This window comes from Salmo salar, chromosome ssa18 (assembly GCF_905237065.1).
Source record: "Salmo salar chromosome ssa18, Ssal_v3.1, whole genome shotgun sequence".
Lineage (NCBI taxonomy): Eukaryota > Metazoa > Chordata > Actinopteri > Salmoniformes > Salmonidae > Salmo > Salmo salar.
Genome location: NC_059459.1, coordinates 42,671,148 through 42,805,235, shown reverse-complemented (window position 1 = coordinate 42,805,235; position 134,088 = coordinate 42,671,148). Strand labels below are relative to the sequence as shown.

The following is a 134,088-nucleotide window of genomic DNA, read 5'->3' as shown; positions in this document are numbered from 1 at the left end:
ACTGTTTCCACCACATCAGAATGAATGAAACCGTTTCCACCACAGCAGAATGAATGAAACCGTTTCTACCACAGCAGAATGAATGAAACCGTTTCCACCACATCAGAATGAATGAAACCGTTTCCACCACAGCAGAATGAATGAAACCGTTTCTTCCACAGCAGAATGAATGAAACCGTTTCTACCACAGCAGAATGAATGAAACCGTTTCCACCACAGCCGAATGAATGAAACCGTTTCTTCCACAGCAGAATGAATGAAACCGTTTCTTCCACAGCAGAATGAATGAAACCGTTTCTTCCACAGCAGAATGAATGAAATCGTTTCTTCCACAGCAGAATGAATGAAACCGTTTCCACCACAGCAGAATGAATGAAACCGTTTCTTCCACAGCAGAATGAATGAAATCGTTTCTTCCACAGCAGAATGAATGAAACCGTTTCTTCCACAGCAGAATGAGTGAAATCGTTTCTTCCACAGCAGAATGAATGAAACCGTTTCTTCCACAGCAGAATGAATGAAACCGTTTCTTCCACAGCCTAATAAATTAAACCGTTTCCACCACAGCAGAATGAATGAATGCATAAAAGCCCAGATATGTGAAATCCTGTTTACTTCTCTGCAGCACTTAACATACAAATACCAACAAAAAAGTAAGCACTTTGCTTGAGACCAATTGATAATAAAAAAAACCTTTTGAATTATTGATTGGAACGTGAAATTAAACGACAGCCAGCAGACAGAAGGAGAGAGAGACGGAGAGAGAGAGAGAGAGACAGAGAGAGAGAGAGAGAGAGAGAGAGAGAGAGAGAGAGAGACAGAGAGAGCGAGAGAGAGAGGGAGAGAGAGAGACCTGATATGAACCTCCAGTAAACAAGCCTAGTTGACGATGCCTCGGAGAGTTAATCATTCTCAAAACAACTTTGAAAACTAAATCCATATTTCAGGAGAGTCTGAATTCCTCGCTGATTACCATGGATAAACGGCGATCCAGCCGCTACCTGCATCTAACTCCTGAGTATGGTAAAATCTTCCGTTATATCCCAAATGACACCCTATTCCCTATATAGTGCATATTCTGGACCAGCACCCATAGGGCAATGGTCAACAGTAGTGCACTGTGTAGGGAATAGGGCTCTGGTCAACAGTAGTGCACTGTGTAGGGAATAGGGTGAGTCCTGGTCAACAGTAGTGCACTGTGTAGGGAATAGGGTGTCATTTGGAACACACAGTCTTTGACTCATTCAGCCCTCACATCCTGCATTCAGCCACAGGGGAAACAGTCTTTGACTCATTCAGCCACAGGGGAAACAGTCTTTGACTCATTCAGCCACAGGGGAACACAGCCTTTTGCAAGTGTATAGCCTGGTAAAAGTAATATGTGTGGCTCAGTTGGTAGAGCATGGTGTTTGCAACGCTAGGGTTGTGGGTTCGATTCCCACGGGGGACCAGTATGGAAAAATGTTTATGAAATGTATGCATTCACTACTGTAAGTTGCTCTGGATAAGAGTGTCTGCTAAATGACTAAAATGTAAATGTAATATAATCTCCCAACCACAAGATGAGTGATTGAGATCCTTCCAGGAGCATAAAGGATCCTGTCAGGCAGCATTTGGTCCCTGTGTAGAACACACACACACAAAATAGCCATCACTAGCACATTAGAGGCTGCTGCCTGTATACATAGACTTGAACTCACTGGCCACTTTAATAAATTAAACACTAGTCACTTTAATAATAATGTTTACATATTTTGCAATTTCACCTCATATGTATATACTGTATTCTATACTATACTACTGTATCTTAGTCTATGTATTACTCATCTCATATGTATATACTGTATTCTATACTATACTACTGTATCTTAGTCTATGTATTACTCATCTCATATGTATATACTGTATTCTATTCTATTCTACTGTATCTTAGTCTATATATTACTCGTCTCATATGTATATACTGTATTCTATACTATTCTACTGTATCTTAGTCTATGTATTACTCATGTCATATGTATATACTGTATTCTATACTATACTACTGTATCTTAGTCTATGTATTACTCATCTCATATGTATATACTGTATTCTATACTATTCTACTGTATCTTAGTCTATGTATTACTCATCTCATATGTATATACTGTATTCTATACTATTCTACTGTATCTTAGTCTATGACGCTCTGACGTCACTCGTCCATATATTGATATATTGTTAATTTCATTCCTTTAGATTGTGTGTATTGTTAGATATTACTCGTTAGACATTACTGCACTGTTCGAGGTAGAAATACAAGCATTTCCCTACAGCTCGCAACAACGTCTGATAAACACGTGTATGTGACCTATACAATTTGATTTGATTTGACACACACCTCCGATGTACCGAAGGAGAACATTTTCCTTTCCTGAGACTTCCTCTTTGACATGGTAAATATAACATACATGGTAAATATAACATACATGGTAAATATAATATACATGATAAATATAACATACATGGTAAATATAACATACATAATAAATATAACATACATGGTAAATATAACATACGTAATAAATATAACATACGTGGTAAATATAATATACATGATAAATATAACATACATGGTAAATATAACATACATGGTAAATATAACATACATAATAAATATAACATACATGGTAAATATAACATACATGGTAAATATAACATACATGGTAAATATAACATATATGGTAAATATAACATACATAGTAAATATAACATACATAGTAAATATAACATACATAATAAATATAACATACATGGTAAATATAACATACATAGTAAATATAACATACATGGTAAATATAACATATATGGTAAATATAACATACATGGTAAATATAACATAAATGGTAAATATAACATACATGGTATATATAACATGGTAAATATAACATACGTGGTAAATATAACATACATGATAAATATAACATACATAGTAAATATAACATACATAGTAAATATAACATACATAGTAATATAACATAATCCCACAACCAGTCTTTTTATTTGGAGATCCCATCAAGAGCATAACAGCACCTGACAGCCTGTTCTCACTATGCAGAATTAGACTACTTATAGTTTGGGCCTCGGATGGAAGGAGAAAAACCTTCATTTATTGCTTGTCCTTTGACTTTCACCCCACTTTAAAAATGTATAAGAAATCATGGTAATAATATCCTCACTGAAGGGTTTCTACAGTATCAACCAGAAACATGCAGGCTTAGAGTTAAAGACTTACCATAAAACATAATGGTACGTAATGACCTGTATCTCCCCAGAGCTGTCCACTGGTTGGCTGAGGAGTTAAAGGCTTACCATATGTTACGGCTCAAATAGAACCCTATTCCCTATATAGTGCACTACTCAATGGGCAAGTAGTGCACTATGTAGGGAATAGAGTGTCATTTTAAAATTCAGTCAGTATATTAAACCCTAGGGCTCTATTCAGTCAGTATATCAATACCTAGGGCTCTATTCAGTCAGTATATAAACACCTAGGGCTTTATTCAGTCAGTATATCAACCCTTAGGGCTCTATTCAGTCAGCATATCAACACCTAGGGCTCTATTCAGCCAGTATATTAACCCCTAGGGCTCTATTCAGTCAGTATATAAACACCTAGGGCTTTATTCAGTCAGTATATCAACCCTTAGGGCTCTATTCAGTCAGCATATCAACACCTAGGGCTCTATTCAGCCAGTATATTAACCCCTAGGGCTCTATTCAGTCAGTATATTAACACATAGGGCTCTATTCAGTCAGTATATAAACACCTAGGGCTCTATTCAGTCAGTATATCAACCCTCAGGGCTCTATTCAGTCAGCATATCAACACCTAGGGCTCTATTCAGCCAGTATATTAACCCCTAGGGCTCTATTCAGTCAGTATATTAACCCCTAGGCCTCTATTCAGTCAGTATATCAACCCCTAGGGCTCTATTCAGTCAGTCAGTATATTAACCCCTAGGGCTCTATTCAGTCAGTATATTAACACCTAGGGCTCTATTCAGTCAGTATATAAACACCTAGGGCTCTATTCAGTCAGTATATCAACCCCTAGGGCTCTATTCAGTCAGTATATTAACCCCTAGGGCTTTATTCAGTCAGTATATAAACACCTAGGGCTCTATTCAGTCAGTATATCAACCCCTAGGGCTCTATTCAGTCAGTATATCAACCCCTAGGGCTCTATTCAGTCAGTCAGTATATTCAGTCAGTATATTAACCCCTAGGGCTTTATTGAGACAGTATATCAACACCTAGGGCTCTATTCAGTCAGTATATTAACCCCTAGGGCTCTATTCAGTCAGTATATCAACCCCTAGGGCTCTATTCAGTCAGTATATTAACCCCTAGGGCTCTATTCAGTCAGTATATCAACCCCTAGGGCTCTATTCAGTCAGTCAGTATATCAACCCCTAGGGCTCTATTCAGTCAGTATATCAACCCCTAGGGCTCTATTCAGTCAGTCAGTATATCAACCCCTAGGGCTCTATTCAGTCAGTATATTAACCCCTAGGGCTTTATTGAGACAGTATATCAACACCTAGGGCTCTATTCAGCCATTATTGCTGAAGTTATATATATTTTTTAAATGTAACCTTTATTTAATTAGGCTAGTCAGTTAAAGAACAAATTCTTATTTACAATGACAACCTACACCGGACAAACCTGGGCCGACGCGGGTCGACGCTGGGCCAATTGTGCGCCACCCTATGGGACTCCCAATCACGACCTGGATGTGATACAGTCTGGACTTCTGTACGGCGTAGCAGCCTACACCTACAGGGCATCGTCTTACGGATGATGGCGTGACGATTCCACCTGCGCTGGTCAGTTGACGCCAGCTGTTGTAAAGGAGAGATGCAATGGTGGTGTTCCCCTGCTCAGATGTTACAGATGGCCGATCATAAAACGTCACGATAGGTATTTACCTATCAGCTAACCACGTCACATGTTACAGCAATCTGGTCCCCGACGGCACAGTCGATAATGTGGCATAAAACCGTTGGTTGATGCATGCAACGTCTGTACAGGGGGACACCACCACTGTCTACGGGGTGTGAAGGGGGTGTAGTGTGTCTGAACAGGGGGTGTAGTGTGTCTGAACAGGGGGTGTAGTGTGTCTGAACAGGGGGTGTAGTGTGTTCTGAACAGGGGGTGTAGTGTGTCTGAACAGGGGGGAACACCACCACTGTCTACAGGGTGTCAAGGGGGTGTAGTGTGTCTGAACAGGGGGGTGTAGTGTGTCTGAAAAGGGGGGTGTAGTGTGTCTTAACAGGGGGGTGTAGTGTGTCTGAACAGGGGGTGTAGTGTGTCTGAACAGGGGGTGTAGTGTGACTGAACAGGGGGTGTAGTGTGTCTGAACAGGGGTGTAGTGTGTCTGAACAGGGGGGTGTAGTGTGTCTGAACAGGGGGGTGTAGTGTGTCTGAACAGGGGGGTGTAGTGTGTCTGAACAGGGGGTGTAGTGTGTCTGAACAGGGGGGTGTAGTGTGTCTGAACAGGGGGGTGTAGTGTGTCTGAACAGGGGGTGTAGTGTGTCTGAACAGGGGGTGTAGTGTGTCTGAACAGGGGGGTGTAGTGTAGTGTGTACTGTTCATATTGAATGTATTATCAGTTAAACTCTGAAGTGTTTCTTACAGCCTGTCGGTATGGGTTTCATAAATGGATCATGCACCTGTAACACCCCCCAACAAAATATAACAAACCAATCAAAATGTGGTAAACAATAGTAATAGTAATAGTAGTAACGTTGTGGTCTGCAGTGATGCGTGCTGCTGACTGCATCCTGTCTACAGGATTGATCAGTATTCTCTAGATATTACACTGTGGGCTCTCTTCAATCTGGATGATCTGAAGCGTTACAGTTTGCATGTTAAAAACTGTCAGTTTGCATGTTAAAAACTGTATTCCATATGCAGCGTTTACTGTCAATGTTGTCTTCACTAACAATCACGCTGTAACGCTCCCAAGTGGCGCAGCGGTCTAAGGCACTGTGTCTCAGTGCAAGGAGTGTCACTACTGTCCCTGGTTCGAATCCAGTCTGTATCACATCCGGCTGGGATTGGGAATCCCATAGGGCGGTGCACAATTGGGTCGGCATCATCCGGGTTTTGTAAATAAGAATTTGTTCTTTAACTGACCGGCCTAGTTAAATAAAGGTTAAAGTGCACCATTTCCCACAGATTTGGAATGGGTCTATAGAATGTATAAAGCATGTAAAACATCGGCAATAACATTATGCTGTTTACGCTATCAGGATAGAACAAGTTTCTTCTGATGCGTAAGTAGGTTTTTATTGCTCTGTTCCTCTGGTGAAGTAATGTCTAGACCTGATTCATTCCGTGTGTTGACACTGCCCTCTGCTGGTCAATCCAGAAGATTCATCCATATGGTTGAAACTGTCAAGCGGCCAAGACTGAGGAAAAAGCTAATTCAATTTGGTTTCCCCTTCTGCTTCTCTCTGACTGGAAGAGAGAAACTGTCTGCCGGTCAGAAGAGAGTTGTATGTGCTGTGTGCGTTTGTGTTTGGTGCATCAGAGGACGGCTCATAATAACAGCCGGAACGGAGCGAATGGAAGGGTATCAAACACACGGAAACCATGGAAACCACGTGTCTGATGTGTTTGATGCCGTTCCACTGATTCCGCTCCAGCCGTTACCACGAGCCCTTCCTCCCAAATTAAGGTGCCACTAACCTTCCGCCTGGTGCTGTGAGTGTGTCTCTCTCTCTCTCTATGTGTGTGTGTGTGTGTGTGTGTGTGTGTGTGTGTGTGTGTGTGTGTGTGTGTGTGTGTGTGTGTGTGTGTGTGTGTGTGTGTGTGTATATATATATGTGTGTGTGTGTGTGTATATATGTGTGTGTGTGTGTGTATATATGTGTGTGTGTGTGTATATATATGTGTGTGTGTGTGTGTGTGTGTGTGTGTGTGTGTGTGTGTGTGTGTGTGTGTGTATATATGTGTGTGTGTGTATATACAGTGGGGGAAAAAGGTATTTGATCCCCTGCTGATTTTGTACGTTTGCCCACTGACAAAGAAATGATCAGTCTATAATTTTAATGGTAGGTTTATTTGAACAGTGAGAGACAGAATAACAACAAAAAAATCCAGAAAAACGCATGTCAAAAATGTTATAAATTGATTTGCATTTTAATGAGGGGAAATAAGTAATTGACCCCCTCTCAATCAGAAGGATTTCTGGCTCCCAGGTGTCTTTTATACAGGTAACGAGCTGAGATTAGGAGCACACTCTTAAAGGGAGTGCTCCTAACCGCATCTTGTTACCTGTAAAAAAGACACCTGTCCACAGAAGCAATCAATCAATCAATCAATCAATCAATCAATCAGATTCCAAACTCTCCACCATGGCCAAGACCAAAGAGCTCTCCAAGGATGTCAGGGACAAGATTGTAGACCTACACAAGGCTGGAATGGGCTACAAGACCATCGCCAAGCAGCTTGGTGAGAAGGTGACAACAGTTGGTGCGATTATTCGCAAATGGAAGAAACACAAAAGAACTGTCAATATCCCTCGGCCTGGGGCTCCATGCAGGATCTCACCTCGTGGAGTTGCAATGATCATGAGAACGGTGAGGAATCAGCCCAGAACTACACGGGAGGATCTTGTCAATGATCTCAAGGCAGCTGGGACCATAGTCACCAAGAAAACAATTGGTAACACACTACGCCGTGAAGGACTGAAATCCTGCAGCGCCCGCAAGGTCCCCCTGCTCAAGAATACATATACATGCCCGTCTGAAGTCTGCCAGTGAACATCTGAATGAATCAGAGGACAACTGGTGAAAGTGTTGTGGTCAGATGAGACCAAAATGGAGCTCTTTGACATCAACTCAACTCGCCGTGTTTGGAGGAGGAGGAATGCTGCCTATGACCCCAAGAACACCATCTTCACCGTCAAACATGGAGGTGGAAACATTATGCTTTGGGGGTGTTTTTCTGCTAAGGGGACAGGATAACTTCACCACATCAAAGGGCCATGTACTGTCAAATCTTGGGTGAGAACCTCGTTCCCTCAGCCAGGGCATTGAAAATGGGTCGTGGATGGGTATTCCAGCATGACAATGACCCAAAACACACGGCCAAGGCAACAAAGGAGTGGCTCAAGAAGAAGCACATTAAGGTTCTGGAGTGACCTAGCCAGTCTCCAGACCTTAATCCCATAGAAAATCTGTGGAGGGAGCTGAAGGTTCGAGTTGCCAAACGTCAGCCTCAAAACCTTAATGACTTGGAGAAGATCTACAAAGAGGAGTGGGACAAAATCCCTCCTGAGATGTGTGCAAATCTGGTGGCCAACTACAAGAAACATCTGACCTCTGTGATTGCCAACAAGGGTTTTGCCACCAAGTACTAAGTCATGTTTTGCAGAGGGGTCAAATACTTATTTCCCTCATTAAAATGCAAATCATTTTACAACATTTTTGACATGCGTTTTTCTGTATTTTTTTGTTGTTATTCTGTCTCTCACTGTTCAAATAAACCTACCATTAAAATTATAGACTGATCATTTCTTTGTAAGTGGGCAAACGTACAAAATCAGCAGGGGATCAAATACTTTTTCCCCCCACTGTATATGTGTGTGTGTGTGTGTGTGTGTGTGTGTGTGTGTGTGTGTGTGTGTGTGTGTGTGTGTGTGTGTGTGTGTGTGTGTGTGTGTGTGTGTGTGTGTGTGTGTGTGTGTGTGTGTGTGTGTGTGTGTGTTTATATATCACAAAGCACCACCACATATTGCCTCAGGAAATGAGCATATTCTCAACAGAAAAAATATATTAATCAGTAAATTGATTTGTATGCTGGTTGAAAGCAGGTTTTCCAGACACGGCGCGGCTCCAATTACCATGCCAGTACGTAACTCTCTCTCCCCCCCCTCTCTCTCTCTCTCTCTCACTCTCTGTCTCTCTCTCTCTCTCTCTCTCTCTCTCTCTCTCTCTCTCTCTCTCTCTCTCTCTCTCTCTCTCTCTCTCTCTCTCTCCTCTCTGTCTCTCTCTCTCTCTCCTCTCTCTCTCTCTCTCTCTCTCTCTCTGCTCTGTAATTGATTTCTACTTCACTTTATTAATAAAGCCTATGGATGGAGCAGCACCTGGATGGAGCAGCACCTGGAGCAGCACTACCAGTTATCTGAGACCCAACAGGAGATTAATGTGTCAAGATGAGGGGAATTAATCAATAGAGTGCTTCTCAACTAACATATTGATGAGTCAATGTGTGGTGGTGTTTTGTGATATATAAACACACACACAAGATAACGGTGGAGGAGGAGATGGCTGCCGTTTTACGATCTCCTAACCAATTGTTCTTATTGTGTGTGGTTTTTTTCCCCCCGCGTTATTTGTAACTCATTTTTGTACATAATGTTTCTGCCTCCGTGTCTTATGACTCGAAAAGAGCTTCTAGATATCAGGACAGCGATTGCTCACCTTGTACTGGAGGAATACTTTTTCCTTTAACGAGTCGGACGGGAAGGATTTACTCCAGAAGCCCGACAAGGCCCATATCCCCGTCATTGGCAGGAGAAAGAGACGGAGATATCGGGGGACGAAGGTCGTGGTGCCTTGTAAGGATCCTACGGCGAGTGGGTAATCTGCCTTTACCATCGGTCCTATTAGCCAACGTACAATCATTGGATAATAAAATAGACGAGTTACGAGCACGTATATCCTACCAACGGGACATTAAAAACTGTAATATCTTGTGTTTCACCGAGTCGTGGCTGAACGACGACATGAATAACATACAGCTGGAGGATTTTGAGCTTTTTCGGCATGATAGAACAGCGGCCTCTGGTAAGACAAGGGGTGAGGGTCTATGTATACTTGTACACAACAGCTGGTGCACGAAATCTAAAGACGTCTTGAGGTTTTCTCGCCTGAGGAAGAGTATCTCATGATAAGCTGTAGACTACACTATCTACCGAGAGAGAGTTTCATCTATATTATTCGTAGCCGCCTATTTACCACCACAAACCGATGAGCCATAAGCAAACAGGAAGACGCTCAACCAGAGGCTGTGCTCCTAGTGGTAGGTAAAGGTAAAGCCCCGCCTTATCTCAGCTCACTGGTCACCATAGCAGCACCCACCCGTAGCACACACTCCAGCAGGTATATTTCACTGGACACCCCCAAAGCCTATTCCTCCTTTGGCCGCCTTTCCTTCCAGTTCTCTGCTGCCAATGACTGGAACGAATTGCAAAAATCACTGAAGCTGGAAACACTTATCTCCCTCACTATCTGTAAGCATCAGCTGTCAGAGCAGCTCACAGATCACTGCACCTGTACATAGCCCATATGTAAATTGCCCACCCAACTACCTCATCCCCATATTGTTATTTTTGTTGTTGTTGCTCCTTTGCACCCCAGTATCTCTACTTGCACATTCATCTTCTGCACGTCTACCATTCCAGTGTTTAATTGCTCAATTGTAATTACTTTGCCACTATGGCCTATTTATTGCCTTACCTCCCTAATCTTACCTCATTTGCACACACTGTGTATATATTTTTTTCTATTGTGTTACTGACTATACGTTTGTTTATTCCATGTGTAACTCTGTGTTGTTTGTGTCACACTGCTATGCTTTATCTTGACCATGTCCCAGTTGTAATGAGAACTTGTTCTCAACTAACCTACCTGGTTAAATAAAGGTGAAATAAATAATAACCACCATAAAGGGGTTACAATGGTTTTTGGGGTTTGCCAACTTCTACCGCCGTTTCATCAAAAACTTTAGCTCTATAGCCTCTCCTCTCAAGGGTGATCTCCATAAATTGGGGTGGAGTCCTGCAGTCAATGAAGTCTTCCACCTACTGAAGGGATTTTTCCACCCTGTTGCTCAAACACCCAGATTCTCCGCTGCCGTTCCTTATGGAGGTGGACTCTTCAGAAGTGGTTGATGGGGGGCTGTCCTATCCCAGCGACAAGGTAATCCACAGAAATTGTATCTGTTGGCATTAGAGGAGTGGAGACACTGGCTGGAGGGCGCCAAGGACCCATTCGTCATCCTCACCGACTATCGGAACCTGGAGTACATACGGACGGGGCGGCTGAACCCTCAACAAGCAAGGTGGGACCTTTTTTCACTAGATTCGACTTCACTCTGACATATCGCCCAAGTTCAAAGAACACCAAAGCCGATGCCCTGTCCCGTCTCTACGATTCAGGAGAGGTTCCTGCCCTCAGTGTACCCATAATTCCGCCCTCTCGAGTCGTAGCCCCTGTAGTCTGGGACGTAGATATGGACATTCGCCAGGCCCTGGAGAGGGAACCCGCAATCACTACCTGTCCTCCTGAGCACACCTACGTTCCCACGGGGATAAGGAATCAGCTGCTGACCTGGGTGCACAAAGCTGTTGTCGCTGGACATCCAGGTATCACCCGCACTATTCAATCTATCTCCGGAAAATACTGGTGGCCCACCTTGGAGCAGGACGTCACTCGCTACGTCAACTCCTGTTCGGTATGTGTCCAAACTAAATCTCCCCCACATGCTCCAGCAGGGAAACTCCTTCCCGTGCCTCAGCTTCCCTGGTCTCATCTGTCCATTGATTTTGTCACTAATGTCCCCTCCTCTGATGGTTTTTACTACCCTTTTGGTGGCTGTGGATAGATTCTCTAAATCCTGGCGTTTTATCCTTCTCTCTGGTCTCCCTACCTCTCTCCAGGTCGCTGAGGCACTGTTCCAGCAGGTCTTCTGGCACTATGGCCTTCCGGAGGACATCGTCTCCAATCGTGGTCCCTAAATCACGTCACGAAGAAGCTGGGAGTCACGGTCAGCCTCACTTCCGGGGACCGGCCTCAGTCTAATGGGCAGATGGAGAAGATAAACCAGGATCTGGGGAGGTTCCTGAGGAGTCACTGCCAAGACTGGCAGGGGGAGTGGGCCCGATTTATTCCCTGGGATGAGTATGCTCAGAATTCATTGCGTCACTCCTCCACCGGGCTGACTCCCTTCAAGTGTGTTCTGGGTTATCAACCAGCCCTGGCTCCGTGGACCCAGAGCCAGACCAAATCTCCTGCAGTGGACAATTGGTTCAGGCGAGCAGAAGAGGTTTGGAACAATGCCCACATGAGGCTCCAGCGTGCTGTCCGCCGCCAGAAGGAGCAAGCGGATCACCACCGCAGTGAGGCTCCCGTGTTCCATCCTGGTGATCGCATCTGGATCTCCACCAGGAACCTCCCACTCTGCCTGTCCTGTAAGAAGCTGAGCCCCCAGTTTGTGGGGGCCGTTCAAGGTCCTCCGGAGGGTCAACGAGGATCTCACTCCACTTTTCACTGCTACGTCTACTCCCACTTACCTCGACTTGGAAGAGTTCCAGTGTCGTTTTGAATAGTCATAGCCAGCTAGCTAACGTAGCATCTCTCTGTTTGAGCAGGGTGTTTAAGTAGGCTAAATAAGCTAGCTGCATTTGCTAGCTAAGTAAGTGAAACTGAAAGTGAAAAAGAGTTACTCTCTCTCTTGCTACTTTGTTCAAAACTGTTCAACTAGTGTCTTTCTCTCTCTTTGAGCAAACTACTCACCACATTTTATGAACTACAGTGCTAGCTAGCAGTAGCTTATGCTTTCAGTACTAGATTAATTGTCTGATCCTTTGATTGGGTGGACAACGTCAGTTCATGCTGCAAGAGCTCTGATAGGTTGGAAGACATCCTTCGGAAGTTGTCACAGTTACTGTGTAAGTCTATGGAAGGGGGTGAGAACCATGAGCCTCCTAGGTTCTGTATTGAAGTCAATGTACCCAGAGGAGGACAGAAGCTAGCTGTGCTCCGGCTACACCATGGTGCTACTCTACAGAGTGCTGTTGAGGCTACTGTAGACCATTGCAAAACAGTGTATTTTGATTAGGGTTGCAAAATTCCGGGAACTTTCAATAAATTCCCTGGTAAACCTACTTCTACTTGGATAGATAGGAGGTGGAGGTTGGTATCCTATATTAGGTAGGCCTACTGCTACTTGGATAGATAGGAGGTGGAGGTTGGTATCCTATATTAGGTAGTCCTACTGCTACTTGGATAGATAGGTGGAGGTTGGTATCCTGTATTAGGTAGTCCTACTGCTACTTGGATAGATAGGAGGTGGAGGTTGCAAGCATGGAGGTAGTATCTATCTACAGTATCTAACTCTATGGTTGGAAGCATGGAGGTAGATAGTATCTATAATATCTAACTCTATGGTTGGAAGCATGGAGGTAGTATCTATCTACAGTATCTAACTCTATGGTTGGAAGCATGGAGGTAGATAGTATCTATAATATCTAACTCTATGGTTGGAAGCATGGAGGTAGTATCTATCTACAGTATCTAACTCTATGGTTGGAAGCATGGAGGTAGATAGTATCTATAATATCTAACTCTATGGTTGGAAGCATGGAGGTAGTATCTATCTACAGTATCTAACTCTATGGTTGGAAGCATGGAGGTAGATAGTATCTATAATAACTAACTCTATGGTTGGAAGCATGGAGGTAGTATCTATCTACAGTATCTAACTCTATGGTTGGAAGCATGGAGGTAGTATCTATCTACAGTATCTAACACTATGGTTGGAAGCATGGAGGTAGATAGTGTCTATAATATCTAACTCTATGGTTGGAAGCATGGAGGTAGATAGTGTCTATAATATCTAACTCTATGGTTGGAAGCATGGATGTAGATAGTGTCTATAATATCTAACTCTATGGTTGGAAGCATGGAGGTAGATAGTGTCTATAATATCTAACTCTATGGTTGGAAGCATGGAGGTAGATAGTATCTATAATATCTAACTCTATGGTTGGAAGCATGGAGGTAGTATCTATCTACAGTATCTAACTATATGGTCAGAAGCATGGAGGTAGATAGTGTCTACAGTCAATCAATCACATTTATTTATAAAGCCCCTTTTACATCAGCCAGAAACCCAGCCTAAAACCCCAAACAGCAAGCAATGCAGATGTAAAAGCACAGTATCAAACTCTATGGTTGCAAGTCAATACAAGTCATTACTTGGCACTGATTCTCCTCATAGGCAGAACCAATATGAGTTTGACCTAAAAGTCATGCTACTGAGTGAATTACATCTCGATTCACAACCCTTCTCCCAAAGTGTGCACCCACACACCTACTTGCATGGATTTAGCAATGCTGGAAACTCCTTCCTGCCAATGCATCCACACCTATCCTAGGTGTGTTCAAGTGCACACTTCAGGAGAAGGGTGGAGAAGTGGGATGTAGCCCTTGTGTTGTCTCTGAACCACCTCTACTCCTAGCCCTGTCGCCGAAGCCTTGTGTTCTCTCTCTGAACCACCTCTACTCATAGCCCTGTAGCTGAAGCCTTGTGTTCTCTCTCTGAACCACCTCTACTCCTAGCCCTGTAGCTGAAGCCTTGTGTTCTCTCTCTGAACCACCTCTACTCCTAGCCCTGTAGCTGAAGCCTTGTGTTCTCTCTGAACCACCTCTACTCCTAGCCCTGTAGCCGAAGCCTTGTCTCTCTCTGAACCACCTCTACTCCTAGCCCTGTAGCTGAAGCCTTGTGTTCTCTCTGAACCACCTCTACTCCTAGCCCTGTAGCTGAAGCCTTGTGTTCTCTCTGAACCACCTCTACTCCTAGCCCTGTAGCTGAAGCCTACACCAGTATTCACATTTAAGTGCTACTCTCTGGCATACTAGTGTTCACAGTGGAGTTCAAATTGAGGACAAAACATTGAAATGTTTGTAGAATATTTATTGAGGAAATGCATAGAAACCGTGACAGGAAATACATGTATTTCCGTGACGTAATTCAAAAATAATTTTGGACTGACCGATGTAGATATGTTCAATTATATGCAACTTAAAAGTTACATATCACAAAATTACGATTTGAAATCTTTTGGACATCAAAGCAACCTTGAGAGAATCATATTTCAGTCAGAAAAGGATGTTCATACCGGATGATGTTGAAGGCTGTAGATGAAGGATCCAGGAGGGGAATGAAAAGGGACCAGATGAAGCAGAGGGCTACAGATGAAGGACCCACGAGGGGAATGAAAATGGACCAGATGAAGCAGAGGGCTACAGATGAAGGATCCAGGAGGGGAATGAAAATGGACCAGATGAAGCAGAGGGCTACAGATGAAGGACCCAGGAGGGGAATGAAAATGGACCAGATGAAGCAGAGGGCTACAGATGAAGGACCCAGGAGGGGAATGAAAATGGACCAGATGAAGCAGAGGGCTACAGATGAAGGACCCAGGAGGGGAATGAAAATGGACCAGATGAAGCAGAGGGCTACAGATGAAGGATCCAGGAGGGGAATGAAAATGGACCAGATGAAGCAGAGGGCTACAGATGAAGTATCCAGGGGCTGGACTCTGTAGAGTTTGGCTTGGAGTCTGAGCTACACATCATCGCCAAGCCGTTGTAGTTAGGCTGCTGTGGTGATGGCGATCCCTAGTGATGGGACGATTGATACAGGATCTCCGATGCAGTTTTCAAAGCACTACTGATCCGAACACAACGTACCGATGCTCGTTTCAAGGTAGCATTATCACGTGATCAATGACCGTCCGAAACCTTCGTTTGATTACGTGGTTTTTCAACTTGTGTATCGTAAAATGCGAGATTCCACAGATTTTTCAGTGGTTTCGGTGCTTTCTTCGATTCCAAGTTGCTTTCAAACACCGACCTTTACTTGGACACCTGACAATGTAGTGTGAGTTCATGTTTTGCTTCAATATCATTATTTTTTGTTTGCAATACTAACAATTTTGTTCTCGAATTCAAAAGGTTTGCTTGATAATAAAGGCACAAAAGTAATTCCATAAAAATGGTGATAAATTGAATATACGGCTAACCCTACCTTCTGTATTGTGCAGGAATACTTGCTAAAAAAAACTGTTTGAATAGAGACAGAGTTTAATGGCACTAAAAAGTGAAACAGTGATATTCAAATGACAATTTTAACTTTATAAAATCTTACAAAATCAGCCATCCTATTGATTATTTTACCAGAAAACAAATATCCCCGTGTTTAGAATTTGCTGTTACCATAGAGATTTCACAAATCAATCATTCCAGAATGTGTTCTGTGGTATTGATAAATGAAGCCAATCACACAAAGACAACAGCAGCATTTTTTGTGGTTGTTACAAATCTTTAATAGGGAACATGTTTCTGATCTCAGCCTAATAAAAAACTGCGTTTTCAGAGTTTGTTTTTGTCAATTAAATTCAGTCCATATAATACAACTGATTTTATATAAATAAAACGTTTACAACATAGAAAAAAATAAGAAAGAACATTCCAAAAGGCATTATTGTCTTCAACAACCTATGTGTAAACTATTAAAATAACAACAATGTCTTTGAAACAACTAAATATATATTGTTGACATGTATAAGGTTGATAATAGTTAACAATAGTTATCATAATGAATGAAATGTGTTGTAGACTAATACATCTTATAATATAATGGATATAAGTCAGATTCCTAGTCAACCAGCGGTCACTTTGGGTACTCTGTTGTCATAGCCACAGGGCCAGTCTGTGCTCCTCACTCAGTGTCATGTTTGGAGTTGGTAAGAGTGCAGACCGATCTCGGTCCAGGATCCCCTAATCCCACAGTTCCCTCATAGCCCCCCCTCTCAGCGACGAGCCACTTTCAGAGCCGAGGAGTGAACGTTACAAATGTCAAACCACTGTTCCTCCACCTTCCTGCGTGGCAGCAGGCCGTTGCGTGGCAGCGACGGTCTCCTCCAGCGGTCTCTGCTTCTCCCCACCACCCTCCAGAACTGTGTATCCTTGAACAGAAAGACAGCGTTGTGTGTATAGGAGAAGTAGGCGGCGTCTATGTTACCGCCCGGGTGATCCCCAGACGTTACTGCTGGGAACACAGCTGTGATCTTCCTTGGGAAGCCTGGGGCCAAGCTGTTGGCTGTCACGTCGAACACATACACCTGTAAGGAACATATTTACATATTTAGATGACAGGAGGAAGAACAAAATAAAGAACTGCTGAAAAAAATGTATGAGGCTGGTGATAAATGTACTAAACAACAAGATGGAAAATCATAAATTTATCAAAACAAACAACTCCGACGGGGATTTTCTGAGGAACACAATATTTTCACGTGTCGTGTTTTAACAACTGATTCATGCATTTTTTCCCCTTCCCCTAAAGGAGGAATGTTTAAACTCTGTGGAGGATGATGTAGCCTTTACAGAACTGGTTTTATGGTGAGAGATCTGCTGAGGAACATTTCAAATGTAACAAATTAATCTTTATTTAAAGTGCTTTTAAAATCACTAAACACTTTGCATTTAAACAACCAAATCAGGCAGATAAATGAAAAACAAACAGGAAGGAGATTAATAAAGAACATAAAACATAAATCCACAATATGTTAATGACATATGGCTTATCAACAACATGTTAATGACATATGGCTAATCCACAATATGCAAATGACATATGGCTAATCCACAATATGCAAATGACATATGGCTAATCCACAATATGTTAATGACATATGGCTAGTCAACAATATGTTAATGACATATGGCTAGTCAACAATATGTTAATGACATATGGCTAATCCACAACATGTTAATGACATATGGCTAATCCACAACATGTTAATGACATATGGCTAATCCACAATATGTTAATGACATATGGCTAGTCAACAATATGTTAATGACATATGGCTAGTCAACAATATGTTAATGACATATGGCTAATCCACAATATGTTAATGACATATGGCTAATCAACAATATGTTAATGACATATGGCTAATCAGCAATATGTTACTGACATATGGCTAATCCACAACATGTTAATGACATATGGCTAATCCACAATATGTTAATGACATATGGCTAATCAACAATATGTTAATGACATATGGCTAATCAGCAATATGTTACTGACATATGGCTAATCAACGATATGTTAATGACATATGGCTAATCAACGATATGTTAATGACATATGGCTAATCAACGATATGTTAATGACTTACATAAGTGCCCTTGAAGAAGTAGATGTGGTAGTCCCTCCTGTCATAGAAGGCTGTGTCTATAGGACTGGGCACCCCTGGGAACCCCTCAGAGATGAGTCTAGGGTAGAGGTGTCCTTCAGGGTCCACTGTCAACACCTGGTCATTGTCATCGTCATACCTCCAGTACTGGGTGCCTAGCGTACACAAGGAGATATACATAAAAAATAAAAAAAACGAAACTAAAAATAATCAATTAAAACAGCCATATGATAGAGTAGGTCTGGATAACGATTTACAGCCAGAGTTGAACGTCAAGAGGGTTTCAAGCCTCCTACAGATGGAAACACAGTCAAGAGGGAGACTCAAGCCTCTAACAGATGGAAACACAGTCAAGAGGGAGACTCAAGCCTCTAACAGATGGAAACACAGTCAAGAGGGAGACTCAAGCCTCTAACAGATGGAAACACAGTCAAGAGGGAGACTCAAGCCTCTAACAGATGGAAACACAGTCAAGAGGGAGACTCAAGCCTCTAACTGATGGAAACACAGTGAAGAGGGAGACTCAAGCCTCCTACAGATGGAAACACAGTCAAGAGGGAGATCAAGCCTCCTACAGATGGAAACACAGTCAAGAGGGAGACTCAAGCCTCTAACAGATGGAAACACAGTCAAGAGGGAGACTCAAGCCTCTAACTGATGGAAACACAGTCAAGAGGGAGACTCAAGCCTCTAACAGATGGAAACACAGTCAAGAAAGAGACTCATGCCTCTAACAGATGGAAACACAGTCAAGAGGGAGACTCAAGCCTCTAACAGATGGAAACACAGTCAAGAGGGAGACTCAAGCCTCTAACAGATGGAAACACAGTCAAGAGGGAGACTTAAGCCTCTAACAGATGGAAACACAGTCAAGAGGGAGATCAAGCCTCCTACAGATGGAAACACATTCAAGAGGGAGACTCAAGCCTCTAACAGATGGAAACACAGTAAAGAGGAAGACTCAAGCCTCTAACAGATGGAAACACAGTCAAGAGAGGGACTCAAGCCTCTAACAGATGGAAACACAGTCAAGAGGGAGACTCAATCCTCTAACAGATGGAAACACAGTCAAGAGAGGGACTCAAGCCTCTAACAGATGGAAACACAGTCAAGAGGGAGACTTAAGCCTCCAACAGATGGAAACACAGTCAAGAGGGAGACTCAAGCCTCTAACAGATGGAAACACAGTCAAGAGGGAGACTCAAGCCTCTAACAGATGGAAACACAGTCAAGAGGGAGACTCAAGCCTCTAACAGATGGAAACACAGTCAAGAGGGAGACTCAAGCCTCCAACAGATGGAAACACAATCAAGAGGGAGACTCAAGCCTCTAACAGATGGAAACACAGTCAAGAGGGAGACTCAAGCCTCTAACAGATGGAAACACAGTCAAGAGGGAGACTCAAGCCTCCAACAGATGGAAACACAGTCAAGAGGGAGACTCAAGCCTCTAACAGATGGAAACACAGTCAAGAGGGAGACTCAAGCCTCTAACAGATGGAAACACAGTCAAAAGGGAGACTCAAGCCTCCAACAGATGGAAACACAGTCAAGAGGGAGATCAAGCCTCCTACAGATGGAAACACAGTCAAGAGGGAGACTCAAGCCTCTAACAGATGGAAACACAGTCAAGAGGGAGACTCAAGCCTCTAACAGATGGAAACACAGTCAAGACAAATAGACAGAGAGAGAGAGAGAGAGAGAGAGAGAGAGCGAGAGACACAGAGAGAGAGAGAGACAGAGACAGACAGAGAGAGAAAGAGAGAGAGAGACAGAGAGAGATAGAGGTTTACTGTAGTCAGTTCCATTACCTTTAAAGAAGTAGACAGCATCAGTGTTCCTGTTCCACACGTGAACACATGCGTCTACCCCGTCGGTGGGTATGCCGTGCCAGCCCACCTGAAGAGCCACCGGGTCACCATAGCGGGTTCGGTTGGTCCTGTCCTCATACAGAGAGAGGAATGATTTGAACCTTCTCAATGAAGAACCATATACTTACGTGCATTTTGAAAAATGCAGATGTTTATCTTTATATTTTTGGGAATGTGTATACAACATAATGAATGTAATTGTACATAAACTACATGACCAAAAGTATGTGGACACCTGCTCGTTCAACATCTCATTCCAAAACCCTGGGCATTAATATGGAGTTGGTTCCCCCTTTGCTGCTATAACAGCCTCCCCTCTTCTGGGAAGGTTTTCCACTAGATGTTGGAACATTGCTGCGGGGACTGACTTCCATTCAACCACATTAGAATTAGTGAGGTCGGGCACTGATTTTGGGCGATTAGGCCTGGCTCGCATTTGGCGTTCCAATTCAACCCAAAGGTGTTCGATGGGGTTGAGGTCAGGGCTCTGTACAGGCCTTCAAGTTCTTCCACACCGATCTCAGCAAACCATTTCTGTATGGACCTCGCTTTGTGCACGGGGGCATTGTCATGCTGAAACAGGAAAGGGCCTTCCCCAAACTGTTGCCATGACGTTGGAAGAACGGAATCATCTAGAATGTCATTGTATGCTGTAGCGTTAAGATTTTCCTTGATTGGAACTAAGGGGCCCGAACCATGAAAAACATCCCCAGACCATTATTCCTCTTCCACCAAACTTTACAGTTGGCACTATGCATTGGGGCAGGTAGCGTACTCCTGGCATCCGCCAAACCCAGATTAGTCCGTCGGACTGCCAGATGGTGAAGCGTGATTCATCACTCCAGAGAACGCGTTTCCACTGCTTAAGAGTCCAATGGTGGCGAGCTTTACACCACTCCAGCCGACGCTTGACATTGCGCATGGTGATCTTAGGCTTGTGTGTGGCTGCTCGGCCATGGAAACCCATTTCTGAAGAACAGTTCTTGTGCTGATGTTGCTTCCAGAGGCAGTTTAGAACTCGGTAGTGAGTGTTGTAACCAAGGACAGGCGATTTTTACGTGTTTCAGCACTCGCTGGTCCCGTTCTGTGAGCTTGAGTGGCCTACCACTTTGCGGCTTAGCCGTTATTACTCTTAGAGGTTTCCACTTCACAATAACAGGCCTCAAGTTGGCACATGATTCCATATGTGTTATTTCATAGTTTTGATGTCTTCACTATTATTCTACAACATAGGAAATAGTAAAACTAAACAAAAATCCTTGAATGAGTAGGTGTTCAAAAACTTTTGACTGGTACTGTATATATATATAAATATTTCAACCTCTTTTCCATACTTTTTATAATGAAGTCTATCTCATTGTTTTCAAAATATACATATATAGTTGTTGGTCTGTAGGAATTAATTGACACACACCCGAAGTCGTTGAAGAGGTGCTGACTAACGGAAAGGTCAACTTTAAGATTGTCATTATTTGTCCATTTTTACCTGTTCTCATAGAGCCAGTACCAACCGTCCCTCATGAAGTAGGTGTTGAAACGGATCACCACCTCACCGTACTGGGTTCGCTCCTTCCTGATCCAGTCAAACACTGTGTTGAACTGGCCCTTACAGCCCCCTAGAGGGAAACAGACCAGACAATGTGTTGAACTGGCCCTTACAGTGCCCTAGAGGGAAACAGACCAGACAATGTGTTGAACTGGCCCTTACAGCCCCCTAGAGGGAAACAGACCAGACAATGTGTTGAACTGGCCCTTACAGCCCCCTAGAGGGAAACAGACCAGACAATGTATTGAACCTTACAGCCCCCTAGAAGGAAACAGACCAGACAATGTATTGAACCTTACAGCCCCCTAGAGGGAAACAAACCAGACAATGTGTTGAACCTCCCTAGAGGGAAACAGACCAGACAATGTATTGAACCTTACAGCCCCCTAGAGGGAAACAAACCAGACAATGTGTTGAACCTCCCTAGAGGGAAACAGACCAGACAATGTGTTGAACCTTACAGCCCCCTAGAGGGAAACAAACCAGACAATGTGTTGAACCTTACAGTCCCCTAGAGGGAAACAGACCAGACAATGTGTTGAACCTCCCTAGAGGGAAACAGACCAGACAATGTGTTGAACCTTACAGTCCCCTAGAAGGAAACAGACCAGACACTGTTTTGAACCTTACAGCCCCCTAGAAGGAAACAGACCAATGTGTTGAACCTTACAGTCCCCTAGAGGGAAACAAACCAATGTGTTGAACCTTACAGCCCCCTAGAAGGAAACAGACCAATGTGTTGAACCTTACAGTCCCCTAGAGGGAAACAGACCAGACAATGTGTTGAACCTTACAGTCCCCTAGAGGGAAACAGACCAGACAATGTGTTGAACCTTACAGCCCCCTAGAGGGAAACAAACCAGACAATGTGTTGAACCTTACAGTCCCCTAGAGGGAAACAGACCAGACAATGTGTTGAACCTTACAGTCCCCTAGAGGGAAACAGACCAGACAATGTGTTGAACCTTACAGTCCCCTAGAAGGAAACAGACCGATGTGTTGAACATTACAGTCCCCTAGAAGGAAACAGACCAGACAATGTGTTGAACCTTACAGTCCCCTAGAAGGAAACAGACCAGACAATGTGTTGAACCTTACAGTCCCCTAGAGGGAAACAGACCAGACAATGTGTTGAACCTTACAGTCCCCTAGAGGGAAACAGACCAGACAATGTGTTGAACCTTACAGTCCCCTAGAAGGAAACAGACCAGACAATGTGTTGAGCCTTACAGCCCCCTAGAGGGAAACAGACCAGACAATGTGTTGAACCTTACAGCCCCCTAGAAGGAAACAGACCGATGTGTTGAACCTTACAGTCCCGTAGAAGGAAACAGACCAGACAATGTGTTGAGCCTTACAGCCCCCTAGAGGGAAACAGACCAGACAATGTGTTGAACCTTACAGCCCCCTAGAAGGAAACAGACCAGACAATGTGTTGAACCTTACAGCCCCCTAGAAGGAAACAGACCGATGTGTTGAACCTTACAGTCCCGTAGAAGCCAGGCAGCCAGACAGACAGACAGACAGATAGATGGTAGGTAAGCAGGTATAGGTAGGTAGGCAGGCTGTATATTCCTGTTTTGTCCACTAGGTGGTAATTGTTCCACAACTTTCACATACAGTGGCTCTCTCCTACCATAGAGGTGCTGTATGGCCTTCCTGTCCATCCAGTTTATCTCGAAGCCTGATTCCTGGGGCAGGTAACTGGGTTGCATAATGGAACCAGTCCTGTAGATGTGAGGCAGGCCCAGGACATGGCCTATCTCATGCACTGCCACCTGACAGATGGAAAAACAACGGTAGTATTCAGGGTTAATTACATTTGACTAATTTACAGGAGCAATTAGGGTTAAGTACCTTGACTAAGGGCACACTGACAGATTTTTCCCCTAGTCGACTTGGGGACTCAAACCATTCACTTTTCAGGTACTGGCCAAACCACTAGGCTACCTGATAGTTCTCACTCAGCCCTGACATTTAACCACTAGGCTACCTGATAGTTCTCACTCAGCCCTGACATTTAACCACTAGGCTACCTGGTAGTGCTCACTCAGCCCTGACATTTAACCACTAGGCTACCTGATAGTTCTCTCTCAGCCCTGACATTTAACCACTAGGCTACCTGATAGTTCTCACTCAGCCCTGACTTTTAACTACTAGGCTACCTGATAGTGCTCACTCAGCCTTGACATTTAACCACTAGGCTACCTGATAGTTCTCACTCAGCCCTGACATTTAACCACTAGGCTACCTGGTAGTGCTCACTCAGCCCTGACATTTAACCACTAGGCTACCTGATAGTTCTCACTCAGCCCTGACATTTAACCACTAGGCTACCTGATAGTTCTCACTCAGCCCTGACATTAACCACTAGGCTACCTGATAGTGCTCACTCAGCCCTGACATTTAACCACTAGGCTACCTGATAGTGCTCACTCAGCCCTGACATTTAACCACTAGGCTACCTGATAGTGCTCACTCAGCCCTGACATTTAACCACTAGGCTACCTGATAGTTCTCACTTAGCCCTGACATTTAACCACTAGGCTACCTGATAGAGCTCACTCAGCCCTAACATTTAACCACTAGGCTACCTGATAGTGCTCACTCAGCCCTGACATTTAACCACTAGGCTACCTGATAGTTCTCACTCAGCCCTGACATTTAACCACTAGGCTACCTGATAGTGCTCACTCAGCCCTGACATTTAACCACTAGGCTACCTGATAGAGCTCACTCAGCCCTAACATTTAACCACTAGGCTACCTGATAGTGCTCACTCAGCCCTGACATTTAACCACTAGGCTACCTGATAGTTCTCACTCAGCCCTGACATTTAACCACTAGGCTACCTGATAGTGCGCACTCAGCCCTGACATTTAACCACTAGGTTACCTGTCTCCTACCTGATAGTCCCCACTCAGCCCTGACATTTAACCACTAGGCTACCTGATAGTGCTCACTCAGCCCTGACATTTAACCACTAGGCTACCTGATAGTTCTCACTTAGCCCTGACATTTAACCACTAGGCTACCTGATAGAGCTCACTCAGCCCTAACATTTAACCACTAGGCTACCTGATAGTGCTCACTCAGCCCTGACATTTAACCACTAGGCTACCTGATAGTTCTCACTCAGCCCTGACATTTAACCACTAGGCTACCTGATAGTGCTCACTCAGCCCTGACATTTAACCACTAGGCTACCTGATAGAGCTCACTCAGCCCTAACATTTAACCACTAGGCTACCTGATAGTGCTCACTCAGCCCTGACATTTAACCACTAGGCTACCTGATAGTTCTCACTCAGCCCTGACATTTAACCACTAGGCTACCTGATAGTGCGCACTCAGCCCTGACATTTAACCACTAGGTTACCTGTCTCCTACCTGATAGTCCTCACTCAGCCCTGACATTTAACCACTAGGCTACCTGTCTCCTACCTGATAGTTCTCACTCAGCCCTGACATTTAACCACTAGGCACCTGATAGTGCTCACTCAGCCCTGACATTTAACCACTAGGCTACCTGATAGTTCTCACTCAGCCCTGACATTTAGGCTACCTGTCTCCTACCTGATAGTCCTCACTCAGCCCTGACATTTAACCACTAGGCTACCTGTCTCCTACCTGATAGTTCTCACTCAGCCCTGACATTTAACCACTAGGCTACCTGATAGTGCTCACTCAGCCCTGACATTTAACCACTAGGCTACCTGATAGTTCTCACTCAGCCCTGACATTTAACCACTAGGCTACCTGATAGTGCGCACTCAGCCCTGACATTTAACCACTAGGTTACCTGTCTCCTACCTGATAGTCCTCACTCAGCCCTGACATTTAACCACTAGGCTACCTGTCTCCTACCTGATAGTTCTCACTCAGCCTGACATTTAACCACTAGGCTACCTGATAGTGCTCACTCAGCCCTGACATTTAACCACTAGGCACCTGATAGTGCTCACTCAGCCCTGACATTTAACCACTAGGCTACCTGATAGTTCTCACTCAGCCCTGACATTTAGGCTACCTGTCTCCTACCTGATAGTCCTCACTCAGCCCTGACATTTAACCACTAGGCTACCTGTCTCCTACCTGATAGTTCTCACTCAGCCCTGACATTTAACCACTAGGCTACCTGATAGTGCTCACTCAGCCCTGACATTTAACCACTAGGCTACCTGTCTCCTACCTGATAGTTCTCACTCAGCCCTGAGGTTTTCTGGGTTTTCTAATATTTACATGAATGTAGTTTGTCTTATAAATGAACACAGGGAAGGCAGGCAGGTACAACACAAATCACAAGTCCATCAGATATTACAGATACCATCATGTTTGAATCAAAACATCCTGTCCCAAACTCACTTTGAGCAAGCTGATACCACTGCCAGTGTTAGGTGCAGTAAAATGTTCATCGTCATCAAAGTGAACGTCTCCCAGGAACCAGGCGTGAGCAAACTCTTGTCCAGTACCATCAAACTTCTGGTTGCATCCCAAGTGTCTCCCTGCATGGTTGACACACAACGAAAAGGACACACTATCTATCGTCATTGCCTCTACTAAATGTAAAGATATTTTTTTTTAAAAGACAACTTTTCAGGGAAGATATAGTATAATGAAAGACTGGTCCACGACCTGTTTGTGCTTTCCTACCAGCTGGCAACAAGACAGCATATACAGATCTGGGAACAGGCTAGAGTAGATGCAATTTGTTCATAACATTCCATTCATCCCAAATACACAGGTAATATTGTCTAAACCAAGGGATGAGAGACACGACTGGGTACCAGTCTGTTTTTGTTAACATTCCAGTCCTTGTACTCTGTGTCATTGCATTACAGGGACTGGTAAGGATAGGTATATTAGCAGAAACGGACTGGTACCCAGGCTAATACGAGACCCACCTGTGCCAAAACCCAGTTTGATGTCTACAAACTCCAGGGGAGAGAATGTGTCCTCTACAAAGTCCAGAGGAGACACCTCGCTCCACATCCTGAAGGCCAGGCTGATGATATGTCTCTGGTCCTGTATGGTCAGCTGACTGCTGTAACCCTCTCCTAGAAATGAACAAAGGCCAGCACACACTCTCTTGAATATGACATGACTCTGGTCCTGTATGGCGCAGTTGGTAAAGCACGGTGCTTGCAATACCAGGATTGTGTGTTTAACTCCTGGGTCCACCCACATACCATGTACTGAAGCTTTGTATGTATTTATCTCTTCTATTTCTTCATAGCTCAACAAACAACAACTCATAGTAACCCTCACCTATCAGCCTCATAGTAACCCTCACCCATCAGTCTCATAGCAACCCTCCATTATCAGCCTCATAGTAACCCTCACCTATCATTCTCATAGTAACCCTCACCTATCAGCCTCATAGTAACCCTCACCTATCAGCCTCATAGTAACCCTCCATTATCAGCCTCATAGTAACCCTCACCTATCAGCCTCATAGTAACCCTCACCCATCAGTCTCATAGCAACCCTCCATTATCAGCCTCATAGTAACCCTCACCTATCATTCTCATAGTAACCCTCACCTATCAGCCTCATAGTAACCCTCACCTATCAGCCTCATAGTAACCTCCATTATCAGCCTCATAGTAACCCTCACCTATCAGCCTCATAGTAACCCTCACCCATCAGTCTCATAGCAACCCTCCATTATCAGCCTCATAGTAACCCTCACCTATCATTCTCATAGTAACCCTCACCTATCAGCCTCATAGTAACCCTCACCTATCAGCCTCATAGTAACCCTCCATTATCAGCCTCATAGTAACCCTCACCTATCAGCCTCATAGTAACCCTCACCCATCAGTCTCATAGCAACCCTCCATTATCAGCCTCATAGTAACCCTCACCTATCATTCTCATAGTAACCCTCACCTATCAGCCTCATAGTAACCCTCACCTATCAGCCTCATAGTAACCCTCACCCATCAGTCTCATAGTAACCCTCCATTATCAGCCTCATAGTAATCCTCACCTATCAGTCTCATAGTAACCCTCACCTATCAGCCTCACAGTAACCCTCACCTATCAGCCTCATCGTAACCCTCACCTATCAGCCTCATAGTAACCCTCCATTATCAGCCTCATAGTAACCCTCCCTTATCAGTCTCATAGTAACCCTCCCTTTTCAGCCTCATATTAACCATCCATTATCAGCCTCATATTAACCATCCATTATCAGCCTCATAGTAACCCTAACATATCAGCCTCATAGCAACCCTCCCTTATCAGCCTCATAGTAACCCTCACCTATCGGCCTCAAAATAACACACCCTTGTCAACCTCATAGTAACCTTCCCTTATCAGCCTCACAGTAACCCTCCATTATCAGCCTCATAGTAACCCTCACATATCAGCCTCAGAGTAACCCTCCTTTATCAGCCTCATAGTAACACTACCTTTTCAGACTCATAGTAACTCTCACCTATCAGCCTCCACTTCAGCACCATTTTGGAGAAGGCCATGTTTCCCCATGCACGTCTCCCCACATGTCTCTTCTGCCTCCGCTTGGACAGCAGTGAGGCCACGCGGCTCTGATGCTGATGAGGTCTGTCAGTAGCAGTGGTAGGAAGAGGGCTCTGATGAGGTCTGTCAGTAGCAATGGTTGGAGGAGGGCTCCGATGAGGTCTGTCAGTAGCAGTGGTAGGAGGAGGGCTCCGATGAGGTCTGTCATTAGCAGTGGTAGGAGAAGGGCTCTGACGAGGTCTGTCAGTAGCAGGAAGAGGGCTCTGACGAGGTCTGTCAGTAGCAGTGGTAGGAGGAGGGCTCCGATGAGGTCTGTCAGTAGCAGTGGTAGGAGGAGGGCTCTGACGAGGTCTGTCAGTAGCAGGAAGCGGGCTCTGATGAGGTCTGTCAGTAGCAGTGATAGGAGGGCTCCGATGAGGTCTGTCAGTAGCAGTGGTAGGAGGAGGGCTCTGATGAGGTCTGTCATTAGCAGTGGTAGGAGGGCTCTGATGCTGATGAGGTCTGTCAATAGCAGTGGTAGGAGGGCTCTGAAAAGGTCTGAACGTAGCAGTGGTAAGAGGAGGGCTCTGATGAGGTCTGTCAGTAGCAATGGTATGAGGAGGGCTCTGATGCTGAAGAGGTCTGTCAGTAGCAGTGGTAGGAGAAGGGCTCCGATGAGGTCTGTCAGTACCAGTGGTAGGAGGAGAGCTCTGATGAGGTCTGTCAGTACCAGTGGTAGGAGGAGGGCTATGATGAGGTCTGTCAGTACCAGTGGTAGGAGGAGGGCTCTGATGAGGTCTGTCAGTAGCAGTGGTAGGAAGAGGGCTTGGATGAGGTCTGTCAGTAGCAGGAAGAGGGCTCCGATGAGGTCTGTCAGTAGCAGTGATAGGAGGTGGGCTCCGATGAGGTCTGTCAGTAGCAGGAAGTGGGCTCTGATGAGGTCTGTCAGTAGCAGTGGTAGGAACAGGGCTCTGATGAGGTCTGTCAGTAGCAGGAAGAGGGCTCCGATGAGGTCTGTCAGTAGCAGTGATAGGAGGTGGGCTCCGATGAGGTCTGTCAGTAGCAGGAAGAGGGCTCCGATGAGGTCTGTCAGTAGCAGTGGTAGGAGGAGGGCTCTGACGCTGATGAGGTCTGTCAGTAGCAATGGTAGGAAGAGGACTCTGATGAGGTCTGTCAGTAGCAGTGGTAGGAAGAGGGCTCTGATGAGGTCTGTCAGTAGCAGTGGTAGGAGAAGGGCTCCGATGAGGTCTCTCAGTAGCAGTGGTAGGAGGAGGGCTCCGATGAGGTCTGTCAGTACCAGTGGTAGGAGAAGGGCTCTGATGAGGTCTGTCAGTAGCAGGAAGAGGGCTCCAATGAGGTCTGTCTGTAGCAGTGATAGGAGGTGGGCTCCGATGAGGTCTGTCAGTACCAGTGGTAGGAGGAGTGCTCTGATGAGGTCTGTCAGTAGCAGTGGTAGGAAGAGGGCTCTGATGAGGTCTGTCAGTAGCAGGAAGAGGGCTCCGATGAGGTCTGTCAGTAGCAGTGATAGGAGGTGGGCTCCGATGAGGTCTGTCAGTAGCAGGAAGAGGGCTCCGATGAGGTCTGTCAGTAGCAGTGGTAGGCGGAGGGCTCTGACGCTGATGAGATCTGTCAGTAGCAATGGTGGGAAGAGGACTCTGATGAGGTCTGTCAGTAGCAGTGGTAGGAAGAGGGCTCTGATGAGGTCTGTCAGTAGCAGTGGTAGGAGAAGGGCTCCGATGAGGTCTGTCAGTAGCAGTGGTAGGAGGAGGGCTCCGATGAGGTCTGTCAGTACCAGTGGTTGGAGAAGGGCTCCGATGAGGTCTGTCAGTAGCAGGAAGAGGGCTCCGATGAGGTCTGTCAGTAGCAGTGATAGGAGGTGGGCTCCGATGAGGTCTGTCAGTACCAGTGGTAGGAGGAGGGCTCCGATGAGGTCTGTCAGTAGCAGGAAGAGAGCTCCGATGAGGTCTGTCAGTAGCAGTGGTAGGAGAAGGGCTCCAATGAGGTCTGTCAGTAGCAGTGGTAGGAGGAGGGCTCTGATGAGGTCTGTCAGTAGCAGGAAGACGGCTCCGATGAGGTCTGTCAGTACCAGTGGTAGGAGGAGGGCTCTGATGAGGTCTGTCAGTAGCAGTGGTAGGAGGAGGGCTCTGATGAGGTCTGTCAGTAGCAGTGGTAGGAGGATGGCTCCGATGAGGTCTGTCAGTAGCAGTGGTAGGAAGAGGACTCCGATGAGGTCTGTCAGTAGGACTGGTAGGGTCGTTCACTGTGTGACTCTGTGTGTTGCTGTTATTCTCTGTGTCGTTTATAGCAGAATCATTGAGAGTATCACCTACTGGGTCGTAATATTCTGTTGTGCTACTGGCAGATATATCATGTTTGTAGGTACTAAGAGTGCTATTAAAAATGTCACTGAATGTATTGGCAATCTCTGTATAGTTTCCATCAGTCCCATTAGAAATGCCAGTGAATATGTTATTGTCCAATATGTAATCAGTAGCAGAGCCATTTAAAACACCACTGAATGTACTGTTAGAGTCTTCTGAGGTGTCTGTGTTGTTAGTTAGCGAGGTGGCGGTGTTGATTCCAAGTGCTGAGCTGGTGGAGTTGTGTACTTCATCAGTAGCATCATCAGTCTCCTTATCCGGAACCCCACACCTAGGCTTGTTCATGGCAGCCTTGGTGGCGTCATCAAACAGCCCTGTGACAGACAGGCCGGATACCTTCTGGAACTCTCTGAGAGCTGAGATGAAGGCTTGGCTTTCAGTGGGATTTGGAGAGTCTTCATCATCATCATCATCAGTGTCTACACATGACAACGATGAGTCTCCCTCCTGTATCCCAGATAGGTCTTCCTCCCCAGGAAAGTCTTCATCGTTAGAAATGCCTGTTGATTCTTCAAACTGGAGCTCCTCCCAGTTCACTGGTCTTATGAAGCCATACCTTGAGAGAAATAGCTGGAAATATGGCATGTAGTTGAAACAGCTTGTAGAACTAACACCTCTAGAGCAGCTGACGGGTAATAACCTAGTCTGGGTACCAGTCTGTTTAGATAACATTCCTCTAGTCTGGGTACCAGTCCTCTAGTCTGGGTACCAGTCTGTTTAGATAACATTCCTCTAGTCTGGGTACCAGTCTGTTTAGATAACATTCCTCTAGTCTGGGTACCAGTCTGTTTAGATAACATTCCTCTAGTCTGGGTACCAGTCTGTTTAGGTAACATTCCACTAGTCTGGGTACCAGTCTGTTTAGATAACATTCCACTAGTCTGGGTACCAGTCTGTTTAGATAACATTCCACTAGTCTGGGTACCAGTCTGTTTAGATAACATTCCACTAGTCTGGGTACCAGTCTGTTTAGATAACATTCCACTAGTCTGGGTACCAGTCTGTTTAGATAACATTCCACTAGTCTGGGTACCAGTCTGTTTAGATAACATTCCACTAGTCTGGGTACCAGTCTGTTTAGATAACATTCCACTAGTCTGGGTACCAGTCTGTATAGATAACATTCCTCTAGTCTGGTATGCTATCAGGTATGTAGTTTACACTCTTATGACCTTTGGCCCATTTTTAGTTTGATTCTATTTGATTCACTCAGGGTGGATTGCACCAACATGAATTAACTCTTAAACTGGGTTTAATCAAGGTTTATCTAGTAATGTTGTTGCACTGAACTTTAAACCTCGTGTTCAATCTAATACTTCTTCTACACTGAATTTAATTTTGAAATCAAACCAAGATCAAATGTAATCTTGTTGCTCCATTGTTTTAAAAACTAATTTAAATTCAGTTTTGGGATTAAATCTAAACTGCCACTGTTTAAAAGTCATTTGTATGTCCTTTATTTTCTTTGTGATTAACAATTTTATCTCCTGTGGTTTATCATGTCCATTAAAGTCATTTGACAGAAAAGTGCAATTAATTTCATCCTTAGCCTGAAGTGAAAAGTCACTTTGCTGGCTAGCTAGCAATGACCAGTTCTGGTTTGTTTCCATAGAATTACAACATATTGCTATGGTGAATCCATTAGGACACGTATCACTGATCATAGTTTAGTGATTTAACCTTTAGATGAACTAATCCAGTCTTAAAATTAAGTGGTGCAACACATCTTTGATGAACTATGAACGTAGATGTACAAAATCTAGATTAGGTCTAATCTAAAAGCCCATCTATAATTTAGCCCAAACAACTACCTCTTCCCCTACTGTATTTATTTATTTATTTTGCTCCTTTGCACCCCATTATCTCTATTTCTACTTTGCACTATCTTCTACTACAAATCTACCATTCCAGTGTTTTACTTGCTATATTGTATTTATTTTGCCACCATGGCCTTTTTGCCTTTACCTCCCTTATCTCACCTCATGTGCTCACATTGTATATATACTTATTTTTCTACTGTATTATTGACTGTATGTTTGTTTTACTCCATGTGTAACTCTGTGTTGTTGTATGTGTCGAACTGCTTTGCTTTATCTTGGCCAGGTCGCAATTGTAAATGAGAACTTGTTCTCAACTGGCCTACCTGGTTAAATAAAGGTGAAATAAAATAAATGGATTTAAACCATGTTGGTGCAGAACACCCTCCATGTCTTGTAATGGGGTTAAACCCACACACTTATGTTAACATCCATAAAGCCTTTATAACCGCTACTGAAGATATTAGAATATCCATCATAAGCAGTCTTAACCATTATGGACAACTACATCGGCATCTCTGACCTTGTGAATGTATAATCTGCCAGACAGTATGATCTGCCATATATTGAATAACTGAACATCACATTTGCACCTAATAAAATACTGATCACTTGGAGAGAGAGAGAGAAAAAAACAGTTTTACCTCAGCATTATCCTTGTCTGTTATGAGCTCAGCCTGGTGAGAGGAAGGGATCTGTAGATCGGAATGATCCCGACTGTGGAAGAGTTTCTCAGCATCAGTGGAGCCAATGCTGGTCAACAATAATACATTTATCAGCTGGAGTAAAATCAGCATCGTAGTTGTCGCGGTGTGGTCTTGACACGGGTCAGTTTGCTGGGGTGAGAGAGACAGATAATGACCCACTGAAGAGCGAATCTTAAACCTCAACTAAATGTAAGTCTCCTTTCCAAAGTTACGCCCTTTTAACGTGACACACTTTGAAGTTTACAGAGTATCGACACTTTAATAAAGTACACCTATAGATGGCCCTTTGACTCGCAATACGCGCTCAGCTGCGAAAGGTAAACACGGGGCTGCTAAATTAAAATGTCGGCCAAACGTGAGTAACGCTTCACTGGTTACTAATGGATACGGGGCGTTTTAACTGTTGGCCTTTCATCCCGACAGTAAAGGGCGGGAAAACAACACACCTGTTTGGAACGCATGGCGCGCGTCTCTCCTCACAGCTGGATTAAAAAAAATAACGGCCATAAATAATCAATAATTATCAATAATCACCATTTAAACATATTGTTATAGTCGTGGACTAATTGTTCACTATTTATTTTCAATAATTAAATTCATCATGCTCAATTCTCAAAGTATGCACCTTTTTTTATTTTTTTATTTAACCTTTATTTAACTAGGCAAGTCAGTTAAGAACAAATTCCTATTTATAATGAGACCAACCGGGAAACAGTGGGCTTAACTGCCTTGTTCAAGGGCAGAAGGACAGATTTTTACCTTGTCAACTCAGGGATTCAATCTAGCAACCTTTCAGGTTACTGACCAACCCCTCTAACCGCTAGGCTACCTGCCTAGTGTGGCACAATAAAATAATTGTCTCAATGTTTTACCATAAAAACAATACTTCTATCAGCTCAGTGTATTCACAAGTTTATAAGAGCATGATTTGATACATTCAGTGTCAACAAATAGGCATAAAGCATTACAATATCTCTGTGGTGCACAACAAAACATGACAATATAATAAATATACAGATGGTTACCGGGATCAAAATATGGCATAAAAAGCCACAAATAATAGCAAATACTTCAGAGAGATAAAGCAATCCCAAAGAATGCAATATCACAATCCATTTCAGAGGCTGATTGAGAAAGTGATGGGGGACGGATCAAGTTTTCAGGTTGGTTTGTGGTCCGTCTCGTCAGTCTGTCACTGTAGAGCCTTTGCTATCCCTGTGGCTAGGTGCTCAGCTGTAGGTTTGTCCGCTGAGCAGCTAACCGATAGCCCCTCTGCTGTCATGGCATCTGCTGTGGTGGGTCCTATGGCTGCAAACTGGAAGACAAAACAACACAACATTAAGTTCCATTGTATTGGCAGTATAGCATCACAAGCTCAAAGAAGATATCCACAGTCACTTTAAAGTTACATCGAAAAACTAGAAACGTTTTACCTTTATCTGCTTAAGTTGTTCACCTGACAGTCTTCTCACAGTTTCCAAGCAGAACTTGACTCCCGATGGGCTGAAGAAAGCAATGCTGGCTGGAACACCCTGTGTGTGGACAGAGCCCAAACCATGATGATTAGTGTATAACTAGCGTATATATGGGATAGTGTTTTGAGGGGAAAGTCCCGCTTGTTGATGCTTCCTGTACCTGCTCTGTAAAATGGTTCTTCAGGTTCTTCTCCAGGTCTGGATGTTGAGCTGTCTGATAAACCATCAGTGTGTCTAGAGGAACTCCTAAAAAAAAACATCATGAAATGAATGTCACCTATGGTATTAGATACTACCTTATAAATAGTACAGTATTCATGGGTATTAAAAATATTAGTTAGAATGCATTTAAGTAAGTCGTAATAGAGGAAACTTACCGTTTTCCCTCAAAGCAGTAGGTAAAACTTCTCTTTTAATAGAACCACAGGGGAAGAAAAGTGGTAATATATTGGTGTCCTCTCCTATATCAAGCCAGAATGTAGGTATAGTTAGCCAGCTCAATATAATACAAAAATAAAACGCAACATGCAACAATTTCAAAGATTTTACTGAGTTACAGTTCATATAACGAAAACAGTTAATTGAAATTAATTAATTTATGGATTCCACATAACTGGGAATACAGATATGCATCTGTTTTTCGCAGATACCTTTAAAAAAAACAGTTAGTGGCGTGGATCAGAAAACCAGTCAGTATCTGGTGTGACCAACGTTTGCCTCATGCAGCGCGACACATCTCCTTCACATAGAGTTGATCAGGCTGTTGATTGTGGCCCTTGGAATGTTTTCCCACTCCTCTTCAATTGCTGCGCGAAGTTTCTGGATATTGGTGGGAACTGGAACACTCTGTCGTACACGCCGACCCAGAGCATCCCAAACATGCTCAATGGGTGTCATGTCTGGTGAGTATGCAGGCCATGGAAGAACTGGGACATTTTCAGCTTCCAGGAATTGTGTACAGACCCTTGCGACATGGGGCCATGCATTATCATGCTGAAACATGAGGTGATGTTGACTGATGAATGGCCCAACAATGGGCCTCAGTATCTCGTCACGGTATCTCTGTGCATTCAAATTTCCATCAATGAAATGCAATTGTGTTCGTTGTCCGTAGCTTATGCCTGCCCATACTATAACCCCACCGCCACCATGGGGCACTCTGTTCACAACGTTGACATCAGCAAACTGCTTGCTCACACAACGCTGTCTGCCATCTGCCCGATACAGTTGAAACCGTGTTTCATCCGTGAAGAGAACACTTCTCCAGCGTGCCAGTGGCCATCGAACGTGAGCATTTTCCCACTGAAGTCGGTTTCGACGCCAAACTGCAGTCAGGACAAGACCCTGGTGAGGACAACGAGTACGCAGATGAGCTTGTGAGGCCGGCTGGACGTACTGCCAAATTCTCTAAAACAACATTGGAGGCGGCTTATGGTAGAGAAATTAACATTCTATTATCTGGCAACAGCTCTGGTGGACATTCCTGCAGTCAGCATGCCAATTGCACGCTCCCTCAAAACTTGAGACATCTGTGGCATTGTGCTGTGTGACAAAACTGGGTTATCGTGGCAACGGAGAAATGTTCACTAACCAAATTTGAGAGAAATAAGCTTTTTGTGTGTATGGAAAATTTCTAGGATCTTTTATTTCAAGTCATGAAACGTGGGACCAACGCTTTGCATGTTGCGTTTATATTTTTGTTCAGTGTAGTTGCAGTCAAAACTGTTCGCTGCTCTGGCACCCCAATGGTGGAACAAGCTCCCTCACGACGCCAGGACAGCGGAGTCAATCACCACCTTCCGTAGACACCTGAAACCCCACCTCTTTAAGGAATACCTGGGATAGGATATAGTAATCCTTCTAAACCCCCCGAAAAAAAAAAAGATATAGATGTACTATTGTAAAGTGGTTGTTCCACTGGATATCATAAGGTGAATGCACCAATTTGTAAGTCGCTCTGGATAAGAGCGTCTACTAAATGACGTAAATGTAAATGTAAATAACTGTCATACGTTCAAGGATGAGGCGCGAGAGAACATCTGCAGTCCCAGTGTCCTCTCCCAGGGGGACCAGACCTAGGTTTTCCACTACGGAAGAAAAACAGACAACTGATTACTGAAATATAATACCAAAAAGAAACCTACTTTTCATCTAATGACATGAATACATGTAGTAGTTTATGATATTAATACATATAGTAGTTTATGATATTAATACATATAGTAGTTTATGATATTAATACATGTAGTAGTTTATGATATTAATACATGTAGTAGTTTATGATATTAATACATGTAGTAGTTTATGGCATTAATTCATGTAGTAGTTTATGACATTAATACATTAGTATTCATTATGATATTAATACATTAGTAGTTTATGATATTAATACATGTAGTAGTTTATGATATTAATACATGTAGTAGTTTATGACATTAATACATTAGTATTCATTATGATATTAATACATTAGTAGTTTATGACATTAATACATTAGTATTCATTATAATATTAATATATGTAGTAATTTATGACATTAATACATTAGTATTCATTATGATATGAATACATGTAGTAGTTTAGGGCATTAATACATGTAGTAGTTTATGATATTAATACATGTAGTAGTTTATGGCATTAATACATGTAGTAGTTTATGATATTAATACATTAGTATTCATTATGATATGAATACATGTAGTAGTTTATGGCATTAATACATGTAGTAGTTTATGATAGTAATACATGTAGTAGTTTATGACAGTAATACATGTAGTAGTTTATGACAGTAATACATATAGTAGTTTATGACATTAATACATATAGTAGTTTATGACATTAATACATGTAGTAGTTTATGACATTAATACATGTAGTAGTTTATGATAGTAATACATGTAGTTTATGACGTTAATACATGTAGTAGTTTATGACATTAATACATGTAGCAGTTTATGATATTAATACATTAGTATTCATTATGATATGAATACATGTAGTAGTTTATGGCATTAATACATGTAGTAGTTTATGATAGTAATACATGTAGTAGTTTATGACAGTAATACATGTAGTAGTTTATGACAGTAATACATATAGTAGTTTATGACATTAATACATATAGTAGTTTATGACATTAATACATGTAGTAGTTTATGACATTAATACATGTAGTAGTTTATGATAGTAATACATGTAGTTTATGACGTTAATACATGTAGTAGTTTATGACATTAATACATGTAGCAGTTTATGATAGTAATACATGTAGTTTATGACATTAATACATGTAGTAGTTTATGACAGTAATACATGTAGTTTATGACATTAATACATGTAGTAGTTTATGATAGTAATACATGTAGTTTATGACATTAATACATGTAGTAGTTTATGATATTAATACATGTAGTTTATGACATTAATACATGTAGTAGTTTATGATAGTAATACATATAGTAGTTTATGATAGTAATACATGTAGTAGTTTATGACAGTAATACATGTAGTAGTTTATGACAGTAATACATATAGTAGTTTATGACATTAATACATATAGTAGTTTATGACATTAATACATGTAGTAGTTTATGACATTAATACATGTAGTAGTTTATGATAGTAATACATGTAGTTTATGACGTTAATACATGTAGTAGTTTATGACATTAATACATGTAGCAGTTTATGATAGTAATACATGTAGTTTATGACATTAATACATGTAGTAGTTTATGACAGTAATACATGTAGTTTATGACATTAATACATGTAGTAGTTTATGATAGTAATACATGTAGTTTATGACATTAATACATGTAGTAGTTTATGATATTAATACATGTAGTTTATGACATTAATACATGTAGTAGTTTATGATAGTAATACATATAGTAGTTTATGATAGTAATACATGTAGTTTATCACATTAATACATGTAGTCATTATTCTACACATGAATGAACACCCTAAACATTCTTAGAAAGTGTTTTGATGCAGATAACAGTTCAATACACTCAAACTTTAGCTGAAACGTTAACAGAACAACCCTGTAATTCCTTCCCAATAATCAGAGGTAAACGGAACAGTACAGATACCTAGAGAGTATTGCACCTGCCACCTGCCCTCTATAAAGACAAGGCAGCAAGATGTCAGTAAACTGTCACTTGTGGAAAAGTCATTTCCAGCTGACTGCAGGCTAGTGGTAACATGGTTGACACGTTACTGTGACATCCAGGTGCCTGCCACACATACTATATCTAGTTCCATCTCATTAAAGCCTCACTCTGTGATATTTACAGTTTTTTAAATTTTATTACACTCAGCTGCCAGTTTATTAGGTACACCATCCCGTTCACAAAAATGGTTCTCTCCTTACAGACAGTGAGTCACGTGGCCGTGGCTTGCTATAATAAAACAGGCAGACAGGCATCGATGCTTTCAGTTACTGTTCGATTGAACGTTAGAGTGGGGAAAAACAAGTTGCCTAAACGACTTTGAGCGTGTTATGGTCGTTGGTGCCAGACGCGCCGGTTCCCGTATCTCAGAAACGGCCGCCCTCCAGGGCATTTCACGCACAACAGTGACTAAGGGTTTACCGACAATGACGCAACAAACAAACAACATCCAGTCAGCGGCAGTCCTGTGGGTGAAAACAACTCGTTGATGAGAGTTCGGAAGAGAATGGAAAGAATGGTGCATGCTAACAGGTGGGCCTCAAACAGGCAAATAACGACGCATTTCAACAGTGGTGTGTGTGCAGAACGGCATCTCGGAACGTGCAACTCTCTGTCCTTGTCACAGACGGGCTATTGCAGCAGATGACTAGGGCTGTTGCAGTGACCTTATTACTGCCACACTGGCAGTCATGAACGCAGTAAATTTCCAACAGACCATCAGGTCCTAATGGCCTGGAACTCAGGGCTCTATTGTCCCTCCATCAGGTCCTAATGGCCTGGAACTCAGGGCTCTATTGTCCCTCCATCAGGTCCTAATGGCCTGGTACTCAGGGCTCTATTGTCCCTCCATCAGGTCCTAACTGCCTGGTACTCAGCAGTCTATTGTCCTCTAATCAGGTCCTAATGGCCTGGTACTCAGGGCTTTACTGTCCCTCCATCAGGTCCTAATGGCCTGGAACTCAGGGCTCTACTGTCCCTCCATCAGGTCCTAATGGTCTGGTACTCAGGGCTCTATTGTCCCTCCATCAGGTCCTAACTGCCTGGTACTCAGCACTCAGTTGGCCTATCTTACTTTTAAAACTCACCTCACTGTGATGATCAATTTGAAGACAGAAGTTCAACAGCAGTTTGAAACAGAGTAAAACATGATTGTTGTGGATGTTGTTTAAAAGCCTAACACAACGAAATGGACAGAGCTTTCTAAGGTGATAAATCATTCAAAACATCCATAAGCATATTAGAGCTTATGCATATAGGATTATGAATTTGTATTTGAATAGCCTAGTAATGGGGATTTTTAAAATATTTTCATAATTAATTGGGCGACACATTACATTTATAGCATTACAGAATATCCCACCGGTATTCGTTTCCATCTCCTCCTCTCTCTCCTGTACTCCTTTCTCGAGCACGCAGACGGGCTGTCAACGGTTTACTGAAATACTGGATGTTTTGTTGTGAAAATAAGTTACTGTCGATTTTCTCCGAACAGATTTTACTTGGTTTCCCAAAATTAATCAATGGGTAGCTGCAGGAACAAAGTTGGAGAGCCCGTGGCATACAGAGTTTGGGTGGAATATCACCTGTCGGGGCAGCGAGAGCATGCTCCTCAAACAGTGGTGGATACATGGAGGGAAATGAGGCTTCTTATATTTATTCCTCAGCTGCTCATAATGCTCCGCTATAAAACCCAAGTAGCCTACAAAACGGACCGGTGGGAAAGCGTGCGGCCTCCATTCGCTATTCAAGTGCATACAGATGACATGTCATTTTTCCCCTGTTCCTGCCCCTGTCCATTGATAATGGGCCATTATAAGTAAAAAAAAAACTGACATATTAGTAAAGACAAGATTCAATTGAGAATAGTATGATCACTTGAGAGAACAGCTGAGCAGCCTGAGGCAAGGAAAGCTTTTTCTTACTAGACAGACGACCACAGCCCTACTGACGACCACAGCCCTACCGACGACTACAGCCCTACCGACGACTACAGCCCTACCGACGACCACAACCCTACAGACGACCACAACCCTACAGACGACCACAGCCGACCACAGCCCTACAGACGACCACAACCCTACAGACGACCACAGCCGACCACAGCCCTACCGACGACCACAGCCCTACCGACGACCACAGCCCTACAGACGACCACAGCCCTACAGACGACCACAGCCCTACAGACGACCACAGCCCTACAGACGACCACAGCCCTACCGACGACCACACCACTACAGACGACCACACCACTACAGACAACCACAGACCTACAGACGACCACACCACTTCAGACCACCACACAACTACAGACCACCACACCACTACAGACGACCACACCGGGTTCTCCTCCTATCAGATACAAACAGGAAGAAGCAGCTCCAGTGGGCACTTCCATCACCAACACTGGACAAATGAAGAGTGGAACAAATTGCCTGGTTCAATGAATCACGGTTCCTGTTAGGTCATGCTGATGGCAGAGTCATGATTTGGTGTAAGTAGCGTGAGTCCATGGCCCCCATTCTGCCTGGTGTCAAAACGGTACAGGCTGGTGGCGGTGGTGTGATGGTGTGGGGAATGTTTTCCTGGCACACGTTAGGTCCCTTGATACCAATTGAGCAACGGTTCCACTCCCCAGAGAATTCAGGCTGTTCTGGATGCAAAGGGGTGTCCTATCAAGTACTTGATGGGTGTACCTAATAGACTGGCCACTGAGTTTACAGTATATATCCCAGGTATTTTTTTTTTTTTATATAACTAGGCCTCCAAGTGATATATGACAAGATCCTCTCAGTGAAACAAAGGAGAGACATCACTTTAGAGACATGAAGGCGTTGTAAACTACAAAGAACTCCATGCTGAATAGAAGTGCTTAATTCCAGTAAGTTTACACAATGTTGGTGATCAATTACTCACCTAACGCTGCAGTAGCCTTCCCAACAACATAGATGGACTTGGCATTCCATTTGTCTTTTATGTCATTGTTCCACTCTATAATAGAAAACAGAAATTAAAACGAGTAGCTTACATACACTAACGAGTGTTGACTTTTGTCCATCTGAAAACGCACAAGACTAAGGCACAGGAGACCTATCCTTTCCTGACAATGACAATTTGTTGACGGGGAGGCATTTACAGTACATAGTTTATTAAAACTTCACATGACATCTACTCACGTTCCCTTCTTTCATCATCTTCAAGACACATTCTGACTGCCTCCACTGCCCTCGGGCTGGTAAAAATCAGGCCGCCATGTTGTTCTGGTTGAAACAGCTGCAGTAGTAGAGAGAACAGCTGTATAACGACTACTAAACATAAACCAAACAGTACAACGTTCAGTAACACTTTACTTGACACCCCAATTGTCATAACACGTTATGACGCTGTAATAACCATGTCATAACAGCTGACATTACTTGTCATAACATGGTCATAACACTGTCATGACCCATATATATATATATATACATACACACACACACCTGTTGTTAAATATATTGCGTTATTTTATGGCTGGTTATGACACCTACATCAGAGTGTCAAAACCCACATTTATTCAAATGTGTTTTTCCCTGCCAAGAAGTTTCCTTTCGTTTTGAAAGTTTGTTTCTTTGTTGTTGTTGTAATAATTAATTTCTTTACAGTCGTGTTTTTTTCCCCCAATCATATTTTAAATAACTTGCAGAAAATACACTATGACACTGTCACGAAGCATTATGACCATACTTCGTCACTTTACTTGGACTACGAAAATACACTTTATGACACTGTCACGAAGCATTATGTCCATCATAATCCTACAAGCCAATAAAGCCAGGTAGGCCTATCACGTACACGCTCTTACGTCAATCAGTCAAAAAGGCGTCTTGTCCTGCCCCTGAAATCTGCTCCTGCATTCATCCCAGTCATCAACAATAGAGCATTGTGGGGAGGTGCATGTCTGACGTCAATTTATGTGTGATTATAAAGATAATTTAATATAGTCAATTTCAGAAACTATTATATAACATAAACATACTGTTGACCAGTAGGCTATGGTGGAATGGAATGTTCTACCTTGTGTGGTAGGTTTAGTCAGTGTCCTAACCAGCCATAAAGTAACTACCTTGGTAGGTTTAGTCAGTGTCATAACCAGCCATAAAGTAACTACCTTGGTAGGTTTAGTCAGTGTCCTAACCAGCCATAAAGTAACTACCTTGGTAGGTTTAGTCAGTGTCATAACCAGCCATAAAGTAACTACCTTGGTAGGTTTAGTCAGTGTCATAACCAGCCATAAAGTAACTACCTTGGTAGGTTTAGTCAGTGTCATAACCAGCCATAAAGTAACTACCTTGGTAGGTTTTAGGGGTTTTGACACTCTAATGTAGGTGTCATAACCAGTCATAAAGTAACTACCTTGGTAGTTATGACGCTTGGTGTCCCAGTAAAATGTTACCAAGCTTTCGATCTTAAAAAATCAACACTTTGATGTATATATAAATGGTATTCACCTTGTCTGACAAAGTGTTCAAGGACACAAATGTAAAAGACAGCACAGGAATTAAGGTTGCTTTGTGTCCACGGGATGCCAGCTCCTGTAAATACAAAGTTGAGAGTTCTGTAAATCAAATCAAATCGATTTCACTGTTACACAGTCACCCATTATACATTTAGGTTATTATGCCCGAGAAGCCGGTGTTTCGAGGTTATATTGTGACGGTGTTGTTATTGGCAAACCGTTCCAGTATACCCACCAAAACACCGGCTTTGAGGGCATTATCACTTTTATCCTTCCACAAGATATAGTCCTGACAGAAATCTAGGGTTGCTACCCAGGCCGGCTGGTCGTTCGTTCTATCGGTTCGGTTGCCAGAGACGCGACCCAGTCGTTCAGTCTTTTTGTTCTGTATCTATGGACGCGACCCAGTCGTTCAGTCTTTTTGTTCTGTATCTATGGACGCGACCCAGTCGTTCAGTCTTTTTGTTCTGTATCTATGGACGCGACCCAGTCGTTCAGTCTTTTTGTTCTGTATCTATGGACGCGACCCAGTCGTTCAGTCTTTTTGTTCTGTATCTATGGACGCGACCCAGTCGTTCAGTCTTTTTGTTCTGTATCTATGGACGCGACTCAGTCGTTCAGTCTTTTTGTTCTGTATCTATGGATCGCGACCCAGTCGTTCAGTCTTTTTGTTCTGTATCTATGGACGCGACCCAGTCGTTCAGTCTTTTTGTTCTGTATCTATGGACGCGACCCAGTCGTTCAGTCTTTTTGTTCTGTATCTATGGACGCGACCCAGTCGTTCAGTCTTTTTGTTCTGTATCTATGGACGCGACCCAGTCGTTCAGTCTTTTTGTTCTGTATCTATGGACGCGACCCAGTCGTTCAGTCTTTTTGTTCTGTATCTATGGACGCGACCCAGTCGTTCAGTCTTTTTGTTCTGTATCTATGGACGCGACCCAGTCGTTCAGTCTTTTTGTTCTGTATCTATGGACGCGACCCAGTCGTTCAGTCTTTTTGTTCTGTATCTATGGACGCGACCCAGTCGTTCAGTCTTTTTGTTCTGTATCTATGGACGCGACCCAATCGTTCAGTCTTTTTGTTCTGTATCTATGGACGCGACCCAGCGTTCAGTCTTTTTGTTCTGTATCTATGGACGCGACCCAGTCGTTCAGTCTTTTTGTTCTGTATCTATGGACGTGAGTGACCCTGTCGTTCAGTCTTTTTGTTCTGTATCTATGGACGCGACCCAGTCGTTCATTCTAAATGTCCATTGCCATACTGGCTGGCAACGTTCTTATCCCAGACAGATTAACAGCAAAGTAGCCGCATTTGCATTTGTTTAAGCTGTTTTCTAGTGACATTTATTTGTATACATCCATAACAATCAGGTAATGATCCACGATTTCACCTGGCATAGAAAATGTGCTCTCTCATCAGGACACTGTTGTTCAGAGGAGCTAGCCAACAACACAGCTAAACACAATCACTTCATACTGAAGCTGGAAAGACTGCAAACTAGCTGCATTTCGTTTAGTTTTACCTGTTTGTACAGTATATATCCATAAAAATTATGCCAGCTGATTCATGATTTAGACTGGCTGAGAAACGCTGCATGCGAATCTACCTACCTCATCCCCATATTGTTTTTGTTAAATTTTTTTGCTCTTTTGCACACCAGTATTTCTACTTGCACATCATCATCTGCACATCTATCACTCCAGTGTTAATGTGCTAAATTGTAATTACTATGGCCTATTTATTGCCTTACCTCCTCACACCATTTGCACACACTGTATATAGACTTTTTCTATTGCGTTATTGACTGTACGTTTGTTTATTCCATGTGTAACTCTGTGTTGTTGTTTGTGTCACACTGCTTTGCTTTATCTTGGCCAGGTCGCAGTTGTAAATGAGAACTTGTTCTCAAATGGCCTACCTGGCTATTTGAGAACAAGGTGAAATAAAATAAATAAATAAAATTGCCTGTCTGTTTCGTCCCGAATCCCAACAAGTTCATTACTATGGGACAGCTGGAGATTGAATTTTGAAACAATGTTGCAAATGTCAGAGAGACAGAGAACAAGGTTTATATAAAACATGTTGAAAACTAAATGTTAGTCTAAAAGAAATGTGAGATAATGTCCAGATGCATCTTATAGTGGAGATAAAGTTTATAAATTGCCTGGCTGGGCTGATGAGACAGTGGATTGCAGCAGTCAGATGGAACAGAGTAAATAGGCATTTTAAGTCATAGATTTAACCGGTTGGTAACTTGTGGAACAGACACTGGCGCTAAAATGCGTTTTTAACCGATCAGCATTCAGGATTAGAACCACCCGTTGTATAATGGATTATACCAGGTGTAGAGTATAATAGAATAGGATTGAATAGAACAGAATAGAATGCACATGTCAATACAAAATATGTGTCTCTACTGTACCTTGATGTAAGGATCTGGTCCAGAGCCTCCCTCTCTTGGTTCTTTCAGAAGCAGCACATGCATTTCGACAGATGACTCAGAGCCCTGTGGAATAAGACAAGGTATACAACGGAAATGTTACAGTCAGCAACGAGGTCAATGATGAAAATCGGGAACACATAAAAAAATAAAAAATCCACTCAATGCAGATTTACTCTATTTAGTAAGATTATAAACTGAATGACTGACCCTGTGTAGTAGCTTCAGAACAGAAGGTTGACGGGGGGGTGTAACCCATAGAGGGCTAACGTTACACCCAGCGCCTGGCATATGTCGCCTACTGATAACAACGCTGTTGAGCCATGAATCAACTGTTTTCATTGCTTGGGACCATTTATCATTTAGAGGCATGCGGTGTTATTCAGTCAGCTGTAGAGCTCAGGTATTTCATGCACCAGCGTACTGTACGTGTTATGTACTTGCAATGCTGTTATGTTATGCAACACAATTCAAATATGGAGCTGTCACTTCTTGTGAGCCAAGGCGACACATTTACTTGGCATCGTTGGCGCAACCATAAAACAATAACAACTGCACACACAATATCTTATCATGCTTTAACTATTGAGCTAACTAGTTTTCGTTTTCAAGTCAACAGAAAATCAACAGAAACCGTAGACAATCAACAAAAATTGGATGTACACAAACACTGTACCTCAAGCTCTCCCTCCAGCTGGCTTCATGGCTACTACTAAAAACGAGGAAATAGGGGACAACAAAATAGTCATGTTTTGTTAGGATAATAGTTGAGCAATAACAATGAATGTTATCACTACAATTACAATTAGAGAAAGTCATCGTTATTTTTTTTCTTCTGGAACAGTTCAGTAAACAATATTCTAACATATTTTAAATATAATTTATATACAATATATATCCCTTTTACATCAAAATGGTTTATTCCATTCTGCTGTCAGCGTGAGAAACGGGACGCCATTGCGGTTCTACACATGGACGTTCCAAGCATAGCGAAGCATGCAGCAATTGATCCAACATGGCCGCTACAGTGTCTCAGTACTCCAACTCCACTTTTAATCCCCCTCGTCCTTTCCCGTACGCGTGGTATCTGTTTTGGCAGCATGGCTTCTTCAGCTAAAAGACGAGCAGTTGGAATGGGAGAAAATCCCGTTGATAGTGAGGATAACAGCTCTGACGAGGGATTGGAAGACGACGGTGATTCAGGAGAGAATGAGAGCGGATCAGAAGAGGAGATTAATGAAGTACGATATATGTCTGTAGCGAACTGGCTACATTCCTGGCCTAGCAGGCTAGCTAGCAGTGGCTAACGTGTTTAGAGGGGTTAGCTAGCTAACTAGCTTTTCTAGCAAACAACTGTTGTTTATATCAAGCTAGTTAACAATGTTAAGTATGTTAGGGACATGCTGAACATAGCCAGTCGATAACTTCAGAGTATTTAACTAGCTAAATAGTAAAAATCATGGACATTTACACACTTAAAACCTTAAGAGTAATTTAGACAAACAAACAATCGATACCTGTATTGACACTAAAACTGGCAGCATATTCGCCCTGAGTCCCCCTCCAGTCCAAAACATTGAATCGGGATTCGGGACTTGTATTAAAAACTTGTATTTGTTTCCAGGAGGTCATTGTAGACTTCGAGGCCCATACCATTACTCACAATGACTACAATGGGGTGAAGAAACTCCTACAACAGCTGTTTCTGAAGGCTCATGTCAATACATCCGAGTTGACCGATCTCCTCATCCAGCAGAATCATATCGGAAGCGTCATCAGGGTAAGAAACAAGACGTGGTGCATCTTTCACACACCAGACCATCAGTAAATATGCGACATATTAAACTCCCGAAATATGCTCTCTTCAAATCAAAATGTATTCCTGATCTACATGTTTAGCAGATGTAGCGAAATGCTTGTGTTTCTAGTTCCAGTTTTCCAACCCCACATCCAATGGAGAACAATTTTATGAGTTCAGTAGCATCATGTATGTATTTTGCATGTTTTGTGATGTCAGCAAGCAGAGGTGCCAGAGGACAGTGATGATGACGAGGATCCAGCTGATGAAGTGTTTGGTTTCATCAGCATGCTCAACCTCACTGAGAGAAAGGTAGGTACAGTCACATATATGTTATCTATTTGGGGTGGCAGGTAGCCTAGTGGTTAGAGGCGGGTAGCCTAGTGGTTAGAGGCGGGGAGCCTAGTGGTTAGAGGCGGGGAGCCTATTGGTTAGAGGCGGGGAGCCTAGTGGTTAGAGGCGGGGAGCCTAGTGGTTAGAGGCGGGGAGCCTAGTGGTTAGAGGCGGGGAGCCTAGTGGTTAGAGGCGGGGAGCCTAGTGGTTAGAGGCGGGGAGCCTAGTGGTTAGAGGGATTGGACAAGTAACCGAAAGGTTTCTAGATCGAATCCCCGAGTTGACAAGGTACAAATCTGTCTAACTGCCCCTGAACAAGTCAGTTAACCCACTGTTCCCCGGTAGGCCGTCATTGTAAATAAGAATTTGTTCTTAACAGACTTGCCTAGCTAAATTTAAATTTTTTTTTTTTTTTTAAGTTTGTCGTTCACTCTTCTCTGTCTGAATCTGATATTTTAAAAGTTCGACCTTGAGGAAAGATCTGTTTTCCATAGACTTCAATGTAGTAGCCTACTTCCTCTTCCTGCCTACTGCTCTAGCCTGCATTTTGAACAATCACGGCAGTCTGGTGAATAAGGTCTATGGTGCTATGTTAATAACTGTGTTATGATCCGTTCACAGGGTGTCCAGTGTGTGGAGGAGGTAAAGGATCTGATCCTGGGTCAATGTGAGAAGAGTTGTCCCCATAGTGTGACGGACGATCTGGAGAAGGTCCTCAACGACACCAGTAAGCCTGTAGGACTGCTGCTCAGCGAGAGGTTCATCAACGTGCCCCCACAGATTGCCCTGCCCCTTCACAAACAGCTACAGTGAGTCTCTAACTCTAACCCCCCACATATCATCCTGCCCCTCCAAACAGCGGAGTCAGTTACCTCCCCTTTCTCTCTGTTATCCCACCTGGGTCATGTTCATTAGGTCACAAAACCAAAGAAAACGTACTGAAACAGGGATGGACTACCTGGAGGTGTCCAATTAGAAACTATTTTTTTTGTTTGTTTGTTTTAGATTTAATAATGTTACAAACATTTTCTGTTGCATACCCTGCACACTGTGCTGTCAGCAAGACATGCTCTCAGATTACTGGACTGTCAGCAAGACATGCTCTCAGATTACTGGGCTGTCAGCAAGACATGCTATCAGATTACTGGGCTGTCAGCAAGACATGCTCTCAGATTACTGGGCTGTCAGCAAGACATGCTCTCAGATTACTGGGCTGTCAGCAAGACATGCTCTCAGATTACTGGGCTGTCAGCAAGACATGCTCTCAGATTACTGGGCTGTCAGCAAGACATGCTCTCAGATTACTGGGCTGTCAGCAAGACATGCTCTCAGATTACTGGGCTGTCGCAAGACATGCTCTCAGATTACTGGGCTGTCAGCAAGACATGCTCTCAGATTACTGCGCTGTCAGCAGACATGCTCTCAGATTACTCGACTGCCGCTCAGGCGATGTACCATTGTGTTCACTGTCAATAACCTGCTATGCATTATGGGTGTGCTACTGTAGATTAACCCTTTTAATCATGGTGATTTAATATGGACCTGCAATTATGTAACTGCTTGTCTCAGATATGGGTCACTTTGCACCGGATAAACAAATGCTAAAAATCATCGACATATTTTTTTGTTTGTTTGTACAAAAGTAATTCCATGTATGTATTATTGTCTATGGAAAGAAGACAAACTGTGTCAGTACACTACCATAAAAACATGACCACATCATTGAATGTTCCAGGGAGGAGATGGCAGAAGCCCAGAGCAGCAACAAGCCCAGTGGGAAGTGTCATTACTGTCTGATGATCTGCAAGACCTATAAGGATCCCTCCAAGACCATCCCTGCCAGAGGAGCGCCGCCTAAAGATGAGCTCACGTTCGTCAACGCAGAGGAGGAGTTCTTCTATGAGGTATGTTTCTGACTTTTTTAAATTAATTTTTTATTTAACTAGGCAAGTCAGTTAAGATCAAATTCTTATTTATAATGACGACCTACCGGGGAGCAGTGGGTTAACTGCCTTGTTCAGGGGCAGAACGACATTTTTACCTTGTCAGCTCTGGGATTTGATCCAGCAACCTTTCAGGTTACTGACCAACCCACTAGGCTACTTGCCGCCCCTCCACTCTAACCACTAGGCTACCCGCCTCCCCTCCACTCTAACCACTAGGCTACCCGCCTCCCCTCCACTCTAACCACTAGGCTACCCGCCGCCCCTCCACTCTAACCACTAGGCTACCCGCCGCCCCCCCACTCTAACCACTAGGCTACCCGCCTCCCCTCCACTCTAACCACTAGGCTACCCGCCGCCCCTCCACTCTAACCACTAGGCTACCCGCCGCCCCTCCACTCTAACCACTAGGCTACCCGCCGCCCCTCCACTCTAACCACTAGGCTACCCGCCGCCCCTCCACTCTAACCACTAGGCTACCCGCCGCCCCTCCACTCTAACCACTAGGCTACCGCCCCTCCACTCTAACCACTAGGCTACCCGCCGCCCCTCCACTCTAACCACTAGGCTACCCGCCGCCCCTCCACTCTAACCACTAGGCTACCCGCCGCCCCTCCACTCTAACCACTAGGCTACCCGCCGCCCCTCCACTCTAACCACTAGGCTACCCGCCGCCCCTCCACTCTAACCACTAGGCTACCCGCCGCCCCTCCACTCTAACCACTAGGCTACCCGCCGCCCCTCCACTCTAACCACTAGGCTACCCGCCGCCCCTCCACTCTAACCACTAGGCTACCCGCCGCCCCTCCACTCTAACCACTAGGCTACCGCCGCCCCTCCACTCTAACCACTAGGCTACCCACCGCCCCTCCACTCTAACCACTAGGCTACCCGCCGCCCCTCCACTCTAACCACTAGGCTACCCGCCGCCCCTCCACTCTAACCACTAGGCTACCCGCCGCCCCTCCACTCTAACCACTAGGCTACCCGCCGCCCCTCCACTCTAACCACTAGGCTACCCGCCGCCCCTCCACTCTAACCACTAGGCTACCCGCCACCCCTCCACTCTAACAACTAGGCTACCCGCCGCCCCTCCACTCTAACCACTAGGCTACCCGCCGCCCCTCCACTCTAACCACTAGGCTACCCGCCGCCCCTCCACTCTAACCACTAGGCCACCTGCCTCCCCTCCACTCTAACCACTAGGCTACCCGCCGCCCCTCCACTCTAACCACTAGGCTACCCGCCGCCCCTCCACTCTAACCACTAGGCCACCCGCCGCCCCTCCACTCTAACCACTAGGCTACCCGCCGCCCCTCCACTCTAACCACTAGGCTATCTGCCTCCCCTCCACTCTAACCACTTGGCTACCTAGGTGGCAGAACGGAGTACTCAGGTTGGGGTGTAGGGTTTGAGCAGAGCCTGAAGGAAGGGAGGTCAGTTCCTCTTGCTGCTCCGCAGGCCAGCACCATGGTCTTGTAGTGGATGGGAGCTTCCACTGTACGCTAGTGGAGTGTGTGTCTGTGTGGAGGAGCAGGGTGACATGGGAGAACTTGGGAAGGTTGAAAACCAGGTGGGTTACAGCGTTCTGGATAAGATGCAGGGGTTTGATGACACAAGCAGGGAGCCCAGCCAACAGAGAGTTTCACTAGTTCAGGAGGGAGAGGACAAGGTATTTTGTTTCCACCCCACCAGCTGCTTACCTCTACTTGGATCTTACAATCAGCTATTCAAGCAAAAGCTGGAACGTTCTCGTTTTCCCATCTTCCACAGCGGAGCACCACGAGACCTGGATATATCACTGTCAGGGTTGGGAGTCAATTCCATTTCAATTCAAATCAAAGTTTATTTGTCACGTGCGCCAAATACAACAACAGGTGTAGTAGACCTTACAGTAAAATGTTTACTTACAGGCTCTAGCCAATAGTGCAAAAAAGGTATTAGGTGAACAATAGGTAGGTAAAGAAATTAAAAGACAGGCTATAAAAGTAGAGAGGCTACATACAGACACCGGTTAGTCGGGCTGATTGAGGTAGTATGTAGATATGGTTAAAGTGACTATGCATATATGATGAACAGAGAGTAGCAGTAGAGAGGCTACATACAGACACCAGTTAGTCAGGCTGATTGAGGTAGTATGTAGATATGGTTAAAGTGACTATGCATATAAGATAAACAGAGAGTAGCAGCAGCGTAAAAGAGGGGTGGGGGGGGCACACAATGCAAATAGTCTGGGTAACCATTTGATTACCTGTTCAGGAGTCTTATGGCTTCAGAAATTAAAGCCAATTATCAAATGTCCCAAATGAAGAGAATTGGCGCATTTCAACCCCCAACCCTAGTCACTATTCATAACTTCCTCTAGTTATACTCGTTTTACGACTACTCAAGCTACACTTGGTGAGTTAAATGGCCCGTTTTTAATTGTCCTTTTCACTGCCTTAACCATTTGTCCATGTCTCCACTACAGCAAGCCACCATGAAGTTCCACTACTCAGTGCAGGAGGAGACGGACAGTGTTCTGAGTGGGCGGTGGTCCTTCGACGACGTCCCCATGAAGCCGCAGCGAACCGTGATGCTCATCCCAGCAGACAGGATGTCAGCCATCATGGACAAGCTCAAAGAATACCTGACCGTGTGACCAACCGTACTACGACACACACAGAATAAACTCTGGTAAACCACAGGACTGATGTCTTTTAAACAGCCCCTCGGGATTATTTTATTTTTTGCAAATGTAAAATTCAATACAAAACATCGAAAGGAAGGGACCACTGGAATCATTTTTGTTAAGCGGAGAATAATGTCGTAACGGTTCCCTTTAGCCCAGTGGTTTTTATCTAGCTGTTTTTAGAGAAATGTATAATTTGACAAAATAAATCACGTTAGACATTGGTCATAGTTCAAAGCACTGTATTTACAGATTCATGTAAACATAGTGATGTATTAACATTTCAGTACAAACAATTTCTTCCAAAATGAAGTTGTGCATTTTTCTGTTAAGGAATATCAGATGTTTTGAGTTCAAACTGATTTGACTCTCTGGATTCATTTATTGGGGTATATTCTGTTAGAATATAGGCTAATTATTTACTGTAATATCAAATTACCAAGGCAGTTACCACCTGACTGAATTAAAGAAATGAAGAATACTGTACAGCAAGTCAGTGATTGAATCCAGGGGTTTTATCAAACCTCTCGGTGACCCCCAGCCGACCCCTCCCGCCGATCCATATATTTGAACTCTTCCACAGCTCACACACCTGATTCGTCTAATCGCTGAGTCAATCGGGTGACAGTTCAGAGCTACAACAACATTGTGAAAAGTCTGGGGGTCCCCCTGAGAACCACTGTTCTAATTAGCTGTGAAGGTCAGCGCAGCGCTAAAACTCTCTACCAGGGGTCACTGTAGCACACATCTGTCATAAGACTGAGCCACTGTACTGCAGTCCTTATCTGCTTTACTGTTGATTGTCAGGGTCTGTTTCTTGTCTTTACGGCCAGATCCGTCCCGGTCCAGGATGTGCTGTAGTAGGTCTTTACTTTCACTAGGAGGCAGGTTGTAATAGAAATACTGTGGGGCCATCTGGATGAACCTACAGAGAGAATACAACACTAATATTATAGAGATACTGTGGGGCGGTCTGGATGAACCTACAGAGAGAATACAACGCTAATATTATAGAGATACTGTGGGGCGGTCTGGATGAACCTACAGAGAGAATACAACACTAATATTATAGAGATACTGTGGGGCGGTCTGGATGAACCTACAGAGAGAATACAACGCTAATATTATAGAGATACTGTGGGGCGGTCTGGATGAACCTACAGAGAGAATACAACACTAATATTATAGAGATACTGTGGGGCGGTCTGGATGAACCTACAGAGAGAATACAACACTAATATTATAGAGATACTGTGGGGCGGTCTGGATGAACCTACAGAGAGAATACAACGCTAATATTATAGAGATACTGTGGGGCGGTCTGGATGAACCTACAGAGAGAATACAACACTAATATTATAGAGATACTGTGGGGCCGTCTGGATGAACCATTGGATGAGAAGATTAGAGGGGAGGGGCCTCGGCGGTCATTGGATGAGAAGGTTAGAGGGGAGGAGGGGCCTCGGGGGTCATTGGATGAGAAGGTTAGAGGGGAGAAACCTCTGGTAATTGGAAGAGAAGGTTAGATGGGAGAAACCTCTGGTAATTGGATGAGAAGGTTAGATGGGAGGAGGGGCCTTGGGGGTCATTGGATGAGAAGGTTAGATGGGAGAAGGGCCTCTTGGATGAGAAGGTTAGATGGAGGGAGGGAGGAGGGGCCTCGGGGGTCATTGGATGAGAAGGTTAGAGGGGAGGGGCCTTGGGGGTCATTGGATGAGAAGGTTACAGGGGAGGGGCCTCGGATGAGAAGGTTAGAGGGGAGGGGCCTCGGGGGGTCATTGGATGAGAAGGTTAGAGGGGAGGGGCCTCTCACCTCATCCAATGCATTTTGAAAAAGAGCACATAAGAACGGACATGAGGAGTCAAGGGAAAATGCATTGAGAAAGAGCCTTGGTTTGGCCCATTGACTTACACTGCAGGGGAGATTTCAGAGACTATCCGGATACAGTTGTTTTCCGAGAGAGAATACTCATGGAACAGCACCCACTCTGGCAAACCCAATTGATGTGCCTTGGCCCCATAGCTGGAGGCAGGGTGGACCTGAGCCATGTGCCTGTTGGTCAACATGAAGTAGTTTCCTGAACCATCCACATCACGGGCAATCTAAAACAGGGATAAAGGAAGTTCATATTTGCCATTAAGCAAATTACTTCATGGAAAGTGACAGGACAGTGACTTCCATACAGGACACTGACTTCCATACAGGACGGTGAGTTACAGGACGGTGAGTTCATTCAGATGTTTAATGTGTATGTGATCCGTTCGGGAATTGAACCTCGGCGTTGCTAACGTAGCAGATTATGATCTGCCTCTTGCGCGGCCGAAAAAGCTAGCTTTCAGTGGCGTGACCCGCTTCAGGAGGGCGGTCACGTATGCGATCCCTTCGGGAATTGAACCTTGGTATTGCTAACCTCGGGTTTGGAAGTGGAACCGGGAGGAAACGGAACACGCTTAAGCGAGCAGTGGGACGTCCTCTACACTAGCACTATGGTCTCCATTGTCCACCGACCTGCATAAAGAACCCTGCCAGCAGAGCTCTCTTGATGTTGAGCGTGTTGGTCTTGGTTCCGAAGGACGTCTCTGAGATGGGCAGCTCTATTCTCTTCAGGATGTCAGTCAACTCTGACCTGATGGCGTCTGCTGTCTGAAGGGCACGGTGGTTTAGATGGTAGTCCTGGCACCACTTCTCTACGCTGAAGTCTGAGGGAATATTAGAATGACAGGAAGAAACATTCAGCTAGAAGTGAGGAGAAGAGAATAGAATCAAGTAGAATATAATTAAATGTATACATACATATACAGTTAGTCTGAAGTTTACATACACCTTAGCCAAATACATTTAAACTCAGTTTTTCACAATTTAATCCTAGTAAAAAAGTCCCTGTCTTAGGTCAGTTAGGATCACCACTTTATTTTAAGAATGTGAAATGACATAATAATAGTAGAGAGAATGATTTATTTCAGCTTTTATTTCTTTCATTACATTCCCAGTGGGTCAGAAGTTTACATACACTCAATTAGTATTTGGTAGCATTGCCTTTAAATTGTTTAACTTAAGTCAAATGTTTCAGGTAGCCTTCCACAACCTTCCCACAATAAGTTGGGTGAATTTTGGCCCATTCCTCCTGACAGAGCTGGTGTAACTGAGTCAGGTTTGTAGGCCTCCTTGCTCGCACGCACTTTTTCAGTTCTGCCCACAAATTTTCTATAGGATTGAGGTCAGGGCTTTGTGATGGCCACTCCAATACCTTGACTTTGCTGTCCTTAATCCATTTTGCCACAACTTTGGAAGTATGCTTGGGGTCATTGTCCATTTGGAAGACCCATTTGCGACCAAGCTTTAACTTCCTGACTGATGTCTTGAGATGTTGCTTCAATATATCCACATAATTTCCCTTTCTCATGATGCCATCTATTTTGTGAAGTGCACCAGTCCCTCCTGCATCAAAGCACCCCCACAACATGATGCTGCCACCCCATGCTTCATGGTTGGGAGGGTGTTCTTCAGCTTGCAAGCTTCCCCCTTTTTCTTCCAAACATAACGATTGTCATTATGGCCAAACAGTTCTATTTTTGTTTCATTAGACCAGAGGACATTTCTCCAAAAAGTACGATCTTTGTCCCCATGTGCAGTTGCAAACCGTAGCCTGGCTTTTTTATGGCGGTTTTGGAGCAGTGGCTTCTTCTTTGCTGAGCGGCCTTTCAGGTTATGTCAATATAGGACTCGTTTTACTGTGGATATAGATACTTTTGTACCTGTTTCCTCCAGCATCTTCACAAGGTCCTTTGCTGTTGTTCTGGGATTGATTTGCACTTTTCGCACCAAAGTAGTTCATCTCTAGGAGACAGAACGCGTCTCCTTCCTGAGCGTTATGACGGCTGCGTGGTCCCATGGTGTTTATACTTGCATACTATTGTTTGTACAGATGAATGTGGTACCTTCAGGCATTTGGAAATTGCTCCCAATGATGAACCAAACTTGTGGAGGTCTACAATTTTTTTTCTGAGTTCTTGGCTGATTTCTTTTGATTTTCCCATGATGTCAAGCAAATAGGCACTGAGTTTGAAGGTAGGCCTTGAAATACATCCACAGGTACATCTCCAATTTTTACATTTACATTTTAGTCATTTAGCAGACGCTCTTATCCAGAGCGACTTACAGTAGTGAATGCATACATTTCATACAAATTTTTTTAAAATTATTTTCCCCCCCGTACTGGCCCACAACCCTGGCGTTGCAAACACCATGCTCTACCAACTGAGCCACACGGGACACTAGACAGCTAGCCTACCATTAGACACAAATGCACAGCCAATCCATCCAACAAGTATACGTTAAGGACAGTAGGCCTATAACGTGACTCTCAGATGAGGTTAAAATTCAGTTAGAAGCATTCGATTTTGCAATGGCATAGGCCTACATTATTTTGGATTTGTGTGCCCTTGAGAACTTTTCACGCTGAAACATAATGAAATGTTACGCAGTAGAGGTCGACCGATTCTGATTTTTCAGCGCCTATACCGATTATTGGAGGACCAAATATATATATATATATATATATATACACACACACACACTTACAACAATACGGAATGAACAAATTTTAACTTAATATAATACATCAATAAAATCAATTTAGTATCAAATAAATAATGAAACATGTTGAATTTGGTTTAAATAATGAAAAAACAGTGTTGGAGAAGAAAGTAGAAGTGCAATATGTGCCATGTAAAAAAGCTGATGTTTAAGTTCCTTGCTCAGAACATGAGAACATATGAAAGCTGGTGGTTCCTTTTAACTATGAGTCTTCAATATTACCAGGTAAGAAGTTTTAGGTTGTAGTTATTATAGGACTATTTCTCTCTATACCACTTGTATTTCATATACCTTTGACTATTGGATGTTCTAATAGGTACTTTAGTATTGCCAGCCTAATCTCGGGAGTTGATAGGCTTGAAGTCATAAACAGCGCAATGCTTGAAGCACAGCGAAGAGCTGCTGGCAAATGCAGGAAAGTGCTGTTTGAATGAATGCTTATGAGCCTGCTGCTGCCTACCACCGCTCAGTCAGACTGCTCTATCAAATCATAGACTTAATTATAATAACACACAGAAATACGAGCCTTAGGTCATTAATATGGTCAAATCCGGAAACAAAACGTTTATTCTTTCAGTGAAATACGGAACCATTACATATTTTATCTAACGGGTGGCATCCATGAGTCTAAATATTGCTGTTACATTACACAACCTTCAACATTATGTCATAATTATGTAAAATTCTGGCTTATTAATTACGGTCTTTGTTAGGAAGAAATGGTCTTCACATAGTTCGCAACGAGCCAGGCGGCCCAAACTGCTGCATATACCCTGACTCTGCTTGCACAGAACGCAAGAAAAGTGACACAATTTCCCGAGTTAAAAGAAATTAATGTTAGCAGGCAATATTAACTAAATATGCAGGTTTAAAAATATATACTTGTGTATTGATTTTAAGAAAGGCATTGATGTTTATGGTTAGGTACATTGGTGCAACGACAGCTTGTTAAATCACCCGTTTGGCGAAGTAGGCTATGATTCAAGGACAAATTAACAGGCACCGCATCGATTATATGCAACGCAGGACAAGCTAGATAAACTAGTAATATCAACCATGTGTAGTTAACTAGCGATTATGTTAAGATTCATTGTTTTTATATGATAAGTTTAATGCTAGCTAGCTAGCTAGCTAGCACCTTACCATGGCTCCTTGCTACACTCGCATAACAGGTAGTCAGCCTGCCACGCAGTCTCCTCATGGAGTGCAATGCAATCGGACATAATCGGTGTCCAAAAATGCAGATTACCGATTGTTATGGAAACTTGAAATCGCCCCTAATTAAATCGGCCATTCCGATTAACCGGTCGACCTCTATTACGCAGGCATAGTTACACTGTTACATAGTGCATTTTCCCGGATCTCCAAGATCCATGATTCGTACAGGGTTTAAGTATGTTTATTTCAAAGTTCAAGTAAATTGTTAAAAGCTTAATAATGACATAACACTGTGATAAATGTAAGGGAAGAAAGGTAGTGTTTTATGTCACGATATGTGAAGACTAAGCATTAACTTTCCAGGCTACAAAAGACATCAATTTGTCTGCAAGACATCAATTAATGTAGGCCTAATCAATGGCTGAATGTCATTGGGCACACTTTTTGGTGTTTTGTAAGAGATGTCTATTTCCATTCTTCAAATGGCGTGAGTAGGCTGGCTATACAAGCAGTTTGGATGATGGAATGTTGGAGTGGACGAACACGCACAGGTAGCCTACTTTTTGAAGTGATTTATTTGACAATCAGATGAAAATATCATGACTGGCTGTGTTCATGCCACTTTAAAAAGGTAATATTTTTTATTTAAATGACGTCTATTATTAAATTCATAAATAGAGACCCCCCCCCGGATGTCATTGCGTAATTCGCACACTGCCCAAATGGATCCAATCAAAAAGGGATAGTTAGGCCGAGGCCTGTTGCCTTCCTGTAGCATACATTAGGTAATTCTAGCAACATTGAACAATACAAACATGGTGGTGCTAGCACAGATAGTACAATGAGACATATTTCACAGGATGTATAAAACGTGAAGCATCCAGTTGGCGGTTCCACTCACTGCCAAATATGGTAGTGAGAGGAAGCCCACTGGCAGGCAGTGGATTTTGGCCAACATTCTGCAAATTCTCATCAATTAAACATTTGATCTCAATAAAGTTCTGTTTCAAAAAACTATAATCTGTTATAAACAGAGTGGACTATGTATTATAGACTTTACCCTTTGCAAAATAGTTTTTTACATGTTTTTTTAAAGCAAGCTGTTGATTGACTCAATTGACTCAAATGATGTCAATTAGCCCATCAGAAGTTTCTAAAGCCATGACATAATTTTCTGGAATTTTCCAAGCTGTTTAAAGGCACAGTCAACTTAGTGTATGTAAACTTCTGACCCACTGGAATTGTGATACAGTGAATTATAAGTGAAATAATCTGTCTGTAAACAAGTGTTGTAAAAATGACTTGTGTCATGCACAAAGTAGATGTCCTAACCGACTTGCCAAAACTATAGTTTGTTAACAAGAAATTTGTGGAGTGGTTGAAAAATGAGTTTTAAGGACTCCAACCTAAGTGTATGTAAACTTCCGACTTCAACTGTAGATGCATACAGCGCATTCGGAAAGTATTCAGACCCCTTGACTTTTTCCACATTTTGTTACTTTACAGCCTTATTCTATTTTTTTTTTACCTCATCAATCTACACACTACCCCATAATGAAAAAGCAAGAACAGGTTTTTAGAAAAAACTGAAATATCACATTTATATACGTATTCAGACCCTTTACCCAGTACTTTGTTGAAGCACCTTTGGCAATGATTACAGCCTCGAGTCTTCTTGGGTATGACGCTACAAGCTTGGGACACCTGTATTTAGGGAGTTTCTCCCATTCTTCTCTGCAGATCCTCTCAAGCTCTGTCAGGTTGGATGGGGAGTGTTGCTGCACAGCTATTTTCAGGTCTCTCGAGACATGTTAGATCAGGTTCAAGTCCGGGCTCTAGCTGGGCCACTCAAGGACATTCAGAGACTTGTCCTGAAGCCACTCCTGTGTTGTCTTGGCTGTGTGCTTAGGGTTGTTGTCCTGTTGGAAGGTGAACCTTCGCCCCAGTCTGAGGTCCTGAGTCCTCTGGAGCAAGTTTTCATCAAGGATCTCTCTGTACTTTGCTCCGTTCATCTTTCCCTCGATCCTGACTACTCTCCCAGTCCCTGCCGCTGAAAAACATTCCCACAACAGGATGCTGCCACCACCATGCTTCACCGTAGGGATGGTGCCAGGTTTCCTCCAGACGTGATGCTTGGCATTCAAGCCAAAGAGTTCAATCTTAGTTTCATCCGACCAGAGAATCTTGTTTGTCATGGTCTGAGTCCTTTAGGTGCCTTTTGGCAAACTCCAAGCGGCCTGTCATGTGCCTTTTACTGAGAAGTGGCTTCCGTCTGGCCACTCTACCATAAAGGCCTGATTGGTGGAGTGCTGCAGAGATGGTTGTCCTTCTGGAAGTTTCTCCCATCTCCACAGAGGAACTCTGGAGCTCTCTTAGTGACCAATGCCCTTCTCCCTCGATTTCTCAGTTTGGCCGGGCGGCCAGCTCTAGGAAGAGTCTTGATGGTTCCAAACTTCTTCCATTTAAGAATGATGGAGGCCACTGTGTTTTGGGGACCTTCAATGCTGCAGAAATATTTTGGTACCCTTCCCCAGATCTGTACCTCGACACAATCCTGTCTTAGAGCTCTACGGACAATTTCTTCGAACTCATGGCTTGGTTTTTGCTGTGACATGCACTGTCAACTGTGGAACGGTATATGTACACAGGTGTGTTCCTTTCCAAATCATGTCCAATCAATTGAACTTACTAAAGGTGGACTCCAAGTTGTAGAAACAGCTTAAGGATGATCAATGGAAACAGGATGCACCTGAGCGCAATTTCGAGTCTCATAGCAAAGGGTCTGAATACTTATTTTTAATACATTTGGAAAAATGAGGGGAAAAAACGAATACATTTTATAGTAAGGTTGTAACCTAACAAAATGTGGAAAAGTCAAGGGGTCTGAATACTTACCGAAGGCACTGTATAGTGTATAGTATTTCACAATGTGATGCTTTTTTGAGCTCAATGGATGTGACTGACTGTCTTTCTCCTTCTACATTTACATTTTAGTCATTTTAGCAGACGCTCTTATCCAGAGCGACTTACAGTAGTGAATGCATACATTTCATACATGTTTTTCTCCGTACTGGTCCCTCGTGGGAATCGAACCCACAACCCTGGCGTTGCAAACACCATGCTCTACCAACTGAGCCACATGGGACCTTCTCTGGCTGTATTTGAGGTAACTAACGTACATGTCTCTCTCTGGCTGTATTTGAAGGCGTTGTAGATGTTGATGAGGGTGAAGTGGTCTCCCTCAGGGTGCCGGAACTTTCTGTGACACTGTTGTACCTCTTGGGCCCTGCCAACAGGTGGCTCCAGGAAGCAGCTTGGAGCTAACGCAAAACAGACAGAATCAATAGGGTGGTTAGCATTGGTGCTAACGCAGACAGACAGAATCAATAGGGTGGTTAGCATTGGTGCTAACGCAGACAGACAGAATCAATAGGGTGGTTAGCATTGGTGCTAACGCAGACAGACAGAATCAATAGGGCGGTTAGCATTGGTGCTAACGCAGACAGACAGAATCAATAGGGAGTATAGCATTGGTGCTAATGCAGACAGAGAATCAATAGAGGTTAGCATTGACGCTAACGCAGACAGACAGAGAATCAATAGGGAGGTTAGCATTGGTGCTAAAACAGACATATCAACAGGGTTAGCATTGTTTGACCAAGCTACTCTCCCCGTATAGTACCTTGTGGCTCATTGTCTGAGTGGGAGAAATAGCAGCCGTCTAGGCTTCAACTGCAAATGTTCAGAGACTAGACTATGTCCATATGGCAGATCAAACAGTCTGGGAGATTATACATTCAAAGGTCAGAGACTAGACTATGTCCACATGGCAGATTATACTGTCTGGCAGATTATATATCCAAAAATCAGAGACTAGACTATGTCCATATAGTAGATCATATACTGTCTGGCAGATTATACATTCAAAAGGTCAGAGCTGCCGATGTTGTTGTCCATAATGGTTAAGACTGCTTATGATGGATATTCTAATATCTTCAGTAGCGGTTATAAAGGCTTTATGGATGTTAACATAAGTGTGTGGGTTTAACCCCATTACAAGACATGGAGGGTGTTCTGCACCAACATGGTTTAAATCCATTTTAGATTAGACCTAATCTAGATTTTGTAAATCTACGTTCATAGTTCATCAAAGATGTGTTGCACCACTTAATTTTAAGACTGGATTAGTTCATCTAAAGGTTAAATCACTAAACTATGATCAGTGATACGTGTCCTAATGGATTCACCATAGCAATATGTTGTAATTCTATGGAAACAAACCAGAACTGGTCATTGCTAGCTAGCCAGCAAAGTGACTTTTCACTTCAGGCTAAGGATGAAATTAATTGCACTTTTCTGTCAAATGACTTTAATGAACATGATAAACCACAGGAGATAAAATTGTTAATCACAAAGAAAATAAAGGACATACAAATGACTTTTAAACAGTGGCAGTTTAGATTTAATCCCAAAACTGAATTTAAATTCGTTTTTAAAACAATAAGATTAAATTTGATCTTGGTTTGATTTCTAAATTAAATTTAGTGTAGAATAAGTATTAGATTGAACTATGATTATTGAAAACGAGGTTTAAAGTTCAGTGCAACAACATTACTAGATAAACCTTGATTAAACCCAGTTTAAGAGTTAATTCATGTTGGTGCAATCCACCCTGAGTGAATCAAATAGAATCAAACTAAAAATGGGCCAAAGGTCATAAGAGTGTAAACTACATACCTGATAGCATAGCTGCGATGGTCACCACCTCGTTCACACAATCAAACTCACAGGATGCCAGCAGAGCCTTGGCCATCTGAGCGTCCAAAGGCAACTCAGAGATTATGATCCCGATCTCTGATAGGTTCCCATCGTCGTCCAATGCTGCGAGGTAATCCAGCTCCTCTAGCGACTGCATCAGAACCTCTGGATCTGTATGGGAAGTAGACATTTTACATAATAGATAATAAAAGAGAAGATCTGGATGGGAAGTAGACAATTTAGATAATAGATAATAAAAGAGAAGATCTGGATGGGAAGTAGACAATTTAGATAATCGATAATAAAAGAAGATCTGGATGGGAAGTAGATCATCCTTTACATCATAGATAATAAAAGAGAAGACCTGGATGGGAAGTAGATAATCCTTTACATCATAGATAATAAAATAGAAGATCTGGATGGGAAGTAGATTATCCTTTACATCATAGATAATAAAATAGAAGATCTGGATGGGAAGTAGATCATCCTTTACATCATAGATAATAAAAGAGAAGACCTGGATGGGAAGTAGATAATCCTTTACATCATAGATAATAAAATAGAAGATCTGGATGGGAAGTAGATCATCCTTTACATCATAGATAATAAAAGAGAAGATCTGGATAGGAAGTAGATAATCCTTTACATCATAGATAATAAAAGAGAAGATCTGGATAGGAAGTAGATAATCCTTTACATCATAGATAATAAAATAGATATATGACAGAGAAAAGACTGAGCAAAACACCTGTTTAGCAAACTGACTTGTCAGTTGATGCTTTGGATTATGATCATATAGTATCTGTTCAGCTCCTCAAGAGATCGAGGGCCTTACTTTAACTGGTCACTCCATGTAGCTACAAAATAAAAATGGCACACGTCAAAAGACATAAGAATACAGAATCAGTATTTTGACCAGAGTAGGGCGCTACCTTTTGACCAGAGTAGGGCGCTACCTTTTGACCAGAGTAGGGCGCTATCTTTTGACCAGAGTAGGGCGCTACCTTTTGACCAGAGTAGGGCGCTACCTTTTGACCAGAGTAGGGCGCTACCTTTTGACCAGAGTAGGGCGCTACCTTTTGACCAGAGTAGGGCGCTACCTTTTGACCAGAGTAGGGCGCTACCTTTTGACCAGAGTAGGGCACTATATAGCGAATAGGGAGCCATTTGGGATGCAGTTTGTCACTGTCCTCAGCTCTCCCCATGCAGCGACAGCCGGGTGGGTCGAGGCTCCCAGACAATGGTCCCTGGCAGGCCACTGTCAGCTCTACTAAAGCACGACTGACTGCCTCTAAACAGGACAGAGCACGGCACATAGCCCTCCATCAGACCACTACCCAGGACAAAACCCTTCCTGTACACTGTACCACTCTACAGTTTCAGCTACGGTTGCAAAATTCTGCTAACTTTCCCAAAATGCCCAGGTTTCCCAGAATTCCTGGTTCGGAGGATTCCAGATATCCTGTTTATTCCCTCCTGATTTTCTGGAAAACCTGGGAATTTGAGGGAAAGTTGCTGGAATTTTGCAACCCTAGTTACAGCACAGATTACACAGGGTCAGATCCATTAGAATGACATATTATAACACATTTAATTAGGGTCTCTGTGGTCACCTCCCGACCACAGTCTAATAACCTGGACCCAGATACAACCAGGGTTTCTAGTCATGCTTCTGCATTGCTTTCTGTTTGGGATTTTAGGCCGGGTTTCTGTATAAGCAGTTGGTGACATCTGCTCATGTAAAAAGGGCTTTATAGATACATTTGATTGATTGGTAGTTTGGTTCAATTCCTTTTTTTCATTTCCAGTACCACCAAGTACATTTTGCTCTGCCCGGAGTAGCCCTGAAGTACCCTCTCCTGTAAGCCTATGGTCTCATGAGTCTTCCCAAGTACCCTCTGGTGGACAGGCCAAGTACCCCCCGGTGGACAGGCCAAGTAGCCCCCGGTGGACAGGCCAAGTAGCCCCCGGTGGACAGGCCAAGTAGCCCCCTGGTGGACAGGCCAAGTACCCCCTGGTGGACAGGCCAAGTACCCCCGGTGGACAGGCCAAGTACCCCCGGTGGACAGGCCAAGTAGCCCCCTGGTGGACAGGCCAAGTAGCCCCCTGGTGGACAGGCCAAGTAGCCCCCTGGTGGACAGGCCAAGTAGCCCCCGGTGGACAGGCCAAGTAGCCCCCGGTGGACAGGCCAAGTAGCCCCCGGTGGACAGGCCAAGTACCCCTGGTGGACAGGCCAAGTACCCCCCGGTGGACAGGCCAAGTACCCCCCCGGTGGACAGGCCAAGTAGCCCCCGGTGGACAGGCCAAGTACCCCCTGGTGGACAGGCCAAGTACCCCCGGTGGACAGGCCAAGTAGCCCCCGGTGGACAGGCCAAGTAGCCCCCGGTGGACAGGCCAAGTACCCCCGGTGGACAGGCCAAGTAGCCCCTGGTGGACAGGCCAAGTAGCCCCTGGTGGACAGGCCAAGTACCCCCTGGTGGACAGGCCAAGTACCCCCTGGTGGACAGGCCAAGTAGCCCCCCGGTGGACAGGCCAAGTAGCCCCCGGTGGACAGGCCAAGTAGCCCCGGTGGACAGGCCAAGTACCCCTGGTGGACAGGCCAAGTAGCCCCCGGTGGACAGGCCAAGTAGCCCCCGGTGGACAGGCCAAGTACCCCTGGTGGACAGGCCAAGTAGCCCTGGTGGACAGGCCAAGTAGCCCCCTGGTGGACAGGCCAAGTACCCCCTGGTGGACAGGCCAAGTACCCCCTGGTGGACAGGCCAAGTAGCCCCCTGGTGGACAGGCCAAGTAGCCCCCGGTGGACAGGCCAAGTACCCCCCTGGTGGACAGGCCAAGTACCCCCCCTGGTGGACAGGCCAAGTAGCCCCCGGTGGACAGGCCAAGTAGCTGTCCTACTATAGTACCATGTAGGATGTCTGTCTGGTAGGCTGACCTGGTCTGGTGATGAAGTCACAGTGTCCCAGCCCTGCAATCTTCATCCTCTTGAGGAAGAGGATGGTAGAGGTGAGGTTGGTCTCCAGGATCTGAGGGGATGTCTCTATGGGGAGTACTCTCTCCTCAGGGTACAGGCAGAAACACTTCCCTGGACAAACAGACAGACAACGTTATTACCTCCGAAATCAATCAATCAATCAATCAAAAAACACACACACACACACACACACACACACACACACACACACACACACAGTCAAAAGTTTTAGAACACCTACTCATTCAAGGGTTTTACTTTTTTTTTGGACTATTTTCTACATTGTAGAATAATAGTGAAGACATCAAAACTATGAAATAACACATATGGAATCACGTTAAACAAATACAAATATATTTAATATTTATTTGAGATTCTTCAAAGTAGCCACCCTTTGCCTTGATGACAGCTTTGCACACTCTTGGCATTCTCTCAACCAGCTTCATGAGGTAGTCACCTGGAATGCATTTCAATTAACAGGTGTGTCTTGTTAAAAGTTAATTTGTGGAAGTTCTTTCCTTCTTAATGCGTGGGGGGGGGTTGTGTTCCCCAATGCTGGAAGGGGGGCCCTGAGTGAAAAAGACTTGGATCTAACCAACAACCGATGCAAGTCAACTGAATCACATCAAGGAGAGATGACAGGTAGTTAGTACCTGTCGGGTCCAGTCAGCTGCTTCCTGATGTCAGTACCTGTCGGTCCAGTCAGCTGCTTCCTGATGTCAGTACCTGTCGGTCCAGTCAGCTGCTTCCTGACGTCAGTACCTGTGGGTCCAGTCAGCTGCTTCCTGATGTCTGCCTGGCATCTGCTGATGGATCGTAGTACTTCAGAGTTGGCCCTTATCCTGGGATTATACACCTTGTTGAAATAATACATTTTTAAAAAGGACAGGTTAGCCACAGCCATAGAAAGACATATAACTATTTAATAATGTCATTAATTAACTCATTTAATAGGATATCTATGGTCATAGCCTTGGCATACATTTCTAAACTAACATGCAATGCTTGTTTTATGGGGATTAAACTCACATATCTTTTCTCCACTCCTGCGTCGATGACAAAGTTAACAGAGTCTACAGCCCAGAACATGTCCTCTCCCTGGCTTGTGGAGAGGAAAACCCTCCGGCCCCTGGTCGTAACTGTTCCCCTACTCCCCATCCCCTCCCCCAGGAGAGAGGGTGCCCGACCCTGCCCAGGGCACAAGACCACGGGCACCAGCTCCCCCAGGGCTGCCCCCAGTCTGGTACCCTCTCTCTGGAGGATAGCACGGGCACAGACAACCTCCTGTGGGAGGGGCAACACAGTGTGAGAAGTGTTGACAGCACCATACGACTAGTCCTGTGTGGCTACTGGTTAGCATGGCCCCAAGGTCATGGGTTCAATTCCTGCAGGGATCACGTCTAAAAAAAATTGATGCACTCACTGTACCGCGAGTCTCTTAGGATAATAGTGTCTGCTACTTGACCATTACACTCCAGGCTGGATGGTTCAATGTGAGGGGAAGAGAGGGCTTTTATCATGTCATAAAAAGTTAGCACATTTTGCTCTCAGACCCACCAATAGAAAAAGGCTGAGTTGACATCCCTATTGACAGGCTTTAAGCTAATTGTCGTACATATATGGTCAAGGACAACAAGGCATTTCAAAAACGCTTTGTCATTCCAACAGACCACTAGCCATCACAGTCAAACACACTAAAGCACATAAAAACAAAGGCAGACAGTGGCAGACGAGACGGGGGAAATGATCTGGAATGTTGTTTTGCCATCTAAATTCAATTAATGCAAGTACACACCACACATTATTAAAAAAAGATAACATTGTGACAGAAATGCTGTTTATGGACAGAGCTCCTACTTAAGGACAGAGCTCCTGCTTAAGGACAGCGCTCCTGCTTAAGGACAGAGAGCTATGGCATGCCATCATTCAGAACATAGCACCACCAAAAACAAGCAAGTAATCGAGTTACGGACAAATACCGCACCATCATCGCTGTTGAACTGTGTAAATTGTCTCACCTGAGCTGAGGCCAAGAACAGCACCACATCTCCCTCCTCCTTGGTGCGGTGAATCTCCAGTACCAATCTTAGAGCAGAGTAGAAGTAGTCTTTACTACTACAGTTACTGTAGATCACCTCAGCTGGACAGAGGCCCTCCAGACTGACCACAGGGACGTTACTACCTGTAACGACAGTGAACATTACTGTTAGTCCAGTCCGTGTTATCATTATATTGATAACTGAAACAGTCAGAATTCCGTTCCATGTTTTACTCATGTTCTAATGGAGTAACAGAGGTAGTGATCAATAAAGTATCCCCACAATGCTTTGAGTAAAGATCAATAAATAATATATCAGACGCCACAACCTCCATTCTTCTAATCATCTGATAACACAACAACAGGGACCATGTGTTATTCCCCCTGAGTTGTTACAAAGTGCATCTTTTCCCATGAAAAAAAATCAATGAAACATATAGGAGGGTCGTTCCACTACCGTAGTGGGCCCGGAGCCTGTCTGTCATGGAGGACACAGTCAGAATCACCACCCTCAGGTCTGGTCTGTGGACCAGGATGTCCTGCACAATCACAACAACAAAACTTTATTGACATGCAACAAACTGCTGTTACTAGGAATTTAACTTGTGTACACAGAACTTAAAAAAACAAAAATCAAATCAGTGTAGATTAACATCAAATCAGCTGGTATTCCAGAGAGAAAAAATATATTCTCTCTCTCTCTCTCTCTCTCTCTCTCTCTCTCTCTCTCTCTCTCTCTCTCTCTCTCTCTCTCTCTCTCTCTCTCTCTCTCTCTCTCTCTCTCTCTCTCTCTCTCTCTCTCTCTCTCTCTCTCTCTCTCTCTCTCTCTCTCTCTCTCTCTCTCTCTCTCTCCCTTCCTTCCTTCCTTCCTTCCTTCCTTCCTTGAGATCTGACTTAACATCTTGCTCACTCCTTAATCCTGCTTTCTGGAATAATACCCCTAGAATAGAAATCTATATAATCCAACAGATCCTATTATACTGAGTGCCACTTTTAAACAAAGGTCACAAAAGGTCATTCCCACCATACCTGGAGCAGTCCCAGCAGTATGTCTGTGCTGACGGTTCTCTCATGAGCCTGGTCGATGACGATGGCCCCGTAGTGTTCCAACATGGGATCAGACATCATCTCCCTCAGTAGCAGGGCATCTGTACAGAACCTGGAGTGGACCAGAACTGAGTTAACTAATGATGCAGATGGTAACATCTTTCAATGTCGATCAATACACGCTATGCACTCAATACCAGTATGGAGCGTGGAGACCAGAAGTGAGTGCCGATATACACCATATATACAAAAGTATGTGGACACCCCTTCAAATTAGTGGATTCGGCTATTTCAGCCACACCCGTTGCTGACAGGTGTATAAAATCGAGTACACAGCCATGTAATCTCCATAGCTAAACATTGGCAGTAGAATGGCCTTACTGAAGAACTTTCAACATGGCACCGTCATAGGATGCCACCTTTCCAACAAGTCAATTCGTAACATTTCTGCCCTGCTAGAGCTGCCCTGGTCAACTGTAAGTGCTGTTATCGTAAAGTGGAAACATGTAGGAACTACAAAAGCTCAGCCGTGAAGTGGTAGGTCACACAAGCTCACAGAACGGGACCCCCGAGTGCTAAAGTGCTTAAAAATCGTCTGTCCTCGGTTGCAACACTCACTACCGAGTTCCAAACTGCCTCTGGAAGCAACTTCAGCACAACAACTGTTCTTCGGCAGCTTCATGAAATGGGTTTCCATGGTCGAGCAGCCGCACACAAGCCTAAGATCACCACGCGCAATGCCAAGCGTCGGCTGGAGTGGTGTAAAGCTCGCTGCCTTTGGACTCTGAAGCAGTGGAAACGCGTTCTCTGGCGTGATGAATCCCGCTTCACCATCTGGAAGTCTGACGGACAAATCTGGGTTTGGCGGATGCCAGGAGAACGCTACCTGCCTGAATGCATAGTGCCAACTGTAAAGTTTGGTGGAGGAGGAATAATGGTTCAGGCCCCTTAGTTCCAGTGAAGGGAAATCTTAACACTACAACATACAATGACATTCTAGATGATTCCGTTCTTCCAACGTCATGGCAACAGTTTGGGGAAGGCCCTTTCCTGTTTCAGCATGATAACGCCCCCGTGCACAAAGCGAGGTCCATAGAGAAATGGTTTGTCAAGATTGGTGTGGAAGAACTTGACTGGCTTGCACAGAGCCCTGACCTCAACCCCATCGAACACCTTTGGGATGAATTGGAACGCTGACTGCGAGCCAGGCTTAAATCGCCTAACATCAGTGCCCCTGACCTCACTAATGCTCTTGTGGCTGAATAGAAGTCAGTCCCTGCAGCAATGTTCCAACATCTAGTGGAAAGCCTTCCCAGAAGAGTGGAGGCTGTTATAGCAGCAAAGGGGGAACCAACTCCATATTAATACCCAGGATTTAGGAATGAGATGTTGAACGAGCAGGTGTCCACATACTTTTGGTCATGTAGTGTACATACTTGCATGCTACTTAGTATGTAGAGATGTATTGTCTATGGATGCTAGTGGTAGTAGTATGTTAATGTGGTTATTGAGATATCTCCTTCAGCAGCATCTGTACCTGGAGCTCATTGGGGCGGCAGCTTGGCCTAGTGGTTAGAGCATTGGACTAGTAACCGAAAGGTTGCAAGTTCAAATCCCCGAGCTGACAAGGTACAAATCTGTCGTTCTGCCCCTGAACAAGGCATTTAACCCCGTCATTGTAAATAAGAATTTGTTCTTAACTGACTTGCCTAGTTAAATAAATACAAAATCTGAGTTAGGGTTTTTATTTAATAAAAATGTACCCCTTTTTCTCCCGTGGTATCGTGGTATCTAATTGGTAGTTACAGTTCATGTTCCATCACGCACTAGCGACTCCTGTGGCGGGCCGGGCGCAGTGCACGCTGACACTGTCGCCAGGTGTACGGTGTTTCCTCTGACACATTGGTGTGGCTGGCTTCCGGGTTGGATGGGCATTGTGTCAAGAAGCAGTGTGGCTTGGTTGGGTTGTGTTTCTAAGGACGCTTGGCTCTCGACCTTCACCTCTCCCGAGTCCGTGTGTGTGTGTGTGTGTGTGTGTGTGTGTTAGATCCAGACCTGAGAACAGTGTGTGTGTGTGTGTGTGTGTGTGTGTGTGTGTGTGTGTGTGTGTGGGTTAGATCCAGACCTGAGAACAGTGTGTGTGTGTGGTGTTAGATCCAGACCTGAGAACAGTGTGTGTGTGTGTGTTAGATCCAGACCTGAGAACAGTGTGTGTGTGTGTTAGATTCAGACCTGAGAACAGTGTGTGTGTGTGTGTGTGTTAGATCCAGACCTGAGAACAGTGTGTGTGTGTGTGTGTTAGATCCAGACCTGAGAACAGTGTGTGTGTGTGTGGGTTAGATCCAGACCTGAGAACAGTGTGTGTGTGTGTGTGTGTGTGTGTGTGTGTGTGTGTGTGTGTGTGTGTGTGTGTGTGTGTCATTGTAAATAAGAATTTGTTCTTAACTGACTTGCCTAGTTAAATAAAGGTAAAATACAAAATCTGAGTTAGGGTTTTTATTTAATAAAAATGTACCCCTTTTTCTCCCGTGGTATCGTGGTATCTAATTGGTAGTTACAGTTCAACGATGAGGTAACCTCATCGTTGAAACTCCCGTACGGACTCGGGAGAGGTGAAGGTCGAGAGCCAAGCGTCCTTAGAAACACAACCCAACCAAGCCACACTGCTTCTTGACACAATGCCCATCCAACCCGGAAGCCAGCCACACCAATGTGTCAGAGGAAACACCGTACACCTGGCGACAGTGTCAGCGTGCACTGCGCCCGGCCCGCCACAGGAGTCGCTAGTGCGTGATGGAACATGGACTTCCCTGCCGACCCAACCCTCCCCTAACCCGGACGATGCTGGGCCAATTGTGCGCCGCCCCATGGGTCTCCCAGTCACAGCTGGCTGCATCAGAGCCTGGACTCGAACCCAAAATCTCTAGTGGCACAGCTAGCACCATGATGCAGTGCCTTAGACCACTGCGACACTCGGGAGGTGTGTGTGTGTGTGTGTGTCTGTGTGTGTATGTGTCTGTGTGTCTGTGTGTATGTATGTATATGAGATCCAGACCTGAGAACAGTGTGTGTGTGTGTGTGTGTGTGTTAGATCCAGACCTGAGAACAGTGTGTGTGTGTGTGTGTGTGTGTGTGTGTGTGTGTGTGTGTGTGTGTGTGTGTGTGTGTGTGGGTTAGATCCAGACCTGAGAACAGTGTGTGTGTGTGTGTGTGTTAGATCCAGACCTGAGAACAGTGTGTGTGTGTGTGTGTTAGATCCAGACCTGAGAACAGTGTGTGTGTGTGTGTTAGATCCAGACCTGAGAACAGTGTGTGTGTGTGTGTTAGATCCAGACCTGAGAACAGTGTGTGTGTGTGTGTGTTAGATCCAGACCTGAGAACAGTGTGTGTGTGTGTGTGTGTTAGATCCAGACCTGAGAACAGTGTGTGTGTGTGGGTTAGATCCAGACCTGAGAACAGTGTGTGTGTGTGTGTGTTAGATCCAGACCTGAGAACAGTGTGTGTGTGTGTGTGTTAGATCCAGACCTGAGAACAGTGTGTGTGTGTGTGTGTTAGATCCAGACCTGAGAACAGTGTGTGTGTGTGTGGGTTAGATCCAGACCTGAGAACAGTGTGTGTGTGTGTGTGTGTGTTAGATCCAGACCTGAGAACAGTGTGTGTGTGTGGGTTAGATCCAGACCTGAGAACAGGTGTGTGTGTGTGTGTGTTAGATCCAGACCTGAGAACAGTGTGTGTGTGTGTGTGTTAGATCCAGACCTGAGAACAGTGTGTGTGTGTGTGTGTTAGATCCAGACCTGAGAACATGTGTGTGTGTGTGTGTGTTAGATCCAGACCTGAGAACAGTGTGTGTGTGTGTGTGTTAGATCCAGACCTGAGAACAGTGTGTGTGTGTGTGTGTGTTAGATCCAGACCTGAGAACAGTGTGTGTGTGTGTGTGTTAGATCCAGACCTGAGAACAGTGTGTGTGTGTGGGTTAGATCCAGACCTGAGAACAGGGTGTGTGTGTGTGTGTGTTAGATCCAGACCTGAGAACAGTGTGTGTGTGTGTGTGTTAGATCCAGACCTGAGAACAGTGTGTGTGTGTGTGTGTGTTAGATCCAGACCTGAGAACAGGTGTGTGTGTGTGTGTTAGATCCAGACCTGAGAACAGTGTGTGTGTGTGTGTGTTAGATCCAGACCTGAGAACAGTGTGTGTGTGTGTGTGTTAGATCCAGACCTGAGAACAGTGTGTGTGTGTGTGTGTTAGATCCAGACCTGAGAACAGTGTGTGTGTGTGTGTTGTGTTAGATCCAGACCTGAGAACAGTGTGTGTGTGTGTGTGTTAGATCCAGACCTGAGAACAGTGTGTGTGTGTGTGTGTGTGTGTGTGTGTGTGTGTGTGTGTGTGTGTGTGTGTGTGTGTGTGTGTGTGTGGGTTAGATCCAGACCTGAGAACAGTGTGTGTGTGTGTGTGGTTAGATCCAGACCTGAGAACAGTGTGTGTGTGTGGGTTAGATCCAGACCTGAGAACAGTGTGTGTGTGTGGGTTAGATCCAGACCTGAGAACAGTGTGTGTGTGTGTGTGTGTGTGTGTGTGTGTGTTAGATCCAGACCTGAGAACAGTGTGTGTGTGTGTGTTAGATCCAGACCTGAGAACAGTGTGTGTGTGTGTGTTAGATCCAGACCTGAGAACAGTGTGTGTGTGTGTTAGATCCAGACCTGAGAACAGTGTGTGTGTGTGTGTGTTAGATCCAGACCTGAGAACAGTGTGTGTGTGTGTGTGTTAGATCCAGACCTGAGAACAGTGTGTGTGTGTGTGTTAGATCCAGACCTGAGAACAGTGTGTGTGTGTGTGTGTGTGTGTGTGTGTGTGTGTGTGTGTGTGTGTGTGTGTGTGTTAGATCCAGACCTGAGAACAGTGTGTGTGTGTGGGTTAGATCCAGACCTGAGAACAGTGTGTGTGTGTGGGTTAGATCCAGACCTGAGAACAGTGTGTGTGTGTGGGTTAGATCCAGACCTGAGAACAGTGTGTGTGTGTGTGTGTTAGATCCAGACCTGAGAACAGTGTGTGTGTGTGTGGGTTAGATCCAGACCTGAGAACAGTGTGTGTGTGTGTTAGATCCAGACCTGAGAACAGTGTCAGTAGAACAACATGTCTCCAGAGGGATGCTGTAACCCACTTCATGTCCAATGTTGACGTCCATCTCATCAGCCACCCTGAGGGCCAGGTCTACCGCCTGCTGTGAGTGGATCTGGGTAGACAATGCCATGCCGTGCTGGTACTGGGCCGACAGGCAGAACTCTGCACACCACTGGGGGATCTGACAGATGGAGACATTTTAGTTGATCATATAGAAATTCAATTTCAAACAATTTCAGCCCCACATTATCAAAGGGTATTCATCCATCCAATCATTATGCATTCTAGTGAATCCACCAGAGTGACCTGACTCAAACGCGGAGCCGGTGTCGACCGCAACGCTGAGCCGGTGTCGACCGCGACGCTGAGCCGGTGTCGACCCGCGACGCGGAGCCGGTGCCGACTGCGACGCGGAGCCGGTGTCACACTAGCGACAAGGACCAGCTTCTACTAATTGTGTTATGCTAAACTGCTGTGGCAGCAAGTGACAGCTCTAGAGGATTAGTGCCTAACAGCTGGAGGCCAGAGGGAGGGAGGGAGGGAGGGAGGGAGGGAGGGAGGGAGGGAGGGAGGGAGGGAGGGAGGGAGGGAGGGAGGGAGGGAGGGGAGGGAGGGATGGGGAAAGGGAGGGAGGGAGGGAGGGAGGGAGGGAGGGAGGGAGGGAGGGAGGGATGGGGAAAGGGAGGGAGGGATGGGGAAAGGGAGGGAGGGATGGAGTTATTTAAGGTTTGGGAATCGCTTCCTTTTGGGTGGTTGTAGAATTTAACGGCTATTTTCAGGATTTTGATAATTAGCTGGTATCGGCCTAATTCTGCTCTGCGTGCATTATTTGGTGTTCTACGTTGTACACGGAGGATATTTTAGCAGAATTCTGCATGCAGAGTCTCAATTTGGTGTTTGTCCCATTTTGTGAATTCTTGGTTGGTGAGCGGACCCCAGACCTCCCAACCATAGAGGGCAATGAGTTCTATAACTGATTCAAGTATTTTTTATCCAGATCCTAATTGGTATGTCGAATTTTACGTTCCTTTTGATGGCATAAAATGCCCTTCTTGCCTTGGAGAAGGGCATTCACAGAGCCAGAGCCGTGAATGTGACTGTGGGTAGGGGACCTTCATAGCCATATAATCAATTTAGCCACAATCAGTGTCATTCTGCACCTAGGGACATTCCCTGTGTAGCACACAGGCAAAAAATACCAACAATCCTTTCTGAAGTTTATACTTGTAGTTCTAGAATCTAATTGAACTATGTTTTTGGTAGCACTGCAGGAAAGAGATCCCATGGAACTTGCATCAACTTCCCGAGTGGCACAGCGGTCTAAGGCACTGCATCTCAGTGCTAGAGGCGTCACTACAGACACCCTGGTTCGATTCCAGGCTGTATTGCAACCGGCCGTGATTGGGAGTCACATAGGGCGGCGCACAATTAGCCCAGCGTCGTCTGGGTTTGGCCAGGGGAGGCCGTCATTGTAAATAAGAATTTGTTCTTAAACTGACTTGCCTAGTGAAATAAAGGTAAAATAAAAAAGGTTCTTCCCAGATCAAATGGATTTTTGTTTAAAACATATCTGGCTCAAACAGAGACACGGCACAGTGCACAACCCCTGGAATGAAGAGCCATATTCTCATAAACCATGTGCTCCTATTTCTGCTTTCGAAAACATTTAAATCAGATTACAGTGAGAGGGAGAGGCCATTCAATACTCCCATCTGTTCCCAGACTCAATGGACAACTGGGTTAGGTTGGGGGATGTGAACTACTAAATTGATGCATACATGACTAATGGGAATTGGGGTATTTACAGGTATTTGGTCATATTAAACCCATGATCTCAGTCATCATACGAAAGGAGTGGATTATTAACCTGGATGCCTGTCTGCTTCTGCTCTCTGGCCACGGCTTCACAATGGAGCAGGCAGAAGCACCAACAGATCTGGGACCAGGGCTAGGTGAGATCAGATCTGGGACCAGGGCTAGGTGAGATCAGATCTGGGACCAGGGCTAGGTGAGATCAGATCTGAGACCAGGCTAGGTGAGATCAGATCTGGGACCAGGCTAGGTGAGATCAGATCTGGGACCAGGCTAGGTGAGATCAGATCTGGGACCAGGCTAGGTGAGATCAGATCTGGGACCAGGCTAGGTGAGATCAGATCTGGGACCAGGCTAGGTGAGATCAGATCTGGGACCAGGCTAGGTGAGATCAGATCTGGGACCAGGCTAGGTGAGATCAGATCTGGGACCAGGCTAGGTGAGATCAGATCTTGGGCCAGGCTAGGTGAGATCAGATCTTGGGCCAGGCTAGGTGAGATCAGATCTGGGACCAGGGCTAAGTGAGATCAGATCTGGGACCAGGGCTAGGTGAGATCAGATCTGGGACCAGGGCTGGTGAGATCAGATCTGGGACCAGGCTAGGTGAGATCAGATCTGGGACCAGGCTAGTGGATTCTGCTGTAAGTAAACAGAGTCATATCTAAAGTCATATGTGTAGCTTCAGGGTCTAAGACATAGGAGACTGTCCCAAATAGCATGATGTTCCCTGTGTAGTGCACTACTTTTGACCAGATCCTACAGGGTCCAGGACAAAAGTAGTGCACTACATAGGCAATAGGGTGCCATTTGGGACAAAAACACAGCTAATGGTATTAATATCAGGTTCCCTGCAGGCTGGAGCTATATTTATAAGGGTCCCAGTTGAGACTGACCTTCCCAATGCAGCCGGCTGGCATTTAACACTTTACAACAAGATCCTGGCAGAAGTTTCTTACTTGAATACTGTCACATTTTGATTCAATAACAACTCTATACTACCCTTATATGGAAAAACTCCAGTGTAAGGAATTATGATGTGGATGAGATCTGGAGAAAAAAAAAGGTTCATAGCAGGACATTAAAAAGGTTTATAGGTAACAGACTATGAAGTAGCTGACATGGTTTTGTATGGAACTAATGTTTAATGTATGGCCTCGTTGTTGCCCTATTAGATATCTTCCACGTGTCATCTATGGACTGTATGCTACTATACAAATTAACAAATTTGCAACTAAAAAATACATAATTATATAAATACTAGATACTGTATTGGGAATCAAAGGGGAAATATTGTTATTCTTTATTATTATTAAAATTCATTGAAAATCACATTTTAGATCTTGAACACTCTCGTATTAATTCCCAACTCACCTGTGTACTTTTCCCAGTTTTAGTTGTACCAGATACTATAACAAGTCGATTGTTCACCAGGATATCCAAAAATTCCTCTCTAGCTTTCCAAACAGGTAGAGACTTTCTCTCTTGCAGTAGTTTATAATATCGAGAGGAGAAGGGCAATCCATCAAATCGGTTCAGTTCCAGACCCTCTCCGAAGACAAAAGCTTCTTCTTCCAGACAGTCAGCAGTTTCCGAATCTGAACAAATCTCTTTCTCCGTCAAATGATTGTCCTGCTCGGACATGGTTGATCGATCCGCCATGGCAATGATAGATGATCCCGTCGAGAGCGCAACAACTGTTGGCAACAGATATAATCAAAGGCACAGAGAACCGTTTATCCCAACAACAAAAAACCCGAACTCATCCATGTAACAATTCCCAACGTTGACTAGGAGTTTAACGTCTGATCCAAACAAGATTTCTGTTCATGTTTTGTTGACAAATGTGAAGAAATTTCAGGACAAACAACATGCGGTTTTTGTTGATATGATTTCGGATTAAAACTCTTATTACCGTTTCGTGACTGTCAATCCGCAGCGCACTGCTGCGCTATTGGCCACTGGCAATGGTCAAAACACGTGGATTGATTTGCATAGGCGACACGAGTCGGGGGGTGGTGCACCAGTGGAGGCTGGTGGAATGAGCTAAAGGAGGACGGGCTCATTGTAATGGCTGGAATGGAATTTTTGGAACAGAGTCAAATGTTGTCTCCATATGTTTGATACCGTTCCATTCCAGCCATAGAAACAAGAGGAAATAAAGTCCAGATGTTTTTTTTTTATAGTGGACATCAAGTTAATGAATTGGCTGGCTGGGCTGATGAGACAGTGGCTGCGCAGGGAATTCTCAGAAGGAGAACCTACATTGGTTTACCCCTGATAAACATTTGTTTAAATATGAATTACAACGCATCTCAACCAATCACAATGCTTGTTTTGACAAACCCGTTGTTGGAGGCGTGGCCTTATGTTATCTCTGTTTGTCCACCCACGGCATAAAGTGTCATGCCACTTCACGAGTTATGTTAGAGTCTGAAAAAGACGGATGTTATTGCATGTGATACCAAAGAGCCAATTAGAGTTATTGTCCAGACAGTCGCCAATTTGTTACAAAAAGGAATCTGGAGTTATATTTTAGCTACTCAGACTATAGTCTGGAGTTATACCTTAGCTAATAGGACTATAGCAGTTATACCTTAGCTAATATAACTATAGTCTGGAGTTATACCTTATCTAATAGGACTATAGTCTAGAGTTATATTTTAGCTAGTAGGACTATAGTAGTTATACCTTAGCTAGTAGGACTATAGTAGTTATACCTTAGCTAATAGGACTCTAGTCTGGAGTTATACCTTAACTAATAGGACTATAGTCTGGAGTTACACCTTAGCTAGTAGGACTATAGTCTGGAGTTATACCTTAGCTAATAGGACTATAGTAGTTATACCTTAGCTAATAGGACTATAGTCTGGAGTTATACCTTAGCTAGTAGGACTATAGTAGGTATACCTTAGCTAGTAGGACTATAGTCTGGAGTTATACCTTAGCTAATAGGACAATAGTCTGGAGTTATACCTTAGCTAGTAGGACTATAGTAGTTATACCTTAGCTAGTAGGACTATAGTCTGGAGTTATACCTTAGCTAATAGGACTATAGTAGTTATACCTTAGCTAATAGGACTATAGTCTGGAGTTATACCTTAGCTAGTAGGACTATAGACTGGAGTTACACCTTAGCTAATATGACTATAGTAGTTATACCATAGCTAATAGGACTATAGTAGTTATACCTTAGCTAATAGGACTATAGTCTGGAGTTATACCTTAGCTAATAGGACTATAGTAGTTATACCTTAGCTAATAGGACTATAGTAGTTATACCTTAGCTAATAGGACTATAGTAGTTATACCTTAGCTAATAGGACTATAGTCTGGAGTTGTACCTTAGCTAGTAGGACTATAGTCTGGAGTTATATCTTAGCTAATAGGACTATAGTCTGGAGTTATACCTTAGCTAGTAGGACTATAGTAGGTATACCTTAGCTAGTAGGACTATAGTCTGGAGTTATACCTTAGCTAATAGGACAATAGTCTGGAGTTATACCTTAGCCAATAGGACTATAGTAGTTATACCTTAGCTAGTAGGACTATAGTCTGGAGTTATACCTTAGCTAATAGGACTATAGTAGTTATACCTTAGCTAATAGGACAATAGTCTAGAGTTATATTTTAGCTAGTAGGACTATAGTAGTTATACCTTAGCTAATAGGACTATAGTCTGGAGTTATACCTTAGCTAATAGGACTATAGTAGTTATACCTTAGCTAATAGGACTATAGTCTAGAGTTATATTTTAGCTAGTAGGACTATAGTAGTTATACCTTAGCTAGTAGGACTATAGTAGTTATACCTTAGCTAATAGGACTCTAGTCTGGAGTTATACCTTAACTAATAGGACTATAGTCTGGAGTTACACCTTAGCTAGTAGGACTATAGTCTGGAGTTATACCTTAGCTAATAGGACTATAGTAGTTATACCTTAGCTAATAGGACTATAGTCTGGAGTTATACCTTAGCTAGTAGGACTATAGTAGGTATACCTTAGCTAGTAGGACTATAGTCTGGAGTTATACCTTAGCTAATAGGACAATAGTCTGGAGTTATACCTTAGCCAATAGGACTATAGTAGTTATACCTTAGCTAGTAGGACTATAGTCTGGAGTTATACCTTAGCTAATAGGACTATAGTAGTTATACCTTAGCTAATAGGACTATAGTCTGGAGTTATACCTTAGCTAGTAGGACTATAGACTGGAGTTACACCTTAGCTAATATGACTATAGTAGTTATACCATAGCTAATAGGACTATAGTAGTTATACCTTAGCTAATAGGACTATAGTCTGGAGTTATACCTTAGCTAATAGGACTATAGTAGTTATACCTTAGCTAATAGGACTATAGTAGTTATACCTTAGCTAATAGGACTATAGTAGTTATACCTTAGCTAATAGGACTATAGTCTGGAGTTATACCTTAGCTAGTAGGACTATAGTCTGGAGTTATATCTTAGCTAATAGGACTATAGTCTGGAGTTATACCTTAGCTAGTAGGACTATAGTAGGTATACCTTAGCTAGTAGGACTATAGTCTGGAGTTATACCTTAGCTAATAGGACAATAGTCTGGAGTTATACCTTAGCCAATAGGACTATAGTAGTTATACCTTAGCTAGTAGGACTATAGTCTGGAGTTATACCTTAGCTAATAGGACAATAGTCTAGAGTTATATTTTAGCTAGTAGGACTATAGTAGTTATACCTTAGCTAATAGGACTATAGTCTGGAGTTATACCTTAGCTAATAGGACTATAGTAGTTATACCTTAGCTAATAGGACTATAGTAGTTATACCTTAGCTAATAGGACTATAGTAGTTATACCTTAGCTAATAGGACTATAGTCTGGAGTTATACCTTAGCTAGTAGGACTATAGTCTGGAGTTATATCTTAGCTAATAGGACTATAGTCTGGAGTTATACCTTAGCTAGTAGGACTATAGTAGGTATACCTTAGCTAGTAGGACTATAGTCTGGAGTTATACCTTAGCTAATAGGACAATAGTCTGGAGTTATACCTTAGCTAATAGGACTATAGTAGTTATACCTTAGCTAATAGGACAATAGTCTAGAGTTATATTTTAGCTAGTAGGACTATAGTAGTTATACCTTAGCTAATAGGACTATAGTCTGGAGTTATACCTTAGCTAGTAGGACTATAGACTGGAGTTACACCTTAGCTAATATGACTATAGTAGTTATACCATAGCTAATAGGACTATAGTAGTTATACCTTAGCTAATAGGACTATAGTCTGGAGTTATACCTTAGCTAATAGGACTATAGTAGTTATACCTTAGCTAATAGGACTATAGTAGTTATACCTTAGCTAATAGGACTATAGTAGTTATACCTTAGCTAATAGGACTATAGTAGTTATACCTTAGCTAATAGGACTATAGTCTGGAGTTATACCTTAGCTAGTAGGACTATAGTCTGGAGTTATATCTTAGCTAATAGGACTATAGTCTGGAGTTATACCTTAGCTAGTAGGACTATAGTAGGTATACCTTAGCTAGTAGGACTATAGTCTGGAGTTATACCTTAGCTAATAGGACAATAGTCTGGAGTTATACCTTAGCCAATAGGACTATAGTAGTTATACCTTAGCTAGTAGGACTATAGTCTGGAGTTATACCTTAGCTAATAGGACTATAGTAGTTATACCTTAGCTAATAGGACAAGAGTCTAGAGTTATATTTTAGCTAGTAGGACTATAGTAGTTATACCTTAGCTAATAGGACTATAGTCTGGAGTTATACCTTAGCTAATAGGACTATAGTAGTTATACCTTAGCTAATAGGACTATAGTCTAGAGTTATATTTTAGCTAGTAGGACTATAGTAGTTATACCTTAGCTAGTAGGACTATAGTAGTTATACCTTAGCTAATAGGACTCTAGTCTGGAGTTATACCTTAACTAATAGGACTATAGTCTGGAGTTACACCTTAGCTAGTAGGACTATAGTCTGGAGTTATACCTTAGCTAATAGGACTATAGTAGTTATACCTTAGCTAATAGGACTATAGTCTGGAGTTATACCTTAGCTAGTAGGACTATAGTAGGTATACCTTAGCTAGTAGGACTATAGTCTGGAGTTATACCTTAGCTAATAGGACAATAGTCTGGAGTTATACCTTAGCCAATAGGACTATAGTAGTTATACCTTAGCTAGTAGGACTATAGTCTGGAGTTATACCTTAGCTAATAGGACTATAGTAGTTATACCTTAGCTAATAGGACTATAGTCTGGAGTTATACCTTAGCTAGTAGGACTATAGACTGGAGTTACACCTTAGCTAATATGACTATAGTAGTTATACCATAGCTAATAGGACTATAGTAGTTATACCTTAGCTAATAGGACTATAGTCTGGAGTTATACCTTAGCTAATAGGACTATAGTAGTTGTACCTTAGCTAATAGGACTATAGTAGTTATACCTTAGCTAATAGGACTATAGTAGTTATACCTTAGCTAATAGGACTATAGTCTGGAGTTATACCTTAGCTAGTAGGACTATAGTCTGGAGTTATATCTTAGCTAATAGGACTATAGTCTGGAGTTATACCTTAGCTAGTAGGACTACAGTAGGTATACCTTAGCTAGTAGGACTATAGTCTGGAGTTATACCTTAGCTAATAGGACAATAGTCTGGAGTTATACCTTAGCCAATAGGACTATAGTAGTTATACCTTAGCTAGCTAGTAGGACTATAGTCTGGAGTTATACCTTAGCTAATAGGACTATAGTAGTTATACCTTAGCTAATAGGACAATAGTCTAGAGTTATATTTTAGCTAGTAGGACTATAGTAGTTATACCTTAGCTAATAGGACTATAGTCTGGAGTTATACCTTAGCTAATAGGACTATAGTAGTTATACCTTAGCTAATAGGACTATAGTAGTTATACCTTAGCTAATAGGACTATAGTAGTTATACCTTAGCTAATAGGACTATAGTCTGGAGTTATACCTTAGCTAGTAGGACTATAGTCTGGAGTTATATCTTAGCTAATAGGACTATAGTCTGGAGTTATACCTTAGCTAGTAGGACTATAGTAGGTATACCTTAGCTAGTAGGACTATAGTCTGGAGTTATACCTTAGCTAATAGGACAATAGTCTGGAGTTATACCTTAGCTAATAGGACTATAGTAGTTATACCTTAGCTAATAGGACAATAGTCTAGAGTTATATTTTAGCTAGTAGGACTATAGTAGTTATACCTTAGCTAATAGGACTATAGTCTGGAGTTATACCTTAGCTAGTAGGACTATAGACTGGAGTTACACCTTAGCTAATATGACTATAGTAGTTATACCATAGCTAATAGGACTATAGTAGTTATACCTTAGCTAATAGGACTATAGTCTGGAGTTATACCTTAGCTAATAGGACTATAGTAGTTATACCTTAGCTAATAGGACTATAGTAGTTATACCTTAGCTAATAGGACTATAGTAGTTATACCTTAGCTAATAGGACTATAGTAGTTATACCTTAGCTAATAGGACTATAGTCTGGAGTTATACCTTAGCTAGTAGGACTATAGTCTGGAGTTATATCTTAGCTAATAGGACTATAGTCTGGAGTTATACCTTAGCTAATAGGACTATAGTAGTTATACCTTAGCTAATAGGACTATAGTAGTTATACCTTAGCTAATAGGACTATAGTCTGGAGTTATACCTTAGCTAGTAGGACTATAGTCTGGAGTTATACCTTAGCTAATAGGACTATAGTCTGGAGTTATACCTTAGCTAGTAGGACTATAGTCTGGAGTTATACCTTAGCTAATAGGACTATAGTCTGGAGTTATACCTTAGCTAATAGGACTATAGTAGTTCTACCTTAGCTAGTAGGACTATAGTCTGGAGTTATACCTTAGCTAGTAGGACTATAGTCTGGAGTTATACCTTAGCTAATAGGACTATAGTCTGGAGTTATACCTTAGCTAATAGGACTATAGTAGTTATACCTTAGCTAGTAGGACTATAGTAGTTATACCTTAGCTAGTAGGACTATAGTAGTTATACCTTAGCTAATAGGACTATAGTCTGGAGTTCTACCTTAGCTAATAGGACTATAGTCTGGAGTTCTACCTTAGCTAATAGGACTATAGTCTGGAGTTCTACCTTAGCTAATAGGACTATAGTAGTTATACCATAGCTAATAGGACTATAGTCTGGAGTTATACCTTAGCTAATAGGACTATAGTAGTTATACCTTAGCTAATAGGACTATAGTAGTTATACCTTAGCTAATAGGACTATAGTCTGGAGTTCTACCTTAGCTAATAGGACTATAGTCTGGAGTTCTACCTTAGCTAATAGGACTATATAGTCTGGAGTTCTACCTTAGCTAGTCGGACTGTAGTCTTAAATTAAATAATAAATAAATGAATGACATAGTATAAGGACTGTGGCTCTGGCCATCACAGGTCATAGGCCTCTCCTTGATTTCTCACATCCTCTCTCCTCACCTCCTTCTCAAAATACAGAGGAGAAGAAGATTCCCCCTCGTGGTGGAGAGATCAAGGAAAGATGAATTGTGATGGAGTCCTATGTACTGTCTGTCTGTACTGTTTCCTGACTTCACTACAACAACAGTCATAAAGAGATGTGATGTCCGCACTGTTTCCTGACTTCACTACAACAACAGTCATAAAGAGATGTGATGTCCACACTGTTTCCTGACTTCACTACAACAACAGTCATAAAGAGATGTGATGTCCGTACTGTTTCCTGACTTCACTACAACAACAGTCATAAAGAGATGTGATGTCCACACTGTTTCCTGACTTCACTACAACAACAGTCATAAAGAGATGTGATGTCCGTACTGTTTCCTGACGTCACTACAACAACAGTCATAAAGAGATGTGATGTCCATACTGTGTCCTGACTACACTAAAACAACAGTCATAAAGAGATGTGATGTCCGTACTGTTTCCTGACTTCACTACAACAACAGTCATAAAGAGATGTGATGTCTGTACTGTTTCCTGACTTCACTACAACAACAGTCATAAAGAGATGTGATGTCTGTACTGTTTCCTGACTTCACTACAACAACAGTCATAAAGAGATGTGATGTCTGTACTGTTTCCTGACTTCACTACAACAACAGTCATAAAGAGATGTGATGTCTGTACTGTTTCCTGACTTCACTACAACAACAGTCATAAAGAGATGTGATGTCTGTACTGTTTCCTGACTTCACTACAACAACAGTCATAAAGAGATGTGATGTCTGTACTGTTTCCTGACTTCACTACAACAACAGTCATAAAGAGATGTGATGTCTGTACTGTTTCCTGACTTCACTACAACAACAGTCATAAAGAGATGTGATGTCTGTACTGTTTCCTGACTTCACTACAACAACAGTCATAAAGAGATGTGATGTCTGTACTGTTTCCTGACTTCACTACAACAACAGTCATAAAGAGATGTGATGTCCGTCTGACATTCAGATGACGTTCCTGAACAACTATGAAGACTTTGTCAAGCTGCTGTTAGAGAACGGAGCAGATCGTTGACTCAGAAACGAGTTGGCGTGGAGGTGCAACAGAAACGGCTTGAAAACGTTTTAAACGTTTTGAAAAGAAAGGCAACTACTTCCTCTGTATTCGTATACTCAACCGTTCTAAACGGGATGGACAGTTTCACTATTTGTTAAGTGTTTCAAAATGAATGACGTAGTTTTGTTTCAAAGCATCATCCATTTGTTGGAGGGGAAGAGGAGCCAGTAGCAGTCAACTGAGAACATTAGTCTGAATTGTATAATAGACAAAAAAAACAAGACCACTTTAGTGTTTAAAAAAAACATTTTACTGATACTGATCAAGTGTTCAAAAGTTTGTGTGTATTGACATAGACACTAAAGCGTATTGACATAGACACTAAAGCGTATTGACATAGACACTAAAGTGTATTGACATAGACACTAAAGCGTATCAAATAATTATCTTACAAAAAGCGATCTGTCCATGATAACGTGTTGTGTTTACATGTAACATATTGTGTTTTCTATGTAACACAGACAAAAAGGAACTTTCAAACAGGACATACAGGTAGGACACAGGACAGGTACAGTAGGACACAGGACAGGTACAGTAGGACACAGGACAGGTAAGACACAGGACAGGTACAGTAGGACACGGGACTGGTACAGTAGGACACAGGACAGGTAGGACCCAGGACAGGTACAGTAGGACACAGGACAGGTAGGACACAGGACAGGTACAGTAGGACACGGGACTGGTACAGTAGGACACAGGACAGGTAGGACACAGGACAGGTACAGTAGGACACAGGACAGGTAGGACACAGGACAGGTAGGACACAGGACAGGTACAGTAGGACACAGGACAGGTACAGTAGGACACAGGACAGGTAGGACACAGGACAGGTACAGTAGGACACAGGACAGGTACAGTAGGACACAGGACAGTAATACTGGTGTGACTACAGGTAGGACACAGGACAGTAATACTGGTGTGACTACAGGTAGGACACAGGACAGTAATACTGGTGTGACTACAGGTAGGACACAGGACAGTAATACTGGTGTGACTACAGGTAGGACACAGGACAGTAATACTGGTGTGACTACAGGTAGGACACAGGACAGTAATACTGGTGTGACTACAGGTAGGACACAGGACAGTAATACTGGTGTCATGGCAACAAGACTTTCAAACAGCAAAGTAAACAACGTAAAACTAGTGCAACACAATAGAAGGTCATAGTAAAACTAACTGATTATGAATCTATGGATCTCTGCCTCCAAAAGTCAAGAGATGAAATACCAGATAGACATGACAAAACATATCTGTTTTCCATCTAGATATTTGAGAACAAGATGTCTGCGCTTAAAATAAAGTTCAACAGTGTGAATGAAAAGTTTTGAACAATACTGTCAATTACAGCCTTCACGCTGTAATAAAAACCATACAATTATTTAATAAAATAGTCACCTCATATCTTCTGAGTTTTATGACATAAAGACAGGACTAAGACACATCTGGACTGTGTAATAACACATCTGGACTGTGTAATAACACATCTGGACTGTGTCTGGAATGTGTAATAACACATCTGGAATGTGTAATAACACATCTGGACTGTGTAATAACACATCTGGACTGTGAAATAACACATCTGGACTGTGTAATAACACATCTGGACTGTGTAATAACTAAAATAACGTTGGGACTGTGTAATAACACATCTGGACTGTGTAATAACTAAAATAACGTTGGGACTGTGTAATAACACATCTGGACTGTGTAATAACACATCTGGACTGTGTAATAACACGTCTGGACTGTGTAAACACATCTGGACTGTGTAATAACACGTCTGGACTGTGTAATAACACATCTGGACTGTGTCTGGACTGTGTAATAACACGTCTGGACTGTGTAATAACACGTCTGGACTGTGTAATAACACGTCTGGACTGTGTAATAACACGTCTGGACTGTGTAATAACACGTCTGGACTGTGTAATAACACGTCTGGACTGTGTAATACTGTGTAATAACACGTCTGGACTGTAATAACATCTCTGGACTGTGTAATAACACCTCTGGACTGTGTAATAACTGTGTAATATCTTAATTAATGACACCTCAGTATAGCCACTCCACATTTGAGAACAGAAGTCAATCTGATTTAATCAGGCTAACATTGGCACAATGGCAAATTAAAAACCGGGGCCATGTTCAGCAGAACGCAACGTTTTGTAACATTCATTCACCCCTCTCTGACATGTAGAATAAGAAATCACTACAGCACTATTTGTGGCATTTCTATCTGCAACGTTCGACAGCGTTTTGCTAGCGAACGTTGGCCCTGCTGTACATAATAAGCAGTAATCAGCCGTGAGAGTTGAGAGTCAGTGTTGGAGGATTGTGGTTGTCTCAGTGGTGATACACAATCAGAGTAAAGTAAGTTAAAAACAACCTCGAAACCTTCTTTCACCAGGTACAAACAGCTAATGAATGACTTCCATGGCAAAATGAATGGTTTTCCACCTCTTAAAGAGGTTTCTGTTTTGCTTATTAACCGTAGTGTTCAATTCCAATTACCGCTTGTTAGCCTTTCTGTTAGGTAGCCCTACTTCTGACTGACGGTGTGACATAATCCCACAATCAAGTGTTTATGTAGTGCTATGTAGTGTTTTATGTAGTGCTATGTAGTGCTATGTAGTGTCTATATATGTAGTGCTTGTGGGTGTTGAGTTAACTCTTGGGTCAGCTGCTGAGTGTAAGGTTGTTGTATGGTTGGTGTAAGGTTGGTGTAAGGTTGGTGTAAGGTTGGTTTAAGGTTGGTTTAAGGTTGGTGTACAGCTAGTTTAAGGTTGGTGTATGGTTGGTGTAAGGTTGGTGTAAGATTGGTGTAAAGTTGGTGTAAGATTGGTGTATAGCTGGTTTAAGGTTGGTGTATAGCTGGTTTAAGGTTGGTATAAAGTTGGTGTATGGTTGTTCTAAGGTTGGTGTAAGGTTGTTGTAAGGTTTTTGTGAGGTTGGTGGAAGGTTGGTGTATGATTGATGTAAGGTTGGTGTAAGGTTAGTGTATAGCTGTTTTAAGGTTGGTGTGAAATTGGTGTGTAGTTGGTGTAAGATTGGTGAAGGATTGGTGTAAGGTTGGTGTTAGGTTGGTGTAAAGTTGGTGTATGGTTGTTGTCAGGTTTGTGTTAGGTTGGTGTATACAATGGCTTGCAAAAGTATTCACCCCCTTGGCATTTTTCGTATTTTATTGCCTTACAACCTGGAATTAAAATGATTTTTTTGGGGGGGGTTGTATCATTTGATTTACACAACATGCCTGATGCAAATATTTTTTATTGTGAAACAAACAAGAAATAAGACAAAAAAGTGAAAATTTTAGCGTGCTTAACTACTACTTTGTAGAGCCTCCTTTTGCAGCAGTTACAGCTGCAAGTCTCTTGGGGTATGTCTCTATAAGCTTGGCACATCTAGCCACTGGGATTTTTGCCCATTCTTCAAGGCAAAACTGCTCCAGCTCCTTCAAGTTGGATAGGTTCTCCAGCTCCTTCAAGTTGGATGGGTTCCGCTGGTGTACAGCAATCTTTAAGTCATACCACAGATTTTCAATTGGATTGAGGTCTGGGCTTTAACTAGGCCATTCCAAGACATTTAAATGTTTCCCCTTAAACCACTCAAGTGTTGCTTTAGCAGTATGCGAAAGGGCATTGTCTTGCTGGAAGGTGAACCTCCGTCCCAGTCTCAAATCTCTGGAAGACTGAAACAGGTTTCCCTTAAGAATTTCCCTGTATTTAGCGCCATCCATCATTCCTTCAATTCTGACCAGTTTCCCCGTCCCTGCCGGGGTGATGAGAGATGGTGTGTTTGCGCCAGACATAGTGTTTTCCTTGATGGCCAAAAAGCTCAAATTTAGTCTTATCTGACCAGAGTACCTTCTTCCATATGTTTGGGGAGTCTCCCACATGCCTTTTGGCAAACACCAAAACTGTTTGCTTATTTTTTCTTTATACAATGGATTTTTCTGGCCACTCTTCCGTAAAGCCCAGCTTTGTGGAGTGTACGGCTTAAAGTGGTCCTATGGGCTGATACTTCAATCTCCGCTGTGGAGCTTTGCAGCTCATTCAGGGTTATCTTTGGTCTCTTTATTGCCTCTCTGATTAATGCCCTCCTTGCCTGGTCCGTGAGTTTGGTGGGCGGAGCCTCTCTTGACAAGTTTATTGTGGTGCCATATTTACATTTACATCATTTAGCAGACGCTCTTATCCAGAGCGACTTACAAATTGGATATCCTTTACATTATTTAATAATAGATTTAATGGTGCTCCACAGGATGTTCAAAGTTTCTGATATTTTTTATAACCCAACCATGATCTGTACTTCTCCACAACTTTGTCCCTGACCTGTTTGGAGAGCTCCTTGGTCTTCATGGTGCAGCTTGCTTGGTGGTGCCCCTTGCTTAGTGGTATTGCAGACTCTGGGACCTTTCAGAACAGGTGTATATATACTGAGATCATGTGACAGATCATGTGACACTTAGATTGCACACAGGTGGACTTTAGTTAACTAATTATGTGACTTCTGAAGGTAATTGGTTGCACCAGATCTTATTTAGGGGTTTCATAGCAAAGGAGGTGAATACATATGCACACACCACTTTCAGTTTTTTATTTTTTAGAATATTTGGAAACAAGTTATTTTTTTTCATTTCACTTCACCAATTTGGACTATTTTGTGGATGTCCATTACATGAAATCCAAATAAAAATCTATTTAAATTACAGGTTGTAATGCAACAAAATAGGAGAAATGCCAAGGGGGATGAATACTTTTGTAAGGCACTGTAGTTGTTGAAAGATTGGTGTATGGTTGATGCAAGGTTGGTGTATAGTTGGTCAAAGATTGGTGTACAGCTGGTGTAAGGTTGGTGTTAGATTGGTGTATGTTTGTTGTAAGGTTGGTGTAAGGTTGGTGTTAGGTTGGTGTATGGTTGTTGTAAGGTTGGTGTAAGGTTGTTATTGGTGTTCCTCAGGGCTCAGTCTCTCAGCATCAGTGCATACATAGTACGGTCACAGAGGGAGAAACAGCTGGCTGTATACTGTATGGAGGAAGACCTGCGGCAGGATTTACCAGTGATGCCGTTGTCTTACAACAGGTGGTGTCATACGCAACCCAAGTCCGTCAACCCAAGTGCAGAAGAAAGTCGCCCTATCTGATGTTTGTAGATGTCTTTCCTTTTGTTCTGAATCCAGTTCATTGAACGCCATGTTGGTCTTTACAACTTCCCAGATCTCCAGAGACAGGCTTTGTTAAGTTGGACCTTTCCCCTTGCTCCCTGTCCATCAAAACAGGTTAAAATATCCCCATGATTGAAATCAAATGGCTAAGAGTAGAACAAAATAAAATAAACAAAGACTACAAATTAAATCCCAAGTGTCTGGCACAGTGCGCTGTGTGGTAACTAATTAATAAATACACAAAACATAAATACTTTACATACATGTACCTGAGCTCAGACCTATAGCACCTCTTTGACATCAGAGCACCAACGGAGGGGACTGACTCGCTGACACGCCAACCGCCCAACGGTCCGTCCCCATTATTCAAAACTCAGAGACACCACATCTTAAGGTTTCATAGTGCAAGTGAAATGTCTTTATCATCTTACAGAAAGAACGTCCTTTAATTCCCTTCAGTTTAGTCCAGCTGCTCTCAGCTGCTGAACTTGGCGTGAACGATCACACGAGGCTTAGGTAGTGTTGGGGGTTGCTTAGGTACAGATCTGGGGGGGGAGGGAGAGGGAGAGGAAGATAGATGTTAAAAGTGCATGTTAAGTATCACGTCCAGAAATTCACAAGTGACTGGTTAGAAAACGTAATCTTGGCATGAAAGGATAAATTGATTCATCTCAGAATGCTGAACAAAAATCTTCGTTGACCAGCCAGTAACAGTCTGTCAAGCGAGACTATAAGTTGATTGATCTAATAGCTGGGTGTTGTCCAGAGTATCTGGGACGTACCTGTTGTGGTGTGGAACAGGTCTCAGCGGCCTGGGGACACCGGGGACAGGTACAGGGATGGGGACTCCGACAGCAATGGGGCTACGAATCAGATGACCACTCCTTCCGGGGGAGTTAGGGTTAGCAGGCAAAGGCTTCTGGGTATTCCTGCCCAGGGGGTAGGTAGGTAAAGGCTTCTGGGTATTCCTGCCCAGGGGGTCTGCAGTCAAAGGCTTCTGGGTATTCCTGCCCAGGGGGTCGGCAGGTAGGGGCTTCTGGGGTGGACTAGGCTTCTCCAACTCCTATTGAAGACAGACACACCGACCGCCAATCAAAACAATCAATGAATGAAGGAATCAGTCTATCAAGCAATCAAACCAACTCTTTATTGTCCCAATTGGAACATGTGTATAGTGGTATTCAGTTCAAAACTTAATCTGAACTGAAAACTGATGGGATCAGTAGACTCAGATGATAGCGTTGACTCACACACAGCACCAGGGGGCGATCAAAGCCACCTAATTGTACCCCAGGTTTCATATGAGCTCTGTCTGCCTGTGTTATCACATCGACACCTTCACTCGTTCACCATGGCAGCCCTCCCTCCCTCCCCTTCCCCAGACAGGCAGACAGGCAGACAGACAGACAGTATATATGCATCCTAAATGTTTCCCTATAGGGCCCTATGTCAAAAGTAGTGCAGTACAAAGGGAATAGGGTGCCATTTAAGACTCAGAAGCATGTGATGAAGATCCGTCATGTGTTATTAATCTACTGCAGAATGATGACATCATGATTAACGTCTGGCTGTTACCTACTGTACAGATGTTCCATATTCACACACACACACACACACACACACACACACACACACACACACACACACACACACACACACACACACACACACACACACACACACACACACAGTTTCTCTAAGAAGGAAAGAGTGTTTAGATACTCCATACACTACCATACAGTACCATACATTACCATACACTACCATACACTACCATACAGTATCATACACCACCATACAGTACCATACAATACAGTATCATACAGTACCATTCAGTACCATACAGTACCATACAGTATCATACAGTACCTACCATATACACTACCACACAGAATCATACACTACCATACAGTACCATACCATACAGTACCATACAGTGCCATACAGTACAGTGTCATACAGTACCATACAGTATCATACAGTACAATACAGAACCACAACATACAGTACCATACAGTACCATACCATACAGTACCATACCAGACTGTACCATACAATACCATACAGTACTATACCATACAGTATAATACAGTACCATACAGTATCATTCAGTACCATACAGTACCATACAGTATCATACAGTACCTACCATACACTACCACACAGAATCATACACTACCATACAGTACCATACCATACAGTACCATACAGTGCCATACAGTACAGTATCATACAGTACCATACAGTATCATACAGTACTATACAGAACCACAACATACAGTACCATACAGTACCATACCATACAGTACCATACCAGACTGTACCATACAATACAGTACCATACAGTACTATACCATACAGTATAATACAGTACCATACAGTATCATTCAGTACCATACAGTACCATACAGTATCATACAGTACCTACCATACACTACCACACAGAATCATACACTACCATACAGAATCATACAGTACCACACCATACAGTACCATACAGTACCATACAGTACCATACAGTATCATACAGTACCACACCGTATCAGCCAGTACCATACAGTATCAAACAGTACTATACAGTACCATACAGTACCATACCATACAGTACCGTACCATACAGTGCCATACAGTACCATACCATACAGTACCATACCATACAGAACCATACAGTACCATACAGTACCACACAATACCATACAGTACCATGCCATACAGTACCATACAGTACTATACCATACAGTACCACACAGTACCATACAGTACCATACCATACAGTACCATACAGCACCACACAGTATCATACCGTACAGTACCAAATAGTATCATACAGTATCATACAGAACCATACAGTATCATACAGTATCATACAGTATAGTACCATACAGTATCATACAGTATCATACAGTACAGTATCATACAGTACCATACAGTATCATACAGTACCATACAGTACAGTACCATACAGTATCATACAGTATCATACAGTACAGTAATATACAGTACCATACAGTACCATACAGTATCATACTGTACAGCCCCATACAGTACCACACAGTATTATACAGTAAAGTACCATACAGTATCATACAGCACCATACAGTATCATACAGTACCATACAGTATCATACCATACATCACCATACAGTACCATACAGTATCATACAGTATCATACTGTACCATACAGTACCATACCATACATTACCATACAGTAAAGTACAATACACTACCATACAGTATCATACAGTACCATACAGTACCATAAAGTATCATACAGTATCATACAGTACAGTACCACACAGTACATAATCATACAGTACAGTACCATACTGTACCATACAGTACCATTAAGTATCATACAGTACCATAGAGTATCATACAGTACCATACAATACCACAGTTTCATACAGTACCATACAGTATCATACCATACCACCATACCATACAGTACCATACCATACAGTACCATAGAGTACCATACCATACAGTACCATAGCATACAGTACCATACCATACAGTACCATACAGTACCATACAGTACAGTACCATACCATACACCACACCATACAGTACCATAGAGAACCATACCATACAGTACCATACAGTACCATAGCATACAGTACCATACAGTACCATACCATACAGTACCATACAGTACCATACCATACAGTACCATACAGTACCATACCATACAGTAACACACAATACCATACAGTACCATACAGTACCACACAATACCATACAGTACCATACAGTACCACACAGTACCATACCATACAGTACCATACCATACAGTACCATACAGTCCCATACAGTACCATACCATAGAGTACCATACAGTATCATACAGTACCATACAGTATCATACAGTACCCTACAGTACAGTACCATAGAGTATAATACAATATCATACGGTACAGTAATATACAGTACCATACAGTACCATACCATACAGTATCATACAGTACAGTACCATACAGTACCATAGAGTATCATACAGTACAGTACAATACAGTATCATACAGTAGCATACAGTACCATACAGTATCATACAGTAAAGTACCATACAGTACAATACAGTACCATACAGTACAGTACCGTACCATACAGTACCATATAGTGTCATATCATACAGTACCACAGTACAGTACCATACAGTACAATACAGTATCATACAGTAAAGTACCATACAGTATCATACAGTACAATACAGTACCATACAGTACTATTAAGTATCATACAGTACCACACAGAATCATACAGTACAGTACCATACAGTACCATACAGTACCATACACCACCAAACCACACAGTACCATACCATACAGTACCATACAGTACCATACAGTATCATGCAGTACCAAACAGTACCATTCAGTATCATACAGTACCATACTGTACCATACAGTATCATACTGTACAGTACCATACAGTACCATACAGTATCTTAGGGTACAGTACCATACAGATTCATACAGTACCATACAGAACAGTACAGTACCATACAGTATCATACAGTACCACAAGGTACAGTACCATACAGTACAATACAGTACCATACAGTATCATACAGTACCATGCAGTACCATACTGTATAATGCAGTATCACACAGTACAGTACCATACAGTACCATACAGTGTCATACAGTACAGTAACATACAGTACAGTATAATACAGTACCATAGAGTGCCATAGAGTATCATACAGTACCGAACAGTATCATACAGTATCATGCCATACCACCATACAGTATCATACAGTATCATACAGTACCATACAGTACCATACCATACAGTATCAAACCATACCACCATACAGTACCATACAGTATCATACAGTATCAAAGAGTATCACCATACAGTACCATACAGTACCATACAGTACCATACAGTACCATACAACACAGTACCATACAGTACCATACAGTACCATACAATACAGTATCATACAGTACAGTACCATACAGTATCATACAGTATCATACAGTACAGTATCATACAGTACAGTACCATACAGTGGCATACAGTATTTTACAGTGCAGTACCATACAGTATCATACAGTACCATACAGTACCATACAGTACAGTATCATACAGCACAGTACCATACAGTACAGTACCATACAGTATCATCAGTACAGTACCATAAAGTACCATACAGTACAGTACCATAAAGTATCATACAGTATCATACAGTACAGATCCATACAGTACCATACAGTAAAGAACCATACAGTACCATACAGTATCATACAGTACAGTACTGTGACCATACAGTATCATACAGTGCCATACAGTATCATTCAGTACAGTACCATACAGTATCATAGAGTACCATACAGTACCATACAGTATCATACATTGCATAACTATGCAGTATCATACAGTGTCATACAGTACCACCATACAGTACCATACAGTATCATACAGTACCATACAGTACCACAGTACCATACCATACAGTACCATACTGTACCATACAGTACAGTATCATACAGTACAGTACCATACAGTACCATAAAGTATCATACAGTATTATACAGTACAGATCCATACAGTACCATACAGTACAGTACCATACAGTACCATACAGTACCATACAGTACTGTACCATACAGTACTGTACCATACAGTACTGTACCATACAGTACAATACAGTACCATACAGTACAGTACCATACAGTACAGTACCATACAGTACAGTACCATACAGCACCATACAGTACCGTACAGCATCATACAGTACCATAGAGTACAGTACCATACCGTACAGTACCATACCGTACCATACAGTACCATACAGCATCATACAGTACCACACAGTACCATACAGTACAGTACAATACCATACAGTACAGTACCATACAGTACAGTACCATACAGTATCATACAGTACAGTACCATACAGTGTCATACAGTACCATACAGTGTCATACAGTACAGTACCATACAGTACAGTACCATACAGTATAATACAGTACAGTACCATACAGTATCATACCATACAGTACCATACTGTACAGTACCATACAGTACAGTACCATACAGTACCATACAGTACAGTACCATACAGTGTCATACAGTACCATACAGTGTCATACAGTACAGTACCATACAGTATAATACAGTACAGTACCATACCGAACAATACAGTATCATACATTACCATACAGTATCATACAGTACAGTACCATACAGTACCATATGGTATCATTCAGTATCATACAGTACAGTACCATACAGTATCATACAGTACAATACGGTATCATACAGTACCATACAGTATCATACAGTTCCATACAGTATCATACAGTACAATACAGTATCATACAGTACCATACAGTATCATACAGTACAGTACCATACAGTACCATACGGTATCATACAGTATCATACAGTACAGTACCATACAGTATCATACAGTACAGTACCATACAGTTCCATACAGTACCATTCAGTATCATACAGTTCCATACAGTACCATACAGTATCATACAGTACAATACGGTATCATACAGTAAAGTACCATACAGTACCATACAGTATCATACAGTACAGTACCATACAGTATCATACAGTACAGTACCATACAGTACAGTACCATTTGGTGCCATACAGTATCATACAGTACAGTATCATAGAGTACCATACAGTATCATACAGTACAGTACCATACAGTACCATATAGTATCACACAGTACCATACAGTACCATACAGTATCATACCATACCACCATACAGTATCATACAGAATCATACAGTACAGTACCATACATTATCATACAGTATCATACCATACATTGCCATACAGTACCATACAGTATCATACCATACCACCATACAGTATAATACAGTATCATACCATACATTATCATACCATACATTACCATTCAGTACCATACAGTATCATACCATACTGTACCATACAGTATCATACAGTATCATACCATACATTACCATACAGTATCATATCATACATTACCATACAGTACCATACATTACCATACAGTATCATACCATACTGTATCATACAGTACCATACTGTATCATACAGTACCATACATTACCATACAGTATCATATCATACATTACCACACAGTACCATACAGTACCATACATTACCATACAGTATCATATCATACATTACCATACAGTACAATACACTATCATGCAGTACCATACAGTACTATACAGTGCCATACAGTATCATATCATACATTACCATACAGTACCATACTATACATTACCATACAGTATCATATCATACATTACCACACAGTACCATACAGTATCATGCAGTACCATACAGTACCATACAGTACTATACAGTGCCATACAGTATCATACCATACTGTATCATACAGTACCATACAGTATTATACAGTACCATACAGTATCATATCATACATTACCATACAGTACCATACATTACCATACAGTATCATATCATACATTACCACACAGTACCATACAGTATCATGCAGTACCATACAGTACCATACAGTACTATACAGTGCCATACAGTATCATATTATACGGTATCATACAGTATCATACAGTACCATACAGTATCATACCATGCAGTACCATATAGTACTATACATTACCATCCAGTACCATACAGTACATACAGTGTCATACAGTACCATACATTACCATACAGTACCATACAGTATCATACCATGCAGTACCATACAGTACCATACAGTACCGTACAGTACCATACATTATCATACCATACAGTATCATTCAGTACTATACATTACCATACAGTATCATACAGTACCATACATTACCGTACAGTATCATACCATAAATTACCATACAGTAACATACAGTACCATACCATACAGTACCATACAGTACCATACATTACCATACAGTATCATATAGTACTATACAGTACCATACAGTATCATACAGTATCATACAGTACCATACAGTTCTAGCAACTATAATTGTTCTTTGCTCAGTCATGTCACATGACCTAGATTAAAACCTTGATTGAAAGCGTTTTCCTCAAACCGTCGCCTTTTCTTTTTATGTGAGATGGTCCAGCACCTTCCTCAGACAATACTTTAATTTTCGTCTAATTCTCATGTCTCTATAAGACTTAAAATACAGGATAGAATCTTGCTTTGTTACATGATTTTACAAAACACAGAGCCCTTACTATAGTGCAGTGTTATTCAACTCTGACCCTACAAGGTCTGGACCCTGCTTGTTGTCTCGTCTACCTGATTATTATCATCACTCACCTGGTGTCCCAGGTCTAAATCAGGCTCTGGTCATTAATATCACCCACCTGGTGTCCCAGGTCTAAATCAGTCCCTGATCATTAATATCACCCACCTGGTGTCCCAGGTCTAAATCAGGCCCTGGTCATTAATATCACCCACCTGGTGTCCCAGGTCTAAATCAGGCCCTGATCATTAATATCACCCACCTGGGGTCCCAGGTCTAAATCAGGCCCTGGTCATTAATATCACCCACCTGGTGTCCCAGGTCTAAATCAGTCCCTGGTCATTAATATCACCCACCTGGGGTCCCAGGTCTAAATCAGGCCCTGATCAGAGGGGAACAATGGAAAGTCCAAGTCCATAGTTGAGTTTGATGGCTACAGTGGATGTGTCGCCAGAACAAGCTCAGTACAGCTTGGTTTGTCTCGACTCGGTTTCTGCTCAGTAATGTTAAAAGCCCTTGAGTGAAGTTGGCTGGCTTTAAAGCAGGGCGGTTGCTCTGTCTCATCTGGAATATCACAAGTTTCACACGTTTTTTATTTTTTGAAGAGGTTTCTATGCCCCTGAAAACTTTTGTGACGCTTTGAGGGCTTTCGTTACCCTGCCATCCATCAAGTGATCATAAAGTGGTTATGTTTCCCCTTTGGTTCCACTATTGCCAAGAGCTGTGGGACGAGGGAAACTAACACATTACAAAGGGTTCTGTCTCTACGAAGGCTACTGTTGAACAACTACTGATCTAAAACATTTGCAGCCGGTATCGTCATGCAAGGAGGGACGATTTGAGTACGATCCAAAATACAGGCTACAGTGTCAAATGGGAAGACAAATTGAATCCAGGCCAGAAGAAAGCGCATATCTGATGAAATCCAGATATAAAACTGCGACTGTGAATGCAGTGGTAACTGTACAGAACTCTTACCATTCATACTGTTCCTGAGTTAGACCCTAGTGGGCAGAACTGGTTCAAATGACGCTTTTCACAATAAGGTCTTTTTAACAGCAAAACGGGCTCAAAAGATGAATTATCAACCAGTTATCCACTAGGATGGACACAGACAGCCTCTTTACTGAATACCAGAAGAACCCCACAGCCCTGGCTAAGCTGCCCCCAGCTGAGAGGCTCTTCTTGGGAAGAGTCAGCAGCCTGGTTAGCCTCCCTGGAGCTCCTAGGTCTGGAGCTGGACCAATCAGATGTTATTGCTACAGGGTGGGGTTGGATTGGACTGGCAGTTAGACCACGACTACAGGCCTTACTTAATAATGCTCGAAACCATTGGATTTTTTCTGGAAGAGCAACAGTTGAACGAGAAGGCCTGTATAAGCCTGTCTCTTATGCAGTGAGATATAGTATAATCCAATGAGTTAGCCAGAACTGAACACATGTTCTGATTTGTTACGGAAACCAAGTGAAACCAAGTTTAGGCCCAGTGGACATTTTGGAATTGGAATTTCGTCCCCCGGAACTTGGAACACTGGACACAATATTCTACTGCAGTAAAAAGTGGGCCGTTCTGACAGCTTTATCCAACATTAGTTTGATATGGCTCAACTCAATTTACCACGTCTATTTCTGCGAAGCTTGTTCCAGACTATAAATCAATAAATTACCTCTGCCTCCTCAACACACACTGTCATTAATCTCATCATCTCTTAAATTTACAATCTGGGAATCTGTTCAAAAGTCATTTCATTATTATTATAATTTTTTGTTTTGTTGTTGCTGTATTTATTGAAAACCGAATCCCAGACTGCAGCTTTAATAGCATGCTGCTTGATGATACTTCAATAGACTGGCCTTGGGTCTGCTATGACCTCCTAATGACCTTGTCTTTCATCAGAGCAGGAGTTAACATCTCATTAAGGCTTTAAGCACACTGCTAATGAGCCTGATGTGATGTGGTGTGTGTGTGTGTGTCCTAATGATGAGACAGACACACACACACACACACACACACACACACACACACACACACACACACACACACACACACACACACACACACACACACACACACACACACACACACACACACACACACACACACACACACACACACACACACACACACAGTAATGCTGTGGTATTGTGGATTTTACATTGTACGTGTGTAATCAAATCAAATCCTAGAGGGATGATGTAATAATGTGTTGTATGATGTAATGTGTTATTGATGATGCAGGCTGTTGTCACTGTGTTAACCCTGTTTGGACCCTGTTTAGACCCCAGGTAGAGTAGTACCTATTTATATGTATATACTCTTATTCCATTCCTTTATTTAGATTTGTGTGTATTAGGTAGTTGTTGTGGAATTGTTAGATTACTTGATTACTTGTTAAATATTGCTACACAGTCGGGAACTAGAAGCACAAGCATTTCCGCGACACTCGCATTAACACCTGCTAACCGTGTGTACAGTCTGTTACCGATAAAATGTGATTTGATTTGAGCTAATGGGGATCCTGATAAATACTAAACACTAAATGAGCATGATATGTCGTGATGTAGACCTGCTGGGGTCTGACATGGGGTCAGGTTCTGAGCCATGACACTATGACAGTAAAGACAGAGATAAGGGGTCAGAGATAGAGTTAGGTTCTGAGCCCTGACACTATGACAGTAAAGACAGAGATAAGGGGTCAGAGATAGAGTCAGGTTCTGAGCCATGACACTATGACAGTAAAGACAGAGATAAGGGGTCAGGTTCTGAGCCATGACACTATGACAGTAAAGACAGAGATAAGGGGTCAGAGATAGAGTCAGGTTCTGAGCCATGACACTATGACAGTAAAGACAGAGATAAGGGGTCAGGTTCTGAGCCATGACACTATGACAGTAAAGACAGAGATAGGGGTCAGGTTCTGAGCCCTGACACTATGACAGTAAAGACAGAGATAGAGTTAGGTTCTGAGCCATGACACTATGACAGTAAAGACAGAGATAGGGGTCAGGTTCTGAGCCCTGACACTATGACAGTAAAGACAGAGATAGAGTTAGGTTCTGAGCCATGACTCTATGACAGTAAAGACAGAGATAGGGGTCACTCGCATTAACACTTGCTAACCGTGTGTACAGTCTGTTACCGATAAAATATGATTTGAGTTGAGGTAATGGGGATCCTGATAAATACTAAACACTAAATGAGCATGATATGTCGTGATGTAGACCTGCTGGGGTCTGACATGGGGTCAGGTTCTGAGCCATGACACTATGACAGTAAAGACAGAGATAAGGGGTCAGAGATAGAGTTAGGTTCTGAGCCATGACACTATGACAGTAAAGACAGAGATAAGGGGTCAGAGATAGAGTTAGGTTCTGAGCCATGACACTATGACAGTAAAGACAGAGATAGAGTTAGGTTCTGAGCCATGACACTATGACAGTAAAGACAGAGATAGAGTTAGGTTCTGAGCCCTGACACTATGACAGTAAAGACAGAGATAGAGTTAGGTTCTGAGCCCTGACACTATGACAGTAAAGACAGAGATAGAGTTAGGTTCTGAGCCCTGACACTATGACAGTAAAGACAGAGATAAGGGGTCAGAGATAGAGTTAGGTTCTGAGCCCTGACACTATGACAGTAAAGACAGAGATAAGGGTCAGAGATAGAGTCAGGTTTCTTACGTCAGGTTTCTTACTTCGAGTCACCAAATCTTACTGTGTGCGCAGGCCGCTGGCTGGCTACTGTACATTGTAATGTTTTGTCTGTCATGAAAGACTACTCTGTGTTGACCTGCAGGCTCCTCTCCTCTCCTCTGGAGGCTTCGTCGTAGTGTTTAGCAGAGGATCAAGCAAGTCTGTCTAATCTGACCTGCAGGCTCCTCTCCTCTCTCTGGAGGCTTCGTCGAAGTGTTTAGCGGAGGATCAAGCTAGTCTGTCTAATCTGACCTGCAGGCTCCTCTCCTCTCTTTGGAGGCTTCGTCGTAGTGTTTAGCGGAGGATCAAACTAGTCTGTCTAATCTGACCTGCAGGCTTCAGCAGCAAAGCTCATCTCTTCTCCTCGCTAAAGGCTTCATCATATCCCCATGGACAATCCCATATGGTATTAAAGCCAGATACTGTAAATTGCTTTGAGAATTACAGATAGAACTGAAACCTCCTCCATGTACCTGTAGTCTGATATACAGGAACCTCCTCCATGTTCCTCTAGTCTGATATACAGGAACATCCATGTACCTGTAGTCTGATATACAGGAACCTCCTACATGTTCCTCTAGTCTGATATACAGGAACCTCCTACATGTTCCTCTAGTCTGATATACAGGAACCTCCTCCATGTACCTCTAGTCTGATATACAGGAACCTCCATGTACCTGTAGTCTGATATACAGGAACCTCCTACATGTTCCTCTAGTCTGATATACAGAAACCTCCATGTACCTCTAGTCTGATATACAGGAACCTTCTCCATGTACCTCTAGTCTGATATACAGGAACCTCCATGTACCTCTAGTCTGATATACAGGAACCTCCTCCATGTTCCTCTAGTCTGATATACAGGAACCTCCATGTACCTCTGATATACAGGAACCTCCATGTACCTCTAGTCATATATACAGGAACCTCCATGTACCTCTAGTCTGATATACAGGAACATCCATGTTCCTCTAGTCTGATATACAGGAACCTCCATGTACCTCTAGTCTGATATACAGGAACCTCCATGTACCTCTAGTCTGATATACAGGAACCTCCATGTACCTCTAGTCTGATATACAGGAACCTCCATGTACCTCTAGTCTGATATACAGGAACCTCCATGTTCCTCTAGTCTGATATACAGGAACCTCCATGTTCCTCTAGTCTGATATACAGGAACCTCCATGTTCCTCTAGTCTGATATACAGGAACCTCCATGTACCTCTAGTCTGATATACAGGAACCTCCATGTACCTCTAGTCTGATATACAGGAACCTCCATGTTCCTCTAGTCTGATATACAGGAACCTCCATGTTCCTCTAGTCTGATATACAGGAACCTCCATGTTCCTCTAGTCTGATATACAGGAACCTCCATGTACCTCTAGTCTGATATACAGGAACCTCCATGTTCCTCTAGTCTGATATACAGGAACCTCCATGTACCTCTAGTCTGATATACAGGAACCTCCTCCATGTTCCTCTAGTCTGATATACATATTTATTTGGTTTGCCATTCTGTTGTTTTACATGGAATATTTGGTGATAATTAAATATAACTTATTTAAAATTGATCAGAATGAATTTTCCAGAAATAGTTTTACCAGCTCTGTTTCTTCTCAAATTGAAAAAAGTGAGGGAGAGCCACTCCCCTGCGCTCTGGCAGCACTACAACCCTGGTTAACCTGGCCTCTATATTGGCCTGTATTCAACTCCCGAGTGGCGCAGTGGTCTAAGGCACTGCATCTCAGTGTTAGAGGCAGCACTACATCCCTGGTTAACCTGGCCTCTTTATTGGCCTATAGCGCAGAGGCCTACGGCACTGCATCTCAGTCACTACAGACCCTGGTTCGTTTCCAGGCTGTATCACAACCGGACGTGATTGCGAGTCCCATAGGGCGGCGTACCATTGGCCCAGCCTCGTCCGGGTTAGGATTTGGCAGGGTTATGCTGTCATTGTAAATAATAATAATTTATTCTTAACTGACTTTCCTAGTTAAATAAAGAACTGTCAATACACATGAAGTTTTATAGGACACACAAGACCTGTGAAAGGAGACCAGGCCATCACACTGACTGTGGAGCAGTAGAGTCCGGTTCCTTAATAATCCAACTTCATTTCAGATATTACAGATTCCATAATTGCACCCATCCTCCACTCCCTCACCTAGACCATCCTCCGCTCCCTCACCGAGACCATCCTCCGCTCCCTCACCGAGACCATCCTCCGCTCCCTCACCGAGACCATCCTCCGCTCCCTCACCAGGACCATCCTCCCCTCCCTCACCAGGACCATCCTCCCCTCCCTCACCAGGACCATCCTCCCCTCCCTCACCAGGACCATCCTCCCCTCCCTCACCAGGACCATCCTCCACTCCCTCACCAGGACCATCCTCCACTCCCTCACCAGGACCATCCTCCACTCCCTCACCTAGACCATCCTCCACTCCCACACCTAGACCATCCTCCACTCCCACACCTAGACCATCCTCCACTCCCACACCTAGACCATCCTCCCCTCCCCTACAAGGACCATCCTCCCCCTCCCTACAAGGACCATCCTCCCCTCCCCTACAAGGACCATCCTCCCCTCCCTTACAAGGACCATCCTCCACTCCCTCACCAGGACCATCCTCCACTCCCTCACCAGGACCATCCTCCACTCCCTCACCAGGACCATCCTCCACTCCCTCACCAGGACCATGCTCCACTCCCTCACCAGGACCATGCTCCACTCCCTCACCTAGACCATCCTCCACTCCCTCACCTAGACCATCCTCCACTCCCTCACCTAGACCATCCTCCACTCCCTCACCTAGACCATCCTCCACTCCCTCACCTGGACCATCCTCCACTCCCTCACCAAGACCATCCTCCACTCCCTCACCTAGACCATCCTCCACTCCCTCACCAGGACCATCCTCCCCTCCCTCACCAGGACCATCCTCCCCTCCCTCACCAGGACCATCCTCCACTCCCTCACCAGGACCATCCTCCACTCCCTCACCAGGACCATCCTCCACTCCCTCACCTAGACCATCCTCCACTCCCACACCTAGACCATCCTCCACTCCCACACCTAGACCATCCTCCACTCCCACACCTAGACCATCCTCCACTCCCACACCTAGACCATCCTCCCCTCCCTACAAGGACCATCCTCCCCTCCCTACAAGGACCATCCTCCCCTCCCTACAAGGACCATCCTCCCCTCCCTACAAGGACCATCCTCCCCTCCCTCACCTAGACCATCCTCCCCTCCCTCACCAGGACCATCCTCCACTCCCTCACCAAGACCATCCTCCACTCCCTCACCTAGACCATCCTCCACTCCCTCACCTAGACCATGCTCCACTCCCTCACCTAGACCATCCTCCACTCCCTCACCGAGACCATCCTCCACTCCCTCACCAGGACCATCCTCCACTCCCTCACCTAGACCATCCTCCACCCCCTCACCAGGACCATCCTCCCCTCCCTCACCAGGACCATCCTCCCCTCCCTACAAGGACCATCCTCCCCTCCCTACAAGGACCATCCTCCCCTCCCTACAAGGACCATCCTCCCCTCCCTACAAGGACCATCCTCCCCTCCCTACAAGGACCATCCTCCCCTCCCTACAAGGACCATCCTCCCCTCCCTCACCAGGACCATCCTCCACTCCCTCACCAGGACCATCCTCCACTCCCTCACCAGGACCATCCTCCACTCCCTCACCAGGACCATCCTCCACTCCCTCACCAGGACCATCCTCCACTCCCTCACCAGGACCATCCTCCACTCCCTCACCAAGACCATCCTCCACTCCCTCACCTAGACCATCCTCCACTCCCACACCTAGACCATCCTCCACTCCCTCACCTAGACCATCCTCCACTCCCTCACCTAGACCATCCTCCACTCCCTCACCTAGACCATCCTCCACTCCCTCACCTAGACCATCCTCCACTCCCTCACCAAGACCATCCTCCACTCCCTCACCAAGACCATCCTCCACTCCCTCACCAAGACCATCCTCCACTCCCTCACCAAGACCATCCTCCACTCCCTCACCTAGACCATCCTCCACCCCCCCACCAGGACCATCCTCCACACCATCCTCCCTGGGTTAGCGTTAGGGTTAGTTCCCTAGATTCTCTGGGTTAAGGTTAGGGTTAGTTCCCTGGATTCCCTGGGTTAAGGTTAGGGTTAGTTCCCTGGATTTACTGGGTTAAGGTTAGGGTTAGTTCCCTAGATTTCCTGGGTTAAGGTTAAGGTTAGTTCCCTGGATTTACTGGGTTAAGGTTAGGGTTAGTTCCCTAGATTTCCTGGGTTAAGGTTAGTTCCCTGGATTTACTGGGTTAAGGTTAGGGTTAGTTCCCTAGATTCCCTGGGTTAAGGTTAGGGTTAGTTCCCTGGATTCCCTGGGTTAAGGTTAGTTCCCTGGATTCCCTGGGTTAAGGTTAGTTCCCTGGATTCCCTGGGTTAAGGTTAAGGTTAGTTCCCTGGATTCCCTGGGTTAAGTTTAGGGTTAGTTCCCTGGATTCCCTGGGTTAAGTTTAGGGTTAGTTCCCTGGATTCCCTGGGTTAAGGTTAGGGTTAGTTCCCTGGATTTACTGGGTTAAGGTTAGTTCCCAGCGTCCTCATTCAGGTACAATATCAAAGAGAGCGAGACCATCCTCCACTCAATGACCATCCTGCACACACACACACACACACACACACACACACACACACACACACACACACACACACACACACACACACACACACACACACACACACACACACACACACACACACACACACACACACACACACACACACACACACACACACACACACACAGCCTCACCAAGACCATCCTGCAGGAGTTATGATGCTGTGGCACACTGTGAAACGATGCCCCTCTTGGCGGAGCCTGGCTGTGGCTGTGGGCATGTCCTTGGCCATGGGGAGACAGGGCTCGGTGAGGAGGGGGAGTAGGTGGTCTGGGCTTTCCTGGTCCAGGGACGGACGTAGGGGACAGGGAAAGGGGGACGGGGTGACTCAGGTGAACAGGGGAGCACTGGGGTAGTCGGAGCAGGCTGTGGGAGGGGTAGGGCTGTCCAGGGGGGTGTTGATTTTGGGGAGGAGGCTGTGGAGAGACGGGATACAGAAACACAGACACATCAATCAGAAACTGGATCATATTCATTAGTACCCACTGTATCAAATGTGTTTCAATGGAAACTGAAAATGAGCGTTTGTTATTGGACAAGTTCAGGTAGTCCCTCCCTGTTTCAGTGTGTTTTTTTTCCCGTTTGGTGCCTAATGAACACAACCTCGAACAGAAACAGACCAGAGCAGAACCTCCTGGAAGTCTGCTTCATATCATCAGCTGTCATGTCAAATCTCCACACTTCTACCGCCCCTCTCCTTCATCTCCTCTCCATTCCTCCCCCTCTCCTTCACCTCCTCTCCACTCCTCCCCTTCACATTTTCTCTCCTCTCCTTCCCCTCTTCTCCATTCCTATCCTATCCTCTCCTCCCTCTACCGTGCTTCCTGTCACACTGTTATAAATCACAACATTTCCTCCAGTCCATTCAGCATTCCCTGGATTAGAGTTAGGGTTAGTTCCCTGGATTCCCTGGGTCCTCATTCAGGTACAATGAGAGCGAGAGAGAGAGAGAGAGAGAATGTTTGACCTAGTCTACTTGGACAGAGCCACAGACCTCACACAGCTATGATTTCAGGAATTTTTGGGGGGAGTCTAAAAATGTATTCCACACTCAGTCACACACACCCCTCTCTCATATAACACTGAACAGCTCCTGACCTCACCTGCACCCTGCTTACATCAAACATACCTCTCTCCTCGTACCTCCTCTGAGTCCTAAATGGCACCCTATTCCCTTTATAGGACAGTACTTCTGACCAGAGGGACCAGGACACATAGAGCTCTGCTGAACAGACACTACAGGACGGGTCACTAAACCCAGACACTACAGGACGGGTAACTAAACCCAGACACTACAGGACGGGTCACTAAAACCAGACACTACAGGACGGGTCACTAAACCCAGACACTACAGGACGGGTCACTAAAACCAGACACTACAGGACGGGTAGCTAAAACCAGACACTACAGGACGGGTCGCTAAAACCAGACACTACAGGACGGGTCACTAAAACCAGACACTACAGGACGGGTCACTAAAACCAGACACTACAGGACGGGTAACTAAAACCAGACACTACAGGACGGGTCACTAAAACCAGACACTACAGGACGGGTCACTAAAACCAGACACTACAGGACGGGTCGCTAAAACCAGACACTACAGGACTGGTCACTAAAACCAGACACTACAGGACGGGTCACTAAAACCAGACACTACAGGACGGGTCACTAAAACCAGATACTACAGGACGGGTCACTAAAACCAGACACTACAGGACGGGTAACTAAAACCAGATACTACAGGACGGGTCACTAAAACCCGACACTACAGGACGGGTCGCTAAAACCAGACACTACAGGACGGGTCACTAAAACCAGACACTACAGGACGGGTCACTAAAATTGGCTTTGGATAGTAAACACCCTAAACTTTCTAAAACTGTTTGAATGGTGTCTGTGAGTATAACAGAACTCATATGGCAGGCAAAAACCTGAGAAGATTCCTTACAGGAAGTGGCCTGTCTGACAAGTTCTTATTCTTCTTGGCTCTGTTTATTGAAAACTGAGGATCTTTGCTGTAACGTGACACTTCCTACGGCTCCCATAGGCTCTCAGAACCTGGGAAAAAGCTGAATGATGTAATTCCAGCCTCTGGCTGAAAAACATTAGCGCGTTTGGATAGTGGCCGTTCAGAGTACCATCAGACTGAGGCTCGTGCACGAGGGGATCCCATGTTTTTATTTTCTCTCTCTTTGAACGTAAACACGCTTTCCCGGGCGGAATATTATAGCTTTTTTACGAGAAAAATTGTATAAAAATTGATTTTAAACAGCGGTTGACATGCTTCGAAGTACGGTAATGGAATATTTAGATTTTTTTTGTCACGAAATGCGTCGTGCGCGTCACCCTTCTTTACCATTCGGATAGTGTCTTGAACGCACGAACAAAACAGAGGATATTTGAACATAACTATGGATTATTTTGAACCAAACCAACATTTGTTATTGAAGTAGAAATCCTGGGAGTGCATTCTGACGAAGAACAGCAAAGGTAATAACATTTTTCTTATAGTAAATCTGACTTTGGTCAGGGCTAAACTTGGTGGGTGTCTAAATAGCTAGCCCTGTGATGCCGGGCTATCTACTCAGAATATTGCAAAATGTGCTTTCACCGAAAAGCTAAAATCGGACATAGCGAGTGCATAGAGGACTTCTGTATCTATAATTCTTAAAATAATTGTTATGTTTTTTGTGAACGTTTATCGTGAGTAATTTAGTAAATTCACCGGAAGTTTGCTAGTTCTGAACGTCACATGCTAATGTAAAAAGCTGGTTTTTGATATAAATATGAACTTGATTGAACAAAACATGCATGTATTGTATAACATAATGTCCTAGGGTTGTCATCTGATGAAGATCATCAAAGGTTAGTGCTGCATTTAGCTGTGGTTTGGGTTTATGTGACATTATATGCTAGCTTGAAAAATGGGTGTCTGATTATTTCTGGCTGCGTACTCTGCTGACATAATCTAATGTTTTGCTTTCGTTGTAAAGCCTTTTTGAAATCGGACAGTGTGGTTAGATTAACGAGAGTCTTGTCTTTAAAATGGTGTAAAATAGTCATATGTTTGAGAAATTGAAGTAATAGCATTTCTAAGGTATTTGAATAACGCGCCACGGGATTCAACTGGCTGTTGAGTAGGTGGGACGATTTTGTCCCGCCGACCCTATTAAGTTGAAATCACTCAATCATATCCTGCCATGTCAACAAAAAAAGTTATTTGAGTTATTTGAACTTACAGGGAACTGATCCATTCAATCTGAATCTGAACTGAAGCTTTGTAATTCATCTGAATATAACACTCTGTTGTTGTTAAAGTATCAGCCTGTCACCTGAATATAACACTCTGTTGTTAAAGTATCAGCCTGTCACCTGAATATAACACTCTGCTGTTAAAGTACCAGCCTGTCACCTGAATATAACCTTCTGTTGTTGTTAAAGTACCAGCCTGTCACCTGAATATAACGCACTGTTGCTGTTAAAGTATCAGCCTGTCACCTGAATAGAACACTCTGTTGTTGTTTAAGTACCAGCCTGTCACCTGAATATAACACTCTGTTGTTGTTAAAGTATCAGCCTGTCACCTGAATATAATGCTCTGTTGTTGTTAAAGTATCAGCCTGTCACCTGAATATAACACTCTGTTGTTGTTTAAGTACCAGCCTGTCACCTGAATATAACACTCTGTTGTTGTTAAAGTATCAGCCTGTCACCTGAATATAACACTCTGTTGTTGTTAAAATATCAGCCTGTCACCTGAATATAACACTCTGCTGTTGTTAAAGTACCAGCCTGTCACCTGAATATAACACTCTGTTGTTAAAGTACCAGCCTGTCACCTGAATATAACGCTCTGTTGTTAAAGTATCAGTCTGTCACCTGAATATAACACTCTGTTGTTGTTAAAGTATCAGCCTGTCACCTGAATATCTCACACTGTTGTTGTTAAAGTACCAGCCTGTCACCTGAATATAACCTTCTGTTGTTGTTAAAGTACCAGCCTGTCACCTGAATATAACGCACTGTTGCTGTTAAAGTATCAGCCTGTCACCTGAATAGAACACTCTGTTGTTGTTTAAGTACCAGCCTGTCACCTGAATATAACACTCTGTTGTTGTTAAAGTATCAGCCTGTCACCTGAATATAACACTCTGTTGTTGTTAAAGTATCAGCCTGTCACCTGAATAGAACACTCTGTTGTTGTTTAAGTACCAGCCTGTCACCTGAATATAACACTCTGTTGTTGTTAAAGTACCAGCCTGCGGCTTTGAAAACCCAACAACAATAGACTAGACATTAATATTCCCGGTGTGTGTCACGCTAAAATAAATCAATTTATTCTTCTAATAAGCATCTTTCACTGCGAGACCAGAGCTGGGTTTCTCTCAGCAGAGTCCATTATGCCATTATATACACCACCTCCGCTGGCTGCCCAACCTTTAATTGGATTTGAATTAGCTGCCGTTTGTGTGAAAATAACATGTCACACAGGGAGCTAGAGGGAGGGAGAGGATATGGGGGGGAGGGGAGAAGGATGGAGAGAGAGCGAGAGAGAGAGAGAGATGGGGGGGATTAGCTGCTGTTGTGTGCAAGGAAGCCAGTGGGAGGGGTGGGGGGAGAGGGGGAAGAGATTAAAAGAGGAGGAAGAAGTGAAATGAACCTTGAAGATGCTGCTGCTGTGATTCTGTCTCTGTGGCGGTGTCTGGGCTTGAGGCTGGCCAGGTGGGGAATCTCTACGGCTAGGACTGGATGATCTGTTAGGCTCCGTTGACCTGTGACACAAGAACAGATGAAATACAAAATCAGTCCCCAGATATGTGAATTTGTTTTATTCATCTCAATGGGTTGATCGTGGTACTTTAGAAGACTACTGGCTAGCCCATTTCATACAGTCTACGGTGGCTTGCAAAAGTAAACTTGTTCAGTTTATGTCTCAGTTGTTGAATCTTGTTATGTTCATACAAATATTTACAAATAAACGCAGTTGACAGTGAGAGGACGTTTCTTTTTTTGCTGAGTTTATATACCAACAGGTAGGGCTTTAGAAGCTGTAACGATTGTCGTGTGTGGAGGACCAAGACGCAACAGGGAAGTATATACTCATCTTCTCTTTAATGTTGAAGAAGGTGAAACAAAATTAAACACGTATACAATTACGAAAACGACACTAACAGTTCTGTCACATGAGAACACAAAACAGAATACAACTACCCACAATCCACAATACAAACACACCCCTAATTATAGAACCTTCAATCAGAGGCAACGATAGACAGCTGCCTCCAACTGAAGGCCCCAACACCAATTAACTAAATATAGAAATACAAATGACTAGACAGAACATAGAAATAAACTAACATAGAACAATAACCAAAACCCTGGACTAATAAATCAAATACCCCTCTCTACATGGACACATACACACAACCACCCTGAACTACATAAAACAAATACCCCCTGCCACTTCCTGACCAAACTAAACACTAACAAATAACACCTTTACAGGTCAGAACGTGACAGAAGCTAAGGTAATATAATATATTAAGTACTGCAGTGCATCTCCTCCTCATGGATTGCACCAGATTTGCCAGTTCTTGCTGTGAGATATTACCCCACTCTTCCACCAAGGCACCTGCAAGTTCCTGGACATTTCTGGGGGGAATGGCCCTAGCCTTCAACCTCTGATCCAACAGGTCCCAGACGTGCTCAATGGGATTGAGATCCGGGCTCTTCGCTGGCCATGGCAGAACACTGACATTCCTGTATTTCAGGAAATCACACACAGAACGAGCAGTATGGCTGGTGGCATTGTCATGCTAGAGGGTCATGTCAGGATGAGCCTGACATGAGGAAGGGTAACACGTGAGGGAGGAGGATGTCTTCCCTGTAACGCACAGTGTTGAGATTGCCTGCAATGACAACAAGTTCAGTCCGATGATGCCGTGACACACCACCCCAGACCATGACTGACCCTCCATCTCCAAATCGATCCCGGTCCAGAGTACAGGCCTCAGTGTAACACTCATTCCTTCTACGATAAATGCGAATCTGACCATCACCCCTGGTGAGACAAAACCGCAACTCGTCAGTAAAGAGCACTTTTTGCCAGTCCTGTCTGGTCCAGTGACGGTGGGTTTGTGCCCATAGGCGATGTTGTTGCTGGTGATGTCTGGTGAGGACCTGCCTTACAACAGGCCTAGAAGCCCACAGTCTAGCCTCTCTCAGCCTATTGTGGACAGTCTGAGCACTGATGGAGGGATTGTGCGTTCTATATAGCCTTCCCTGTAGCTCAGTTGGTAGAGCATGATGTTTGCAACACCAGGATTGTGGGTTTGATTCCCACGGGGGGGCCAGCACAGAAAAAAAAAAAAATGTATGAAATTGTATGAAATGTATGTATTCACTACTGTAAGTCGCTCTGGATAAGAGCGTCTGCTAAATGACGTAAATGTAATGTAATGCGTTCCTGGTGTAACTCGGGCAGTTGTTGTTGCCATCCTGTACCTGTCCCGCAGGTGTGATGTTCGGATGTACCGATCCTGTGCAGGTGTTGTTACAAGTGGTCTGCCACTGCGAGGACGATCAGCTGTCCGTCCTGTCTCCCTGTAGCGCTGTCTTAGGCATCTCACAGTACGGACATTGCAATTTATTGCCCTGGCCACATCTGCAGTCCTCATGCCTCCTTGCAGCATGCCTAAGGCACGTTCACGCAGATGAGCAGGGACCCTGGGCATCTTTCTTTTCTCGTTTTTCAGAAAGGCCTCTTTAGTGTCTTAAGTTTTCATTACTGTGACCTTAATTGCCTACCGTCTGTAAGCTGTTAGTGTCTTAACGACCTTTCCACAGGTGCATGTTCATTAATTGTTTATGGTTCATTGAACAAGCATGGGAAACTGTGTTTAAACCCTTTACAATGAAGATCTGTGAAGTTATTTGGCTTTTTATGAATTATCTTTGAAAGATAGGGTCCTGAAAAAGGGATGTTCCTTTTTTTGCTGAGTTGATTATATTATATTACCTTAGCTTCTAATGCCCTACCTGTTGGTATATATTATATTACCTTAGATTATCCATAGGGTTCTATATTACCTCAGCTTGTCCATAGTGTTCTATACTACCTCAGCTTGTCCATAGTGTTCTATATTACCTCAGCTTGTCCATAGTGTTCTATATTACCTCAGCTTGTCCATTGTGTTCTATATTACCTCAGCTTGTCCATAGTGTTCCATATTACCTCAGCTTGTCCATAGTGTTCCATATTACCTCAGCTTGTCCATAGTGTTCCATATTACCTCAGCTTGTCCATAGTGTTCTATATTACCTGAGCTTGTCCATAGTGTTCTATATTACCTCAGCTTGTCCATAGGGTTCTATATTACCTCAGCTTGTCCATAGTGTTCTATATTACCTCAGCTTGTCCATAGTGTTCTATATTACCTCAGCTTGTCCATAGTGTTCTATATTACCTCAGCTTGTCCATAGTGTTCTATATTACCTCAGCTTGTCCATAGTGTTCTATACTACCTCAGCTTGTCCATAGGGTTCTATATTACCTCAGCTTGTCCATAGTGTTCTATACTACCTCAGCTTGTCCATAGGGTTCTATATTACCTCAGCTTGTCCATAGTGTTCTATATTCCCTCAGCTTGTCCATAGGGTTCTATATTACCTCAGCTTGTCCATAGTGTTCTATATTACCTCAGCTTGTCCATATGGTTCTATATTACCTCAGCTTGTCCATAGTGTTCTATAGTACCTCAGCTTGTCGATAGGGTTCTATATTACCTCAGCTTGTCCATAGGGTTCTATAGTACCTCAGCTTGTCCATAGTGTTCTATATTACCTCAGCTTGTCCATAGTGTTCTATATTACCTCAGCTTGTTGATAGGGTTCTATATTACCTCAGCTTGTCCATAGGGTTCTATATTACCTCAGCTTGTCCATAGTGTTCTATATTACCTCAGCTTGTCCATAGTGTTCTATATTACCTCAGCTTGTTGATAGGGTTCTATATTACCTCAGCTTGTCCATAGTGTTCCATATTACCTCAGCTTGTCCATAGTGTTCTATATTACCTCAGCTTGTCCATAGTGTTCTATATTACCTCAGCTTGTCCATAGGGTTCTATATTTCCTCAGCTTGTCCATAGGGTTCTATATTACCTCAGCTTGTCCATAGTGTTCTATATTACCTCAGCTTGTCCATACGGTTCTATATTACCTCAGCTTGTCCATAGTGTTCTATATTACCTCAGCTTGTCCATAGTGTTCTATATTACCTCAGCTTGTCCATATGGTTCTATATTACCTCAGCTTGTCCATAGTGTTCTATAGTACCTCAGCTTGTCCATACGGTTCTATATTACCTCACCTTGTCCATAGTGTTCTATATTACCTCAGCTTGTCCATAGTGTTCTATATTACCTCAGCTTGTCCATAGTGTTCTATATTACCTCAGCTTGTCCATAGGGTTCTATATTTCCTCAGCTTGTCCATAGGGTTCTATATTACCTCAGCTTGTCCATAGTGTTCTATATTACCTCAGCTTGTCCATACGGTTCTATATTACCTCAGCTTGTCCATAGTGTTCTATATTACCTCAGCTTGTCCATAGTGTTCTATATTACCTCAGCTTGTCCATATGGTTCTATATTACCTCAGCTTGTCCATAGTGTTCTATAGTACCTCAGCTTGTCCATACGGTTCTATATTACCTCACCTTGTCCATAGTGTTCTATATTACCTCAGCTTGTCCATAGTGTTCTATATTACCTCAGCTTGTCCATAGTGTTCTATATTACCTCAGCTTGTCCATAGGGTTCTATATTACCTCAGCTTGTCCATAGGGTTCTTCTTGTTGGTGAAGAGTAGTCTCAGTAGGGTTTTTCTCTTGATGGAGACGATGAGGCCAGCTCCCAGGAAGGTTATTAGAGTCAACAGGACCCCCACCGCCACACCACCGTAGTCTGGGAAATGACATAAGAGACAGACATGAAGTACATGAAAACAGCAATACCTTTTGAGCCTGGGGAGCCAGATCCTGTGGCAGAAACAATGGCCATCTATAGCTACATGGCTAGTCTCAATGAGGGACAATGGAATTAGCTACAATGGCCATCTATAGCTACATGATTATGATCGGCTATGAAAAGCCAACTGACATTTACTCCTGAGGTGCTGACCTGTTGCACCCTCGACAACCACTGTGATTATTATTATTTGACCCTGCTGGTCATCTATGAACATTTGAACATCTTGGCCATGTTCTGTTATAATCTCCACCCGGCACAGCCAGAAGAGGACTGGCCACCCCTCATAGCCTGGTTCCTCTCTAGGTTTCTTCCTAGGTTCTGGTCTTTCTAGGGAGTTTTTCCTAGCCACCGTGCTTCTACATTGCTTGCTGTTTGGGGTTTTAGGCTGGGTTTCTGTACAGCACTTTGAGATATCAGCTGATGTAAGAAGGGCTTTATAAATACATTTGATTGATTGATTGTCTCAATGAGGAACATTGGAATTAGCTACAATGGCCATCTACAGCAACATGGCTAGTCTTAATGAGGAACATTGGAATTAGCGACAATGGCCATCTATAGCTACATGGCTAGTCTCAATGATGAACATTGGAATTTCAATTTACTTTCTGAAATGACTTAATTGAAATGGAATTGACCCCAAGCCTACTTTGCATGACACTATGGCAGACATTTGTGTTGTTAACAATGGGTACCTGCTAGCCTCATCGGTCCACTGTCCAAACTTCCCCCAAAGCCTGCCTTGTCACAGAAGGGAGGAGCCCAGTGGGCCTCGCAGTGGCAGTTCTTGTTGTTATTACACACCTGTAGGTAGTATATCACAACACATTGTTGTTGTTACACACCTGTAGGTAGTATATCACAACACATTGTTGTTGTTACACACTTGTATGTAGTATACCACAACATATTGTAGTTATTACACACCTGTAGGTAGTATATCACAACATATTGTAGTTATAACACACCTGTAGGTAGTATATCACAACACATTGTTGTTGTTACACACTTGTATGTAGTATACCACAACATATTGTAGTTATTACACACCTGTAGGTAGTATATCACAACATATTGTAGTTATAACACACCTGTAGGTAGTATATCACAACATATTGTAGTTATTACACACCTGTAGGTAGTATATCACAACATATTGTAGTTATTACACACCTGTAGGTAGTATACCACAACATATTGTAGTTAGAACACACCTGTAGGTAGTATACCACAACATATTGTAGTTATAGCACACCTGTAGGTAGTATACCACAACATATTGTAGTTAGAACACACCTGTAGGTAGTATACCACAACATATTGTTATAACACACCTGTAGGTAGTATACCACAACATATTGTAGTTATAGCACACCTGTAGGTAGTATATCACAACATATTGTAGTTATTACACACCTGTATGTAGTATACCACAACATATTGTTATTACACACCTGTAGGTAGTATACCACAACATATTGTAGTTATAACACACCTGTAGGTAGTATACCACAACATATTGTAGTTATAACACACCTGTAGGTAGTATATCACAACATATTGTAGTTATTACACACCTGTAGGTAGTATATCACAACATATTGTAGTTATTACACACCTGTAGGTAGTATACCACAACATATTGTAGTTAGAACACACCTGTAGGTAGTATACCACAACATATTGTTATAACACACCTGTAGGTAGTATACCACAACATATTGTAGTTATAGCACACCTGTAGGTAGTATACCACAACATATTGTAGTTATAGCACACCTGTAGGTAGTATACCACAACATATTGTAGTTATAGCACACCTGTAGGTAGTATACCACAACATATTGTAGTTATAACACACCTGTAGGTAGTATACCACAACATATTGTAGTTATAGCACACCTGTAGGTAGTATACCACAACATATTGTTATAACACACCTGTAGGTAGTATACCACAACATATTGTAGTTATAACACACCTGTAGGTAGTATACCACAACATATTGTAGTTATTACACACCTGTAGGTAGAATATCACAACATATTGTAGTTATTATACACCTGTAGGTAGTATATCACAACATATTGTAGTTATTATACACCTGTAGGTAGTATATCACAACATATTGTTATAACACACCTGTAGGTAGTATATCACAACATATTATAGCTATTACACACCTGTAGGTAGTATATCACAACATATTGTAGTTATAACACACCTGTAGGTAGTATACCACAACACATTGTTGTTATTACACACCTGTATGTAGTATACCACAACATATTGTAGTTATTACACACCTGTAGGTAGTATATCACAACATATTGTAGTTATAACACACCTGTAGGTAGTATACCACAACATATTGTAGTTAGAACACACCTGTAGGTAGTATATCACAACATATTGTTATAACACACCTGTAGGTAGTATACCACAACATATTGTAGTTATTACACACCTGTAGGTAGTATATCACAACATATTGTAGTTATAACACACCTGTAGGTAGTATACCACAACATATTGTTATAACACACCTGTAGGTAGTATACCACAACATATTGTAGTTATTACACACCTGTAGGTAGTATATCACAACATATTGTAGTTATAACACACCTGTAGGTAGTATATCACAACACATTGTTGTTATTACACACTTGTATGTAGTATACCACAACATATTGTAGTTATTACACACCTGTAGGTAGTATATCACGACATATTGTAGTTATTACACACCTGTAGGTAGTATACCACAACATACTACTGCTACAGTAGATCACAGGCTTCAAGTTTAACTGTGTTCCTTACACCCTTTGCCTGCCTGGGTTTGGCCAAATAAACCTTTGCCTGCCTGGGTTTGGCCAAATAAACCTTTGCCTGCGTGGGTTTGGCCAAATAAACCTTTGCCTGGCTTCACATTTCAGCACATATTAGGACAAGGACGTGTGCCTCAGAGCCAGTCGATGATGAATGGCACTTAAAGCTGAACATAAATGAATTCATTACAGCAAACTGATTGAGCCTCTCAGCAGGCAGGCCTGTAGGATGATTGATAACAGAACACTGGAATGGGTTCCCTTACCAGCAGCACACATCACACTCTCAAACAGTATAGGTTGGTGTGTGTGTGTGTGCGCCTTTCTCTGTGTGTGTATGTGTGTGCTTGCCTTTCTCTCTGTGTGTGTGTGTGTGTGTGTGTGTGTGTGTGTAAGCGTGCGTGTGTGTGTGTGTGTGTGTGTGTGTGTGTGTGTGTGTGTGTGTGTGTGTGTGTGTGTGTGTGTGTGTGTGTGTGTAAGCGTGTGTGTGTGTAAGCGTGTGTGTGTGAGTGTGTGTGTGTGTGTGTGTGTGTGTGTGTGTGTGTGTGTGTGTGTGTGTGTGTGTGTGTGTGTGTGTGTGTGTGTGTGTGTTTGAGCGTGTGTATGTGTGTGTGTGTGTGTGTGTGTGTGTGTGTGTATATGCATATCTGAAATCAATGCAGGGTATTCAACATCAACGTGAACAGTGATGGTTTATGGACTGTATGAGGACTACTTTTTTGCTGAGGGGAACATCTACTGGACTGGCAACGATCAACGTCAAATGTGGGATAAATTACAAATATGAATCATGAACCAGTCTCATGGTCTCAGTCCCTAATGGCAGCCTATTCACTAATGTAGTGCACAACCTTTGACCTGGGGCTTTATAGGGCTCTGGTTGAAAAGTAGTGCACTATGTAAGGGTATAGGGTGCAATTGGGGACCTATGAAAGGACACAAAAGGGGGAAGTGTTCAAAAGGGGGTTTTAACCGTGACGTTACTCACCCCTCGACCGCTGCATTTCTCTGAGCACTCCTGCACTCCAAAGACACTGATGTTCTGACATTGACGGTTCAGACACATCTACAGACAGACAGAGAGAGTGGGGGGAGAGAGGGGGAGAGAGAGAGAGAGAGAGGGGAGAGAGATGGGAGAGAGAGAGAGTGGGGGGGAGAGAGAGGAGGGGAGGTAGAGAGAGAGAGACTTAGGCAACAACAAATTAAATCCCTTCTAGACAATTTCCTGGACAAAATGTTTCACTGTAATAGTTAATGTGTAAAACGTGGCAGTAGAAAACCTAAACTGTATATTTGACCTCTCAGCTTCCCTATCAAATCAAAAAAATACAAGCAGACAACCTGAGAAAATTAACAATAATAGCAAAAGGTTTGATGAAGAACGATAGATTTCTCAAGAAAGAAATTGAGAAACCTGTCCAACCAAAAACATAGAGACCCAGAAAACCTGAGTCTACGCCTTCACTACGGTAAATCACTAAAACAATACAGAAATACACTACGGAAAAAGAAATCAGCTCAATGTAACTGAAGAATCTAACCACTTCTGGGAAAACCCTAAACAAACAACAACACGAAGAGTTATCTATCCAAAACAGAAATGTCTGGATAAACCACTTCTCTAATATTTTTGGCTCTATAACAAAGAACAAACAGCAAAAACATACACGATGAAATAATACAAATCTTAGAATCAACTATTAAAAACTACCAGAACCCAGTGAATTATCCAATTACATTTAACAAAAAACAGGACAAAATACAAACCCTCCAACCTAAAAAGACCTGTGGGGTTGATGGTATCCTAAATTAAATGAATATACAGACCACAAATTCCAATTGGTTATACATAAACTCTTTAACATCATCATCAGCTCTGGCATCTTCCCCAATATTTGGAACCAAGGACTGATCACCCCAATCCACAAAAGTGGAGACAAATTTGACCCCAGTAACTACCGTGGGATATGCGTCAACAGCAACCTTGGTGAAAATCCTCTGCATTATCATTAACAGCAGACTCCTACAATTCCTCAGTGAAAACAATGTACTGAGCAAATATCAAATTGGCTTTTTACCAAATTACCGTACAACAGACCACGTATTCACCCTGCACACCCTAATTGACAAACAAACAAACAAAACAAAACAAAGGCAAAGTCTTCTCATGCTTTGTTGATTTCCAAAAAGCTTTTGACTCAATTTGGCATGAGGGCCTGCTATACAAGCAGCAAGATTTGTGAGCTGTTGCCACAAGAAACGGGCAAACGGTGAAGAACAAACACCATTGTAAATACAACCTATATTTATGTTTATTTATTTTCCATTTTGTACTTTAACTATTTGCACATCATTACAACACTCTATATAGACATAATATGACATTTGAAATGTCTTTATTCTTTTGGAACTTCTGTGAGTGTAATGTTTACTGTTCATTTTTATTGTTTATTTCACTTTTGTTTATTATCTATTTCACTTGCTTTGGCAACGTAAACATGTTTCCCATGCCAATAAAGCCCTTAAATTGAAATTAAATTGAGAGAGAGAGAGAGCTAGAAAGAGAGGGAGAGAGAGGCACAGACAGACAGACAGACAGACAGACAGACAGACAGACAGACAGACAGACAGACAGACAGACAGACAGACAGACAGACAGACAGACAGACAGACAGACAGACAGACAGACAGACAGACAGACAGACAGAGACAGACAGACAGATTTAACATTGTGAGGTTACACAGCTCTGTGGAATATTCTCTTTACTGACATGTCCGCTGTCCTGGACTGAGAACCACAGACTCGCCTTAGAACAGCCTAACCCACATCTTAGTCATACTACACTGATGTCACCACTGTTGTTTTCCACTGTCACTAACCATTATTTAGGGCTAGAAAAAAGGCCTTCGTAAAACTTAACTGGCTGTAACCAATGTCACACATCAATTGGACTCTATTGGCTAGTTCATAGGCATATATTTAAATGTAAATGCGAGTCTAATTAAAGCACCCTTTTCACACTATCATGCTGAGCCAAACTGTACAATGCTGACCCAAAACGTACAATGCTGACCCAAATCGTACAATGCTGACCAAAACCGTACAATGCTGACCCATAACGTTCAATGCTGACCCAAATCGTACAATGCTGACCCAAACCGTACAATGCTGACCCAAACCATACAATGCTCACCCAAAACGTTCAATCCTGACCCAAATCATACAATGTTGATCCAAACCATACAATGCTGACCCAAATCATACAATGCTGACCCAAATCATACAATGTTGATCCAAACCGTACAATGCTGACCCAAATCGTACAATGCTGACCAAAACCGTACAATGCTGACCCAAAACGTTCAATGCTGACCCAAAACGTTCAATGCTGACCCAAACCGTACAATGCTGACCCAAACCATACAATGCTGACCCAAACCATACAATGCTGACCCAAAACGTTCAATCCTGACCCAAATCATACAATGTTGATCCAAACCATACAATGCTGACCCAAATCATACAATGCTGACCCAAATCATACAATGTTGATCCAAACCGTACAATGCTGACCCAAAACGTACAATGCTGACCCAAAACTGTACAATGCTGACCCAAAACTGTACAATGCTGACCCAAAACTGTACAATGCTGACTCAGATATTTTCTTTTCTCATTGTCCTTTCCTGCACAGTTCGAGCTACTATTGTGGACACGTAACCAGATGCCAGCACAGTTGATCTCTGTAAACAACAATAACAACAACACACTCTCTCTTGGATGGTCCGACGGCCCAGTGGTATGAACAGGGTAACAGTGTTGAGTTCTCACCATGGCGTCGCCACACTTGGTGCCCGACATGACGAGGCCGGGGTCGGGCATGTCATCCCCCAGGTAGACATGGGTCCCCCGGCACAGGATTCGGCCCCCCTCTTGGAGGGGGATGTTGGTTTCTATGGAGACAGCATTGGTGCCTATTATTGGCCGGTTGGCTCCTCCTTGACACTGTATTTTGCCACACTTAGCATCTCTGTAAACAACAACAACAAACAAAAACAACACCCCTTTAATCAATAGATTAGAGAAAAAACAACTTAAAGGAATTCACCTGAATGATATTTCATTGTTACTGTAGCTTTAGTCTTAGCTGTTAAATAACTTAACTTTCTCTCCAACCATGTACAACAGTGGTGTCAAACTGATTTCCTTGAGGGCTGTATGTCTGCTGGTGATTTAGTTATTTCCTTTTGATTTGTATCAAATTAAAACCAAGACAACCAGGTGAGGGGAGTTCCTAAACTAATCAATGACCTTAATTGATCAATCAAGTACAATGGAGGAGCGAAAAACCTGCAGACACCGCAGAATTGAGTTTGACGCCCCTGAACTAAAGTAACCGCTACACAGTTTAGGTTCTGTTGTGTTGTTCGGACTCTTTTCAACCCCAGTTTAGGTTCTGTTGTGTGTTGTTCAACCCCCAGATCCAGTGAAATTCATATCAGCAGAGAATCAGACAGAAAGAGTGGCTCTAGCCAGGTCCTACATTAGACAGGTCCTACATTAGCCAGGTCCTACATTAGCCAGGTCCTACATTAGACAGGTCCTACATTAGCCAGGTCCTACATTAGCCAGGTCCTACATTAGACAGGTCCTACATTAGCCAGGTCCTACATTAGACAGAAAGAGTGGCTATAGACAGGTCCTACATTAGCCAGGTCCTACATTAGCCAGGTCCTACATTAGACAGGTCCTACATTAGACAGGTCCTACATTAGCCAGGTCCTACATTAGACAGAAAGAGTGGCTATAGACAGGTCCTACATTAGCCAGGTCCTACATTAGCCAGGTCCTACATTAGCCAGGTTCCTACATTAGACAGGTCCTACATTAGCCAGGTCCTACATTAGACAGGTCCTACATTAGACAGGTCCTACATTAGCCAGGTCCTACATTAGCCAGGTCCTACATTAGCCAGGTCTTACATTAGACAAGTCCTACATTAGATAGAAAGAGTGGCTATAGACAGGTCCTACATTAGCCAGGTCCTACATTAGACAGGTCCTACATTAGATAGAAAGAGTGGCTATAGACAGGTCCTACATTAGACAGGTCCTACATTAGACAGGTCCTACATTAGCCAGGTCCTACATTAGCCAGGTGCTACATTAGACAGGTCCTACATTAGACAGGTCCTACATTAGACAGGTCCTACATTAGACAGGTCCTACATTAGATAGAAAGAGTGGCTATAGACAGGTCCTACATTAGCCAGGTCCTACATTAGCCAGGTGCTACATTAGCCAGGTCCTACATTAGCCAGGTCCTACATTATCCAGGTCCTACATTAGCCAGGTCCTACATTAGACAGGTCCTACATTAGACAGGTCCTACATTAGCCAGGTCCTACATTAGACAGGTCCTACATTAGCCAGGTCCTACATTAGCCAGGTCCTACATTAGACAGGTCCGACATTAGCCAGGTCCTACATTAGCCAGGTCCTACATTAGACAGGTCCGACATTAGACAGGTCCGACATTAGCCAGGTCCGACATTAGCCAGGTCCTACATTAGACAGGTCCGACATTAGACAGAAAGAGTGGCTATGTGAAACCCCTTTGTTTTTCATTGTAAAAGGGTCTCAGTCAATCCCAGTCATATCCAGTTCTCTGTCATTGCTGCAATTAAGTCAATTAAGAGACTGTTGATGAATGATTCAGGTCAACATCCCAGAATAGCACCCTATCCCCTGTTTAGTGCACTGTTTTTTTAGCAGGGGCTATTGGGCACTGGTAAAGAGTAGTGCACTATACAGGAAATAGGATTCCATTTGGGACACACTCAATAATGTCTCTGCCATCTAAAGACAATTAAAGGGGATCGTTAAAAAGAACAAACCCCACCCCCCATTTTTTATGCTAATTAAAATATTTCAACAGTTTCAAGAAAGCCTAGACTATGACATCACGTCTTCATTAAAAGACCAAAACTTTTCTCCCTTTTGTCTTCTGTTGTTGTCGTGGTTACCCTTTGAAAGATGTACATCCTGGTAATTCAATACCCCATGCACCAATGCGATCGGGTTTATTTGACTACGTTTCGACCACTCACACACCTGATAAAGACCTGAGTGGTAACGATAACGTTGTCAAATAAACCAATCACATTGTAGTATAGATAAAATGCAAAGGAGGGGGTCTCCTTTCACATTTTATATAAAAAAAAAAAAATGTTTTGCTACCCAGCACATGCTCAGAGACAATGGACATGTGTACTGGTATGTCGTCTTACAGAGCTTCACACTTGGCAAAGGATCCCTTGGAGTCCTTCCCACAGTTCCCATAGGGATCTCCCGCCGAGTTGACTCTCTCAAAGCAGATCCCTGGGGCGGGCTTGGCTCCTATCAGGCACACATGGGGACATATAACATCAGAGACAGACTGTAACTTCTCGGCTTTATCTGATTTCATCTTTCTGTGGTTTCCTCACGTCCTCCTCACCTCCTTCTCAAACCCATCGGGGAGGAGCAGATTCGAGGCTCCTCCCCTCGGACCTTGCATCATGTGTTTTGAGAAGAAGACAAATATAGAGGTTGCCAGCAATCTAGGCTAGGGAAATAATCTGAAGTCAGACTGGAACATCTCTCAGTGTTGTACAACAGGGAAATAATCTGAAGTCAGACTGGAACATCTTTCAGTGTTGTACAACAGTTTTCCCTCCCAACCTATAGGGGACTCCACTCCACTCACAAGGTTTGCAAAATGACAGTAAATTTCCCAAAATTCCCAGGTTTCCAGAAATTCTGGTTGGAGCATTCTGGATTTCCTGCTTATTCACTCCTACTTTTTTATTATTATTTGTATTTTTTTATTTCACCTTTATTTAACCAGGTAGGCCAGTTGAGAACAAGTTCTCATTTACAATTGCGACCTAACCAAGACAAAGCAAAGCAGTGCGACACAAACAACAACACAGAGATACACATGGGATACTTGCAAGAGTCTTCCCACCAAGATGTCTGGTAACACTGGGATTTTTTTTGTGAGAGTGAACATAATGTTGCGCCCCTGTTCTGTAGTCACTCTGGCCCCAGAGAGTGATCACCCCTGTTCTGTAGTCACTCTGGCCCCAGAGAGTGATCGCCACTGTTCTGTAGTCACCCTGGTCCCAGAGAGTGATCGCCCCTGTTCTGTACTCACCCTGGCCCCAGAGAGTGATCGCCCCTGTTCTGTAGTCACCTTGGCCCCAGAGAGTGATCACCACTGTTCTGTAGTCACCCTGGTCCCAGAGAGTGATCACCCCTGTTCTGTACTCACCCTGGCCCCAGAGAGTGATCACCCCTGTTCTGTACTCACCCTGGCCCCAGAGAGTGATCGCCCCTGTTCTGTACTCACCCTGGCCCCAGAGAGTGATCGCCCCTGTTCTGTACTCACCCTGGCCCCAGAGAGTGATCGCCCCTGTTCTGTACTCACCCTGGCCCCAGAGAGTGATCGCCCCTGTTCTGTACTCACCCTGGCCCCAGAGAGTGATCACCCCTGTTCTGTACTCACCCTGGCCCCAGAGAGTGATGCACTGCTGCTCGTGGGTCTGGCAGATCCCGTTGTAACAGTGTCCGTCCACGTTGTGGCAGGCGTGCCCGTCATGCAGGTACACATTAGCAGGGCAATGGGGGTTGGCGCCGGTACAGAACTCTGGCAGGTCACATGAGTTACTCGAATCCCTGCACGGGGTGCCAGCTGGTTTCAACTACAGACAGGTAGGCAGGCAGATAGACAGGCACACAGGCAGACAGACAGACAGACAGACAGATAAGGAGGTAAGGCCTTGCGAGGCATGGAGGTCTGAAGTCTAAGAGAAACAGAAGAGAACAGACTACTCAGCTTACCTACTACTAACCCTACCCAATACATATGATTAAAGAGGATCAAACAACTAGCCTAGCTACTACATATGATTATAGAGTATCAAACAACTAGCCTAGCTACTACATATGACTATAGAGTATCAAACAAGTAGCCTAGCTACTACATATGATTATAGAGGATCAAACAACTAGCCTAGCTACTACACATGATTATAGAGGATCAAACAACTAGCCTAGCTACTACATATAATTACAGAGGATCAAACAACTAGCCTAGCTACTACATATAATTACAGAGGATCAAACAACTAGCCTAGCTACTACATATAATTACAGAGGATCAAACAACTAACCTAGCTACTACATATAATTACAGAGGATCAAACAACTAACCTAGCTACTACATATAATTACAGAGGATCAAACAACTAACCTAGCTACTACATATAATTACAGAGGATCAAACAACTAACCTAGCTACTACATATGATTACAGAGGATCAAACAACTAACCTAGCTACTACATATAATTACAGAGGATCAAACAACTAACCTAGCTACTACATATAATTACAGAGGATCAAACAACTAACCTAGCTACTACATATAATTACAGAGGATCAAACAACTAACCTAGCTACTACATATAATTACAGAGGATCAAACAACTAACCTAGCTACTACATATAATTACAGAGGATCAAACAACTAACCTAGCTACTACATATAATTACAGAGGATCAAACAACTAACCTAGCTACTACATATAATTACAGAGGATCAAACAACTAGCCTAGCTACTACATAGCCTCCCTGTGGCTCAGTTGGTAGAGCATGGTGTTTGTTTGCAATGGTGTTTGCAACGCCAGGGTTGTGTGTTCGATTCCCACGGGGGGGCCAGTATGAAAAAATAACAAATATTTGAAATGAATGCATTCACTACTGTAAGTCACTCTGGATAAGAGTGTTTGCTAAATGACTAAAATATGATTATAGAGTATCAAACAAACATCTAGCCTAGCTACTACATATAATTATAGAGTATCAAACAAACAACTAGCCTAGCTACTACATATGATTATAGAGGATCAAACAACTAACCTAGCTACTACATATAATTATAGAGGATCAAACAACTAGCCTAGCTACTACATATGATTATAGAGGATCAAACAACTAGCCTAGCTACTACATATGATTATAGAGTACCAAACAACTAACCTAGCTACTACATATAATTATAGAGGATCAAACAACTAACCTAGCTACTACATATGATTATAGAGTATCAAACAACTAGCCTAGCTACTACATATGATTATAGAGGATCAAACAACTAACCTAGCTACTACATATGATTATAGAGTATCAAACAACTAGCCTAGCTACTACATATGATTATAGAGTATGAAACAACTAGCCTAGCTACTACATATGATTATAGAGGATCAAACAACTAGCCTAGCTACTACATATGATTATAGAGGATCAGACAAACAACTCCAACTTTAAGGCATATTCCCCTTTGATACCTCTATGTCTTTAAGCCATTTTGTGTACGTGTGTGCGTGTGTGTGTGTGTGTGCGTGCGTGCGTGAGTGAGTGAAGCATAAAGATGAAATAAGATGTGAGTTTAAATCAGGGCTGTTGGCCAGCCAGTCAGTCAGTCTCCTACCAGGCAGTCATGACAGCACTGTCCATGAGCACACACAGCTTCCCCCTTCAGAGTACAGGTTGTAGAGTTACAGCATGGGTTCATACACTCCTGGAGAGAGGAGAGAGGGGGAGAGGGGAGAGGTGGGGGGAGAGAGGGGGAGAGAGAGGAGAGGAGAGAGAAGAGAGGTGGGGAGAGAGGAGAGGAGAGGGGAGAGGGTGAGAGGGGAGAGAGAGGAGAGATGGGAAGAGAGAGGAGAGGTGGGGGAGAGAGAAGAGGTGGAGGGAGAGAGGAGATGGAGGGAAGGAGAGGAGAGTAGGGAGAGAGAGGAGAGGTGGTGAGAGAGAGGAGAGGTGGTGAGAGAGAGGAGAGGTGGAGAGAGAGAGGGGGAGGGGGGAGAGAGGAGAGGTGGGGGGGAGAGAGGAGATGGAGGGAAGGAGAGGAGAGTAGGGAGAGAGAGGAGAGGTGGGGAGAGAGAGGAGAGGTGGGGAGAGAGAGGAGATGGAGGGAAGGAGAGGAGAGTAGGGAGAGAGAGGAGAGGTGGGGAGAGAAGAGAGGTAGGGAGAGAGAGGAGAGGGGAGAGGGGGAGAGGGGAGAGAGAGGAGAGGTGGGGAGGGGAGAGAGAGGAGAGGTGGGGAGAGAGAGGAGAGGTGGGGAGAGAGAGGAGAGGGGAGAGGGGGAGAGGGGAGAGAGAGGAGAGGTGGGGAGGGGAGAGAGAGGAGAGGTAGGGGGAGAGAGGAGAAGGAGGGAAGGAGAGGAGAGTAGGGAGGGAGAGGAGAGGAAGAAGGGGTTTACAAACCACCCAGATTAGATTTAATCTGAGAAAACATACACAGCTGTAATGTTATCAGAGGCAACCCCAGGCCGTATTATACTCCTCCTCTCCTCACTGGCAGAGTTCAGACAGTCAGCTAGAGTTACTTCCTTAAAGGATTTCATCAACCACAGCTTCGGATAGGGAACATGGTCCCAGGTCCCCGTTGATGTAACATATCCCCTGTGGAACAGTGGAGGTATGTACATCTGGTCTACATTATGCATTATCAGAACCCTGCACTCTACCAATCAGCAGCTCTGGAACTCTGCACTCTACCAATCAGCAGCTCTGAAACCCTGCACTCTACCAATCAGCAGCTCTGGAACCCTGTATTGTACCAATCAGCAGCTCTGGAACCTGTATTGTACCAATCAGCAGCTCTGGAACCCTGTATTGTACCAATCAGCAGCTCTGAAACTCTGCACTCTACCAATCAGCAGCTCTGGAACCCTGTATTGTACCAATCAGCAGCTCTGGAACCCTGTATTGTACCAATCAGCAGCTCTGGAACCCTGTATTGTACCAATGCTGGAGTGGGGAGAGTGGGGGGTGTCACCATGAAGCCAGTACTAATGCTGGAGTGGGGGGGGGTCACCATGAAGCCAGTAGTAATGCTGGAGTGGGGGTGTCACCATGAAGCCAGTAGTAATGCTGGAGAGGGGGTGTCACCATGAAGCCAGTAGTAATGCTGGAGTGGGGGTGTCACCATGAAGCCAGTAGTAATGCTGGAGTGGGGGTGTCACCATGAAGCCAGTAGTAATGCTGGAGTGGGGGTGTCACCATGGAGCCAGTAGTAATGCTGGAGTGGGGTGTCACCATGAAGCCAGTAGTAATGCTGGAGTGGGGGTGTCACCATGAAGCCAGTAGTAATGCTGGAGTAGGGGTGTCACCATGGAGCCAGTAGTAATGCTGGAGTGGGGGTGTCACCATGAAGCCAGTGGTAATGCTGGAGTGAGGGGTGTCACCATGGAGCCAGTAGTAATGCTGGAGTGGGGGTGTCACCATGAAGCCAGTGGTAATGCTGGAGTGGGGGGGGGTCACCATGAAGCCAGTAGTAATGCTGGAGTGGGGGTGTCACCATGAAGCCAGCTGTAATGCTGGAGTGGGGGGGGGTCACCATGAAGCCAGTAGTAATGCTGGAGTGAGGGGTGTCACCATGAAGCCAGTAGTAATGCTGGAGTGGGGGGTGTCACCATGAAGCCAGTAGTAATGCTGGAGTGGGGGGTGTCACCATGAAGCCAGTAGTAATGCTGGAGTGGGGGGGTCACCATGAAGCCAGCTGTAATGCTGGAGTGGGGGGGGTCACCATGAAGCCAGTAGTAATGCTGGAGTGGGGGGTCACCATGAAGCCAGTAGTAATGCTGGAGTGGGGGGGTGTCACCATGAAGCCAGTGGTAATGCTGGAGTGAGAGGTGTCACCATGAAGCCAGTGGTAATGCTGGAGTGGGGGGGGGGGGGGGTCACCATGAAGCCAGTGGTAATGCTGGAGTGGGGGGGTCACCATGAAGCCAGTGGTAATGCTGGAGTGGGGGGTGTCACCATGAAGCCAGTGGTAATGCTGGAGTGAGGGGTGTCACCATGAAGCCAGTGGTAATGCTGGAGTGGGGGTGGGGCTGTGGATGAAGCTGGCAGTGGCAGGGGAGAGAGCAGAGAGCTGACACCACTATGGTTGACACCACAAGCCTTCTCCTTCCAGAGCTCATTTCAGTCTGAAAACCATTAAGGGCTTGTTCCCAAGGCTGTGACGGAATAGGGACACGTGTGGGAAGAGCGACGCTGGGTTTTAATGAAGCTCTGGCAACCGTGGTAGCAACCGCAGAGCTGTTCTGTGGTCATCTGTCTGCACCTCCTGTACGCTCTGATCTGCTAGTCCAGTTTGGTTCCACTCTGTTCTCTCCTCTGATCTGCTAGTCCAGTTTGGTTCCACTCTGTTCTCTCCTCTGATCTGCTAGTCCAGTTTGGTTCCACTCTGTTCTCTCCACAGAGTCACTGAGCACAGAGGAGGAGGAAATGCCAACATGTTTCAATAATTCAGTCAATGACAGCTTGAGCTGCCAGCTATGTATCACTTTCCTTTCAGAGCTGTGTTAATTCTCTTCTCTTCTCCCACACAGTGTGTGTGTGTGTGTGTGTGTGTGTGTGTGTGTGTGTGTGTGTGTGTGTGTGTGTGTGTGTGTGTGTGTGTGTGTGTGTGTTGACTGAACGTATTCAGTCGTATCTTTGAGCTTTTCTCTGAAGACTGAGAAGAGGAACGGCTTGCATGTGCTACTATTTTAAGAGCTGCTGCACAGATGCACCGCTGTTTACGGCTTCAGAGGTACTGCATGTCACTTTGGGCTGTGGTTCTTTATTCATGACACAGAAAACCTCACCAAGGGGATTGTTGATTTCATTTGTCACACATTTTGAGTCTTAAACTGGAGATCATGTGATAAGGAACTATGAATCGTGACAGAATGGAACAGGGCTCAGATCATGTGATAAGGAACTATGAATCGTGACAGAATGGAACGGGGTTCAGATCATGTGATAAGGAACTATGAATCGTGACAGAATGGAACGGGGTTCAGATCATGTGATAAGGAACTATGAATCGTAACAGAATGGAACGGGGTTCAGATCATGTGATAAGGAACTATGAATCGTAACAGAATGGAACGGGGTTCAGATCATGTGATAAGGAACTATGAATCGTGACAGAATGGAACAGGGCTCAGATCATGTGATAAGGAACTATGAATCGTGACAGAATGGAACAGGGCTCAGATCATGTGATAAGGAACTATGAATCGTGACAGAATGGGGGGGGCTCAGATCATGTGATAAGGAACTATGAATCGTGACAGAATGGAACGGGGCTCAGATCATGTGATAAGGAACTATGAATCGTGACAGAATGGACGGAGTTCAGATCATGTGATAAGGAACTATGAATCATGACAGAATGGAACAGGGCTCAGATCATGTGATAAGGAACTATGAATCGTGACAGAATGGAACGGGGTTCAGATCATGTGATAAGGAACTATGAATCATGACAGAATGGAACGGGGCTCAGATCATGTGATAAGGAACTATGAATTTATTACACTTTTTAAAATGTAGATGTTCCAAAGGTCTGCATCAGTGGCTTGTTGGCTGTGTCTGGAAGACAGGAAATGCTAAATGTGTTTTTGTTAATTAACGTCCCAGTTCATCCTTGTCCCATTCTATCCCTGTTCCATTTCATCCCTGTCGCATTGCAACCATTTTCTACTGCGACCCTGTCCCATTGTATCCCTGTCCCATCCCATCCCTGTCTCAATCCCTCCCTGTCCCATTGTAACCCTGTCCCATCCCATCCCTGTCTCAATCCCTCCCTGTCCCATTGTACCCCTGTCCCATCCCATCCCTGTCTCACTCCCTCCCTGTCCCATTGTATCCCTGTCCCATCCCATCCCTGTCTCAATCCCTCCCTGTCCCATTGTATCCCTGTCCCATTCCAAGACTTGAACCCACAACCTTGGTGTTGTTAGACCACATCCTAGCGCCACCCCTCTCAGAACAGCTTGGTTTGGTTCAGCTTGGCTCAGGGCTGTAGTGGTTTGGTTCAGCATGGCTCAGGGCAGTAGTGGTTTGGTTCAGCATGGCTCAGGGCTGTAGTGGTTTGGTTCAGCATGGCTCAGAGCAGTAGTGGTTTGGTTCAGCATGGCTTAGGGCTGTAGTGGTTTGGTTCAGCATGGTTCAGGGCTGTAGTGGTTTGGTTCAGCATGGCTCAGGGCTGTAGTGGTTTGGTTCAGCATGGCTCAGGGCTGTAGTGGTTTGGTTCAGCATGGATTGGGGCTGTAATGGTTTGGTTCAGCATGGCTCAGGGCTGTAGTGGTTTGGTTCAGCATGGCTCAGGGCTGTAGTGGTTTGGTTCAGCATGGCTCAGGGCTGTAGTGGTTTGGTTCAGCATGGCTCAGGGCAGTAGTCGTTTGGTTCAGCATGGCTCAGGGCTGTAGTGGTTTGGTTCAGCATGGCTCAGGGCTGTAGTGGTTTGGTTCAGCATGGCTCAGGGCTGTAGTGGTTTGGTTCAGCATGGCTCAGGGCTGTAGTGGTTTGGTTCAGCATGGCTCAGGGCTGTAGTGGTTTGGTTCAGCATGGCTCAGGGCTGTAGTGGTTTGGTTCAGCATGGCTCAGGGCTGTAGTGGTTTGGTTCAGCATGGCTCAGGGCTGTAGTGGTTTGGTTCAGCTTGGCTCAGGGCTGTAGTGGTTTGGTTCAGCATGGCTCAGGGCTGTAGTGGTTTGGTTCAGCATGGCTCAGGGCTGTAGTGGTTTGGTTTAGCATGGCTTAGGGCTGTAGTGGTTTGGTTCAGCATGGCTCAGGGCTGTAGTGGTTTGGTTCAGCATGGCTCAGGGCTGTAGTGGTTTGGTTCAGCATGGCTCAGGGCTGTAGTGGTTTGGTTCAGCTTGGCTCAGGGCTGTAGTGGTTTGGTTCAGCATGGCTCAGGGCTGTAGTGGTTTGGTTCAGCATGGCTCAGGGCTGTAGTGGTTTGGTTTAGCATGGCTTAGGGCTGTAGTGGTTTGGTTCAGCATGGCTCAGGGCTATAGTGTTAATAGAGTGTTAATGTGTCCCATCCCATTGCATCCCTACCATGACATCACAGGACTACTTCCTACCTCCAGTTCTCCACAGTCACACTCCTCTCCTTCCTCCACGTATCCGTTGCCACACTTCTGTCCCCCGTAGAGCACCTTGACCTCAGGCATGTTGAACAGACACATCCCCACTCCCTTCTCCAGACTGGCAGACAGGTCCTTTATACTACAGGAGCTGAAGACTGTAGGGAACGGGTACCTGGAGAGGAGAGAGAGAGGAGAACTACTGAATACTGTAGGGAACAGGTACCTGGAGAGGA

At 43.6% G+C, this 134,088-nt stretch overlaps 5 protein-coding genes across 7 annotated transcripts in view; 1 reads left to right on the top strand and 4 right to left on the bottom strand.

Annotated features, from left to right (window-relative positions):
* Window positions 1-16,154: 16,154 nt before the first annotated feature.
* On the bottom strand, window positions 16,155-33,526 carry mmp21 (matrix metallopeptidase 21). The gene is made up of 9 exons (XM_045701160.1): window positions 32,770-33,526; window positions 27,908-30,878; window positions 26,370-26,522; window positions 25,831-25,970; window positions 23,102-23,243; window positions 21,406-21,535; window positions 19,860-19,987; window positions 18,032-18,204; window positions 16,155-16,963 (listed from the first exon to the last, which is right to left on the bottom strand). The coding sequence occupies exons 1-9, from the start codon at window positions 32,920-32,922 to the stop codon at window positions 16,652-16,654; spliced, it is 4,302 nt and encodes a 1,433-aa protein (XP_045557116.1). The 5' UTR covers window positions 32,923-33,526; the 3' UTR covers window positions 16,155-16,651.
* Window positions 33,527-33,728: 202 nt separating this feature from the next.
* hem4 (Uroporphyrinogen-III synthase) lies at window positions 33,729-47,163 on the bottom strand. 3 transcript variants are annotated; one of them, XM_045700428.1, is made up of 11 exons: window positions 46,938-47,163; window positions 46,097-46,132; window positions 45,403-45,486; window positions 42,973-43,056; window positions 41,659-41,755; window positions 41,399-41,473; window positions 36,320-36,394; window positions 34,685-34,768; window positions 34,468-34,553; window positions 34,266-34,364; window positions 33,729-34,147 (listed from the first exon to the last, which is right to left on the bottom strand). In XM_045700428.1, exons 3-11 carry the CDS (start codon window positions 45,463-45,465, stop codon window positions 34,025-34,027), a joined length of 786 nt encoding a protein of 261 aa, XP_045556384.1. In that variant the 5' UTR covers window positions 45,466-45,486; window positions 46,097-46,132; window positions 46,938-47,163; the 3' UTR covers window positions 33,729-34,024. The 3 variants fall into 3 exon arrangements, with proteins under 3 accessions (XP_045556384.1, XP_045556383.1, NP_001135006.1); XM_045700427.1 differs by lacking the exons at window positions 46,097-46,132; window positions 46,938-47,163 and adding an exon at window positions 45,631-45,733; NM_001141534.2 differs by lacking the exons at window positions 46,097-46,132; window positions 46,938-47,163 and adding an exon at window positions 45,631-45,642 and having other exon boundaries at window positions 33,730-34,147; window positions 34,266-34,381.
* LOC106593752 (protein BCCIP homolog) lies at window positions 46,375-52,651 on the top strand. The gene is made up of 6 exons (XM_045701163.1): window positions 46,375-46,661; window positions 47,045-47,200; window positions 47,438-47,530; window positions 48,173-48,360; window positions 49,287-49,455; window positions 51,965-52,651. The coding sequence occupies exons 1-6, from the start codon at window positions 46,392-46,394 to the stop codon at window positions 52,133-52,135; spliced, it is 1,047 nt and encodes a 348-aa protein (XP_045557119.1). The 5' UTR covers window positions 46,375-46,391; the 3' UTR covers window positions 52,136-52,651.
* Window positions 52,391-77,637, bottom strand: LOC106593079 (putative pre-mRNA-splicing factor ATP-dependent RNA helicase DHX32). Its single transcript, XM_045701162.1, has 13 exons — window positions 77,037-77,637; window positions 73,841-74,034; window positions 68,717-68,846; window positions 68,145-68,226; window positions 67,668-67,831; window positions 66,679-66,933; window positions 66,412-66,505; window positions 65,611-65,760; window positions 62,658-62,849; window positions 61,100-61,240; window positions 54,675-54,865; window positions 54,078-54,268; window positions 52,391-53,090 (listed from the first exon to the last, which is right to left on the bottom strand). The coding sequence occupies exons 1-13, from the start codon at window positions 77,322-77,324 to the stop codon at window positions 52,898-52,900; spliced, it is 2,265 nt and encodes a 754-aa protein (XP_045557118.1). The 5' UTR covers window positions 77,325-77,637; the 3' UTR covers window positions 52,391-52,897.
* Window positions 77,638-89,786: 12,149 nt separating this feature from the next.
* LOC106577343 (disintegrin and metalloproteinase domain-containing protein 12) overlaps window positions 89,787-134,088 on the bottom strand; it is a 207,367-nt gene continuing 163,065 nt past the window's right edge. The window contains exons 12-23 of the mRNA XM_045701159.1: window positions 133,850-134,027; window positions 128,413-128,502; window positions 126,424-126,619; window positions 125,165-125,273; window positions 122,707-122,905; window positions 119,863-119,940; window positions 116,739-116,847; window positions 115,842-115,977; window positions 111,673-111,784; window positions 107,144-107,425; window positions 91,214-91,494; window positions 89,787-90,976 (exon numbers count right to left, since the gene is read on the bottom strand). Of these exons, the coding sequence (XP_045557115.1) occupies window positions 90,907-90,976; window positions 91,214-91,494; window positions 107,144-107,425; window positions 111,673-111,784; window positions 115,842-115,977; window positions 116,739-116,847; window positions 119,863-119,940; window positions 122,707-122,905; window positions 125,165-125,273; window positions 126,424-126,619; window positions 128,413-128,502; window positions 133,850-134,027 (1,840 nt within the window). The 3' untranslated portion in view covers window positions 89,787-90,906. The remainder of the gene's footprint in view (window positions 90,977-91,213; window positions 91,495-107,143; window positions 107,426-111,672; window positions 111,785-115,841; window positions 115,978-116,738; window positions 116,848-119,862; window positions 119,941-122,706; window positions 122,906-125,164; window positions 125,274-126,423; window positions 126,620-128,412; window positions 128,503-133,849; window positions 134,028-134,088) is intronic.

Bases quoted from the DNA above. Each gene is read 5' to 3' on its own strand.
- mmp21 (XM_045701160.1), bottom strand. From the start codon at position 32,922: ATGCTGATTTTACTCCAGCTGATAAATGTATTATTGTTGACCAGCATT. The intron at 25,971-26,369 runs GTGGGTCTCGTA...TCAACCATGCAG, and splicing joins CAAACTGGGTTTTGGCACAG to GGAGACACTTGGGATGCAAC. The intron at 16,964-18,031 runs GTAAGTCATTAA...TGTTCCTTACAG, and splicing joins ACTTCTTCAAGGGCACTTAT to GTGTATGTGTTCGACGTGAC.
- hem4 (XM_045700427.1), bottom strand. From the start codon at position 45,711: ATGCCAGGCGCTGGGTGTAACGTTAGCCCTCTATGGGTTACACCCCCC. The intron at 34,554-34,684 runs GTAAGTTTCCTC...GTTTTTTTTTAG, and splicing joins TACTGCTTTGAGGGAAAACG to GAGTTCCTCTAGACACACTG. The intron at 34,148-34,265 runs GTAAAACGTTTC...TTTGTCTTCCAG, and splicing joins AACAACTTAAGCAGATAAAG to TTTGCAGCCATAGGACCCAC.
- LOC106593752 (XM_045701163.1), top strand. From the start codon at position 46,392: ATGGACGTTCCAAGCATAGCGAAGCATGCAGCAATTGATCCAACATGG. The intron at 47,201-47,437 runs GTAAGAAACAAG...TTGTGATGTCAG, and splicing joins ATATCGGAAGCGTCATCAGG to CAAGCAGAGGTGCCAGAGGA. The intron at 47,531-48,172 runs GTAGGTACAGTC...ATCCGTTCACAG, and splicing joins TCAACCTCACTGAGAGAAAG to GGTGTCCAGTGTGTGGAGGA.
- LOC106593079 (XM_045701162.1), bottom strand. From the start codon at position 77,324: ATGGCGGATCGATCAACCATGTCCGAGCAGGACAATCATTTGACGGAG. The intron at 74,035-77,036 runs GTGAGTTGGGAA...TCCATCTGTCAG, and splicing joins AAACTGGGAAAAGTACACAG to ATCCCCCAGTGGTGTGCAGA. The intron at 67,832-68,144 runs GTAGTGGAACGA...CTGTCGTTACAG, and splicing joins CAGGCTCCGGGCCCACTACG to GTAGTAACGTCCCTGTGGTC.